Source organism: Uloborus diversus, chromosome 2 (assembly GCF_026930045.1).
Source record: "Uloborus diversus isolate 005 chromosome 2, Udiv.v.3.1, whole genome shotgun sequence".
Classification (NCBI taxonomy): Eukaryota; Metazoa; Arthropoda; class Arachnida; order Araneae; family Uloboridae; genus Uloborus; species Uloborus diversus.
In genome coordinates, this window is record NC_072732.1 from 57,993,279 (window position 1) to 58,137,457 (window position 144,179).

The following is a 144,179-nucleotide window of genomic DNA, read 5'->3' on the forward strand; positions in this document are numbered from 1 at the left end:
AAAAATGTTTAGAACTGTTAGCCTCTTTTCTTTTTCTATTTATTTAAGAATTTATATGATTTGTTATTTCAAATTATTGAAAACAAACATCTTTTATGTATTGTTGGTGTGTGAATTCATTTAACTCTATTAAGCTTCTTTTTCTTCTTTAAGAGAGTAACAACCTGTTGCAGGTCTTAGCTACCTCAACATTGCCCGCCTTCCAACTCAAACAACACAAAACAACTCTTTGCCAGTTTTTAATTTTTAAAACTTTGAAGTATTGAAAAATTTTATTATATTTGCTTTGAAATTTTAGTTAGTACAAAGTTTTTTTTTTGTATTTCTATATTTTTTTATTAGCTGTATTTTTAATAACTCAATATCTATTTTAAAAGAGTTCTGTTCAAAGTTTGTATTTTTTAAAAGCTGCATTATAAACACCAGCAATAGATAAACCAAAAGGAAATTCATTACCCGATTGATCTAAATGCTTTTGATTTTATTTTGATGAATATATTTTGATAACTTGAAATAACTGTTAAGGTTCCAGTCATTAGTTTTCTTTTGTCAAAGGCTGCAAGAAATTGCTTAATTTTAAGCAGTGTACTTTCTTATTATTGTTTTCACATGGAGACACGATACTTTTCAATGTACTGAAATTTTATACAATTTTATTTGATGATGATTCTTTATTCTATGATGAAAAAACGGATGAATAAGAAAATAGTTATTCAAAAAACAAAACCTTGTTTTGGATTTTCAATTTTGGTAAAAATTATGCTTTTATGTTTCACATAGCTAATTTGCAATGAAGTTGTCAGTATTAGGTGAGGTATTTTTAGGAATAAAAACTGGTCATTAGTTAAGGAGAACAAAGTCATATGAAAGAACCATTAGTTATATGAGAACAAATGGCATTAACTAATTGCTATTTTTCAATTTAGAGCCTTTGATCCATGGAATATACAAGAATATGATCTAGTTTATTTTGAACTTGTTTTATCTTCAAATTGTGTGTTATTATGTTTATTTTTATATGATAACTTTTTTTTTTTTTGCAATTATCTAATTTCAATATATACAATTATTATAGCTCATCAAAAAGTAGTTAAAAAAGAAATGAAATAATTATGATTAGTTATAAAATAATAAAATGATTTTATGTGAGCACCAGAGCACCTATTCATGTTTTCTGGGGGAAAGTTTTTAAAATTTTTAATTTTGAGTGGAAAAAATAGCAATTTTGCTCACTTATGTTCTTTTGTTTACAATACAAATATCTTAGCGTTCTTTTTTTATCGTAATTAATTTTATTTGTATTTATTTGCTCCTAGTCTATTTTTTATGTGTCTCAAATGGTTTTATATTTGAGACTTCTGCTTATTTTACTTTTTATTAGATGTAACATAGTGCTGTGATATATAAACGTAAAGAATATAATTATATTGTTTTATTTTAAATTTTTACTGTAAAAAATGTTGTTAAGTTCACTTTTCTGAACTATTTTTAAGTCTACTTAAGTTTCAAATCAGTTTGGTTTGAAAATGTGGAGCTCTATTCATTAAAACTGCTACATATGTAGAGAATGTTTGTTATAAAATCTCTTCAAAGCATCTTAACCAATACATAAAAATACTTTATGTGTGTTAGAAAAAGGTTGTGAATTCTTTTATTATAATTAACAAAGATTAATGTATAAGAAAACTTTTTACACAGAAAATGTTTCCGTGCATTTTTTTTCCTGTCAGCTTTAAGAAAATTTTTACCACATTGAAAAATTGTTATTACTAGCTATGACTTTTATCCCTGCTGCAATAAACCAAGAATTTAATTTATTTTAAAAATTGCTATAAATTATTTATAACAAGAATTTACCATGAATTATTTGCACTTCCATATTATATTACTTTCTAGTACATTATTTGAGGGACAAAATATTAAAAAAAAAGAGTTGTAATGAAATTTGGTTTAATAATTTTTCCAAGACTTATGAATTTACAATTAGTCAATTAGGATTTTTTCCTCCATTCATTATGGTGTTTGTAAATTGCTCATATTTTCCCGTCGCACTTTTATCAAGATTTTTCTTCATTGAGAGTTTTTGCTTTTGTAATTTACTGATTCTAACAAAAAGTTATAAATCTGTTCTGTTATTTATGATAGGATTTAATTTTGCACGTTGTGAGATGAATTATTATTAATGTTGTTATGTAAGAACTATGATTGTTGTAGTCTAAATCTAAAGTATATGAAAAAGGATTGTATGAAACTGATTTATAAAATTTGGTGCTAACGTTTGCATTTGTATTCTTATGGAAAAAATATTTTTTGAATATTTGAATCTCTGCATTGGATTGTTTTGAAAATAAATTGGCTTAAGTATCAAATTGGAATGATGATGGTCATTTATTAACGGGGATTTTTTTTTTAAATATCAGTTTTGAGTTATTGGTATGTACATTGGGTGTTTCATTCTTTTTAAAAATTAAGTATTTCATACAACTTCTGTTGGAAGTAATTTTCTAGTCTCCAGAATGAGTTTGATGATAATCAAAACTATTAAGTGAGTGATTTTCAGTAAGAAAAGTCATTCATGTTGTGAGTATTAAATACATTCTGTCATAGTGGACTACTAGAACATATGTTTTTTAATTCTTTATTTTTCAGTCAAAGCTTATTCAAAACCCTTTCGTTGTCCTGAATCTCAATTATTGAAGGAAAAAAGAAGGGGGGGGGGGGGGCAATGAACAAAATAAAATAAATCCTTTGAAATTTTGCGTCTTGAACTCAAATTATATTTTTCGCAATTACATATTGCGATAGCACCCTACTTGTTAGGTTTCTTGTTTCTACAAATGGAATGGAAATGGCCCAGAAATTTTCACCCGTGACAATGACTGGTGATTTTATAGAATAGGTAATACAAGGTATATCAAGAAAAAAAGAAATGGTGATTAGGATACAGTAGTAAAGATAAAGATTTTATGGCCGATATCTACCAGTACGCTTATAAAAATTTTTTACAGCATATAACATAATGTATTTTTATATTTTATCAATTTTAAATGATGGTAATTATTAATCTGGAAATTTGGTACTTGGATGAAGTTTCACTGTTTAAGTACCTCTCTCACCCCCCTTTTTTATATGTAAAGTCTGCTTGAATTAAGCCCTGAAAAAAAATGAATAAAATCAAACTATAGTTGATCTGTAACTATGGTGACGAAAATTTCACTCTCTAAATAAATATTTAAAACAGCATTTGTGATTGCTCAAAAAAAAAAAAAAAAGAAAAAAAAAACATTATTGTGAAAACTTGGAGGTGTCTCTCCTTTTTGCATCGACTAAATGACAAGTTATGGGCATGATTAAGGGTTTTGTAAAGTTTGGATTGTTCTGTGATGTTGCAGTTCTAGTTCATGAAAAAACAGTCTTTCATAGTGTTAACAACTTAGAAATTGCTTTTTATATCTGTGAAAGTTTTATTAATTTTCAACTACGATTTATGTATATATTTTTTGAAATAAAATGGAATACACTGGTTGGACCAGTTCTGCCGTGCTAAGCACTAAAGTCGTGTCTGCACGTGCTATCAAAATTGAGTTACGGTCACCAGGTGGTTGTTTAAAAAATATTTTACCTATATGCAATGTTTTATGATCATTTGTGATTGGGAATTAAAAAAAAAAGTCTTGAAAAGTATATTCTGAATCAAATATATGGGAGCTTAAAACTTAAATGACAGTTTCTCATTTTGAGCTCAGCTCAAATGCAGATACGATTTTTGCGCTTTTCGCAGCTGAACTATAGTTCACACTCGCATAGCTATGGGCATACTGAAAACTCATAATGCTCATGCGAACTGAATTTGATTATTTTCAGACTTTAAAAGAAAATCAGGTCCTGAAAGACAAGGCACCGAACTTAATGTTTAGAGTATGAAAAAAACGTAGCGTATTTTTTCCGTCTGATTTTTTTTTTCGAAATAAAATGCATGCGTTTTCCTTTACGCTTTGATATAATACGAATTATCAGTTTCTATTATTAAACGGTTGAAAATTTTGAGATGAACAATTGTATAATTTTGGATCTCTCTCTTTATATACCTAACTTAGAAATAGTAATCGTTTTAAATTAATACTTAAAACAAAAGAAAGTTACACAATACAATCATTTTGCCTTGTTAAAGGGAGACCAGTTCTATATTTGGACATCAAAAGTCAAAAATATAAGTTACCACAAATTAATCAACGTGAAAAGCTATGTAATAGGCGCTCAAATGAATGTTCCACAGTTTATTGTCAGGTGACAAGCAATGCCACAGGATTGTAAAATAATTGACAGTACTTGTAAGTTTTGTCTTCTCTGGTTTATGAAATGATGTCAGTCCCGCTCGAAAGCGTCATACCCATGTAGAATTTGGGCCACACCAAGTGAAGAAATGACGATTTTATTTATTTTGCTACTGATTCATTCCTCTTAATGTGCGACATTTACAAGCATATATTCTTCTTTCTTTTAAAATTTCTGAAAAGCTCGAATTCCTTTTCTTAAAAAGGTGCATTCGTGTGCATTCAATTCATATTTGATCTACGAATTCAAAAGTATGCATTTTAAGTTAAGGTCTTGGGAATGCTCTCGAAGTAGACTGCAGTACTTAATTGAGCCTGTGTTGAAAAAATTATTTGCTAAAATGATAAACTTTGTACTAAGAAATTTAATTTCTTGCTTTTACATCTGTGAAATGAGCGTACCGTAAGTAGCTAGAGAAGCGATAATAGTCAGCAGCAGTCCTTTACTTAAATTCACAGCATTCCAAGAAGTGAGTTTAGTTTTCAACTTCATCTCTTTGTAGTCCAAGTAAAGTTGCCCCGAAATACATGGGTACAGTGTTCTCATTCGATAAAAAGCATTGCTAATGCAATCTAGACTTTTCTTTTGAACGGAATCTGCGAGGAATATTATACAGAGGAGCCACATAAATACTTGTGGAAGTGTAACATAAAAACTACGCATACCAATACGTGCTTTGCGAGATTTTCGGTGGTAAATTGCACCGAACTCATCATACATTATCCTACATAATACAATAGCTATTGGAAACGACATAACTTTCTCGAGCTTTTCAATGAAACGTACACATATTTTACACTGTTGCCAAGAGAGTTCCACATTCGTAGGAAATGAAAGAGAACGAACTTGATCTATCTTCTTTAAGATTTGCCAGCAGCAGAAAGAATAATATACGGTCGTGAGAAAGAAGACGGAGTAAGATACATAAAGGGATAACACATCGAGGAAAATCGAAAATGAATCGACGCTTTCATACAGATTTGTCATCCAATAATTGTTGCATGATTTAAGGTTTATAGCCACACGATTGCTATACCCTCCTGATAAAAATCCAGTAATCAAACTTGGTATTGGTTGGAAAAACAGCAACAAAGAAAAGCAAGCAACTAATGATTCTGTTATTGAAATTTTCTTATATCCATTCAAAGAAGAAATCAAGTCGTAAAGTTCTTGCCTGTTGAGATATAAGCTCCACCATAAAGTTAGAGTTAATATTTTGCAACATGCAATTCCAAAATGAAATGCCGACAAGGTTTCTTCCGTAAGAACACAGAATATTGATTTTATAGTTGGCACAAAAAACAATACATGGTACGTAGTAACAAAGGCATATCGAATGCATTTGCTGTTGAAAGATATACCTATACCAAGCAAAGCAGTAGTGAAACATTGTAGTACAGTAATTTTATTTAATATAGCAACTTTATGTTTTTTGAAGCTGCTTATTTTCTGAACGTTCACCATTTGAGTAGAGTTTTATAATGCCAGTTAAAACAACCTAGTTCACGTAATTTCTTGTTTATCAGCAAGCTTAAATTATATAATATCGAATGATAGCACGAAAGTGAGAGCATATCAATTATGCCCTGTGGTTTAAACTTCATTCCCTCTCAGCTGAATCGATTTATTTGTCTAACTCTGAATGTGTCAATAATGGAAGTCAATAGAAGGTTATGAAAGTAGATAAAAGTCATTTTTGATCCTAGAAAAATCAATACAGATTAAGATACAATTATCGATAAATGTCTTGCAAAGAATTCTATTTTTATGAGAAAGCCGTCGATGAAAGCATGACCTTTTCTTCGTTTCTGAAGCGCAGAAAATATTTAATGGCTTCTAGTTCCAACATTATTGGTACATTACAAGAAGTAAAGTTTCACCAAAATGTCAATGTTAGAAACATGCAAGATCTTAACCAAAACCATTTTTGAGGAAGCTTCTTTAATTTCTTTTTTAATCTCCAAATCTTCATGACATAACATCCATTTTAAATTGAATGGAAAACATGCCATTTTGCTGCCTAAAGGAAGGTTGGAAAGAGGGACAAACAATAAATTTTTATTAAATGAAAACTTGGTGTTGAATTTCGGGGATTTGAATGAATCCTTAAAATTCATCTATGACTTTTCTGCTGTGCAATTGATTAATATTCGTTGAGATCATCAGAACAAAGGATGAAGTTTGACTTTACAAATCTGCTTGATATTGGATTCTAAAATAAAACTTTCATTGCTATTTAGAAACCTTTGCATCCTTTTGCATTTGGAGGGGGGGGGGGAGCGAATTCTTGTCAGTTAAGGGATGTTTGGGAACCGCAACATCCTCGGAGTCAGCTGCCCTGGTTGTATAGCCCTATACGTTAGGTCCAAGAATCTATAAGAAGGCCATAGAAGTTTCATGTTGGACAAAACGTACTAATTCAATAACACTGTTTTGAATCCTTTTTTTTTTTTTTTAAATTAGCGACCTTGTGAAGCAATGCCTTTTATTTGTACATTTATTATTTTCACTCAACTTTGAGTTTATTGCTAAAAGGTTTTCTGGAATGCATTGAATACTTGGCCTTCTTTCTTTCTTTCTTTTTTTTCCTTAATTTTTAAGAAATTATTTGAAAATTTATTTAGGCAGCCCCTGGTGACCCGGTAAGGCATTCTTAGCATTTAAGATTATTTGTTATATTTGTACAAGTCTGACGTGAAAGACCCGAAAAACGAGAGGCTTTCATTTCAGAAAAAAGATGCATGACAAAGTTGGGTGAAAGTGTGAAGATAATACTAAAAAAGTATTACACAGTTCAGTAATTACAAGATGACCAAAATGAAAGCGGCGCGGAAAATATAAGCTCCATGATATGCAGAAAGAGCTGGAAATTTCGTCGTTGTATGAAAAATGTTAGGATATTTTTTTAGCTAGACGAAGTACCAAGCTATACTGCCTTGACAACTTCAGTATGAGATGTTTGGTGAGTGGTCTTCAGAGATAGTCCAACTTCTGATGGCCTCGATCATCTGATCTCCTTCCCTATGATTTCCACTTATGATGGGTAATTAGAAGAGTCGGGTATGTACAGTGGCTCCCAAAAGTGTTTCTACACTTTGAAATTTTTTAGTAAAACCAAAATAACTCGAAATTGAATTCGAATATGAAGTCCAATATTTTTTCACATCATTCCTATATCATTCTAAATACAACCCATTGGTTTTTTCAAAATATTGACGGATCTTCTTTTTGAAATGGGTCAGAAAACGAAAAAACAGAGAAATAACACGCCACAAAAGTCATCGTACACTCAAATATTTTCGAATAAATTCATGATTAAAATTATCATATGCCGTTTTATTAATATTTTTGTATTGTGTTGACCCTTATAAGTCATTTGGCTTTAAAATTTTTGTTTATTTATTCCTTAATATTGGTGTTATTACTGTAAAATGGCTGGTATTCGTAAACAACTGCTAACACTATTCGAAATTTGAATTTTTTTCCCACAGTAGTATTAAATTGGTTTGAAATGTCTCTAAATTAGTTAATTTATTTGTTTGTATAGTAAAGTGCTTGATAAAATGCTTTAAAGAAAGGAATCAGACCGAAAACAAGGTAAGAAAAGGTCAACTGGCAAAGTTGACAAAACGTGATCGGAGATTTAAAAATAAAAAAAATTATGAAAAATACACGTTTCAGTGCTGTAAAAGTTTCTGCAGAGTTAAATGAAGCATTTTACATTTAATTTTCACCTAAAATTGTTCTCTGATTAGCTGGATTAAATGGGACCTCTTCCCGCAGAAATTTTCTTGGTCGTGCGTAAAACAGAAAGCTTGCGCTTTTAGTCGCAAAATCAATGATAAATAAGCTAAAAACATTTTAGAATCACATCTTACTTGCAGATAAAAATTGATTCAACATTTTTGGTTAAATTGTTGTATAACTGTATGTAGAAGAAAAAAATAGGAACTTAATCTTAAGAACTTATTTGAGTCAGTTAATCAGGACGGTGGAGGTGTTCTAGTGTGATGTGTGAGGGTGCATATCAGCATCAGGACTTGATAGTTTGTAATTTTTTGATGAAATAATGAATCATGCTGTTCCTTTAAGTATTTATAAAACCAATTTTGAACTCTTAGCCAAAAATTTGGTTGGAAACAATTGGAAACAACTTTGTCTTTTTATCAAGATAACGATAAGAAGCACACGTTTTCCAACGTTTGCGTCTTGCCTCGAAAATTGTCCTTAAGTTTAGAAAATACCCCCTCAATCTCCAGATTTTAACTAAATGTAACGTATTTTGAGATATCTGGAGGCTAGATTACGAAAATAGGGCTTTAAAATGAAAATAGAGCTAAAGAACAGTAAGACTCGAAGTGTGGTTGAACACTTACTCAGAATTTATGCAAAAAAAAGAAAGAAAAAGAATGAAATCTATTCCCAGACGTTTAAAAGGTGTTATGAATACTGTATGATATTCTACTAATTAATAACTTAATCAAAAGTTAGATTATTCAATAATATAATAGACATTTTATAAAGTGTACAAAGACTTTTGTGAGACAAAATTTCGGGCACTTTTTGGTTTTTGATTTTTAAAAAATTAAGTTTTAATATTTCTTAAAAAAATTTCATGTAGTTTTGTTAAAAATTGATCATAGATCTTATAATTAAATACCTATTCCGAAATATTAATTCTAACCAATGGATTGGGGCCTATTTCGTTGAAAGTCGTAGGTGTACGAAGACTTTTGGGAGCCACTGTATAAATATTTCTCATCCATTTAAACACCTACGTACTTAAAAACAGTACACTGTTTTTCCTCATGCAGAGCTGTTACGAGTGTCTCAATTTGATAACTTAAGCATAAACTGCATTCACATCTACAATGGCGCGTTTTCAGCACATCTCTTCGGGGCAGATCCTCTGTGCACGGATATCGACACCAGGGCCCGATTAACATTTGAAGTTGGGGTAAGCTATGTCTCATTTCAGGGCCCCCATCTCTTGTTTTCTTTTCCGTATATATTTTTTAAAAATTTTATGCGCATTGAAACAATTTTCAAAAACGGCCAAGCAGACTTCCATATAAAATCGCCCCCCCCCCCCTCGACGTATCCGACGTATTGAATTTTTGTACACTACTTACTTTTATTCCCATTCGCAGCAGATAAGTTGGTGTTTCAGATTTATCACTTCATAAAATTTATCAACTGTCATAAAAGTATATTGTAGCACATTGAGGCAAATTCCACAGATGTATATAGCTTACTACCTTGTTTTATGAACTGTGTCCTCACATTTTAAAATTCTTCTAAAATCTTTATTCAACGAGTTCCAAGGTTTGAATATACTAAAAAATACATTTAAAAACAGAAACTGATAATTTTAAGTTATTTTTGGGCCCCTGTTAATTCTGAGGGGAAGTTCGAGCTTACTGAGCCTTTTGGGTAATCAGGCCCTGTCGATACCTCTATAGAGCAACAGTTGAACAAGAGCACTCACTAGGGTAATCTTTTGACTGTACGCAAGAATGCGGCTTTGACCACTGCAGTTTGGGCGAGAGGAACGATCTTAATGATCTTTTGCTTTTGGATTACATATTAATCATAAATCATAGAAAAAACAAAATAAACTCATCTCAAAAAGCATTTATTTTTGAAAAATGTTTCACTTACGAGTAACAAATTTATGAAAGTGAGTGATTACTACAAAAACATTCATAGCACTTCGGACAAAATGATATTAATTGTAAGAAAAGAGAAGCAACTATTTGTAGTTCCTTTTTATCGATGGTTTTTTGGCACTGCAATGGCATCTCAACTTAAAATAAAAAGAAAAAAAGAAGGAAGCAGATTTGTAGTTCACTTAAACACTGCTTTACTTCTATAACAATAATTGTGAACAATCCATCTGTATTCAGATGATGAAAAACAAGATGTTTTTAAGAATGGTTAATAACATAAGCTCATATGCTGGCAATTTAAAAGAAAAATCGCCAAAAGAATGAAAAAAATGCTGAATGTCGCAAAGAAAGAGATGAGACTAAAAAAGCGAGTTATCGCAGTAACACTACAAAAACCCCCGAAACAATTTTAACTTCGGAATCCGCAACCAAAATAACTTCGACTGTCTTTCCAGGATGAAATAAAAGGTCTGCCTGATAGTTATGCTAAATAATAAATAAATAAAAACAAAACTATAGCTAGGCAAACCTAACGCGGCAACCTTGTTAAGGCAAACATTACGTGGCAGCATGGTATCAGGCTACAGAAAGCTTGATTACATCGTTGTGTACACGCTGCCAGATTATCCTTTATCCCTACTATAATATTGTTAGTGAAGATAATTTTACATTAAAGTAGCTACAGAAATTACATAAGTTAGATTTTAGAGATGCAGTTGGTAAATAAAAGGGGGAAACCCTAAGAAATGTTACATTGTTAACTATTAAATGGATGGTGTTATACAAAAATAAGTCAATCCAGCGAGCAGCACTTTTGAGCAATTTTAGCTCAAAGTGGAACTCCAGTGCCCAGTTTCTTGGATGTGGGTTGGCATTTTATTAATTATATGGTATAGTAATACAGAATGTGGTTTAAATTATCATTGCACGCCCTAGTATGTCAGTTTATCTGCCAAACTGTGTGAATAGCTCATTTTAAAATTTTTTGTTGGTCTCCTCATTTTTGCATAACACGTCCAAATATCACATAGCATCCTTCATCTTTGATATGTCATGTAATTTTTCTTTTGAACTTCAACTTGTTTTTAAGATCGAGCAAGTTTTGTCTTTCATCCCAGAAAGCCGTGCCTCGGCTAAGAAATATCCAGAATCATTCATTTCCCAATGTAAGTTCTAAACTGATAGTGGTAGCCTCCATAATTGGTTCTCCGAATTCCTTTGTTCCAGGCGCACTTCCCAGTGCTTTCATCAAAATGCGAACCTTTTTCGCACTGCATCAGGACAGGTCTTCCAGCGACACACCAGTAGTACTTGTCAGAATCGTCATGGGGCAAAACTTCAGACCCACTTTTACAATCTGGTGCGCCAGGTTGGTCATAGGGAGATACAGACCCTTTGTCAGACCCCTTGTCAGAAGGGACAGCTCCTGACGAGGATGGACCACTGCCTTGTGATGGTCTAGGAGTTGTTGAGCTGCTGGGAGACCACCACACTGTGCTGGACTGCGTCGTTGCGGGTGGCCACCATGTCATTTGAGTACTGGATTCTGTCGACCTGTAAAGTAAGAAAAGATTCCATATTATTGGCAGTACTCCAGTTATCCTATCTCCGACTAGCCGAGTTGCTTATTATCTGAATCGCTTTCAGAATTTCGGGGAAAAAGAACATATTTTTTATAAGATTAGACTGCAAATCTAGTGTAGGCATATCGCGAATATTGTTGGAATGATGAGTCACTATCTCGTAATGCAGTTGTATTATTGCCTTCTGATATGCAGCATTTGTAAGTACGCTTAACATGCAAAAGTATTGACTTTTCATTTCGTTAATTGAAAGCTTTTTTTCTTAATTGTTTTTCAGTTTAATTTATTCTTAGGCTCTGTAATGCCTTTTTTTTTTCATTTGCAGCTTCGAAAGTTTTATGCCTCCAGCGAAAAAATTGGCACTGAAAAAATATGGACTTGTTTTATTTTTCTAGTAAATAAAGTAAAAGAGTAGGTTTACGTCAGCTCAGGCCCCCACTCCAGTACAGTACAAACTGGTTGTAGTTAATTATGACGAGTCTTCCTGAATCAATACTTCTTGGAGCGTAGAATCCCTGGCATGCAATGAAGCATGTTTAAACAGAATAAGGGAAGTCCTTGTTGAACGTCCTGAGAAAGAAACAGTAGCAGTTTTTTGGAGAAGGATAACAAATTATTTGGTTGCCTTCCTTAAAGGTATTTGATGAATTTAAAAAGCTTATTTGGTGAAAGAAAACTAATTGTACGAAGTAATTACCTGGGAGGCCACCATTTACTAGTTGACAATGTAGTGCCTTGTGTAGTTTGCTTGGGATCTGGCTTTGGAGGAACATAACCTCTTAATTTCTCATTCATCACTTCCAGAAGTGCATTTTTGCGTCCACATTCTCCGTTGAAGTCATCCATGTCAATAGCCCAGATCATTGCTCCACCATAACCTTGTTGTCGAATATAGTCCATCTAAAATGAATGAATTAAAAATTCTGAATTCCTTAACGCAGCCAGTTCAACTGTTCTGTTCAATTACATTGTTAAAAGAAAATAGATCATCAGTCACGCTATGCTAAAGGATCTGAAAATGCTGACGTATTTTTCACAGAAACGGCATGAAATATGTCAGCATTCAAAGGAGCTACTAATGCCAACATATTTTCCCCAGCAGTGGAATACGGAAGAAAGAATATCTTGACGTTCACATAATGAAGTTAAGAGAGCGGCGGACGTCAACATATTTTCTCCGAAATTTAGTCAGTAATTAATTTCGCTGCAGTAATTTCTTCAAGAAAAATTCCATTATCACGTGTTCGTTCTTTTCTTCGATATTTTTTTAAAGGTGATGAGTAATATAATAGTCCAAGAGCCCATGAGTGCCAGATCTATGTCACAGCATAAAGGCCCAAATTTTTTTCGAGTAAATACATCACAGCAGGGAAGAAAGGATCGCTATTATTTAAGCTGAATCGCGCTGGCTTTGGCAGAAAGCAAGTAGCAAAGGTGCTTAAAATTGTTGCAAAAAGCTATACATCATAGATTCATTCCATGTTACGTGACCTGATGGTTCCCATCCAATCATTTCTGTTCGGAGGACATTCTACAAAGGTGCAGACAAGCCTTTAAAACTCTGGCAATGCCAAAAAATATAAATTTTGCATCACGTGATATGCATCACGAAAAAGTATATAAACCTTGTCGCGACACACAAGCGAGTCGCTTGCCATCCTTTTAAGTTTATTTGCTGACTTTTCGTGAAATGATGTATGTTCAATATTTACAAACCAAATAAAATCAAAAGTCAATTCTTTTTTTACGTAGTGTGATTTCCGCTTTATAATTTTAAGCTACTTCAAATACCCGCTACAAAACTAACCTTTGCAAATTTTCATTTTCCAAGACAGAAATCATGGAAATCTAGGATACCTTAAAAGAAAAAAGAAAAAAAAAAAAAAAAAAACACTACAAAATGGCCTCTAATGGAGAAACCGTGCCAAATATGGCAATTCGTCTCACAAAGCTGATCCGCCACTTTGGAGTCCCCGCCCCCTTTTTTTATCGGTCCTAGATCCTCAGAATTTGGGTCTTGGAAGCTGAAAATGTGTACAGATGAGTTTCAAAGGCTTGTCTGCACCTCTGCAAAACTTCGTTCAATTCGGAGATGTTCGGGTGCAGACGACGAGGTCACTTGACATGAAATGGAATAACCCAGTTTTTGACGGTACTTTGCGACCTGTTTCCTGCCAAAGCCTGCGCGACTCAGCTTAAATAATAGCTAACCTTTTTTACCTGCTGTGATGTAATTGCGCAGAAAAATTTTGGGCCTTTATACTATGACGTAGGTATGGCACTCATGGGCTCTTAGCACCCATGGGCTTACTCTATAACTTTCGTAAACAAAAATCTTTTATTTTTTTTCCATACATACGAGGGTGAGTCGGAAAAGAAGTGTCCCCTGGAGTCTGGAAAAAGATGGGTATGAAAGTCTAACAATACAAGGAGATATGAAACGTACGAGACAACTTTATTTGTTAACATAAGTACCAAGCACGTTGAGACATTTGTCTTATTGCTTGGCAAGTTTCAAAATGCCCTCCAGGAAAACAACAGGGCTTTGCATGCGGACAAAGCGTTGAATGGCTATGGCCGAATTCGAAAAAAGCGACTTGGCCTTCTCATTTCTGGCGTTATGATGCTGGATGACAATGCGAGACCACACTCGATGGCGGCAGAGCTGAACCATATGCAACTCTTGGTTGGGAGTGCCTACACCACTCACCATACAATCCTGATCTCGCACTAAGTGATTTCCATCTGTTTCCGGGTTTGAAAAAGAATCTCGGCGGAAGGCGCTTTGGAAGCAATGCTGAAGTCAAACAAGCCGTTGGACGCTTCTTCCGTATGCAATGTTCCGAGTTTTTCCTGGGAGGCTTTTTGAAGCTTATGAAGCGGTATGACAAATGTCTCAATGTCCGTGGTACTTCTGTGAAAACATAATGCTATGCCTTATCTTTTTAATGTCTCATTCTTTTTTTTTTTTGCCTTTCATACACAACTCTTACCACAACTAACAAGAGAAACTTATTTTTCGAAACCCTCTCGTAGTTGTAGGAGTTTTCGCTGTAACTGAAATGTTCTGTACTATGGAGCAAATATAAAAAGTTCAAATCTCCAAAGTCATTGGATGTTATTGCAAAGTAGGTATTCTTCTTTTGATATATTTTAAGAAATGCTACTGCTATTCTAATCCTATACTATTCTATTCTGATTATATGTAGTGATGTATTATACTAAATTATATTATTCAATAAATAATCACATTTCTAAGAATTTCTACATTTTGGTTATTCGGGGTCATACATTTGATGCAAAAATATTTTAATACTAATACAAATCAGCATTTCAATCAAAATTCTTTTCATATAATTCAATACAGATACACTAAATATTATCCTTTAAATTCGTTATCTTTCATTTTTTAGCTAATATCAGAGTAAAAACTGCACTTTGAAAATACTGGTTAATTAAATACCTTAATTGCAATGCTGTCTTCATCTTCATATCCAATCCACTGATCGTCATAGTGGGCGTAAGGGCATTTTCCTACATCGTCATACTTCTTGGTCCACTCTCCACTGTTGACGAAGGGACAAATCTGATAAAAAGAAAACAGGAACTCGTTTAACTATATACGACGTGGTAACTATATATATTAACTATATACTAACCACTGTATTGAAAAATATTATTTCTTGTGCAGGAAAACATTTACATTACCATGTCAAATTACTCAATGAGGAATACACAACATTGTTTATTAAAAGTGATATGCGTAAATATGTATCCCTGTTTAAAACACTGAAGTAAATACGTATCCCATTCAGTTTAAAACACTGTAATCCTGGAAAAAAATCAAATACTAAGGTAAAAATGCTTTTTCGAAATTTTAGAGTTCTTGACTGGTTTTTGAAATAAACGTTTTAATTTTTTTCTTCCCGATCATGATCTGGCTAACTTTTAGCCTGATTTGTCTCCTGCTTCTTCCTCAAAGCACAACTGCATTTTGAAGATAGATCTCATATTTAAGTTCTATGTGGATTTTCAACTTAATTCCGACTGAACAACGAACTAGTCAGATTTCATCAACTGTTGGGCCGTAACCCCACAGTGGAGTAAGTACAGTGTGTTGTGTTTTGATTTTGTGGACCTTCGAACTGTAGAATATGGAAGAAATAATAGTTGGAGTCATAATTATCACTTTAAACATTTTATTTATAACACTAAGATACTAATAAACACAGAATAATAATTCGCTAATTTCACTCCTTTATCGACATTTATAATTAATAGCTTTTAAAGGCAGACATTTCAAGGACTGCTCTCCTATTTTATATTTCTAACGATTCATTAACAGTTAAGAGATGGGAGAAGGGATTTGGGAGCTATAATAGTACGTACCAAGATTTCGGTCATTTATCCATTAAGTAATCCAAGTGCACTCGCGGGAGGGTTTCCATCTTTTACTCCGGACAAACGTCTCGGAGAATCCCAGAGCTCGAAAAAAGCTCTTCTGCACCAAAATCTATTCCTGTTCGCCCCCGAAAAATCCTAACTACCCGTTTTATACCGGGGTGAAGCGTTCCCTGATCGGGACACATTCTCTGAGGATCTTAGTTCAAACATCTGGAGAACCAGCTTCCAGGAAAACCCTATGTTTTATGGAATACGGAGTGTTGCAAAGTGTCGGAATGGAATTTTATTATTTCTAAGTCTTCTATTTTATGGGCTCTGAACTGTCAAGATTTGAAGTCACATCCTGCAGCTGCAACTCGGGGACGGGAAAATGTTTGAAATCTCCGAAAGAAGCTAACCCCTTTTGACCCAATGCGGGAGTCGCACAGAGAGGAAAATGCCCTTCTGAATTCCAAGTGTCGTTTACTCAAAAACAAGCGATGGGAAAACTTTGCCGCCAAAATGTGTTTACTTCATACTCTCTATATTATGAGATACAACTGTCTGGGGGTCTGAACTTATTTCCTGCGTTCCGCAAATCCAGTGGCGGGAAAAATGCACAGCCGCAACAAAAAAAGTCAACTCTTCTCAACCTAAAGACGCTCAAAATCACGTGGGAGGCTATTTGCAGCGGAATGAAGCTTCCAGAAAACACAGCCGCGGTCGACAGAATGGAGGTGGATGTCCCTTCTCAGGCGTTTGGGGCAAAAGGTCGAAATCGGGCCCCACACAACGGCGCGGCGTATCAGGAAATTTTTCATAGGAGGAGATTTCACTTATTCACACTTAGACACGTGTATGTGCCGACATAAATGCGTGTAGCTAACATTCTGCATGCGGATAGTTCTACCCAGAATCCAACAAAACCCGGGCACCAGGTTATCCGAGCAACTAAAAAGAACCTTGGCGACTATTTTTTCAGAACGAGAATCTTTCAGAAGCCGTTACACTGAATTTTCTTTAAAATTCAGAGAAATAATTTGTCTGGCGCCTAAATCTTTTCCTGGCTCCTAAGAACTTACAGCTTTTGTCGGTATCCGGTTACCCCCCCCCCCCTCCGTCTGTTATTATGTCGCTGAATTTGATGGTCTTATCTTCCTATGTCTTCAGAGGACAAATGATTGACTGATCTTCTGTCTATGGTCTTAGAACTTTAACACCATACTCCTTGGAGCTCATTTAAATCGATTACTGCAGAAAGAGCATAAGTCACTTTTTTTTTCAAAATTGAGTTACCTGTGATTTTCCTATGCTTGTATGTAGAGACCTCGACTAGTGTAGTAGAGAAGTCAATTCTTGTACAGCAAAGCACTTTATTTAGGGGTCACATTTTTCGTTTAGTGCAGAAAGGGCGTAAGTCCCGGACTTATGCCCTTTCTGCACTAAACGCGAGGAAGAAATAGTAAGACGCAATGGCAAGATCACAGAAGAACTAGATTTTTGAGTGTAATGAAGTAAAAACAAATAACTCCTTTGATCTAGCATAATTTCGATAATTGTAGGTTCAGTTTGGGGGTTGGGGGGGGGGGGGAGATTCGAAATCACAGAAGCGGAATGAAATTCGCTAATTTCTTAGGGGTTTCATTAACATCACACTAGAAACTGCGAAAAAAATGTAGAAAAAACAGTGAGATATACGCTGGTCAAAATAAAAACAACACTGTAGGAGACTTTTTCTAGAAATAAAACTGAAGAAATTTAAGAAGATTGCTGATGACTTTCCTCCGAGAAGACATTCGTTTGTCCTTTGCGATCGAGATTTTAGGACAGTAAAACGAATGTTAACAAAATATGACAGTATGTAAAATCCAATCTATTATAAGTGAAATCCAGAAATTACATCAAGATTCACCGTCAAATCTGTTGAAAACAATGAAATCTGTTACTGCTTAAACAGGTGCCCTTCATTTTTTAAGAGGGCTTATCTCTCGAATTGAGATTTAGGAAAAAGATTCTACTGGGCGACAAATGTTTTGAATTATCAACATTCATGATGTTTAAATATTCGATAGAACATTAAAGGAACGGTTTCATGCTAGCTATTTTATAAATGGTTTTCAAGAGAATATTGCAAAGTAACGCTTTTTGGCTGAACTGCCTTTGCCAACATTGAGTATAAAGAGAAAATTTTTCATATTGTTGAAAGAAATAACAAATATCAAGATGATTATTCAGTGCAATTTTGAACAAAGTCATACTAATATGTACATCAAACTTGGTACAGAAAACTAGACAAGAGAAGGATAGAAAAAAAGATTTCCATGGACGACGTATTTGATGAATATGAATATAGTTTTATACAACATGTAAAACTTTTGGTTTTTATCCTAGTATGTTAGTTTTTGTATTTTTTTAATATTTTTTTACACCAGACTTTATTATTTCAATAAAACAAGACGAGAGAAAGAGGAAAATACACGATGCCTTTTCTTAAGATAATGAATTTATAAATACGGACTTCACTAATAACTTTTGTCACTTTGTAATATTATTTTTTATTATCATAAATCAGTTTGAAACAAATCTGTTTCACTTGATTTACATTTTCATTACTGTAAACTACTCTTTCGGGATATTTATTGCAGAAAGGTCATAAGTCCAAATTAAAAATAAACATTTTACATTAATTTCAGTGACGAAATGAAGCGTAATTGAAGGTGATATAATGATCCTACTTGTGACTAGGTTAGTCACAAAAATTTTCGTAGAATTTAGTTCATTTCTGGATGAAATGATCACTTTTTCTTGATTCCCGAAAAGTTGCATTAGTTGGACTTGTGCCCTTTCTGAAATAATCGATTCATTTGTGATTTGAAGGAACCTGAGACATGACGTGAACTGGCAACATCTTGGTTGAACCATGGTCTAAAAGACTGTAAGAAAAAAAAAAGTCTTACCTCATAATAAGCAAGAAATCCACTTGCGTTGGTATAAGGACCAGGTAAACCACCACCAACCCACTTCTTGATTCCAGCTCTAAGTCCTGTATTTTCTTTGCTACCTAATGTGTAAGTTCTTCCGTAGAAGGGAACACCAACTACAAGCTTGTGTTTTGGAGCTCCCATTTCAACCCATAGTTGGAGGCCATCATGCTGAAAGGGAAAATTTCGTCTTAATATATGAAGAACATTGCTGTTCTCTTCGCAACAGACACTGACAGAAAAAAAAAAAAAAATACTGATCCCTCGGCGCATTCGAGCAGCAAAAATTTAAGAAAAGAAATAGGCATTCTTATGTGCACAAAACTACGCAAAAATAGCAGTCCGAATAAAGGAAAAAAATGTTCAATTCCAACATTTACTGATTTAACAATGGCCTGTATTTCTAAAGCTCTAGCGTAAGTAGCGACACGTCCGCCATCTTGGGGCTGAATGCCACCTTCTTCCTTTGTCAGCTACGATGAAGTAGCGTGTTTTGTTTCTTGATTGTGGTGCTTCTTGAATGTATAAACTGACATGGAGTAAATAAGAAATCACAATTAAGAAGCAGAACACGCTACTTCACCATAAAGCATAGGAAAAAAAGCGGCGTTTAACCCCAAGATGGCGTCGCTACTTTGAAACTACGATGCAGGACTTTAGTATTTCTTACTTAGTAATAAATCATGTTATTCAAGACCATACGGCAAGATCCAGGAAAAAATTTTTCATGAAAATATTTTTAGAAGATGTTCAAATACTTACCACATTTAGTTTTTCATAAGCCCATTGGTCAAACGGTCTCCGGTACAATGGACTGTGCACGTCAGCGAAACCAGCCCAGTTACCTCGTAAATCATATGTCATCACATTTATCCAGTCAAAGAGCCTAGTAAAAGGTAAAATTTTGAAATCATTCTTCGCACAACATATAATTATACCTTTTAAAAAACTATATTTATCGAGTATTCTATAAAATTACCATTAAGTAAACTAACTTTTTAATATCAAGATTTTATCTGTTACTTTCGTTTTTCCTTTTCTTTTCTTTTTTTTTCTTTTTTAACTATTGACGCATTATGATCATGCTCATTGCAAAGTTTGTATTAATTTTCCAAAGTAAAATTTAGTGATTTTTAAGATCTTGAATAGCAAAACAAAGCTATAAAATTATTTTTAAATTAATTAGGAGATGATTCGATAAGTAAAGCTTACATTTTTATCTTTAGTATTTATTTCAAGCAAGAGTATTATCAATGTAAAGCAGAGTGAGTTCAAATTGAGGAATATTTCCTGATGGAATTCGTGCATCATAGTAGTGCATCAAACAAAAACTACCCAAAAGTAGTAACAGTAAACCTAGAGAGGGATTGGAATGTTCAATACTTTCTTGAAAGCAGTTACTTTATTAACACTATTACTTCTAGCGCACCATTAAAAACTATTTGTACTATATCATCACAGGACATTTAGCAACTAAGGTTTTAAACGATAATTTTCAAAAATAGAACGAAGAACAAAGAAAAAACTGTTAATATACTCTGCTAGTCTTGGAACTTCATAACCTTCCTGAAGTCGAAATCTCGCCACCGGAACTGCACAAGTCAAAAGAAGTTTATGAGGCTCAAAAGCAACTTTCAGCTCCTATTGCAAAAATGAGAGATCCAAAGAATGCTTAATATGAATGTGCAACAATGTATGAGTATGCAACAGAAAAAAGAAATATCAATGTGTCTATTCTCCATTTCAAGCTGAAGCAGAACTTTTCTTTTGGAGTTTTATGGTACGTGGGAAATTCTATTAAATATATATATTTTTTAACCCTACCAACCACATGGATGAACATATGGTAGTTAAAAAGCCATCTAAGTTAGGTGTACACTCATCCAGCGAGAGGCAACCACCAATCTAGTGCCAGAGTTACTGCATTTTCAATAACTGCAATGACTTACTTAGTCTTTGACTAGGACGTGTCTTACATCCCAGAAGGATTGAACTTCTGCATTGAAATGTTTGTAATGATTACATTATTTGGCTGTATATGGATATGAACGCCACTTACGGCACTGTTTCAGATGTATTCATAAAAATAAATAATGAAAATCATTCAAACATTTCTGCTTTAATTTGCTCAATTGTGTGGAGTGCACAAGAAGTATAATGTTTGGGTTACATACAACTCATCTTATCGTCTACGATAGAAAAAAAAATCACCTGTTACGCTGTACGATAGAAAAAAAGAAAAAAAAAACCACCCACTACACCGCGATGGGTTAATCGCGTAAGATCATAACTGTCTCGAGACATATGAGCATGTGAGTTGCGATTGTTGTTTGCGGATGAGTAAGTTACTCTTCATGCTGTCTATTGTATAATATTTAAAATTTTGCCGTCATGCTATCAAAATTGATAAAACCCACACATTGAACCAGTTACGTTACTTCAAATGTTTCTCAGGATAGACATGTACTCAGGCCCGCTCCAAGCTTGATCGGCACCGTCGTGCAAATGTCTTTTGATCGCCTTTATTCAGTGGCGTTCGGGTAAAATATAGCTAACACCTGGAGCGAGGTTCTGCAGACAAATCTGATATGGAAAAAAAAAAAAAAAAAATACATTTAATTTCTTTAAAAAAAAAAAGTAAATAGTTAATTTTGGATTTATAGTGTACGTTTTTACTTCACATATCGATGTTATTTCGAGTTCAGTAGCTCTTCTGATACGATAATGAGTTTTGAAAAAAGAAAATATTTTAAATTTCAAAGTTAACGCTGCTCTGAATGTCTATCTAATCGCTAAATGGTGGATATTGATCAAACTTTTATGCCTGTCAAAATATGACAAAAGGTACTGATTATATTTCTAAATTAAAGAAATAATTTTCTGGAAAACCCAACAATTCTCAAATACGGAATGGTTAAAAAGGCGTTGAATTTAATATCTTAAATAAATACGTTGTCCAAAGCTTTTTTAGTTTCATACGCAAAAAGGGGAGGGGTACAATCGAGTAACTATGGTCAAGTCTTTAATTTTCGATACTACAAAGTTAACCTAACTGATTGTGCGCAATGTACGCAAAAATAAATATTATGCAAATGTGGTTACCGGTTTTTTTTTTCATGTATGATAACATAAAGCAGTCGCAGTCGAATTACATCGAAGAATAGTTAAAAGTCACAAGATGACATAATGCACAAATTTTGATGCAACATATTCACCCCAAGAACCAAGATGGGGAAGAACAAAGTTATTGCTCCTCGTATGCTTATAGAGATACCGAAAGAGCATAAACGGCTCCACATTAAAAAAAAAAAATGCTAATGTATGCACTAATTAGAATAACTTGTTTTGAGTATAAAAGAATGCGCTTTTGAATAGCATGTTCAGACAAAAGGCAATAATTCCCACCGCCACCCTTAGAAGTAATGAAAAGTTCAATTTTATTTTTTTGGTTGGAGATTTTTTCCCCTATTTGAAATATTATTTTTGATTGGTAAAGCTCGCGCTTTTTTGACTCTGGCGCCGTCGTGCGCCGCACGACCTTGAACATAGGGACGGCGCTGCATGTACTCACATCTTAATGTATACTCAATAAAATAACTATCTAACTCTCCCCCCAAAAAGCCTAAATACACAAATTCAAATGAGTTATGTTTTCAAGTTTAAGAAGAGAAGAAATTGTCCCCCGAAAAACGGCTGTGTTCTGATTTTATGTCTTTCATATGTCGGCTCATGAAACAGCAATCCGTTTTGCGAATCCCTTAGAAAGATGAAACTACAGCAGAGGCTGCACAGCTTATACCGATGCAATTCCTCCTTCAGTTATTTGCTTTTTCGATTCAATGTGTGGGGTCAATCTAGAAATTCTTTCCCAGACCACACTCATCGTGAGAAAAACACGTTACGCTTGTGTTTTAAATCATTATCTATCATCAAAATGGAAGCTTTATAAGTATAAAGTTACGTGAATACGTGCCACAGACATTTCGGTTCGTTCTTCGCCGTCCTTTTTCAGCGAAAAAGCCGCAAATGTTGTTTTTTCGGAACAGCTGAATTCTACCCGGAGCTGGGTGCTTATTCCAAGCTCGAAATTCACCTTGCGAGATTAGTTCTGATCGCCTCACTAGATGGCGCTATAGGGAAAAAAGCGGTCTCGAAAGGAAATTCTCGCAAGTAGCGATTCCAATCGCCAAAAGAAGGGGAAAAGTGACTTTTCGGGCGCTTATTTGCGGAGCGAAATCTCGACTGCCCTAAAGTAGGTGAGATTGTGCGATTTTTGTGATACAATTTGGGAGTTTGTCTTTCTGAAAGGTATTGGCTCGAGGAAAACGAATTTGGATGTTGCCAAACTTGGAGATGGTGCAGGGGGCAAGGGGGGGATTAAAACTGCACTGAGGGGGGGGGGGGGCAAGTGGTTTTCGTTAAATTTTTGTGATACAAAAATGGGAGTTAGTTTTTCTGAAAGGTATTGGCAAGCAGAAAACAAATTACAATGTTACGAACCTTGAACATAGTGAAGGAGAGGGAGGGGGGTTAAAACTGCGCTGGGGGAGGGGGGGGGGCAAGTGGTTTTCCGTTAAAATTTTGTGACACAAAAATGGGAGTTAGTTTTTTTGAAAGGTATTGGCAAGCAGAAAACAAATTAGAATGTTACGAACCTTGAACATAGTGAAGAGGAGGGAGGAGGGTTAAAACTGCGCTGGGGGGCAAGTGGTTTTCCGTTAAATTTTTGTGACACAAAAACGGGAGTTAGTTTTTCAGAAAGGTATTGGCAAGCAGAAAACAAATTAGAATGTTACAAACCTTGAACATTGTGAAGGGGAGGGAGGAGGGTTAAAACTGCGCTGGGGGCAAGTGGTTTTCCGTTAAATTTTGTGACACAAAAACGGGAGTTAGTTTTTCTGAAAAGTATTGGCAAGCAGGAAACAAATTAGAATGTTAGGAACCTTGAACATAGTGAAAGGGGGGGGGGGGGAGGGGAAAAGTGGTTGTCCGTGGAATTTTTGTGATAAAATTACGGCAGTAGTTGGTTTTTCTGATAGGTATTGGCACGAGGAAAACGAATTAGGATGTGGCCAACCCTAAAAATGGTGCAGGGGGCGGGGGGGGGGGGGGTTATAACTGAAAACATAAAATAGGTATATATGCAACATTTTTCGCTTTGCAATAAGTTTTCAAAGCTTAAAATACTTAAGGGGGTCCGGGACACAAAAATCGTCAAATTTTGCAATTTTTTTTAATAATTTGAAAAATTGCTCCGTTTCTTTTTGCTTAAGAAGACGTTTGAATCTTGTTTCTACCTTAAATAGAACGAAAGATATAGTTATTTTTGTTGCATGCATCTAACTAATGTGTACTTAACTTTAAAACTTTAAACGCGTTTTTCTCCATGATGCAATTTTTCCCGATTTCTTGCATTCAAACTCTTATAAGTCAGGAACCGATAGAGATAAAGTAATGAAACTTGGAGGATTTCTTTTCCAAGCAGTTTACTTTAATTTTTATTCGGCGAATTTAAAAAAAACGTTTACTGCAAAAATTATGATTTTTTAAAAAAAAAGTATCTTCGAATTTTTCGAAATTTTTCTTCAAATATTTTTTATTTTTTATTGAATCAATATTTTTAAAATCGCCGAATAAAAATTAAAGCTTAGATATTTGTGCATACTTTTTTGAAAAAAAATTGAAAATTGACCATTAATATTTTGAGTTATAGCAATTTAAAGCAACCCCATTTTTTTGAAAAAAACTAATTAAATTTAAATAAAAAAATAATTTTTTTTCATATTTATGTTATGATTTTGCTTATTAAATAAATGATGAATCAGTGCAAGAAATTTCAAAACTCTAAAGTACATAATAAAAATTTTTTCAAAATGTGTCCCGGACCCCCTTAATTTAACTAATAACAACATTATAATGCACAAACATCCGAATTCAATTGCAGACACGTGTTAAGAACTTCTTTTTCAATGTAAAATGTTAGTTTGTGAATGAAAATGCATTCGGCTACGGTTGATAACTTCCATTGATTCCACTTTCTTGTAACCAAACCCATCATTTAGGAATTAAGGTAAGGGTGGGGGTGGGGGGGGGGGGGATCGGGGGCACTCCAAATTTTCAAGATATAATGCATTTGAAATAATTAAGGGGCTAGGAATTTCCTACTCCCTCTTATTTTTTTGACCGTTCGACGGCCTGCACAAATGCGTCTAGGGCAAATTTTATGTAAAAAGCGTTTATAAATTTTATTTTTCTTTTGTACATTATCCCACTTAAAATTTAGTTTTTCACAAAAGTACTAGTTGTTTCTGAAAATTGTATGAATTTCAAATTTACACAGAATATACAATCCCTTTTTTTTTTGCGTTTTAGCGGGGGGGGGGGGTGACATCACAAATTACCGCCCCGGGTGTCACCCATGCTAGGTACGCCACTGACGTAGGTAATTTTTTTTTCCTTTTTTTTTTCTTTTTGTCTTCTTTTGCTATAAAATCCTCCTCCCCCCTTTTTTCCTAAATTCTTTATTTATTACCTACTGTCAATATTCAATTTCAATGGAATTCAATTTGTAAGATAATTTATTTTCCTTTATTGAAATTTAATATTGATTAACTAATTACAAAACAGTAGAAAGGCTGGTAATTTCTGGGGAGTTGTTTCTAAAATTTGATTTTCCATTTCGCCAACATCAAAATTAGCAATATTATATAAATACTGTGTTCGATTATACTGTAAGCATTTGTAAATTGGCTGCTATATAATATGATGCATTTCAAGGAAAAGAGAATGCTTCAAAATGCTCCTTTTTTCTTTTCTTCTTCAATTTAGGATCTTTCCTTTGGGTTGAACTTTAAAGTTCTGAGAGAACTTTAAAGTTCTGAAGAGAAATAATGATTGAAAAATTTATTCCTTTTACGAATATTTTTCAATATACATTTACAGAAGCAGAGTATTTATTTATTTTAAACTGCTCTTGTAACCAAGATTGCTGTTTTGACTTTTTAATCTTGAAAATAAAGATGGAATTGTGTAATCATAGGTACAAGTTGCTTGTTTTGAAAAAAAAAAAAAAAATCTAGAAAAGTACTGTTTTGAGGATATCTTAAGATTGGGTCTTGGAAAACAATACCTAGAAAAAATGGAATTTGAAAACCGGAATATTGAAGAAGTAATACTTTTTATTTAGCATATGCTTATTTAATTATAATTTTAAAGGAGAAGAGAAAAAAAAATCTGGAACATGTCTTTGAAACTGAGATTGTTGTTATAATTGCAACTGGAGCGGGGGGGGAGAGTTGGTTTTCACATTACTAATCCTAATATGGAAGATTATATATTCTGTTATGTCTGCTCCCATCCCCAAAAGCTCAATTAGCACAACAAACCTTTTACATTTTGTAGGGGTGACCCTCCCCCCGAATATCCGGAAGACTCCCCCTCCAAAAGCAAGAGCCCCCCAAATAAAAAAATACCCCTCAAGCCCCTTTAAAAATTTCAATGGCGCAATCAGCGCCATTGAAATTTTTACCCCCCCCCCCCCCCCCCCCCCCCCCACATTTTAGTGTTTTTTTTATTCAATTTGAATTAGCAGATTTTTTCATCAAGACTTTTGGATGCCTCTAAACCTTTCGCACTCTGCACTTCATTAGACACGGCAACAACATAATATTCAATCCATGATTACGAACTATTTATATTTTTTCATCTGCATTTATGACGGTTAAGATTTTTTTTAGTATCATTATTTTTTTAAAGTTATTATTATTATTTCGATTATAGTTTCTTGGGAAAAATATATTTCATATAAGACATTCTTACTAATATAGATGGTGTTATATAGTAAATCAACAAAATTTACGGATAATTTTTATCAAATTTATGTATTGGCTGTTTTAACCTCTTCGATTTTTGTTTTAGACACTGTAATATTGAAATATGCAAAAAATACGACTTACTTTTTGCCATTCGACTAAGCTTTTTGCACCGGAGCATTCTGCCATTTTTCCTTTGTGTACTATTTTTTAAAATTCTCGGAGAATTAATTTTTAAGAACATCAGGATTTGCTTCAAGAAAATCTAAAATTATTGCGGCGTGATTCTTTGTAACGTAAAACGTATTCTTTGAAGAATAGCCATTAGCGTGCCAGTCGTCAAAGTTCGCGCTTTTCCGTCCAAGAATTAAACAAAACAAAACTAGCTGCACTGAAAGGACATTGGTTGGAAGAAGTCACGTGTACCTCCTGGCCGACCAAACTAATCGAAAAAATCGGCGCCTCTTCGAAAGACAGCTGCGAGCTGTTCAGAATTCAACGTTGCGAGATTTTTTCGATAACATCGATCACGTGACGGGAAATCTCGAAGTCGAAACGTAAGTAGTTTAGAATGACCACCCTGGACATTTGTTGTGCACATAAACTTTCTCCGTTTGAGAAAGGGGTGATAGATGATGTCTGTGACACTATAGGGAGCATTCTTCAGGCCACTGTCATCGCGATTCCAAATCCCAGGTAGCAGGAAAAATCTCACCGCGCGTCTGGCGTAAACAGTAACAGGCCCCCCACCGAAGGGATCCCGTATATTAGGAAAATTAAGTAGGTCAAAGAGCAAAGCCATTACTGAGCAAAGAATTGAGAGACAGACTATGGGCTATAGAAGTTCACAAATATCTTGTAACATAAAATAATTGTAAAATAGCTGTAAATATTAAACGTCTCTTAGATTCTATGCATTCTCTTGCTGTCTTTACGCGAGATGAAAACGTTACAAGCTTCATTTTCTAAGCATTTATTTCATGTACTTTATTGGTTGTACCTTTGATGTTCTCTGATTTGTTGAATAAAGTAGAGGATAAGAAATTATGTAAGAGTTAAAATTTTACCTCGACTAATTTCAAGAAATTCTCTTTGTCCGAATATTTTCCTCCCCTGTCTGAAGCGCCTGGATATTCCCAGTCGAGGTCGAATCCATCGAATCCGAAGTCCATGACCCACTTGACAGCGCTTCTGACAAAAATGTCCCTTCTGGACTTCTCTCCAACCATGTCGGAATACTTGCGTCCTCCTTCGGCCCATCCTCCAACGGCTAGCAGCAACTTCAGGTGTGGATGTTTCACCCTGAGAGCAGTGAATCTCTTGTATCCTCCTGGAAATCAAAAAAAAATTTTTTGCAGATGTTTGAAAGGGGAAAAAAAAAGGTTGAGGACATGAAGAAAAAAATGAACTAACTGGTTGCTATTAATTAAATTTCGAATTTTTGACTTGAATATAAACATTGAACTTAAACGTTGAGAAAGTTTTATACATTGTTCACTTTGTATATTTCAGTAATGAAACTTGTTATTATGTGTTTAATTTTAGTAACACTGCAACCCGAGTTGTTGAAACCCTAGCGGTTTTTCTCTGAAGTTAGATCAATGTTAGTTTCTATTTTACTCTGTTCTGAACAAAAGGAACAAGAGGACAAACTTTCGGTACTTTCAATTTGCAAATGAGTATAAATCTGTATCGGCACGCTTTATTCTGTATGCACATTATTTCTATTTCTGTATCTTGAGGTTTTAAGATTGAGAAGGTTTTAATCTTAGGTACTATTTAGAATTTGTGCCGCTGCATTGTGTTCGAAAACGGCTGGCTGAGAGCCATGTCGTTACGTCTTTAGTTTTCTTTGTAACTCTGTCTTTTCAACGTAACGCACTGTTCGTGCCCTTAAACAATGCAACTAACACGATTTGATTATAGAGCTAAATTTGCATGAATTATTCAAAAAGTTTGATGTTTTCAAAGAGCATTTTACCATTTTCTAAGTCGTACTCCGGATCAATGCTGAAAAGCTCCCATGTTTGATTGTTCAAACCGACAAAGGAATATATTATATCTGTGCACAGATCCCCTGGGATATCTTCGATGTCATAGTCCCATGGTTCTGGCCTTGTGTATGCCCAAGCACTGTAGTAGCAAACTACTTTGCCCCGATCTTGAAATCCAGTGCTGTATAATTCGATGCCTGGAAAAAACAACGTAAATATTACTGCTTATAAAAATATCACATTGTAAGTTGAAAATTTTCACAATTTGTTTTGACTTTAAATTTTTTTTTTCAAAACTAGAAATATTTGGACGCATTCTTTCTTGCTTCCAAAGTTTCTAAAATGGAAATAGATTTCCGTTTTTTATGCAATGGCTTTTGTGGTTTATGATTTTCCTTTTTTTCTACTATTGTGTCCAAAATATCAAGAAGTAATACAGTGAATCAAATAAAAATTTATGTACGGGTGCACCTCATTTTGAACGGGTACTGATTAGATTTAAGTACCAACTGGTCTGAGATGAACAAGAATCGAACTTGTTAAGCGTGACTTTTATATCTCAAAAGTTCGTTGATGGATTCTAACAGTAATTGGAAGAAAAATAGATTTTCATAGGAACTGGTGTTGATTAAATGTTAGTGCTAATTACTCCAATGGGGGATGAGGAGAAAATCACGCGATCAAACATTTTTGGCAGTAAGCATGGCTGTTATATTTGAAAAAATTATTCGTGGAATACTGAGAAAAATTGGTAAACTGAGGGATACTGATAAGATCTAACGCTGATTACATTTTGGGCACAATCGCTTCAAGGAAACTGAAGCTATTTTCTTTTTAAACATAATCTGAAACCTCAAGATGTAATTCAAGGACTTAAGCAAAACTTTGTGTTTGGATGTATCTTAATAGGAACGGGTTTTGATAATCTATTTCCACCAATTGCTCCGAGGGGATGCTTAAAAAACAATACAATGTTTCAAACAAAAGTTGACTCACAGATGGTACTCAGACTGTAACTATTTCTGATATAGTTTTAAGTCCAATCGCCCAAAAGGTGCGGTTAGTTTAGAAAAAATCGTTTCATTTATGGCTAGCCCCTTCAATAATCTCTTTTGCTAGTCCTCATTTAAGTTATGCGTTATAATTCTGGTTACACCTACTTATTGCCTGCTGCACCATTAGTTGATTTCCCAGTTTCTGAAATAAGTGAGTTTGTAAACTTATTTTGATGCAGTTCATTTGGGAGAAGATTCTTTTTCAATGAAGTTTTAAAAAATCTTAATTTTGGAGTAGTTAAATTCAATTTTTGCCCTGATTTGGGTGGAAAAACCCAGACGTGGGAGCATTGGATAGAATATATTGTGATATGAACCTGTAAGGTTTGTGTATTTGTTTGTCGTTTTCATATTGTTCCCGTCCCAAAAAATGCGCCATTTTTATAGTAGAAAATAATCATCTGTGGTTATTTTTAAAGACGGGTTTGACACAGTTCTTCTGAAAAAAAAAAAAAAAAAACATTTTTTTTTAAAATATTTAACACCTAGCATTCGCTCTCCTTGAGAACAACATCATGAGATGTCATTTTTGTAATAAAAGTTGCGCTTCGGAACGATATGTAAAATTGAAGAGTGGTAAATTTTTCGTTTCGCCAGTAGTGAGTAGTTGCAAATTCATTAGTCACCAATCCCTTTTTTTAATCTAGTTGCCACTTTTTTTTATAAACCAGAAGAAGAAAAAAAATAACAGAATTAAAAAAAAAAAATACTAAGCACTTATCATAATGCACTCAAAGGGATAAAATAACTTCTCTGGGTCAGAAAGGACAATTTAAGTACTCCTGACGTTTTCAATTATTTCAAGAAAACGATTTCACAAACGAAGAAAAGTGCGGCTCAAGTCTTGTAGAGACTGTTTTATCATTATCTAGCTTTCAATCATAAATTTTAAGCATGCATATTTTTCTTAATGGGAAAGTTCGACTTGAAATGACTTGAGCGCACTTTTCTTCGTTTGTGAAGTCTTTTTCTTGGAATAATTGAAAACTACAGGAATACACTTCAATTGTCCTTTCTGACCCAGAAAAGTTATTTTATCCTTTTGAGTGCATTATGATAAGTTCTTAGTATTTTTTTAAAAAGTTTTTCGTTTTCAAACAAAACTCAAACGAGAGGGGGCTCTCGTTCTTGTGGGTATTCGTGGAATTTAGGGAGAGAGGGGGTATACGCCATTACTGTTGGGGGGGGGGGGGTGATGGACACCCCTGGTTAATTTAGCTAATTAATGTCGTTAACAATAATTAAGTTAAACGGTTGGGAAAAGTGGCGAATGATACTAAAATTTTTAGTCCACTTTTTTTATTCAGTCACCGCGTGGCGAGTAGCGACCACTAATCTTGATTTTTAATGTACTACTAGCCGCCAGGATTAGCCGCCAGTTTAGCAGACTTCGGCGCCCGTCTCGTGCAAACCGCCCTCCGCCGCACAGTGTGGCATAGTGGGCAAAAATCCACCGAACTCGCGGGTTTTGAGCTAGGATCTTCTATTATGGCTCAAAATGCGGCAAAATTCTTCGACTATTTCGTAGTGGTGCTACAATTTTGAATTTCTTAACCCCCTAAGCCCCGCAGAGCTCAGAATGGACCCAAGTCGCGATTTTGAAAACTAAAAAGTATGACCATATTTTTTCCCTGATATGTGGCTCAATGCTTAGTATAAATCGAGGAATCGGATGATAAAACACAACTTTTGATCGCTGCCGGGTGTTTAGAAATGCTTTTTTTCACCGTATAAGTCATTAAAAACATGATTTTTCAGGTTTTTCCGTTGAAAAAATCGGTTTTAACAGTCTTCACAAATTTCTCGCGCAAGAACAACTATATATTTTAATTCTTAACTACTACTGTTCAATCATTTTTCAAAGTTCAAAAGGTAAAATCCTCCCTACAACACCGAAAAATCGCTCAAAGTCCGAATTTCATCTCGAGATCCTACCATTGTCAATGTGCAATAGCGACAAACAGCTTATTTTGTATGTATACATTTATGTGTATACATTTCGAGAATAAATCGTCTGCGTTCAAGTAAAGACCTTTACATTTAGAATTTTCAAATTCTTTAATTTTTTTTAGAAAATTTAATGTATTAAAGTAACAGTTGAGCAAATGTGTAGACGCAAAATTAGAATGTTTGTCTGTTTCCTCGGAATAATCGTAATCTTGGAATTGTAACTGGTATGTTCACTCTTTAACGTAAGTGTTTTTGTTGAAATTCTAATTTAAAATGTAAAAACACATGTTAAAATTTTTATGTTTTAAACTAAAAAATTCTCAGATGAACCTTTTTAGCCTCTGTGTTGTTCCTAACAACATCATTTATAGGTTATAATGCAACTAAATTTAAGGTAGTACTGAAAGGATAAATGACAGCATGATTTTACTTCACATTATTTAATTTAAAAAAACGAATATTTACAAACATGTGTCCATTAGCTTTCACTTTAGAAGTATGAAAAACAGTAAAGACATGTTATTTTAACTTTAATATAAATTCAATCAAACTTTATAATAAAGTTATTGTTGTTTTGTTGGTCTAACACGCAGATACTAATTTAAAAAAAATGTAATTTACATAATTTGTTTAAATACTTATTTATGCAACAGAGGACAAAGTTTTCCATTTTGTATACTTATGTAGAAGACTAAACATACCTGTTACAATACTAATATTACGATTAATCCAAGGAAACAGACAAACATACCAATTTTGCGTTTACACCGTTTGCTCAACTGTTACTTTAATGCATTAAATTCTCTTAAAAACATCAAAAGCATTAGGAAATTCTAAATGTAAAGGTCTTTATTCGAACGCAGACGATTTATTCTCAAAATGTATTACACATAAATGTATACATATAAAATAAGCTGTTTGCCACTATTGCACAGATGTATTCTCGTGGGCAATGGTAGGATCTCAAGCTGAAATTCGGATTTTGAGCAATTTTCGGTGTTTTAGGGAGGTTTTTACCTTTTGAACTTTGGAAAATGATAGAAAAGTTGTAGTTTAGAATTAAAATATAAATTTGTTCTTGCGTGAAAGATGTGTGAAGACCGTTAAAACCCATTTTTTCAACTAAAAAACCTGAAAAATCATGTTTTTAATGACTTATACGGTGGAAAAAAGCATTTCTAAACACGCGGCAGCGATCAAAAGTTGTGTTTTATCATCCAATTCCTCGATTTGTACTAAACATAGAGCCACATATCAGGGAAAAAATATGGTCATATTTTTTAGTTTTCAAAATCGCGACTTGGGTCCATTCTGAGCTCTGCGGGGCTTAGAGGGTTAAGAAATTCAAAATTGTAGCACCACTACAAAATAGTCGAAGAATTTTGCCGCATTTTGAGCTATAATAGAAGATCCTAGCTCAAAACCCGCGAGTTCGGTGGATTTTTGCCCACTATGCCACACTGTGCGCCGGATTAGTGTACTAACTTCAGGGGGCTTCGCCTCCTTCTTGCGTTAGTAGAGATCGTTTAGAGCCGGAGTCTTAGAGCCTTAGCCTTAGGGCCTTAGAGCAGGATTTAGTAAATAAAGGGAGCATGTCCAATCACTGGCTTAGCAAAAGCTGAGGCAAAGACCCTCCAGTCACGTGATTCACCGACGACGAATAGTTGATACGCTTTGCTAGAAACTATTGAAGGAAATCTGATTTCTTCCAATGCTTTGCGTTAAAATCTGTCAAGTGACTTGGGGTCTCTGTTTCACGAATGCGTGTTCACTCCCTCCATTTTATCTCTTTTCAATGCTTAGAGCCGTAGAGCTGGTTAGACACCTGCTCTAACCTGCTCTACCTGCTCTCAGAGGTTAGAGCAGGTGTAGCTCAATGGGTTCAGCTATTGTTGATCAAGTGTTAATTGTTTAAAGATTTTTCGAAGTTAATTTTTAACCACCATACATAAAGTCTCATCAGTTCCAAACACGTCATATTTATTTTCGTTAATTGTTTAAAATAATGTATGACATAGTTTAGTTACACAGTCTGCTTTTTTCTCTCATTGAAGTGCAAATTAATTAATTAAAATGATAGTTCATAAATATCTGCCTCATGGGGCAAGACGATAAACTCGTCATCTATTGCAGAGAAAATTATATTGTTATGGTAGGGTTTCCATAGCATTGGATGTTTTATTTTTTGGACCTCAGAAAACGTTTTTCTCGTCAAGCCCTCGATCATTCTTTTGTGTCACATCTAAACGTGACACAAAAATAATGGAAAAGGGTCATTCCATAGAAATGTCAACCTCAACCTCAGAAATTTTTTTTCAGCAAAGCCCTAATTGTGACTTATCATTTCATTCAGCATACTTTCTAGCACATTAATCCAGTAACAGTTTGCAAAAATTTCATTCGGTATTTTTCTTCTGGCTCTAAACGTGCGAGGTTGTAGAAAAGGCTTAAAATACGCTAAAAACATGCGTCTAAGTTTTCTTGTGTAACGTAAAAGTTTTTGCAAAATTTTAAAAGAACTATTTTTATTCTAAAAGATTAGATGTTGGCCCAATGAACTTGACTGTTCTTTTTGCAAACATTATAAGATAAGTATTTTAATTAGTTTGGCTATTTTACTGAAAATTTTTACGTTACGTTAGTCACGAAAATGAACTTTTTTCTGCATAAAAACTAAACCAGATGATTGAACCAAACATCACTTTTTATTTTCTTACATCTATGTCATATCTACTTAAAAAGTGCAAAATATTTATTTTTGTATCAGTAGATATAAAATAATTAGTGTGACTAACGTAACATTTGAGATGTGACTAACATAACATTTTAAAAATGACTGCTAATATTTAAAACTTATTTAATTTAATGAATGTTCATTTTCATGAACAATTTTGAATAAGTAGGCATTCTATATTGATAAAAAATATAAAGGGTGAAAAATACCAGTAATATTACATTGTAGACCTTCTGTCTATTTAGAAAAATATTTTTTTAAAAGTCTTTAAAAATATACTTTCAATTTAAAGAATTATTATTAAAAAAAAGGGTGAGTAAAGCAAAATGAGTACTCTGCTGAATGTGCGTGCATTCAACGCAAGAATCCAAGCTAAATAATTAAGAAAATAGAAAGACAGTTTTAACAAAGAAGAACGTCTATTTTTTAGAAAATACATCTCCACCTATTATTAAAATGAAGTAATGGCAGCTCGTTGGAAAACATTTGAAGATGTTACATGATACAGTGAGAATAAGCACTGCTGCCATATATTTCAGAAAATGCAAGAATGATCATTTAGAAATTCAAACATTTGCGGTGATATCCGGAAATAAAATTCATTCTGCAAAAATGTTTGAATATTTTTTTTCAATGTTACATTTTGATTCAGGATGCACAGCACTATTCGTTCGATGAATTAGTAAACCTTGAAAAATAATATGCCATTGAAAAGTACTAGGAGTTTCTTATGACGATAATTAGTATATCTGCAGAATATTAGAATTCGGCGAAACTATCAACATGAATAAAGTTAATTTTTTAAAAGTGATATATATATAAGATTTAATTAGCCCAAAATAATATTATTCAGTTTGTAAAAGCAGTTTTTATTTATTTATTTATTTATTTTTTTCGCACATTCAAATTGAGTTAATTGAACTGAATCCTTCCATTTAATTTTTTACACTAATGTAGAAAAAAAGTAAAGAAAGAACCATAATGCAACGCAAAGGAGGTTCCTAAAAAGTGTAAAAGTAATATAAGAGCAAAAGATTAATTACAAAAAGTTTTTTATATGCATTCATTGCTTGTTATCCGATGGTTACGTTAGTCACGTTACGTTAGTCACACACAGTTTTTCGTACACGCACCATTAAGGGCCAAAAAAGATTTATGTGCAATAAATCTGTAGTATATTTTTAAAAATAGACTGTTTACCTCTTACAAATATATAGGCCAATGTTAAATGCCTGCGTAACTTTCAGAAAAATTTGCCTCGTAACATGAGCATTGTTTCTCAGGGTTGCAAAAATGTTACGTTAGTCACAATGCCTTTTTTGGCAAAAAAATACCGACCAGCGCTTATTTTGCTTCAAATTCTTGGTAGAAATGAAAAATAGTCACTTTGTACATTTTAAATCTGCATATTAAAGCAAAAAACATTTATTTTTACTCCCGGTGTAGGTAAAAAGAGTAAGAAAATCAGCTGCGAATGTTACGTTAGTCACTATGGAATGACCCAAAAGTATATTTCCCAGTTACTTAGCATTGCTTACTGCTATGTTTTTATTGCGCAAAAATTGTAATTATGCATGATAAATGCTCCATTATAAGCAAATATGTTTGTTTCTTATTGTCATAAACGAAATCGTCATCTTGCCCTTGCCCCATATTTGGAGGAAGCAGGGGGGGGGGGAGGTAAGATGACGAATAATTTTGTTTTCCAAAAGTGACTCGACATGTCATGAAATTTCAAGATCATTTTTATGCTAATTACATAGTTTTACAAATTAAGATTCCTCTCAAAAGTTTCACGTGACAGTATCAGTAGACATACTTTCACGCTTGTGAAGAATAAAAAATTGTTATCGTCATCTTGCCTCGTGTTCATATGCTCTGATTTCTTTTTCATTTTGAAAACACGACAATCGGAGCTAAATATTTCGCTCTTTGCAAAAGTCCGTCCATCACGCCGTATATGCATTTGTGTATTTAAAAAAAATTCTTTAAGATAAATTTTTTTAAGGAATGAAATACGAATCATTACTACATACTTTTTCCAAATATTTAAATATCTTTTTTAAACTTGATACAAAATTTACTGTATAAAAAAAAAAAAAAAAAAAAAAAAACAGCGAATCAACAGAATTTGCTTACTATTTGGTCGACTGTATATAGGTTCTGCAGAGAGGGCACATCTGGAAAGCATGCCAATTATAACAGCTTGCAGCCACATCTTTTGATGTCTTTGTCGATTCAGACCAGTTCAAAGAAAATTCGACAGGTGCATTCAACAGAACAAAATAGTAGAATCTAAAAAAATAATATGAAAAAAAAACTGAATATTTTGATTGTAGGAAATGCGCATTACGCATTAATATTGCATAACGATGTTTTTCAAAAACACAGCTACTTTTGCCAAAGACGCATCTTGTAAAAGTACCATGCATGCATGAGAAAAAAAAAAGAGAAATATCTGCACTTTTGAAAATCATTAGCTTTGAATGACATTATCTCTTTCTGGCGTTTTTCGGTTAATGTATGAAAAAAAGTTTTTATTTATAAAATGAATAGATAAAAAAGGCAGCGATATAAACTGCAAAAAATTGGATACAAAAATTGCATTTAATCAACCTTGAAACAAGTTCAAGAGAATAAAGCAATTAGAATTCAAAGCTTTATAAATACCAGAAAACTATATTACTCATGATTTTTAAACTTTTGGATGCATGCAATTATAGCGCTGGAAAATTGACTGTTTTAACAATTAATTGTACCTATTGCTTAGGATTATTTTTTTTTACCTTTAAATTGTATTCTTCTCTTAAAACTAATTACTTTTAAAAAGTTATAATAAATTTGGTACAACAGCAATAATAATAATAATAAATCTGGTTTAGCAACGGTCCAAATTATTATATTTTTTAAACTGAGGAAAAAAAATTGGATGATTTGAAGCAAAACATCATTGCATGAAGGAACGAATCGTTAATATGTTAGAGACGATTTACATCTTAACGGTAATTCTCTTCAAACAAATTTTCATTTGAAAGTCGAAACATTCTGAAATCTTGGAATACAAATAATCTTGAAATGAAAAACAGAATGGGATGATTTGAAGCAAAAACATTCTTACATGAGGGAATGAATCATTAATATATTAGAGACGATTAACATCTTAACAGTCATTCTCTTCAAACAAATTTTGATTTGAAAATCGAAACATTCTGTAATCTTGGAATGCAAATAATCTTGAAGAGAAAAACAGAATGGGATGATTTGAAGCAAAAACATCCTTACATGATGGAATTAATCATTAATATATTAGAGACGATTTACATCTTAACAAGTATTAAAGTCATAGAAAGTTTCATTTGAAAATGTAAACATGCTGTAATCATTGAATACAAATAATCTTCAAGTGAAAAACAAAATGGGATGATTTGAAACAAAACACCTCTACATAACGGAATGAATCATTAATAATGGGCGATTTACACTTTAGCATTCATTCTTTTCAACGAAAGTTTCATTTTAAAATCCAAACATTCTATAATCGTCTAATGCATAAAATATTCAACTAAATATTTAAAATTGATTTCTACTCAGGCATCAATTGCTATAAATCAAAAATCAAACATGCATAGTATTTTTGCACTAAAGAAAAAAATCTAATTCAAAATAGGAAGATTCTTACTTGATAGTCGCTTGAGCTGATGAGGATGCAGATCTTCGTCCCGACCGGAGCGTCCACTAACTCTAGCTGAGAAATTGCTCCACATCAAATACCCCCCTCTAGAAATATTTGATGACTTTTCCACCGGGCAAAAAAGAAAGCATAAAAAGAAAAAAATTACTCTCATCCAAGACCTTGAACCAAGTGAGAGTGTTGCATCTTCATCACATAAACTTTCCATTTTTGCTTTTGCTGTTGATTTCTTCGAAGCTGATGAACTTTGGTTTGGTGCCTCCTGAAGGTCAAGGTGTGTGCTTGCTTTCCAGGTTGCTAACCTCTTGTTCTGAGATTCCTAGCGGATTTTTTTTCTCTCTTGGAACCTGTCTTTGCTTTGGAACATTAGCTTGACGAAGTGCTTTCCCATGTAGACGGAAGGGATCCACCTCAAAAGTGAAATTGAAGAGCTTCTGGAACGAAACCGAAACCCGCTGAGTGCTTGGGCCGATGAGAGCTTGAACCGCAGAGAGCGAGTGTCGATTATGCAGCATTAGATAATAATAGGCTGTCTTATCGACGGAACTAGCATCTTTGTTAAAATAAAAGAGACATTTAAATTTTTGTGCTGAAACTTAAGGAGTAACAGTTAGATCAGACGCGTCATTTCTATAAGGGGGGGGGGGGGGAAGCAATAATGATATAAGTGGGCGTGGTTTTTGTTGCTTTCCGATAAATTTGCATTGAGTGAACCTTTTGCCACCTGGAAAAAATTGAAATGACGAACCTGAATTAAATAATAAAAAGTCGGAACAAGTTAGGGTAGCTCACGAAAAGAGGGGGGGGGGGTTGTTATTTTGCAGACCAGCGTTTCTGAACTTTTATTGACTAGTAAAAAGGTAAAAACATGAAGAAAATTTCGCGGACCGGAGAACTATTTTGTTTTACGAAAAAAAAAAGAAAGAAAGGGGAAAAAAAAGCGTTTACTTAGTATTAAAGTGCTCCTGTATAAGTTACCAGCTAATTTTTAACCGACTTCAAAAAGGAGGCGGTTATCAGTTCATACCGTATTTTTTTTTTTTTTTTTTGTCCACTCATAACGTCTCACCTAGTGAATCGATTTTGATGATTCTTTTTTTAATGGATAGGAGATGGCTCAACTTAGGTCCCATTACTTTGTTTGACCATATTTGTTCTTTAGAAAAAAAAGTTATGGTCAAAAAACAGTAAATTTCATGCAATATCCCTATCAAATGATTAAATATAAAACCTATTGTTACAAAAGTTTGGTGCCATACAACAATAATATTAATAGTAATTGCAGTGATAATTTTGAATGAAGGCTTCTCTGAAGCAAGCATCAAGTTTTTTCAGTGTCATTGCTCTATCAAGGCTTCACTTGATACGCGTCTTATCAGGCTCAGTCATTTCAATAAAAGTTGTAGTATGAAACCAATCAATCAAACAAAAAACCTGGTCAGACTCCAGTGACATCTGGTGGATTTTGTGGCAACTTTTAACTATATAAACAACAGATAAGATTATTCTTAAAGAGAATAGTTATTCAAAATTGAGTTCAAAAGTATTTGAGTTAATTTAAAAGCGATTTTTTTCTTCCTGAGGAAACGTGTTTGAAAAGATATTTTAGGCAAAAAGTGAAAAAATATGAAACTTTGTTTTCAAGAAAAATTAAGTTTGGAAACAAAATCAGATGAATATAAGCTGAGGAAGACAAATCAATGTAAATTCCGTGTATGAAAAAACGTTGTGATTAATTATTCCAACTTTTCGCAATAAGCATTTTCAAAATTATTTGAGTAATGTAACTGCAAACCTTCAATAAATATAAATAGGAGTGAGCATTTATTGCAATTTATACATTGAATAACAATTTGAAACGAGCTTAAAAAGAAGTTTTCTGTTCGAAAACGTATGAGAATAAATGTTTTGGAAATACTGTTATTTTTTCTTTTTTTTTTTTGGGGGGGGGGGGCGGGGGGTAATTTCTTCTTCTAATTAATAAAAAACAAACATTGGAAGTTTGGCTCTGAATGAAATAATGCGTAATGTTATATAATTAAACATTACATCTTATGGACGAAACCATACTGTCTATTAAACGTATGAACAATGCTTAATAATTTGTATCAAGAAAAAGTATTTTTTTGGTTTTATTATGCAAAAATTAATTACATATGCTTCATCAAGCACAACTGATAAATATATTTATCAGTTAAAACAGAAAACAAATGAAAGTAGCGATTATTACTCATAATTATTACTAACCCAGGCAACGCCGGATATTTTTGTTAGTTGATAAATATATTTATGGAAACATTCAAAGAGCTTTTAGTATTTTTTTTCTTATACTTTAAAGTTTAGTTCAAAATTAGTTATTTTTTAAAAACATATTCTGAAAATGGTGAATAGCTCAATTAGATATCTTTAGTTCTTTTACAATAAGAACTATTAAAATGCACAAAAAATGCATAGAGATACAATTTTTCTAAAGAAAAGTAAGTAGAAAACATATCAAATAAAAATTTTGCCATAAAACTGATCGTTAGTATCGATCATTATAAATTACAATTTATATCACAAAGGAGTACGTTGTATGTTAAAAAACAAGAAATTTAAATTATTTTAAAGTATATTGAAACAGTAATGAATTCACCCGGAAAAACATGCCAATAAAAATTTCAAAAAAGGAAAACATGGCAGCTTTTCATTCAAAGATTTTTATAAACCTATACATTCCAGCCTTTAAAAAATAATAATAAAAATTCCTTTTTTTTTCTTGAACAAAACTTTTGCTTGTTGAAAAAATAAATAAATAAAAATAATAATAACAGTTAAAAAAAATAAAAACAAGCCTGTTAAAAAGGTAAACTGTATTCCAATGTTTACTCATTGTGAGGAAATTTAAAGGGGAGAAACTTCGCCACATAAATACATTATTGCGCAAAAAAACATCAAAAGTTCCACAAATTTTTAAATTATTTGTTAAAGATCAAATTAAAAAAAAAGCCATTAAGTAGCATAAAAAGTTACATTAAAATGAAAAAAAATTAAAAAAATGGAAAATTAAATTAAGCTATTTCGTAATCCGCCAAATCAAAACTAAACTGTATTAGGAAGCAACCATGTTACTATTTTCAGCCAAGGATCCATAAAGTGTAAAATAATTCGCCAGATAAATGTATTAATTAATTAAAAAACAATAAAAGTTCCATCAAAGTATCAAAAGAACAAACATTGGCGACAGCAATTTTAGCAATAGAAAAAGTTTTCGCCAATTTCACATGTTCCGCAACTCGATAATTCCCCCATGATTTTAATGTGAGTATTAAATGGCAAGAAATATAATGCTGTCAAATTTTGTGACGCCAAAGAATTACATATATGTGCGTCACGATGCATTTCAACTCTTGGAGATTATTTTTCATTTTATTTGTTGTCCCCGTATTCGGTTTTTTGGTTTCAATAAAATGAAGCTTTCATTGTTGTCAAATATAGTTTGTTCAGCGGATTTTTTTTTATATTTTACTGAAACTTTTAATGTCGTTTCGTGGGTGGTTTCATTTACAGAGAGGATTATTGAAACTTTTAATAAATTTATAGGTAGTAAAATTATATGTAATAAAACTTTAAATGCTTTCGATTATCGAATTTATTTACTTTTCGAAGTAGTATGCTATTTTTTTTTTTTTCGCGGACTTTTAATCGAAACAAAGTAAAATAATTCGCCAAATAAAAAACGAGATGTTAAAATAACATGAGAAATCTCGTTAAAATATTTCGCTAAATCAATTTCAATTCTCCATTATTATGTGACATAATCAGCAGAATAAATTAACCTTGTCATAAGTAAAAATTGAAAGTGTAAATTTTGTAAAATTAAAAAAAGAAGCAAACATACGACAATGTAAGCCTTATTTTTTAATTTTCGCCGACGATGATGTAAATGCAATTTTTCAGTTTTCGCCAAATAAAGGTAAAGGGAAAATTCACCAAACTGAGCGCGAACCTGTAACTAAATAATATCAAAAGAGCAAATATGTATTACAGTCTTACCGATATTGTGAAAATAAAACAATTATTGTCGAAATCTTGACGATTGCGCCATTAAATACCACCTTTAAATATGCAGTAAAATACTATATAATTTATAAACAACAAGGTTTCCTTCTCAGACATTTTTTTTTGTTTTAAATTTAGAGGAAGAGTAATGTTCGAACCCTTCTCGATATCAACTCACATTAAATGTCTCAAAAAATTTATACGTAATCCCTGGGGCCGACTTACTAAAAGTGAGACCAAGGCTCAAAATGCTTTGGAGTTCCCTGTGCTTCAGGGATGCATTTTACCAGAAGTGAACGACAATGAGAAATAGTTGAATACTGAGTTGGGACCAGCTTTACATGAAAAGGAAATTTATTTTCCTTGAAAAACAGACCAGGTACGCCGTTCCGGCATCAATTCACCTGTACTACGCATCGGTTAACCATGTCAATGAAATTTTACGTTAAACATTGAAAAAACATCACTTTTTACAGCAGAAATAATACGTTAACTAGCTAATGTAAACAAATGATTTCCCCCGGTTATACTACAGCGCCATCTTACGGGCAAGGCGGCGCCTTTGATCTTTTGAGAAATGACTGAGCCTGATAAGACACGCATCGAGTGAAGCCTTGGCTCTATAGTGGGGGTAAATTTAACTTAGAAGCGATATAATGCAGTGATTAGGATATAAGCTTAGACTTCACAATGCTACCAGGTTAGGTTTGATTCAACTATATAGTAGTATATTTATCGTTATCATCTATGCCAATAACAGATGATCTGGGCTGAGTAAGAAGATACAGGATTTCATCACAAGCAAACTTTTATGCCGTGAAATGTAAATTAGTGAGGAAAAACGTAATATTTAAATGGTTATAGTTAAATTAACCCACAAATGAATTCCAGAGATGAACAAAGATAAATTTTAGTGCCAATCGCTTAAAGTTTGAAGCGTGTTTATAGTTTTTTTTTTTTTTAAAGCATGGTGCATTTTTATGATAAAAATAAGGTGAAGTTTCGTGATGGTAACTTCTTACTATATCTGAAGTACATTTACACTAAAAAGAATGAAATAAAAAAATTTTAATAAAAAAATAGAACCGACTTCGAAATTGCTCTGAAAAGTGAAAAATAATTTTATTCTTCAAACACCATCGATAATACTTTTAAACAAAATTTTTGAAATTGGCGCAAAAACGATAGATAAAATCATTCACAGCCATGACTCAACTACAACTATAAATTTAACCAGGCCCAGTTTCTTCACTACCACATACATTATGCATTGATGACAGCATATTTGAGTAACGGTATAAATGTTTCGTTCCTGTCTTTGGATGACTTTCTGAAAAAAATATGAACGAAGCATGGTTACACTGGATTTTACTTTTTGTTTTTGCGTCAACTTCAAAAATTATGTTTAAAAGTATTATCGATGGTGTTTGAAGAATAAAACTATTTTTCACTTTTTAGAGCATTTTCGAAGTCGGTTCTATTTTTTTATTAAATTTTTTTAGAATGATTCAATTAATAGTATTTAAACTAGCCTGCGTGCCCGGCGTTGCACGGGCTACTTAAAAAATGAAAGAGATGTCCAATTGATGTTTTTGTATTACTCTGACATCAGTTTCTAAAGCGCTAAGAAGTAAATAAATACGCGTAATGCAAGGTTTGTAAAACACCAGTAGAACATATTTATGTCAAAATTCTCTTTAACGTTAATCATAGTTATCAATGATACAAGTTATGAGTATTTTCAATTAGCACAAAAGATGAAAATATATGCATTATCAACTATAATCTCTGGTCACTTTAAACTGAATTAAATCTGATAGACTATATCTGAAATATTTATGTACAATTACGATCATCTTTTTACATAAAATGACACACACATTTTGATTGATTATGTGAAACTAAAGCACCAAGACTAAATAAATACCAATCAGCATTAATTAAATACCAAGTCATCAGATTCCAAGATAGCTTTAGTTAAAATCCTTAAAAACAATTTTTTTGTTCAACTCTGTTTCACTTAAAGAAATCCAAACAATCTTAATTTAACATGTTCTTTTAACGATACAAACTGTATTTCAAAAATAGAAACAGGAAAGAAAAAGAAAGTTATTGCAATGCGAAAACTCACCCATGTAACGGGAAAAAGTTCAACAAAATAAACATAATTAGTCGCACATCCTAAATGTATCAAAATATGAGGCCGGTGAATGATAAACTTACACTACAATCAATAAACATAGCTAAAGAAACAACTTTTATATGAGGAAAAGAGTTAAGAACGTTGAATGTAAAAAATAAAAAAAGGACAGACGATAAAATAAAGGCTATATCCGAATAGAGCAACCAATTTTAAACTAATTTGAAATGAAATTCTGGATGGAAACGTTGTTTTAAGATTTGGACAGCAGCCAAAAAAATCTCTTTTAAAACAATTATTAGAATTTTATTTGCTCATACGCAAAATGGCAACAGGAAAGAAATAAAAATTCCTGAATAACGTTATGCTAATTAACGTTTTAATTAATATCTCCGCTAATTAAAGTCGTACAATTACGAGATTGGTTCTATTGTTTTCTTTGGAAAATTTCGAATTGATCGGTATCTCGTTCGACTCTCGATTCGCAGCGGTTCTCGAGGAGATCGATCTTCAGACAGACAGACAGACGGACGCGAACAGATTTTAATATTATAGTGGATATTTGCTCATACGCAAAATGGCAACAGGAAAGAAATAAAAATTCCTGAATAACGTTATGCTAATTAACGTTTTAATTAATATCTCCGCTAATTAAAGTCGTACAATTACGAGATTGGCTCTATTGTTTTCTTTGGAAAATTTCGAATTGATCGGTATCTCGTTCGACTCTCGATTCGCAGCGGTTCTCGAGGAGATCGATCTTCAGACAGACAGACAGACAGACAGACGGACGCGAACAGATTTTAATATTATAGTGGATATTTGCTCATACGCAAAATGGCAACAGGAAAGAAATAAAAATTCCTGAATAACGTTATGCTAATTAACGTTTTAATTAATATCTCCGCTAATTAAAGTCGTACAATTACGAGATTGGTTCTATTGTTTTCTTTGGAAAATTTCGAATTGATCGGTATCTCGTTCGACTCTCGATTCGCAGCGGTTCTCGAGGAGATCGATCTTCAGACAGACAGACAGACAGACGGACGCGAACAGATTTTAATATTATAGTGGATATTAAGAGGTAAGTAGTTATAGTAACTAGTACATCAGAATTACCATTGTGTATAAACTTTTGAGAAAAATCGAGAAAATTATGATAAGTATTCACCAAATGAACTTTAAAAAAAATACAAATTACTATTATTTTCATTCTTTGACTGTGGAGTATACGCCAACAGGTAAAATTCTTCAAGGACCGGTTGCTTGCTGCTGATTTTTTTGCGAATCAGTGTTGGTCGCCGGACCAGCAGGTTCAGAACCCTCGTACAAGCTGTGCCATTGAAATACTTAGATTTTGTTTTAAAGGGTCGTAGTCTACATTTATGCAAAAATCTATAAATATAAAAGTAAATAATTATTTATAGTAACTAATATTCATAATTACCACTGTGAATAAACCTTTGAGAAAAATCACAGAAAATTACGAAAAGTAGTCAAAGTTAACTTTAAAAAGTACAAAATGGTATTATTTTCATTTTTTGACTGTGGAGTATACGCAATCAGGTATAATTCTTCAAGGACCGGTTGCATTTTTTCGCGGAGCGGTTTCAGTTCGCCGGACCAGCAGGTTCAGAACCCCGGTGCAAGTTGTGCCATTGAAATATTTAGGGGGTGTTTTAAAGGGTTGCTGTCTACCTTTGTGCAAAAAATCTATATTCATACATAAATGGACGTTTATTTGTTGTGTGTGTATGTTCCTTATACAAATCCACAGTTTATGTCTGATTTTTGCAACATTTGGCACAGAGATCCTTTGATGCTTAGAGGGAATTCATAGGCGGGGTTTCACCAGAAAACCCATGAAATGGAATATTTGCACCTTCCATTACAATAACAGATTTTTGGAATTAAAAATTTTGAAAAAAAATCCGAAGAGGTCTACATTTTAATTTTGAGTCATTAAATTGCTCTTTTCTAACGTTGACTGGAAGTTTTACACTTACATTAGTTTCTTTTATTTAAGCCCGATTATTGAAAATGCTTCGCTTGAATTTTTTTTTTTTTTTTGAGGTAGACCGTACAGGGAACCAAGGGCGCCCATATAGGGGGGCAAGGGGAGCTCGAACCCCTCCCCCCTTAGAAATTAGAACTTCCTTGCTTTTAGTACTTTTTTCTTTGCAAAAATGTAAAAATATTTCTTCTCCAGCCATTAATGAATAAGTTATTAAAAATGTCCAATTTTAACGACTTAAATCTGTCCTGAAATTGGTTTTCATGGAGAGAATATCATGTTAAACCATGGTTAAAATATCTGAGCCCCCCCGTCCCTTACAATTTTGCATATGGACGCCCATGCAGGCAGCGCAGCTAGTTAGTAATAAATAAAAACGTTAGCATCAACCACACAAATAGCAATAAAAAGTGATACACGGGGTTTCTGGGTAACCTGTGCCCCCTAACTAAAGATTTACGAACTTTTGGATTAAACTCCTACTGTGAAGCTATACACGTATATACAGATATTTTTCTTTTCTTCTGTTTTTACGTTAATGTTGGTTTTTTATTTATGATTGAAGGTGATCTTTATTTTCCTATGAGGTGTCTTTCTTCTGGATTTATTTACTAACAAATCCACATTATTCTCAAAATAATTAAAGAACTTATAGTGCATGAATAAATACTTACGCTTTTAATAATTATTTTTCCTTTTAATTTTTAATATTTTAAAGGTAAAACTTAAACGTTTGTATGTCTGGATCCTTTGCTTGACGACAAACAGGCTTTCAATCCCACCTGTTACGCACGTAGGGCGAAGACTGTTTGGTCGATTTTCATTAAATTCGGCAAAAAATTAGTTTGCAGCATGGGGGTGAGCACCTTGAAGTGTTTTTACGAAAATTCGATTTTGTTCTTTTTCTATTCCAGTTTTGAGCTCATTTTTCAGATAAATTTGATAATATGGGGGAGAAATATTTCATGTACGTTTTAAATTTTTAAGTCATCCGAAAGCTTGGAATTTTCTGCTTCACTTGAAGTTTGTTCGAAGTTTCTACGAGTATTAGGCGAGCGACGAGAATTGTTTTTAGAAAACCGGAATCCGAGGCTTACCTCAAGCACGCCAGACGATTCTAAATGATTGAGCTCGAGAATAAAATTAAAAATCAAAGATGAATGGAATTCGCAACTCCAGAGCTCAAATACGCTACCTTGCTGGGATCAACAGTACTACCGAAAAAGGTAAAACATTCCTTTCCACGTGTTTTCTTTGGGATAAATTACAGGTTTCAGACAGTTCGTGGTGATGTGTAATTTCAGAAGAATAGAAAAGAAAGCTTCCGACAAGAACGATGAAAAATTACTGTCATTCATTAAGCTTCAAAGCAAGTTATAAGTTACGGCGTGTGTTTGTTTTACCTTTTTCATCCGCCATTAGGCAGTCTCTGCAGAGCCGCCTATAGTTTATTGGAGTTGCAAATTCATTTTCGCAGTTAAAATTTAAAATTGTGGTTGTTGCTATGGTTACCTCTATTTGCTACTTGCTTCGTTTTTGTTCTTTTTTTTTAACGTTTTTTAAAAAGTACTTCATTCCACGGTGACATAGGCCCTTGTGTATTATTAAAAATTAAAAAATTGAAACAATTTCGCTGCTTGATAAAAGTCGTTTACTTTTCTTCATCTTAACTTCAATGGTTTATTTATGTTCAATAAAGCATTAAAATAAAGTATACCTAATAAACGCATTTGCAATGTTCTTTCTAAAATGTTGAATTTCGGAAAAAATTATCTTTTTTCTTTTTAAGCTAGTCGAATTTACCTAAACTTGGAAATTCTTTAATGGGGTCGTTTCCAAAATTTTTAAAGTATTTTTTTTTTCTGAAAGAGCATGCTTAAAAACATGGCATCTGACCATTTTTTAATTAATTTGTTTAAATTTAGTATTTAAAAAAATTACTTAAATCGGTGAGCTTTTATTGTTTACATTTCTTGGCGATGACATCACAAATGATGAAATGCCATTCTGTGTTGCCACTCTCACAGAGCTAAATATTTAATTCGCATCTTTACTCACGTGTATTGGCAACGATATAGTTGATATCGAACGTAGAGTGCAATTTTAATTCGCTGCTTGATTATCATAACGTGGAAACGTAGTAGAAAGATGCGGCAAAGTGCATCATTTGTGACGTCATAAAGACCACGCCTTGTTTAAAAAATCGGACATTAAAAAAAAAATAATTTAAGAAAAACTGTTGGGAAAATTAAAGTATTTTCTGGACCCATGTTATTTTTTTTTCTCATTCTATCCATTTTAATGACTAAAAGTAGTACTTTTGACTGAAGGAAACCACCCCATTTGTGTGGCATCTGTTTATTACTGCTGAATGTTAATATTTCTTTTTAAATTTTTAAAGCATTTTAATTCAAGTTAATTACAGGAACAAATGTAAACTTTGTCTTTCGTTTAAACTTTGTATAGTTTGCGGTTTGGTGCTTGATTTATTATTAATTGAATGCATTAATATCAAATATTATATTTTCTTATAACCAAACTGTTCTAATGAATATAAATTCAAAAAAAAAAAAAAGTGTTTGAAATTCATAAATCTAAAAGTTATACGATTTTTAGACCAATGAAGGTAAAATTTCTCATTTTCATTGGTAGTAAAATCGCGAAAGTATTCGGACGGAAGTGACGTCGTAAATGGTGAGCATTTTACGACAGTTTTTAAAACATATATATCGAAAATTTGAAGCCAAAAATGACGCGTCAAATTCAGTAACAAGAGTAAATGAGCATATCTTACTAATATTATATATGCGAAAGTTTGTCTGTATGGATGGATGTATGGATGTATGGATGGATGTATGGATGTTTGTTACTCTTTCACGCAAAAACTACTGAACGGATTTTGATGAAACTTTACAATAATATAGCTTATGCATCAGAATAACACATAGGGTAGTTTTCGTCCCGTTATGGGGGGCAAAACCCCCTTAGGGGGGCAATAAAACACAATTTTTGTATAAATTCTCTAACATTGGGATGAAAAAATACTTGCACATATTTACATTATATGTCCATCGAAAGCTCTGATTTTTCTGCTGAAGATGGCACCTGTTCGAAATTTCTAAGTAGAATAAAAAACGAGTTATGAGCTTTTTAGATCCATGTTCGAAGGCTTTCCTCAACTCAATACAGTATTTAGTGTGTCATCTCAACTCCCTGTCGATAGCGACAATTGTTGTATTGTTGACTTTCTTTGCTTTTCGTGATTGTTCAAGGCTTTTCTCAAGTCAAATCTTGAAGTAAGATTTTTGCACAAGATTGGCAAATAATACATGATTTGGCTGATGATTTTCCATTTAAACGGAACTTTAAAGTAATTAATGGTTTTTATTATTATTTATGCTAATTGAACACTTACTCATTATCCAAACAACCAGCAGATCGCCAAAATTTTTGCAGAAAGATTTCCGTAGCTGATGCATTTGGCAGTTTTTTCAACGTTGCTGTTTTTGAAGCCGAAGACTACGTCATAATGTTTCTCAGCTTTCACCATGTAAAGAAAATATCGCCAATCAAAGAATTTTCAAAAGACTTTTTTTACTGTGTTAAATAATCCAGCAACTAAATTAGGCAAATCCATAAACAGCACAAAAACTTTCATTAATTTTCCTTTTTGCACAATTTCAAACAATCACCAAATTTTATTACTTATTTTGGTAACATTTGGGATGAAACTGTTTAGCGCCATTTTATGGTGACCAAAAATATCTCAGCATCTGGCGACGATATCTCTGTAACGAAAATTAATATCATATCGTTTTACAAAGTAAGGAAAGAATGGGGGAGCATCATTGAAGGTACCTCGAAACGACTTTCGCAAATTCGGTAAAATCGCACCAAGAGCCACAATGATTGAAATTTCCCGAAATAACTAAAGCAAGTATAAGGGGATTACGAGCGCAGCTACTTTTTTTTAATCACTTCGTACTTCATTAGCCATACAGAGAAGGTTTTCGACTCCATGTTAAAAAAAAAAAGTATCAACAGATTAATCTTTTTAAACATGAGAAGATTAATTTCATGTTTTTTAAATTTGTATATGCTTAAATATAGTGCTTTCGTTTCTTAATCAATACTAATTTGTTTTTATACTGATTGCTATTTTAGTTTTATGGGTAAGGAAGAAACTCGATTTTTAATCACGTCAAAAAGATGTGTTTTAAATTCTTTTACTTAAAACAGAAAACAAAAGCAAGTAACGATTTTTTCTAATAATTATTACTGACCCAGGCAACGCCGGGTATTTTTGCTAGTGAAATCATAATTTTGTTTTCTTTTGAATTTTTCTCGAAAAAAATGCAGTTGTTGACGAATTAAGTCTAAAATGTACAGGTATTCTTAAGTGACAAATTTTCAATTCTGCCGAATACAGGGATTCTCACCTGGGTGGGGGGGGGGGGTCATGACGCAGACTGCGCTATTGAAATTAGGGGAAGGGGTGTTTTGAGGGGTATTTTTCTCTTTTTTTTGGAGGGGATCTTACTTTGGACGGGGTCTTCGTGGTATTTAGGGGGTTGCCCTTCCTCTTGGGGGGGGGGGGCACCTCTGCCGAATATATGTAGTGATCTTGAGAAGTAATATTATTGAACGCATAACAGAAGTTACCTTTAACATACAAGCGAACCACATGTCTTTTTAATTTTCTACCACGGGCAAGATCGTTCGAGAACCGCTAGTTTTGAACTAGTTTAGATTCTAATTGATAATTATTAATGCTGATACAGTTTACAACTTTTGCGGGAACAAATATACTAACTCTCAACAATTTAATTTATTATTAAAACTGGAAGATTCTTTAAGGTAGATATGGACTGTTCGATTACTCATTACTTGATAATCGATTGTCTTATCAGTGAAGGGGACTACTTTGTCATGCAAAGAATCCCTGAATCTCCTCCACCCACTTTTGTTACGAACCAGATTGAATCTCTATTAACGATTCTTAAAAGCAAAAAATAAACTTTCGATCCACTAACGGTTTTCTTCAGCTAATTTTAGGTAATTATGAGTCGAGATTATATACAGTGTTGAGAGATGTACTTTCTAGAGAGGTGAATAATCAATTACACTAAATGACATGGTTTTTTAATTGATTATTTTACATTAAATAAAAATATTAATGAAGAAATGGAATGTATTATGATAGATGAGTAATATTTTTATTAATGCAATTTAATCAGTAGACTGAAAACTGGTTTTGAAAGACGTGATAGTTTTTCAAGACATACTCCAGTTTTCAGAGCCATTTTTCATCTTAATGAACCATTTTTAGAACGCATGCAATTTTCTCTTTCAAACATGAGTTGAATTTTAATTTAAAAAATAATTGGAAGTTAAATCAGGGGCATCGTAATGGGAGGTCACGGGGGGGGGGAGTCACCGTGACCTCAAAAAAAAATTCTTATTCGGCAAATTTGGGGACAATATTGCAACAATGGCATTCTTTCTCCTTTTTTTAAATTTTGTTAATTACTTTTTGATGATGCCTACTGTTCCTTCTCATTAGGTCTTATGTCCGTATGACATATCTGAATTTTAGTATTTTATCATTCGAAAAAAATTAGAATTTTACTGGGTAAATTAAGAATTTCCCCCCTCGAAAATTTTAGCTGATTGAAACAGCTGCTAATATAACACTTCTAAAACGTTTAATAACGTAGTGTGGAACATTTCAGGTATTTGTGATTTTACTTTCACATAAAGTTGTGTATAGTTCGAAAATTTGAATTAAAAATGTTTTTATTGTTGCTAGTTAAAAACTCATACTGTCGGTTTGTTGATAAATTTTGAAAGCGATATTTCATCCACTTCTTGTTTTCGGATTCGCTTGGATTTTGGTACTTTCGTCGTAATCCAAATGGTTGACCATCATGTGTGTACTAATGTTTTCTCTAAACAATGGTTTGCCCCATATATTACGCAAGTTACAAGTACGGTCAGTCTCTTAAAATTGTTTCATCCATTTGCTGGGGTCCCCATTAGGAACCACCAGACTGCGCCATTGAAATTTTTAGAAAAAGATTGTTTTGAGGGCATTTTCTCAATTTTTTTTTTGGGGGGGGGGGAGGTATGGGAGGGTTGCTCAAGCTCTTAGGGGGCTTTGTAGTATTGGGGGGAGGTGCATCCTTGCTTTTGGGGGGATGGGCACCTCTGCCATTATTGAGAATTGTTTTGTTTTCAGTTTTTTTACCAAGCTGTACTTCAGCATTTTCATTTATTCTGTCTGTTCTTCTGTTAACAGTATTATTTCTCAGTATCATAGCTTTCATGTCTTTGTTACGTTTTCTAAGAGCTCTTTGAAGAATGCTGACCTTGATGATTTGATCAAAATTCCCCCACTTCTTTTCTCAAATTTTTGAATCCTGCCCCCCATGGGGGATGCGACCCATGCTGGGAAATAGAGCTTGTGCCATTATACAGGTGTATAGACAGACTTACGTTGGATCAAAGGACGCGTTTGCGTCATGTTTTTCAGCATGATATCGCCTTTTTGCGATCTTTTCACAGTGAGCAGTTATTAGCAGAACGAAATTATTAACTGCATAAAACATGCACTTTTTTTCTGCATTTTTGCTCAACATTTGAATTTAAAAAAAAGCGTGCTGCATCCTGCTGCTCAAAACCTCGTCTGCATCTCAAAACATACTTTAAAATTCAGCAAGAAGGAAGTTCTTGCTAGATGTTTTAATGAAATCAAAATATTTAATTGCCATTATTGAGGGTATTTAAATGTTCTTTGATCTTTAAACTCTTGCCATTTTGGCGATATTTGTCAATGTTTCGAAACTTCATCTTAGTAACCCTAGCTTTTCCACAATGAAACGTGATTAAAAATGCCGGATGTGTCGTGTTTTGCAGTTAGTAGCAAAGGGTTGTAACTGGCAAAATTAAAAAGATGGAGATAACCAGTAAAAAAGGTAGGTGAACCTCTCATCTGTCTTGGGGTAAGAGATAGTTCTAGTAGCCCTGGTAGTTGCTGTGTTATTCAGCATGATTTAGAACAACTTTTCAATGAAAGCCTTCCTAGGACCTTATCTTTAAACGCGTTTTACTCAAATCTTGAAAATGTCCACTTACATTTCTTTGCTTCTCACTGCCTCAATTTATGCTTTCATCACCTGTGCCATCGTCGAAGGTTTGATTAAAGGTTTAAACATTAAAAGAAACATTCTTTTTTTTTTTTTTTTGGCGTTTTCCTGGCATTTTGATTGAAATGCTTAGAAAAGTACGAAAAGTTATTGCATCCCTGCTAATTCCAACTAACGAAAAAGTATTTAGCTTTTAATTTGCTGCAAAGAGCTTTACTTGATTTATGCATCGATTAATTTAATTATTTGAAAACATGTCTTTTAAAACTGAAAAACAATCCGCTCAATCATGGCTTAAAAATTGATAAGATCAACGACATATGTTTTCAAAAGACCGGGTAAACATTTTTATGACTGTTCCACAGAACCTTATGCCATTTTGTTCCTACGAACTCATAAAAATGTCCTCCCAATAGCATTTCGTAGAACAAATGCAGTCCCCTGGATCAGTAGAGCAAGCGTGAATAAGTATTCTTCGAGAAAAGTTTACGCTTGGCGACTTTTAAAATGGCTCTTTGAATTCCAAGATTCACACTCATAAATATCTCTTGAATCATTTATAAAGTCGACCATCTTCATTTGCATGATAGGATCATGTCTCGCAAATAACAAAGTGAGAGGGTATTATTTCTCTGTCTTGTGTATGTTTGAAGTTAATGTATCTTAAAGTAGAATTAAGAAGGACGTTTAGAGGAGAATCTAATCTTTCTGGTCACATTTTTGGTGTGATCATTCCCGCTGAAGGAATCAATACAAAGCTGACAAATGTAAAGTGTTTTTTTTTATTTGTGAAATTTTATAAAGGCAAACTCTGGATGAAATTGAATCTTTGGGTTGTTCCCACCCCTCCCGACTTCCCACAAAACAAAGATCCAGTTTCGTCGTGAGATAAGTTATAATGTATAGTTTATCATTTACGTTATGTGTTATAAGATTACTTTTTGTTCTGATGCATAATATCTTAGGGTCATTCCATAGTGACTAACGTAACATTCGCAGCTGATTTTCAAACTCTTTTTACTTACACCGGGAGTAAAAATAAATGTGTTTTGGTTTAATATGCAGATTTAAAATGTACAAAGTGACTATTTTTCATTTCTACCAAGAATTTGAAGCAAAATAAGCGCTGGTCGGTATTTTTTTGCCAAAAAAGGCATTGTGACTAACGTAACATTTTTGCAACCCTGAGAAACAATGCTCATGTTACGAGGCAAATTTTTCTGAAAGTTACGCAGGCATTTAACATTGGCCTATATATTTGTAAGAGGTAAACAGTCTATTTTTAAAAATATACTACAGATTTATTGCACATAAATCTTTTTTGGCCCTTAATGGTGCGTGTACGAAAAACTGTGTGTGACTAACGTAACGTGACTAACGTAACCATCGGATAACAAGCAATGAATGCATATAAAAAACTTTTTGTAATTAATCTTTTGCTCTTATATTACTTTTACACTTTTTAGGAACCTCCTTTGCGTTGCATTATGGTTCTTTCTTTACTTTTTTTCTACATTAGTGTAAAAAATTAAATGGAAGGATTCAGTTCAATTAACTCAATTTGAATGTGCGAAAAAAATAAATAAATAAATAAATAAAAACTGCTTTTACAAACTGAATGACATTATTCTTGTGGGTTATTAAATCCTAAATATCTCTCTTTTAAAAAATTAACTTTATGCAAGTTGATAGTTTCACCGCATTCTAGTATTCTGCCAATATACTAGTTATCATTATAAGAAACTCTGTAGTACTTTTCAATGGCATATTATTTTTTAAGGTTTACTGATTCATCGAACGAATAGTGTTGCGCATGCTTTTGAATTAAAATGTAATATTGAAAAAAAAAAAAAATATTCGAACGTTTTTAGAGAATGCATTTTAATTCCAGATATCACCGCAAATGTTTGAATTTCTAAATGATCATTCTTGCATTTTCTGAAATATATGGCCGCAGCGCTTTTTGTCACTGTATCATGATGTAACATCTTCAAATGTTTTCCAACGAGCAGCCATTACTTCATTTTAATAATTGGTGGAGATGTATTTTCTAAAAAATAGAGACGTTATCCTTTGTTAATATTATATTTCTATTATCTTAATTCTTAAGCTTGGATTCTTGTTTCAGCAGAGTACTCATTTTGCTTTACTCACCTTTTTTTCTTTTTTAATAATTCTTTAAATTGGAAGTATATTTATAAAGATCATTAGAAAAGGATTTTTCTAAGTAAACAGAAAGTCTACAATGTAATATTACTGGTATTTTTCACCCTTTATATTTTTAATCAATACAGAATGCCTACATATTCAAAATTGTTCATGAAAATGTACATTAAATTAAATAAGCTTTAAATATTAGCAGTCATTTTTAAAATGTTACGTTAGTCACATGCAAACTGTTACGTTAGTCACAGCTCAAATGTTACGTTAGTCACACTAATTATTTTATATCTACTGATACTAAAATAAATATTTTGCACTTTTTAAGTAGATATGACACAGATATAAGAAAATAAAAAGTGCTGTTTGGTTCAATCATCTGGTTTAGTTTTTAAGCAGAAAATAGTACATTTTTGTGACTAACGTAACGTAAATATGTTCAGTGAAATAGCCAAATTAATTAAAATACTTATCTTATAATGTATGCAAAAAGAACAGTCAATTTTATTGGGCCCACATCTAATTATTTAGAATAAACATAGTTTTTTTTAAAAATTTGCAAAATTTTTTACATTAGACAAGAAAACGTAGACGCATGTTTTTTGCACATACTAAGCCTTTTCTACAACCTCGCACGTTTAGAGCCAGAAGAAATACACCGAATGAAATGTTTGCAAACTGCTACTGGATTTATGTACTAGAAAGTATGCTGAATGAAATGATAGGTCATAATTAAGGCTTTGTGGAAAAAAAAAATTCTGAGGATGTGGTTGACATTTCTATGGAATGACCCCTTAGCTTTTGAAAAGATTAAATGATTTTGTTTTCTTAGAGAGAGAGAGAGAGAGAGAGAGAGAGAGAGAGAGGGGTAGTTTAATTTTTCAAGATTACTTGAATTTTGCATTTACAATGAACTATCCAAAATTTTTCTCCGTAATTCAAATACTATTGTCAACGGTTTAGGGGGGGGAGGGGGCAATGAACCCCATGATCCTTCCCTTGTATCCACCACAGCTAGTGTTACGTTTTGTTGAACTGTTAAAAAAAAGCCTTTTAAATAGTTAATTCAAAAATATTTTTTTGTGCACAATCGCATCAAACGTTCTTTCCAACAAGGTTACTTTAAAGCAAATCCGCGTTTTATTACAGGATTTATGTGTACTACTTCAAATTTCTCCGTTCCATAGGATCCAACGTTGAGTTTTTTGAACTGTTCAAAAATACCTTTGAGAAATACAAATCAAACAATCTTTTATTTATTTATTTTCAAAAACACAATCCAAGTCAAAAAAGTTATTTCCCTAAGAACTTCTTTGAAACAAATCCACTTTTCTGCTCGGGATTAATGTCTGCCATAAATCCCCCTTTGGTGCAATGTGAAGTATTTTTGAACCGTTCAAACATAAGGAAAATTGTTAAAATGAGGTAAAAGTCTTGGCCAAAACCTTTCGAACATTTTTTTTTTTTTCGAATCACACGATTAAGGTAAAAAAAAAAAAGAAAGAAAGAAAATGGCTCGTATTTATACAAAACAATAACACTAGTGATGATTTCAATGAAAATTATCTCTCAATATTTAAAGATAAAGTAAAATATGATGTAAAACTCTTTACGTTCATCGAATTTTCAAATTCTAGAAAAAACAAGAATACTTTCTTCTAAAACTAGCGTTATGAAACTTTTTCATTCTGAGAAGGATAAGGGGAAAAAATGACATCGGAGACGAAGGGAGGGGGGATTAAAACCCACGTTCGTTTAAACTTAGAAATGAATCACGTTGAAAAGATCCCATATCTGATGGTTTGTTTTTCCTGTAGCTGATATTTTGCCAAAAATGTTGGACGTGAATTTATTTTTACTTTATTTCTTGGGCTAAATAGATATAGTGCCAGCTGTTTTTCATAAAGCAAATCTGCACGTACTTAATAAAGGTCCATTCCATGAAAACATACGTTCCTGAAAAGTAATAGAGAAACACCTATTTTAAACGGAAAATAAATGGTAATTTAACAAAATGAAATTAATGCTTGCTGAAAAATGAAAATTGTTACAGTTTAAAATCTTTATGGCAACTTAAAAAAAAAAAAAGAAAGAAAGAAAGAAAGAAAGGAAATATTCGAACTGTTCTTTATTCTACCTTTGTCATCTAACTCGAAATTATTCTTTCATTATTAGAACTTCTCTTCGGAACCACTCTCAGAATTTGAGCACCGTAGTTTTGCAGATCCCATGAAGTATATATGAAATAAACAATGATGTCTTGTGCTCAGTGGCGCACACAGGAATTTTTCAAAGGGTGGATCCAGGATCGAAAATCCTCCATTCTCATATCACACTCCAGCACGCATTCAAACATATTCTTTGATTTTATTGATTGTCGGGAATAAAAAAAACATGAAAAAAGAAATATTAAACAATTACTTAGCATTAATAATGAAAAAAAAATTATCAATGACAAATACTTAATTAAAAAGCCAAAAAACACAAGAACGGATGTATTTACTTCTCTCATAGTTAAAAATAAAAACAGAGAAGCAAAATCATCATTACAGAACGATTTATGTCCAAGTGCAGTTCAAATTTGCAGGAGAAGAAAGAGCGAAAATAAATTTTATTTTTTCATTTATTGAAATGAAATTATTGTTATCTCTGCTAAGAATCATTTTACGTACTACAAACATAGGATTACATTCAATCAAAAAATCTAAAGGGAGAAAGGAGGGGTCCGGACTCCCTGAACCCTCCCCTTCTGTGCACCACTGCAATACTTCTCTGTTATTAGAGACAGGTCCAGGGGCGTGCACAGAAATTTTAGGGCCCATCACAAATGACTTCTACGGGCCCAACTCCATATTGTTTACCCCTATGTCACTACATATATTTCACCCCTCATTGTAAAAGTCTCGGGCCCCCTTCAGGCTCAGACCCGGGCCAACAGGTGTCCTTTTTCCACTCCTGTGCACGCCCCTGGACAGGGTTTAAATTGCGCGGGAGCTCACAGGAGTTCAGCTGCTGCACTTTTTTCAAATATATATGAATTTTCTTATTATCGGCGAAATTCGACCTACACATTAAAAATAAGCTTTGAAAATTATAGGGCTCCCACACTTCTTTGTTAGGAATCAAACTGATTACAGAAAAGTTTTCTAATCCATCTGTTTCTTAATGGAATATTTTTCCGAGATTTCTCATTATGCTTAGTCGGTTTTTAATTTGTCCTACTCTTAAATTTAAAAAATAACTTTTTTTCTTTCAATTACCAACTGCTTTCTTCACACTGCTCCAGCTACTTTCTTTGTCACCTACTTTTCTTTGTTGTTATTAGTTTCGCACACAAAGTAATTGTGTTTTATTTGAACCAAATTTTAGCACTACGTTCTATTTCGGAGAAATATCGTTTTCTTTTCCATTTTTTCATTTCATTAAAACGTTGTAAAAAACAATCTTACATTGAAGGTTTTCAGATATTGTTTTCCATTGTTTAATATTGGTGCAGAACATTAGGATTTCTTGTCCTGTAACAACCCAATGATAACTCCTCATTTTCAGTTTCTTCAAATTCGGAAATAAGTATGCATTTACCCCTGTAAATGCATTTTTAACAGAGGTTATAGAATTTTAATGTTTCTTCTTTGATATTCGTCAATATTGTTGTTTCACTATTGAAAATTCTTAGGGACTGTTGAAAGAAATTTTCATTTCTTAAAACGATATTCATACGCTTGGGTAAAACGAATATTTTGGGATACTACGGCAGTAAAACCAGTAGGTCATGTCAAAAATTTTCTAAAAAAATTTGTTTCATTGAAAAGATCCACTAGTGCAAATACAAATTCATAATTAAAAAAATATTCGAAATTCGTTTTAATCTTGGAATCAAATTATGTATTTTCTGTAAATGTATATTATGAAACATTTGGAATTGCTAGAACTCATTATCAAAATTATCTAAGGGATAAAAATTAAAGTTTTTGTCTCAGTCAGCTTGTAAAACACCCACATGCACGCACAAGAACATTTTTAATTCATCCCTGAAACGGCCAAGTAGCTGAATATCAGGCCTAAAAATTAACATTAAATTAAAATTGGCATTAAATTGCAGGATAGCATTAAATTACTGGGTTGATAAGCAAATTCGCTCAGATAGAATAACATCCAAAAAATGCAAGGCATCACTTTCGATATAAAAATAGCCTGTCAGAAATAATTATTAATAGGCACTGGAGAACAAAACCTGATCCCACCAGAATCAACGAGTTAAAGCCTGAGGATAAACCGGATTAGATAACAACAGGTTTAATTTTTGTTCGCTCGGTAGCTTTGTTTTATCAAGTCAACAAGAAAAGACGGGCGAGGCCGCATTCATAGCCTTTATCCATCTCCATTAATAAAAATATCAAAAGGCACGAACTTCGATAAGATGGGTTTATTGGTATGCAGCTGCCCTCTCCAATTCCACGTGAGGATTTTTGGTTTTCTTTTAATTTCTTCGGAGCGATGCCCCAAAGGTTCCTGGGGCAAAGAAAGGCGATTGGTCTATTTTTTTCCTTGGGGGAAAGTCTACCCTAACATGGTGAGAAAGATTATCAGACAATGTCCGGAGGAGATTTTAGGAGTAAGGAATTTTTCGTAGCCCCGTTTCCCTCTTGATTACAATCCGTGGAAAGCAGTGAGAGTTACTACCCATGGAGGAATGCAGAGAAATCTGACATAACAATCTATTCATGATATTCAAGTTAAGATTTCCCTAAAATTAAGGAGAGATTATCTAACTGACCAAAAAAAATTCAGCTGGTTAGTAATTATATTTCATGTCTTCGTAAATAGTACATGTTGCAAAAGTGGGACATCTCTGATCAAATCGTGCATTTTGTAGGACAATTTTTTTTCTGCTAATTTAGATAATTATTATGAGAATTATAAAGAAAAGTTAGTTATAAATATTTGATAATCGCCAAATCAACAAAGTATGTTCTTATCACCCCTGTTAGCTTCAACTTACAAAATTTTTGTACTGGGTAATGTTGGGCGTCTCGACAAAATGAAGCTACTAACGGAAAATTAGCTTGTTAGTAATGAATAACGAAAATGGGCGAGGGATCCCGGTCGATTATTATAATAGTCAGGGGGCTACGGGGGAAGAAACTGCATATTGTGATAAAATTTTGAAACTTGGCATGTTTGTAGACATTGTGTTTACAAATATTTTAGGAAGGGGAGGCATTCTAAAATCCTCCCCCCCCCCCCCAAAGCCTCCCCTGTCTGCCATTTTTGGTCCAAAACCAAAAATGGGGATTTTTTAAAAAAAATCATTATAATTTTTTAAACTATTGCTTGTATCACTACATAGATGTTGATTATATTTTTTACCGTTTAAAGCTCCATTAAACGTCTAATTTCCAAAATAACTTCACAAAAACTGGTTATTAAAAAAAAATTCGATATTTTTAATTTGTAAATTCTCTGACATGAATTTCCCCCCTCATTACATAATTGCAGGTTTCAAAATTTAATTAGGGTTATAGCAAAGTAGGGTTCCAGTTATTCGAACTCTAATTGCCCGAACTGTCCAAGTATCCGGCCATGATGCACCTCGTTTTTTATGACTGAACAGGCATAATCGAAACTATTTCCAAATGGTATAAGAGAATAAGGATTTGAAGGAAAGTTGGTGAAATTAATGTTAAGACAACATAATTTTAATAGAAAGAAATTTAAAGTTTGAATTAAAAATGTCTTCTTATTTCTATCATTACTATTGCTGCTGTTGTTAATTCTCCGTTACCCGATTGATCACTAGTAAGCTTTTACTCATTTTATGGGAAAAAACATACCTAAAGTGTATTATAAAATGTCTCTAACTACTTCTTACAAAAAGATTCACATTGATGCTATGAAGACACTTTTGACAGAGAAGTTTTTATAACTTAAAAATCCGAGAAAGAAAGCACCATCTCAATGTTCAAATTTTGAAGCACCGTATTAAAACTGGGGCTTTTAATGTTAATGTTTATTAGATCACAGCTTTCAACAAACTTTAATATCTCTTCTGAACCTTTGAAAGAGTTGATTCTGTGTTTTTTTTCCCCATTTTATTGCTATACTAAACGATGTACATATTTTTTAGTAAGTATGCTCGATAGTTACCAGTTTTCATGAAGAATCTTCTTCTTTAACCCACAATCCTTTCAGACGTACACAAAGCTTTCGAAGAAGTAATGTTTGTTGTAAAAAAGACAATAAACGTGTTTTCTGTAATTTGATTGGACCATGCTTACATGCAAAAGCAAAACAATGCGGAGGTGAAAGGAGACGGGGGTATAATTGGTCTATCACACAGATCCAACTGCGTTAAGAAGATGGATGTTGATTGGTCTTGAAGTTATCGATTTTTTACACAATTTGAAAAAGTTACCTCGGCTCATTTAAAGAAACGTTGTATATACGCAATGAAGAAATGTTAAGTTTCCAAAACCTGTTTTCAAGAAATGTCTTGAAGAGTCACCTTGAAGAGCAATAGCTGAACATGGAAATCCATTTTTTGAAACATCGAAAGAATTGTTCTCATTAGAGAGGAACATAGCAGTAGATGAAGAATATGTGGAGCAACTCATGAAGATTGGGCAAATTGGGAAAAAAAGTTACAACAAATTCATAGAGAAAGGAATTGTGACTCAAAAGTCACTTCATATTCACGGGTAGAAAGTCTTTTTAGTCTTTCATTTTTACAGGAAAACCAGTAAGTCTGTTTAATGAAAAAATTAAAATTCGATGGAGATTCATTTTCAAAGCTTTTTCATTATTTGCGATATCGTACATTTAAATCTGGATGAATTTCTCCTCTATGAAAATCAACCTCACCCTCCATCGATTTCAATAAATGGAGCTCTTTGAACGGGAAATAAGTCTAGTTATTAACATTCCTGTCCAATGAATTAAGTAATAGTATCCCTAGTGATGAAGACTACTCGAGAGAAGACGAAAACATTTTGAGAAAGGATGCTGAAGATGAAAATTATGAATGCTAATTTTAGAATAAATGCAGAGATACATTGTGATGCTATTGTCTATGATCTGAAAAAAACCATTTGAACCATATGAACCATTTCTGAAAAATCAAAGGAACACCAACTTTGGTCAGGTGAGGTAAATAAGCAATTCGTAATTGCTCAAAAGGAAAAAAAAATCCATTAACTTCACAAACTTTCTGAAGTCTACTACAAGGTGGCGATGGCGAGCTACGCCGACGTCGATTTCGAAAAAATCCTTCCATTTTTTTAAATTTAGTATTCGCAGTTCTAGAGCTTGGATACGCCACCTTGTAATAATTTAAAAAATTAGCCGAAGAGGTAAAAAATTGCAATTTTGCGCGGACGAGGCAGATGTCTTACTGGACCGGTGAAGTTGGTGGACCTGCGTTTTACCTTTTTTAGCAGCCATTGGTCCAAAAAAACAGCGACTCCTATAATTTTATTTGAATTACGAATACCCTCTCAACTAAATATTCCCAAACACACGCTTAGCCCCCCCCCCCCCATATTTTAAAGACCAATCACGAATTGCTTATTATGCTATTGCGTCACTATGGTTACAAATCGTTCACGTTCATTCAAGGCAAAACTTAAGTATAAAACTTAACTGCAAACTCCACTGTCCACCGGCCTCCGCGAGCGGGACCACTCATGGGCGGTGACATCTATGCTCTACACACACTTGACACTTGACACCCTCAGAGACCACCCGCACCTACCAATTACTTGGTTTATCGGTTTTAAATGCTCAGATAAATCTGAGCAAGTGGGTCTCTGAGGAACTTTATTTAATTACATAAAAATACAGGAAAAATACATTGTTATCTGTTACAATTTTGATTTGCTTTTGACAAAAATTTTGGTAATTTAACATTATTATATGTAATAAAGTAGACAAAACCAATGCATAAAAGCTTACAATGATAAATTTAAACATAAACCACATTAGAGAGTTGTTGCGTTACAGATGATAACGTGTTAAAGTGTAGAAAAAACTCTGAATTTAAACGGTATTAACTATTGAAGAAAGAAAAAATATGTGTATTAATCAACGCCTTGAAACATGAAGCCTTCATTAGACAATAGACTGAAAATTGAGTTAAGTTTGATGCGGGTATGATGTTGTGAACAGGCAATTAATATGTTTTTATTGAGTGAAAGACTATGATTACGTCTGATATGCAAATGCGATGTTAGTGGACAGAAAAAAATGTAATGTTCCGGAGAACCTAATTCGCCGCAAGAGCAATTAGCAGAATCAGAAAGGTTAAATCTGTGAAGATATTGTGGGAATGGTCCATGGCCAGAAAAGAAAATTGTCTCAAACCTACTTTTAATGCGGGGAGAAAAACGAACGGTGGGGAAGAATTCGAAGACTCTTCGTCCAGTATCCGCTTCATTCCACCTAAATTGCCAGTCATCTAATGTTTGTTTTTTAATGTATGAAATTAGTGAAGATTTTGGAAGAGGAATAGATGAAGAAGGAAACTGCGGGTCGTCAACTGCAGTTCTTGCTAAGCGATCAGCCAGATCGTTGCCGACGTCCCCAGAATGCCCTTTTACCCAATGAATTGAGACAGAAGAATTACCTAATAATGACTGTTGAATATCAGATACTGATTTATTCCGTTGAAGAGGATTTTTAATTGCTAAGAGAGAAGACTGACTATCCGAAAAAATTTGAATGGAATCAGCGTTAAGTGAATCCGAGAACTTTAATGCTTGATGAATAGCAAATAATTCAGCTTGAAAAATACTATTATCGGGATGAAGTCGGATACTCCAAGACGATGAAAGAGTTTCGCCCTCAAAATAAGCATATGCTGATGCTGTACCGGTGGAAGTGCGAGAGCCATCTGTGTATAAGCGATGAAAGGAAAGATTTGTAGAATTGGAATTTATTGAGATTGGATATTCTTTAATTTATAAATGTGAATTGGAAAACCATTTAGGTGCAGGAGTTTCAAAATCTGAAGGTGAATAAGTAGTTCCATCTAGAATAATCTCTGCTGATTCTATTCCTATTTTCCAAATCCATACTTTTTCCCTTACTGTTAGTTCTATTGGAGGAATACCAGTCAAGGTTTGCAAAGCGGTGTGCGAGCAAGTTCTGTATGCTCCGGTTATAGTGAGAAGTGCCCTGCGTTGAAGAGTTAGTAATTGCTTTTCTAATTTAACTGGTAAACATCTACCCCACAATCCTGCTGCATAAAGTATTGTTCTTTCAAAAATTTGAGTGTAAATCAGTCTTCTTTCTGCCATTCGAATCCCCCAGTTTCTACCTGCTAGGCGTTGCAGACAGCTTTGCTTATAGAAAGTTTTGTGCTTAATCCAATCTATGTGGGCATTCCACGTTAGATATTGATTAAAATGTAGGCCAAGATACTTTAAAACTTTTGTTCGTTTAATAAACTTGTCACCCAGACGTAAAATGGGGGGACGAACCAGATTGCGAGGAACTTTAAAAGGAAGAGCCATAGTTTTGCTTTCGGAAGCTTTGAGATTATGTTCTAGGAGCCAATTATGGAAGATTTTGAGAGAAAAATTGGCATTAGCTTGAAGAAGTTCCCTAGTGCGTCCGTAGACTAAAAGGAGAAAGTCATCAGCGAAGGCTTGCACCTTAGTGTGTTCCGGCCATGGAGCTGATAACAGCGAGGCTGCCACTAAATTCCAAAGCTCGGGACCGCTACAAGAACCCTGTGGACAACCTTTTGTTTGTGGAATTTTAAGAAAACCATTTGTGGAATTTATGAAAATGAACCTATTTGAGAGAAAGCTAGAAAAAAGATTATAAATTGATGATTCACAGTTAGTTTGAAGCAGATAGAATAAAATTTTGGTCCAGGGCAGGTTGTCGAATGCTGATACAATATCAACTGATATTGCAACCATTAATTCCCCGGAACGAATACCATTTTGAATGTTAGAGTAAAAATTAGCTAATGCATGTTCAGTGGATCTTCTTGGTACAAAACCATACTGATCTGGATGATGATATCCGTTAAGGGTTAAATAACTTTGGAGCCGAAAAAGCATGACTTTCTCCAAGATTTTCGAGATAGTGGGTAATAGTATAATAGGGCGAAAAGAAGAGAATTCTCTTGGGTCTTTTCCATCTTTAAGGAATAAAATGAGTACGCCTTCTTTGAATAAAGTTGGAAAATGACCTAGAGTATAACAGGTGTTGAATAAATTGCTAATAAAATATGGAAAAGTCTCATGAAAGGTAGTCCAAATAATTCCGTCAAGTCCATCTTTACCCGGCGCTTTCTTTTTGGGAATAATTTTAAATGCATAATCAATTTCTTGTATTGTGAAGGGAGTTGATAATCCATGTGAAATATTTCTGTGATTATTTATTGGGATAGCTGAAGAATCTTGAGAGGCTGGATAAAAATGATTTAAAAGATCTTGAAGAAAAGAGTTTTCTGTCTCATATTGAGGGAATCTTTCTTGCATCTGAACAGGAGTAAAATATTTGCCGAAAGCTATTTTGTATGGTTTCCCAAAAGATTTATTGCTGTTTGTGCAGAAATTTTGCCAAGATTTTCTTTTGGAAAGACGGATTTCTTTTTTATATTTTGCTAATATTTTTTTATAAATATTTTTATAGTAAATGAGCATATTTGGGTCATTGCAGTGTTGAAATCTTCTTCTTGCTGCTCTAGTTTGATTTTTTAGTTGAGAAAGGCCTTCGTGCCACCATGTTGCTGGACTTGCGATTGTAAAATATTTCTTTTTAAAAGAGTCATTTGCACATTCTTGTATTATTTGTACTAAAGTAGATACGTAACTATCAAGTTCAATGGTATTCTGAATTGTTGGTAAGATTGGAATTATTGGTGGTATTTTTTGTTTTAAGCATCTTCTAAATTTAGCTGTGTTGTATGAAGTTTTATACCTAATGAAGCGAGATTTTGAAAAAGCAGCTTGGATTTCAACTATTATATATTTATGATCACTTAGAGAAATTTCTTGACTTATTGACCATAAGATAGGGAGGAGAAAGTTTCTTCCGAACGTTAAATCAGGCCAACCTTTTCCATGTGGAGTCTCAAAAGTCGGAGGAAAATTTCTATTGTTGAATATGTCCAAGTTATGGGTTGCTATGAAATCTAATAATAATTCACCTCTTGATTCGTTATGTGGATACCCCCAAGATCTTGATCTAGCATTAAAGTCACCTGAAAGAATTAAAGGTGTTGGAGAAGTTGAAGTTAAGAAATCATCAAGTTCAATCAGAAGTTCTTCAAGAGGTTCCGAAGGAGAGCAATAAGCGGAAATTAAAATTATAGTAGAGTTATTTAGTGAAATTTTTGCTGAAACAAAATCGTAAGAAACAAATGTTACATACGGAGTAATTTGATTAGTTGCAAAGACAATCGCTGCCCTGCCACTATTGGAAAGAATACTTCCCCAAGATAATGGGATACCCGAAATTTTTGAATTGTGCAAATATGGCTCTTGGACCAGAAAAATATCAATTTTTTCTTCATTTGCGAACATAGTTAAATTGGAAGTAGGTGCATATGCTCTTTGTAAATTGATTTGAACCAATTTAATTGATGTTTGAGTTGTAGTGTTAAGAAGCGTTGAAGGAGCATGAGAAAATGATGAAAAATCTCTAAAAGTCAAAGGGTTAGAGGAACAATTTGATATCTCACTAGACATAGCAAATATTTTTACGATAGAGAACAACAGCCCTTTGGTAACAAGGGCAATCAGTGGAAGAAGGTGGGTGTTCAATATTGTTATTAGTTTTGTTCCTCTTATTATAAATATGGCAGTTAATACAGCTAGCGTTGTGTGAATCACAATCGTTTACATTATGGGATTCTGAGCAAAAACCACAGTATATGCCCTCTAAGAAGCATTTTGAGGCAATATGGCCATAACCTTGGCACTTGTAACAACGTTTTATTCCAATAAATTCTTTTAAAAAATGAACTCTCCACGAAATGTTGATTTTTGGAGATGACATTATAATATTAAATGCTTGAGGAGTGACTTCTAAGACCCAATTCTCCCTATTTCTTTTTCCACTAAGTTTAAATGAGAATTGAAAATCATCTTCCGTTTCTAGACCATAAGTACGCGAAAAGGCTAAGGCAATTTCCTCCCATTCAGAATCTTTGGACAAATCATAAATGATTATTTTAGGTTTGCGTTTTGATGGAATACGTACTGTAATTTCTTGAGAAAGTTTTGGATGTTCCACGATTTTTTGCTTTAGAAAATTCAAATCACGAATCGACGGAACATCAATGGCAAGTCCTCCTTTACCAATAAACCTGACTCGATTGATAGAAATTCCATCTTTTGAGGGGTTGTAGCTAGATTCTAAAGTATTTCTCAAATCAGTAGATCGTGGGTTTTGTTTCGTACTCGCAGGATATAATAGCAGTGTGTGTTCTTCTACGTGAGTTACTTGTGCGTAGCTTGGCTTTTGCATCGGGACTGTAATATCGTGATTCAGATTAGAATGCACATTAGTGTGTTCAAGTATAGGGAAATCAGTTTTAGAACGTGGGAATGATCTTGGATCTTGATTCCCTTCTGGTTCTGTTTGCACTGAAACTGGAGAGTTCAACAGAGGTTCGATATTATCATTCATTCCTACTCGAGACTTTTCTTGTTCATGAAGCCTTTTTTCTATTAATTCAACAACTAAGAGGGATGTTTTCTGTAGCTCTTGGCTCATAAAAAACCTATTTCTCCGGTCTTTTCCAGTTATTAATTCTCTTAGAAACTGGATTAAATCGTCGTTAGGACTATCGGACGACAGATAATTCTCAGTAGGACGGCAATCTTTGTGAAAGTATTCTGAAAATGGAACAATCAAATCGTTAGCATTCTGTGATTCCAGGACCTCTATCACTTGGTCCGATGAAGTAATTGACGAAAAGCTAGTATTTCTAAGATTATACCTCTTTGTTGGAGTATTCATAATTTTAGCTTTACCATTCACTTTTCCCAAAGATTGTGGTACTGATTCAATATCTGAAATAACTTGCCCTGGATCAAGAGGAGTTTTGACGCGATTATTTTCATCCATTATTAGCACTAGTTATTATAAATCGAGTATAAATTGTGTTATTTACTGGTTAAGCCTAATATCAAATAACAGTTATTATTATCATTGTTTTTTGAAATATTGTTGTAAAATAAAATGGCAGCGAAAATTAGTCATAACACTTAGCACTGGTCACGTGGTATTAAAAGTAATAACTATGCCAAGTAAAATATTTTAACAATGTAACTGGTTCAGAAATTGGCGTTTGAAATACCGAGAGCTAAATCACTCTAGACTTATTATAAAGCAACAGTATCGCCAACAATATGGCGTTCTAAAGATATTTAAATTGAAGTTCAAAACCAAATGCTGAGTTTTTAACGGAGAAACAAGTTCAATAAATGAATATATATATTTTTTTACTCCTTTACTCCGTGAGGGTCCAAGAGCATTGAAGGCGATGATCGGGAATCACTGAAAGGAGAAATGCATCTTGAGATGAAATCAGTGATGGCGCAATCGTTTACCAAAGTTGACAACATTTCTTTTTGATGTAAGATGTTTCCCGATTTCCCTTGGTTTGTCCAGTAATTCTTCGTATCTTCAAAAAGCTACAGTTCAGGCTCCCTTTAATGCAATTCGTTTGATGATTTGCTGAAAAGAGACGATTATATGGCTTCTTTGATGCTCCAATGCTTATGAAGCGACACTGCTATGTCCTTTCCGTATTGATAAATTAGCAAAAATCTAGAACTTGAATTGGTTAATTGAGCTAGGCATATGAACACTCAAATTAAAGCTCTAATTAAGCACTTAAAGAGGAAAAAAGAACCAGCTCTCTAGTTGGATTATTTCCGGCTTTGTGGCAAAATGAAGTCGGAGCAATACATTGAGCGTCCAACACATACGGATTCAAAATGGCGTCTCCATGCTCTACACACACACGCACATGCCTGCGCGCACACACACACACACGCACACGCCTGGGCGCGTACACACACGCCTACACATACACATTACTGCACACGCACACACACGCCTGCACGCACACACACGCCTTCACGCACAAACACGCCTGCACGCACACACACGCCTGCACGCACACACACGCCTGCACGCACACACACGCCTACACTCACACACACACGCTTGCACGCAGACACACGCAAGCCTACACGCACACACAAGCACGCTTGCACGCCCACACACGCACGCCTGCACGCACACATACACCACTGTACACGCGCACACACACGCCTGCACACACACACACATGCCTACACACACATGCATGCCTGCACGCACACAAACGCCTGCCCGTATGCACATACACGCCTGCACGCACACACACACGCCTGTACACGCACACACACACACACCTGCACGCACACCACCACGCCTGCACATACATGTACGCCTTCACGCACACACACGTCTACTCGCCTACACGCCTACACACACACGTCTACACGTCTACACACACACGTCTACACGCCTACACACACACGTCTACACGACTACACACACATGTCTACACGCCTACATACATATCTACACACGGACGTCCACACACACACACATGCCTACTCACATGTCTACACACGAACGTCCACACACACACGCTTACACACATGTCTACACACGCACGTCCACACACACACACACTCGTAATTGCGAAAAACCTAATTTAATTCAGGATGTCAAAAATTGCAATTTTCTTTTTTTCTTTTGTTTGCAGGCACTAGTGTTATCTTCATAAACAAATAGTTATAATCAAAGCCTTAAATACTAAATGACATAAATAAAGAAATAACGATTATGAATAAACAGCGTTGTTTATTTGACATAAAATAAAATTTGGTTCCGCAGATGATAACCATTAAATAAACTACCTGATTTTAAAAATGATTTTACTGTATCATCATCATGTATTGCATGCTCATATTAATAAGTTAAAAGATTTACCCAAACGAATTTTGTAGCTCATATTTTTAAATTAATAAATTTTTCATTGAAATTTTGAATGAACCAAGTTTGGGGTTAAAAAAAAAATAAAAAAAATGAATGTTGAATCAAGAATGGCAAAAGACAAGAAAGCTAAAAAAGTAAGTGTTTACAGCTTTTATGCAATCTTCTAACGTGACCTCATTTTTGCTTTCATGGGAAGATTGGGGAGTTGTGAAACAACAACGTGAAACATGCAAAATTGGCGAAAAAAAAAGTCCCTCTGTTGAACTTATTGCTTTCATTTTTTCTCAGTGCATTAATTTTACATTTAAATGGAAATTTAATTGTTTTTAATGAAATCATATACTGATTTGGCGAATTATTTTACATTTTAATAGAACGTTTAATCTTCTAAAATGTAAATGGTTTGTTCTGTGCAAAATATAAACGTTCAATTTTGTATTTCTTCAATATTTTTCTTGACAGCGTTCGGCAACTACATAAGCGACTTGCTTTGTAAAGTGGGGCGGAAATTTTTAAAAACGCGCCAAGTATTCCACGTTTTGATAATTTCCCGGAAGATTTCGGTAACAGAGATTCTCGGCGATTTTCTCAGCTATCGCCAAGTTTTTAATGCTAAAGACTGAAAGCTGATGCATTTTGTTATATGGGAAGAGATGATCATCGTAAGCAAATTCCGGTACTTACGACGTATTAACACCACCGCAGCTGCAGATTTTGCGGTTTTTATAATATTTGGCGTTTTCCCCTTGTTGCTAAAACAAGGTAGCAAAGTATTCAGAAAAATCGTGAGTGTGCGAACGACAAATGTGTCAAATAATTTTTAACGCAACTTTTGCTGCTGTGGCGTTAATACGTAAAAGTACTCAAATTTCACACGACCAATTTTAATACGATTTATATCAGCAGTTAACTTTTAAGAGTTCGTGAGTGAAATAAATCAAAGACTTAAAAGTTAAAAGAAGATTAAACATTTATGAAAAACTAAAAAACACATAGAGTAAAATAAGTTGAAAACAATAAAAATATTGCGAAGACCTTTCTAAACATTTAATCAAATAAATTTTTTAAATTCTCACCGAATCTGATTCTCAAATTTCAAAACCGAAAACAATTTCTCCAAAAGAACTTGGTCTCAAAGAGTAACTACGGAGATTTAAATTATACCTTCCATGTAGACACTTAACCCGCTTTCAACAAGAGAGCAGGCTTGGTCAAACTAAGTGAAAAGCTCACCTGACAAGCATACGAGCGCTGTAATGTACACCAACAGCAAACTGTACCCACATAGTGTGACTATGATAAGTTGAAACGTGACCTTAAAAACGTTCACTTGTTTTTGAAGCGTTATTTGGGCTGAGTTGCGTTGGGTTACTTTTGTAGTAATTTTGCGAAAGTATTCTGTCACGAATCTGCATCAATAACGCTTCTTCTTTTGATTGAGCTCCACAAAAAGAAGTAAACGTTGTCAAGGTCAAGCTTCAACTTATCCACTTCTTTGTGAAACACGTTCTTCTGATTATTTTAGACAACGCATATGCGTAAGACATCATACGTTTCTAGAAAGATAGCGAAATTCTCACATCGCAGGTCGATCACCACATCAGTCTCAGACTGATAAGTCTGAAACATGGACGAAGCTTGAGTCAGGGATTGATGAGTGCATAACACGGACGAAAGAATTCTGGATGTATTGCAGGTCATACTGTACATTGTAAGTTATACTGTTTCTATTCGTAAATTTAAAATGAAGAACCTACTTCCCTACTTGTGTAGCTGTATCTCTGAACCCCTATGCCAAACCTTGCCGGATGAAACATGTGAGAAATAATAAAACCCCAAGTGTTCACAAAAATATACTGCCTACTAACTGAGCGAGAAGAAATGACGTTTTTTAGATTCTGGTGAATCTTCTTGTCAATAAGAAAGTGCCGACATCTGCTTAAATGCTGAAGAAGCATTGTTGTTCGATGTCATGCGATCTCCGATATAACCCGTCTCTTCCCTGCAGCATAAGTCTCAGGTGATAAGAAAATATTCCGTTGCTATTTATCTAAATTCGATTTATTGTTTCTTCATTTTCATTTAGTCGTCAGAAGAAACCAAATCAAATGACATTAAGAATGACGAATCTGGAAGGCAAAATATAACAACTAAAAAAGAGACAGCAGAGGACAGTGATACTTTGAGAGAAGTAAGTGATATTGATGGCTATCAAATTAAGTTTCGTCATTTTTTTAATTGCTCTATTTGCACCAAAAATATTTAACTTGTCGTTGATTTCTGCTTGAGCATTTGTTTCCCCCACTAATCACTAGCGATTATCCAAATAATGGTAACACCACAAAAAAAAAAAAAAAAAAAAAAAAAAAATACTGAAACTTTACTAATAAGCACAGAACTACTTTGGCACCTGAAACGACTTGCACACGTGGAATAATATAATCTTATAATTAATGTATGGTGTATAACGAAATATCTTTTTTTTTTATCATAGACGTATCGAGAAGTTTAACACGAAAGTTTAGCGGTGAAAATCGATTTTGGCTTCTGTTTCCCAAAATGAACGAAAGGGAGCCTAGAAACTGGATCTGCTATGTAACATATACGACTTCGTCTTCATGTTCCTCAAAACATACCTGAAGGGAAATTCGATGGTCAAATCGGATTTTTGTTTACTTGGTTAGTTAAAATGTTCACATACTCAGAATTGCAGACAACCACTAAATGACTTTCCAAATCATGGCCGAACCTCCTCCTGGAGTCGGAACATAGCCGCCTGGATAACCTTGTGCAGGTGTTCTCTAGACCAGGGCTTCGCAACCGGTGTGCCGCGACAAGGAACCCGGTGTGCCACAGAATTTTCGTAGTTATATAAAAAGAAAGAGCCTTGATGTATTTTATTTTAAAGTGGCGACCGAATAGCGTTTGTATCGTTCTGTAACTTCTCAATTCACCCAGTCGATCGTGTGCAATCAGACATACCTTACAAGGGGAGAGGCGGGATTTGCTGCCCTATCTCTTTAAAACCTCTTGATCCAATTACTTTCAGTTTTTTAAAACGGTTTCTAATTTCCACGAAATCAACTAATTATGCAGAATTTTTTCTAATTCTTTCGCAAAAGGGAGTATCGTCCCGTCATCCAGGCAGGGATTGTGCCCTCCCACCCAAAATTTAAGCCCAGCTTTAGTTTTTGTTTTCCTCTTTTCCAGTTCCGATACTAATTTCATTTGATCGTAGTTTCTCAGAGCTCGGTTCTGAGACTTAGTAAAATAGAAATTAAAAGAAAAAAGAATCAAACTGAAAAAATAAAATCTAGGACGAATGAATATTTTCGGTAATTGCTGTTTGAACAATTCAGAGAGTAAACCGAAGAGTGCAGCTGCCTTTACTTTTACCTGCTGCATATTTTGGCGCCAATGATCAGACATGTATTGCTTTTGAGGATTTTTTTTTTTTGTTAATCTATAAAACAGCAAATTTGCAAAAATGTTTGCTATTGGCTATAATATTATTATTTATTCGGCTTATTTTAGACACAAATTATTCACGTTCAATTCACCAGCAATGGCATTCTGGCTTGTCTGCATACTCTGTGTGTAATTAGGATTGGCACAAAGCCTCCGCTTTAATTACGAATGTGATATGGAAAAATTCTTGGTTAGAGAAAGCTCATCAGCTGCTAAATCTGCGACTGAATGTACTGATACAGAGGACCTCCAAGTAAAAAAGCTAAATCGCTGAGTAGGCAGTCCAGGAAAGGACACCTGGCATTCGATTTTTCGTGGATCGGAGATGTAAAATCACCAAGACCTGAGTGTATTATTTACAGGAAAAACTTTCAAATGAAGCGATGATCCCTAGCAAATTAAAACGTCACCTGTCTACTAAACATCCTTCTTTCGTGGGCAAAGACATCGGTTACTTCAAGCGATTGCAGAAAGAAAATTCGAAGCAAAGTTCTTTCATGAAAGCCAGTGCAAAAGTTTCTGAAAGGGCTCAAGAGGTTAGCTATAATGTTGCACGGTTAATTGTCAAAACGAAAAATCCACACACTATCCGTGAAACGCTTACTTCACCAGTGTGCAAAGAAATCGTACGGGGAATGCTAGGACCCGGAGCAGAAGAGGTGGTCCAAGTGGCACTTTCTGACGACAGTATCAGGAGACGAATTGATGACATGTCAGGTGACATAGAAGCAACATTGGTAGAGAAATTACGAGTAGCTGGAAAATTTGCATTTCAAATTGATGAATCAACAGACATCGGAAGCTGTGCACAACTCATAGCCATTGTGCGCTTTGATGATGAGGGACGCATTAAAAGGTCATTATCTTTTCCGCAAAGAACTTCCTCCACGTGCAACCGGTGATGAGATATTCCGCGTTACAGATGAATATCTGAAAAGCAACGGGATCCTTTGGCAAAATTGCACAAGTGTTCGCACCGACGGAGCTGCTGCAATGACAGGACCTATCGAATCTGAAAAATCGTACATTCAAACCATACACTGTTTTCTCCATCGTGAATCTCTCATGGCAAAGAACTTACCAGATGAGCTGAAGTCAGCTTTGGCTGATAGTCGTGAAAATCGTGAATTTAATAAAATCTAGCGGCTAAATTCTCGAATTTCCCCTTACTTTGTGACTTCTACATGCAGAGATTCGCTGACTTTCACGAGGTAAGGTACTATCAAGAATTTTTGGATTGAGGGACGAGGTACGACAGTTTTTGATTTTAAAAAACGAAATGCAGAACACCAGTTTATTCCATGTCAAATATTGGCTGGTCGTACATGGCTGACAATTTTGAATATGTATATGGGTTATTTTCTCTAAACTGCTAAATTCTTGTCCTTGCTCCAAAAATAACAAACTAACTAGTATAGAAATAAAACTGACGCTAGAATGCTTTAACAACATGTTTTTATGTTTGTAAAATAAGTTAAAACAAACACTCTATTATTATTATACATTTAAATAATTTTTTGACATGATAAATGTCATTCCCCTGTGTGTCCCTACCTCCACCTTAAAGCAAAATCAGCTCTAAAGATTCAGGAAGCCATGCATATTTGTACAGAAAATGTTGTTTAACCTCTTAAGAAGTGTTATGCAATGTTGTAAAATAGAAAAAAAAATCTTCAAGGTTTGCATTATTTTTTAAAAAAAAAAGTAAAAAATGTCCTTTGATTTTTTGTCATTCCCCTGTCGAGGAATGGAATGAATGTTTCTCACACTTGGTAATAGTTGTATTAACTAATAATTTAATCTTTGAATTCTGGTCTCATCATAGAAATAATCTTAATTAGTTCTTTTTGAATAAATATACGGTGTAGAGTATATTCGAGTGATATCAAGTTAAATCTTGATAAGTATTTTTAATGACTGTCATTACCCTGTCTTTGATAATTCATTTAATTTTGTAATAATCGCTCGATGAATGATTGACTCTTGTTTGTATAGAGTTTCCCCCCCCCCTTACTTTAAGTGACATTGATATTTGTTGTTTGCAGTTATGACAATATATAAGTTAACTTTAATTTTTGTCATTCCCCTGTCGTCCTTCCCCTGTAAAATGTAAGGGAAACAAATAACCACAATAACTACTTTTGGACACCACGACATTGGATCTTTTTCAATTTCATAAAAGTAGTGTTTCCTTTTCCCACATAAATCAGGGGTGCCCATCCCCCCCAAGCTCAATGGCGCAAATTCCCCCCCCCCCCCCCCAAAATTTCTCGCCTTCGAATTAGGTTAAACATAAGTTTTTAAAGTGTTTAATTTCCATTCGAATTCACGGGAGGGGAGGGGAGGAGCGCTAACAAACACCATTTGGACTTAAATATTATTGGATTGTTCCGCATCGCCTTCCCAAATTTTACAACGTGGACCTTGAGTAAACAAGTTTTTTTTTAGATCCCTGAGTTTTGCTGGATTTTTTTTTTTTTTTTTTCAAAAGTATGAATAATTACAGGGAGAGTGGATTCAACTGTCTGTTTAGGGATGGAATCATTACTAGATGTATGCAATATGAATCTTGAAACGGAAATGTAATAGTCACCTAGATAGGGGGTCCGGGGGTGTCTCCCCCGGAAAATTTTCGAAATTGTAGTTTTAAAACCAGTTTTAGACGGTCTCTGGTAATGTTGGGGGGATAAAAGGTTCGATGGCCTCTTTCCAGTAATTTTTCAATATTGAAACTTCAAAAACGCAATTGTAGATAGTCTACCGTTTATTAGGGAAAGAGGCGGGTTCGGGGGCTCTCCTCCGATACGTTTTCAAAATTGTAGTTCTAAAATGCAGTTTTTGACTATCTTTGGTAATGTTAGGGAAAAAAGAGATTCACGGGCTCGCCCCGGAAAAATTTCGCGATAAAAGTCTTAAAAACCCTATTTTACGCTATCTATGGTTAGGGAACAGGCAGTTTTCTGAAATTGATCCTCTAAAATTCCAATTGTAGCCGACCTTTGTGATGTTAAGAGAAAGAGTTTCTCTCCCAGAATTTTCTTGAAATTGAAGCCCTGAAAATGAGACGATCTTTAATAATGTTGACGAGAGTGGGGGAAGGGAGAGTGGCGCTCCACTTAAATTTTCGAACTTGTAGCTTTATGTAAAAACGCAGTTTTGATAGATCTTGATCAGAGCCATTGCTAGGTCAAAAAACTGGGGGAGGGGGTGTACGCATTTGGCGGCCCCTTAATTGTTTCAAACGCATGTTCTAATGTGCAGAGAGAGATTTAGCTTCTGGTTTAGCAGGGATAGTCATTTTACTGAAGATTAGTACTAGCAATATAAATGTAATTGTAAGGAGCTTTGGACTATATTTTAAGTTGGAGAGGAAGTAGAGAGGAGATCCAATATATCCTCTCCCGATAATTTTTACCCAAATTTAGGTTCCCAAAACACAATCATACGTTATATTTGATTATGAAAGGGGGGGGGGTCCGGGGGCTCTCCCCCCGCAAATTTTCAAGATTGTTAGTTGAAAAACTCGGATTTAGACGATATATGGTGATGTTACAGGAGGAAGAGACTCGGAGTCATCCCCTGATAAATTTTCAAACTTCTTCAAACTCCAAGCACGCAATTGTGAATTATTTCTGATTGTGTCAGAGGTGAAGAGGGATCCCGGGGCTCTCCCCTGAGAAATTTGAAAATTGTAGTTCGAAAAATGCAGTTTTATATGATTTATAGTGGTATTAAGGAGAATAGAGATGCGAACGCTATACCTCCAAAAGTTTTTGAAAATGAAAGCTTTAAAATGTGGTTGTTGACTTTTTTTTTTGTTAAAATGGAGTGCACCGCCACTTTCTTGAAATTAAAGCTCAGAAAACGTAATTTAAGCTTTACTGAACTTACTTCACTGAAGGAGGAGGGGGGGGGGGGAGTATTGAAGGGGCTCGCGCACAGAAATGTTTCGAAATTGAAGCAATAAAAACGAGATTTAATACGTTTTTCTGTGATGTTGGCGAGAAAGAGAGGGGAGTATTCTCTCGAAAAATTTCCGATCTGTTGAAAACGCAGTTTAAGAATATTTTTGATAATGTTAATGGGTGGAGAGATTCAGAGTCTTCCCCTGAAAAGTTTTCAAAATTGAAATTCAATTAACGCAATCGTAGACGATTTTAAGTACTGTAAGAGGGGTGGAGGTTTGGGAGATCTCCCTCGAAGCCTTAACAATCTGAAGCCTTAACAATAAAATTTTTGAGGATCTCTGGTAATATTAGGAGGAGGACAGGTTCGGGAAACCTCAGGGAGTTTTTTTAAATTAACGTCCAAAAGACGAAATAATAACGTTAGAGCAAGGAATGGGGTTTGAGAACGTTTTCCCGGAATTTTTTCAAGGCCTAAGTTTTAAAAACTCAATTCCTGACCAGCTTTGGAGACGTAAAAAAGAAGGAATTGGAGTTCTCCACCTCAGTTTGGCTACCCCCTGTCTTCATTTTAAATTATAATTATTGATAAACATATTGCGGTAATACTTTCTTTCAATTTTCCTTTGCCAAACACGATTATTTGCTTGGATTTTCCATAGTAAAATTGTCAATTTCCAGTCTAATATATATATATATATACATAAATATATATATATATATATATATATATATATATATATATATATATATATATATATATATATATATATATATATATATATATATATATATATATATATATATATATATATATATATATATATATATATATATATATATATATATATATATTGAAATACAAGCGTCTGCGGCCCCAGAAAAAGAACTTATAACATTTTGAACGGATGTAATTTTGTGCAATACCTTAGGTCTTACTTAGCAACGATTTTCAGAACAGTATTTTTCATGAAAAAAAAAATTTCGTATGAGAATGTTTCGGCGACTCCTTAGGGCCCACGGAAAACATTCCCATATGTAGGAGTCTATGAAGCCATAGGGCCTATAAAGCCAGCCTATTTATTCGTCTATATATATTTTTAAACTGAAGAACGATGAAGCATTGTTTTGTATAACCAGGGCCTCCGAGAGACAAGGTGTGCACCATGTTAGTTTTGTCGCCGGTTCTCCCTCCTATTATGCTAATTTTACTCATGCACAATACTTTAGTTTGAACCAGGCCCATAGTTTCTGACTACATGGACATACCCACTCTACGGCCTAGTGAATAGTGCGCTGAATATTATTTTTTGCGTTAAAAATGTTTGAAGCGCATATTTCTGCGGCCCTTACTTTGATAATCCTAATAAAAGAGAATCATTGATGTCCCAAAATTGTATTGTAACATTACATTTTCCATTTAAATTTTACTGAAAAAATATCTTTTGTCACTATTATTTCAGTTGTTCATTTGTATTTACTATTTTAATTTTTTAAATCAACCAAAAGTTTCCCTTTTTCTTCGCTTGCTACATCGCCAAAAGGAAATTCGCGGCCCCACTTTTGAAAAACTGGGGGGGGGGGAGGTGCAACACCCCCTCCCCCCTTGGCGTCGGCGCTGCTCTTGATAATGTTCGTAGAAGGTGAGTTTCGCTGCCATTCAACCAGCAGTTTTTCGAAATGGATACTCCAAAAACGCAATTCTAGGATTGTCTTTGATTGTGTTAAGGAAAGAAGGGGGGGGGGGGGAGAATCAGGGGCTCGCTCTTATAAATTTTTCGAAATTGCAGTAACGCAGTTTTAGATGACTCTTGATGATAAGGATGGTGTTATTCGGGCTTTACAGTGAGGGGCGCTCTCCTGAAAGTTTTCCAAAATTAAAGTTACATGGTCAAAAAGGGTAGATAGCACACAGATACACTGTGACAGATATTCTTCGGAAATCCTTAGAAATGGATTCAGCTATTCAGCACACATGAAAAATCAGAACTCAATAATTTTAACGAATCAAATATCCTTCTATGCATATCAGATACCTTCTATGCTTCCATCAGCAAAAACCAACATCACTGAAAGTTTTAATAAAAATCATCTAATGAGAAATTGAACCAATCAGTTTAAAAATGGTAGAGAAGATGATAGTAAAGTGAAATGATAAATTCTACATAAACTTCAGCTAGTTTATGAAAAAACTATGGTAATTGTCGATTAGAGGGATTAAAAATATGTTATTCGCTAACTTCAAAATTAGTTCTTAATGACTGTCAAGGTGCAAATGAATCATTGAACAACTAGTGCATGTGGTCAGAATTATTACAAACAATAAATTAAGGAGAGGGGAATACTTTTTATTTTAGTCATTTTTGATCTCTTTCCCTCTCATCACTGTCACACGTATTCATCACATCATGCAGAATTGTGCTACTTCCGGAAGATTTATAATAAATTAAATAGAAATCAAATCGTCTGATCAAGTTTTGAAACAGGCACCAACTCCATCCCGTCTCTGATGTTAACTTTATTGAAAAGAGACACGGGTATTAAATTTTGGAAAGAGTACGTGAAAAAAGTTTTACTTATGCATCTATTTCTTCTTGAATAAGTTTAAATATTTTTTCCGTCCAAAAATAAAAAATTTCATGTTCTAAATTAAATCAAAACTTCGGAAAAAAAATCCCCTCCAAAATTTTTGATGGCGCAACTTGCGCCATAATCCCCCCCTGTGGGCACCCCTGACATAAATTATAATATCGTCAGTAAAACGCATTATTTCCTCTAAGTGTCATTCCCCTGGCACAGTGAATGCCATTCCTTGCCCTGTCCAAATTGCTCTGTTTAGGGAAAATGACCCATATGTGCGTAAATGGCTGAAATTTTGAACATCTTAACGAATTGAATCGGTAAATGCAAGGACAAGGAGAGAATTTAGTTACATGTGTGATGGACAGGCTAAACGAGTTCAAATAAAAAATTCAGTTGTGGAGAGAAGAAGTAGATCGTGGGTCATTGGACATGTGCTGCAAACGGACCATTAACATAGTGTGTGAAGGAAATGGCATGGAAGAAAAGCTGCTTAATGAGGTGGCAGAACATTTAGTCATACTTCAGGACAAAATTAAGCACTATTTCAAGAATACTAACATAGAGCAGTATGACTGGATTCGTGATCCATTCTCTTCATCTGCCGATGTATCATTTAAAGATCTTTATTTGAAGGCGCGAGAAGAATTTATGGACCTCAAGAGCGAACGTACTCTTAAACTTAAGTTGAACGAAGTGCCTCTGGACGAATTTTGGTTGCTGGTTAAAAATGAGTATCCCACCACCTCTGGTCTTGCTATTGATTTGCTACTACCATTTTCCACTACATATCTTTGCGAACTCAGCTTCTCAGCCGTCACACTTATTAAAATCAGCAAGAGATCATCTCTAAAGAACCTGGATCAAGAACTTCGGGTAGTTCTTTCCAACATCCGAGTCGAACATCCAAGTCAGGCTCAAGTGTCTCATTAGAGTCAAACGGAAGTTAGGTGCTTAGTTTTAATTTTTTGCTTGCTTCTTTCTTGAAACATTTTTTGATAAATCGTTTAACTGCAGTGTGAACTTTACTGACATGTTTGACAGAAATGCTTTGAAACATATCAAGCATAATTTTCTGTAAAGCATGATATAAGAAGTTTTGTTGTTCATTATCAACCTCAATACATTCGAAATATTTCTATTTTCTAAATAAATTTTAATACACTACGATAGTTATAATTGTTTGATTCATATGAAAAAAGCCCCCCCCCCCGTCTTTTTACTAGTGAATATATAAAAAAAAATTTCTATATTAATTACCATTGCAAAATTAAGTTCAGTGTGCCCCGTTAATCTGGAAATTTATTCAGTGTGCCGCAAAGTAAAAAAGGTTGAGAAGCACTGCTATACACCAATGCTTCTCAACCTTTTTTATTTTGCGGCACACTTAAGAAATTTCTAGATCAACGGGGCACACTGAACTTAATTTCGCAATGGTAATATAGAAATGTTATTATTATTCACTGGTAAAAAGATGTTGGGGGGGGGGGGGGGACTTTTTTCATATGAATAAAACAATTATAACTAACGTAGTGCATTTAAATTTATTTAGAAAGTAGAAATGTTTCGAATGTGTATTGAGGTAAACAATAAAACTACCCATATCAGACTTAACAGAAAATTATGCTTTATGTGTTTCAAAGCATTTCTGTCAAACATGTCATTAAAGTGCACACTACAGTTAAACGATTTATCAAATAATGTTTCAAGAAAGAAGCAAGCAAGAAATTCAAACCAAGCACCTAACTTCCGTTTGACACTAATGAGACACTTGAGCCTGCCTTGAGGAGCAAGCCGTTTGATGTTCAGCTCTATGCTGAACACGAAGTTCTTGATCATGCTCTTTAGAGATGATATCTAGCTGTTTTTTTTTTTTTTTTATAAGTGTGAGGATTGAAAAGCTGAGTTCGCAAAGATATGTAGTTTAAAATGGTAACAGCACATCAATAGCAAGACAAGAGATGGTAGGATACTCATTTTTAACCAGGAACCAAACTTCGTCCAGAAGCACCTCGCTCAACTTAAGTTGAAGAGTACAGTCGCTCTTGAGGTCCATAAAATCTTCTCGTGCCTTCAAAGAAAGGTCTTTAGCTAATGCACCCGCAGATGAAGAGAATGGATCGCGAATCCAGTCTTACTGTTCTATGTCAGTATTCTTGAAATAGTGCTTAAACTTGTCCTGAAGTATGACTAAATGCTCTGCCACCACATTCAGCAGCTTTTCTTCCATACCATTTCCTTCACATACCATGATGACGGTCTGTTTGAACATGTCCAATGAGTTACAATCTACTTCTCTCCACAGCTGAATTTTTGATTTGAACCCGTTTAGCTTGTCCGTACATGTATAACCAAAATTCTCTCCTTGTCCTTGCATTTTCCGATTCATTTCGTAAAGGTGTTTAAAAAGGTCAGCCATGTACGCTAATTTTGCCAGCCAATATTTGTTTTGCAACAAACTGACGTACTGCATTTCGTTTTATAAAATCAAAAACTGTCGTACCTCATCCCTCAATTCGAAAATTCTTGTTAGTACCTTACTATATGAAAGCCAGCGAATCGCTGTATGAAGAAGTAGGGAGTGATGGACTGGGGAAGGGACTGTGAAACAAACTTTGTGAAGAACTGAGGAGTGCCCCCAGTTCTTCACAAAGTATAAAGTGGGAGAGGGGGCAATACTCCCGTTTGCGAAAGATTTATAAAAAAAGTCTGTATAATTAGTTGATTTCGTGGAAATTAGAATCCCTTTTCAAAATTTGAAAGTAATAGGATCACAAGAAGTTTAAAAGAGGTGGGGCAGCAAATCCCCGCCTCTCCTCTTCTTGGGTATGTCTTATTGCACATGATCGACAGGGTGAGTTGAGAAATTACGAACGATACAAACGCTATTCTCGGTCATAACTTTAAAATAAATTACATTAAAGCTCTTTTTTTTACATATAATTACGAAAATACTGCGGCACATCGGTTGCGAAGCTCTGCTCTAGACGGACCTTCAAAGGTGAAGAATGTGAAAGAATAGTTCTATGCACAGTTTGATCAGTTTATACCATTGAGAAGAGATAAAATGGAGGGAATAAAGACTTTCATTTGTGAAGTCAACACCCCAAGTCACGTGACAGATTTGAAAGCAAAGCATTGGAAGAAATCAGGTTTCCTTTGACTGTTTCCCTAAAAACGTGCCAACCATTCGTCGTTGTAGAGTCACGTGACTTGGGGTCTTTGGGTCACCTTTTGCTAAGTCATTGATTGGACTTGCTCCCTCCATTTACTAATTCCTGCTCTGAGGATGTGTACGCTTATGACACCATTTGAGACTACATATTGCCTCCTTCGTAAAATTAGCTTCGAAATTACTACCATTATCTAGATTTTTTTGTTCATCTGACTCTCTCCTAGTATTACGTTATGATATGAGAACAAGATGCTCATAGGCTTCTCTGGTCACTTTAGCTGTGCCCGTTTTCTTTTTGGACGCTAAAATTCATTTCACCAGCCAACGGATTCTTTCAGGCAAAGTTTACTTTGTTCTGTGGGCAATGTGCTCTGAAGTCTAAGTCTATGGATTATGTAACTCTTCTATACAGTCCGTAAAAATACTTTATCGAAGTTACGTAGCTTTATGTATAACAATTTATGTATGATATCTATAATACAAAGGGTACACGATGACTACAGAATCTATAAAATTGCCTTTTTTAAGCAAAATTTTGGCATCTGTCTCTGATGTGTATTTTTCTGAGCGATTCTTGAGTGTATCTGTATCTCTACGAGGGGGGACCCAAAAGTAACCGGATTTTTGTTCTAAAATATTTATATACTAGTCGACCCGTGCGGAACTCCGCACTGTGCTTCGAATCGTTTCATAAGGTATTTCGCTCTTTAAGAATTTCAAAGGAAGAACATTATGAAGAAGAACCGAAAAAAAAGTAAGCCCAAAAGAGAAGGCATGTATTTTAATGACATCAGTAACAAAACCTCGTTAAATACAACGTTGTGATAATTTGATCATCGCTCACCTTTTGGTCGTACATATTTTCAATTCAAACATAAATATCATTAAAAGTGTGGCTGAGTAGTGACTCGTGAAAAAGCAATAATTGTGCATGTTAAAAAACAGGTTGTGGCAAATACAGTCCTGCCCATGTGAGCATCTGACGGGGGAAAAAAAAAAGAAATATTGAAGAGATATTTATTGGCACGGATTCGAATTGGCGCCATTCTAATTAACAGCCCGACACCTCAACGAACGTAGCAATTGCGCCTTTCTTTTCGAAAGCTATTCATTGAAGGAATGCATAGTAAAAAACAGCAAAAAAGCTTTTTGCCAAAAAAGAAAAAAAAAAAAAAAAAATAAATAAATAAATAAATAAAAAATAATAATAATAAGATCATGCTTCTATGTTTTGTCATTAACCAGCATGATACGATTTAAAATTATTCGAAAAGCATGGAATTTGATTAAAGAATGACGAAGATCTCACGTAGCGATTGAAACGAAGATTCTAGAGAAGTAATAAATTAGATTGAAAATAAGTGCTTTTATCTTTGAATATTGAACTATTTCACATAGAAGGTTGCTTTATGAGTTACGGCTCAAATGCCCGCACATGTTTCTCTTTTAATCGAACACTTAAAATTCAAAACCAAAACCAGTTGAACTGAGTCCTTTTTTTAAGTGTAAGTTTTCGAACGTAGACAAAATGTATTTTTTTTTTTTCAGCAGAAAGCAGAGGAGTAGAAAATGATTTCTTGCTAATGAAGTTGATAATAATTTTAAAGCTTTATATCGTATTCGCGCGAATAAAAAATTAAAGGTTTACTGGGTGAAACTCGTAGTTTTAATTTGGCGTAGTATTTTTTCATTTGTACAAAAGGTCGAACACTGCTATTAGAAACATCTACATTTCAGCATACAATGAAAATGTTTTTCTGCACAAAAAGGATTCCCTTTAGGTAAAGTTAATACTTTTTTATGCTTACATTATGCTGAGTGATCTGGATTTAGTCAAAGCTTAAAAAAAGGAAGAACACTCTTCGATTAACAGTCAACTTATCCGAATGATAACTGTAGCCTGCATAAAGGAGTCGAAACACCAAGTAGAATTCCCACTGCATTTATTTTATTACGTTTCTATGTTATGCGTACATGTAATGCGTAATACTAATATAAATTTGATATTCTTTCGGACAGCCCAAACTTGTCCGAAGTTCAGATAGTTTATAGCCGAACGCTCTACCGAAAAAAACTTATCAATTTAACCGAACAACTAAGTCCAGTGCTTTTAAGCTTTATTAAAATATGAACACACACACAGGCTATTTTTTTTGGCCGAAAGCGACGTAAAAAATGGAAAACTGCATTAGATTTTGGCTTTTAAAAAATGCATAAGAACTACAGGCAGCATCAAGGTTTTGAAACAGCAAGGGGCGTTTTCGAAAACTTGATTTTTCGACCGTAAGTCTGTTTTTCTTCATTAGCCAGCCTGATAAGTTTTAAAATGAGAAGGGAATAACATATAAGATAAGATATTGAAGAAACATTTTTTTATTCTTGAAAATTTTTACAATTTGTTACCGCAGGCTGCTTGAACCGTTATGACTTAGATGGCAGCACGTGTTCATCATTTAACAGCACGGTTAAAATACAAAATAAATTGAACTATGCTCTTTTTTAAGCGTAGCTTTTCGAATGTAGTACAAATGTGATAAGCTATTTGTTTTTTTTTTTTTTTTGCAAAAAGAAGAAAAAATATATATACTACCCTTCAAATTGAGGTAGTAATTTTTTTATTTGTACAAAGAGTCAAAAACTCATTAGAAGAATATATATTTCAATATACGATTTATTATTTTTTTCTGAACAAAAAACAGCTCTATTGTAGTCTGAAATCTTAAACCTGTTACTTATATTTTCGCTTACATTATGCTTTAATTTTCTTACCAGAACCAAAGCTTAAAAAAAAAAAAACGTTCAATTCCGAAGTAATTTAGCACAAAGTCGCTTCAAGTTTTCATATCAGCAAGGAGCGTTTCCTTCTCATTTATTCTATTCCTTCATAGTGGTTATTCACTTAATTAAGTGTTCATGTAATGTGCGATATTTCGCTAATTTTTTGTTGCAGATTGTCCGGACGTGGGCCCGAACACGTATTCTCCTGATTACGAAGAGAACGCTCTGCCGATCAAGCTATTCAGCTCGGTCGGTCATAGCGCAATTTAAAGTTATAAGTTTAACCGAAAACCTCATTCTGGTTCTTTAAAACAGGTTTTTCGGCTGAAAAAAACAATTTTTAGACCGTCGGTCTATTTTTCGTCAGTAGCCAGCACCATAAGTTTTAAAATAAGGCGTAAATCAAAGAAATCGATCAAGAATTGAGGAAAATCTGGCGTAGAAACCAAAAACAGGCTACAGAAATAATATATAAGGATTAGTTTATTCACAAAATTTCTTTTGTCTCTTTCAAAGTGTTCACCCTTCGATGAAATACACTTGTTAATTCTTTTTTTTCCACGGTTAGAAGCTCCCCTGGAACTCTTTAGCTTTGACCATGTTCAGTGCCTGTTGCGAAGTAGTTTTTACAGTCTCTACATCATCAAAACTCTTCGATTTCAGAATTCTTTTCATCCTAATGAACAGAAAAAGATCACAGGGGGCTAGGTCAGCCGAATACGGGGGTCGAGGAACGACTGGCCACCCCTGAGAGGCCAAGTAGCGGTTAATAGTGAAGGCTAAGTGTACGGGAGCGTTATCATGATGAAGGAACCATTCTTCTGATCGCCCGCGCGAGCACCAACTCATTCTTGTTTCTTCCAATGTATCGTCAATCGTAAAACGACGACTCTCATTGATTTTTTGGCTGATTTTTTCAACGTTTTCATCATTTCGAGACGTTGAAGGGCGCTCAGAACGAGCATGATCTTCAACACTCATTCTACCACTTTTAAAGCGCCCAAACCACTCCAAAAATTGCGTACGGCTCACAGCATCGTTCTTGAAAGCTTGTTGAAACATTTGGTAAGCTATTCCGTTGCCGACTTTTCAAACAGGAAGCAAGTTTACAGTTTGTTCTTTCAAATTTGCCATAACGACTTCGCAGGCGGAAAGCAACAACACCTGAGAAAACCAACACTACGATCAGACATTATCAATTAAACTGACACCACTTGCACAGCTGGTTTGTGAAGGTCTCTACTTGAGCCATCTAGCTGGAGAACACTCTACAACATCTAGGATTGGCATCGTACCATTCGTCCGGTTTCTTTTGGGTCCCCCTCGTGTATCGTTTCCCCATCAGTAATACTTTGTTTTAAATCAAAGTGCGTTCAAAACTGCAGCTTCACGTCAAAAGGTTTTGGGTATAACAATAACTATTAATAGAAATGTTTGCTACATTATTTACGATTTTTTTTCACTTTCATGAATGTTTTACATTTACATCTGACCGACTCATTTCATTTCTGCGATAGGCTCTTCTAAGGAGCATTGAAATTTTCTTTCTGTCTCTCAGAGGTAGAATACCGAGTAACAGTTGCTTGTTCTGTAGACCAATAGACTAGTTTGATCACCAATTTGATGTTGCGTTCAATTTTCAACTATTTTTAAACTTAATTAATGAGAAAAGTGTATGACTTGTAAATAGGAAATCAATTCTATACCGAAAACCTAAAACCTTTTAAATGCATGCATTTGATCATCAACACTTTCTACTCAAATGTAAAGGTAGCAAAACAAAGGAGAAAACACATATGGAGAAGCGTTTTGCATGAGATTTTTGTAGAATTCGTAACGCCTAAATATAAAATCCCTTTTGAAGCTGTCATAAAATGTGTCTCAGTTGCTGAAAAAACGTAATTTTTTTGAGTCATTTCACTGTTAATAGCTATTTAGTTACATACACATGATACTATACTTAAATAATGAGAAAAAAATCTAAATGGTGAAAAGTTTTCAAAGCGATCGAGTATTAACGAATGGAAAAAAGTTCATAAATTTAAAAAAAATATTCGGATATTTATAAATTGGAGATAGACTTTTTACGCAAATTGAAAATTAAAATTAAAACTGGAAAATGAAACTGAGAAAACTGTTTTCATGTCCAAATCTATACAAGAAAGAAATGTTAGTGTTTAATACAAGATCCTTCTTATAAGACGAGAGATATTTTAACATTCAAAAACACCATCTGACGCCTAAAAGTTCATTTTAAAAACTCCTTTAAAATTCACAGGTATAATTTTTTTCTTTTTTAAGAATAGGTGCCCGTAAGCATTTTATACATGCTCTTTCTATTGGTTTTGTTCGGTTTTAAAATAATTTCTACTATTTTGTTTCATTTTTTAGTCTTCTTATGAAAAATCGAAAGATATTAAAGACGAAGATACTAGAAAAGGAGGAATGAAAACGAAAGATGAATTAACTGATGGAGAAGAAAAATCAGAAAAAGTAAGTTCATCAACGTATATATTTTTTAATTTGTTAAAGAATTTTAATGGGATTGTTTTTACTTTCTCTCGTTAAATAGCTGCTTTGCTTGTGTGTAACGAAAAAATTTTGTTGTTTAAGGTCCATTTTTTTTTGTGTTAAAGACCCTATAACTTCTATAATCTGCAGCACCCTTTTATCCTCAAATATGGGCATTGAAGTCCAAATTTTTGTTTCCGTCGTAAAAGTACTCTAAAATCCTGGCTCCGATCCACAGCGAAGCACAGAGCGACTGTGCGCGCGTCTTTTAGAAAGGCCCATCCTTTAGGGGATCAGGACGGGCCATATGTCCCCCCCCCCCCGGTTTCGAAAAATTAGTGTTTTGCATATAAGTAGGCGTGGTTTTTGTTGCTTTCCTATTAAATTTGCGCTGAATATGCACACTTTGCCCTCCCCAGTAAAATTCCAGATGACGGTCCTCCTTCTAGACTTAAGCAAAGAGTAACATTTCCATAACCGAAATGGGAAGATTGGGCGCAGAGAACATTGGGAGACGGGGATATTGGGCACAGTGCCGGGAACATTGGGCGCCGGGCATATTGGGCGTCAGTAACATTGGGCGCCGGGAATATTGGGCGCCCTGGTTTTGGGCACTGATCAACATTTTTGGTGTCCAAAAACTGTGTGTCTAATTGACGGCGCCCAACTTTTCCAGCGCCCAATATGCCCAATGTTCCCGGCGCCCAATCTTCCTAGTCCTAGACCATCCATAACGACTAATAAACTTTCTCTCTCCAATACATGAGAACGAACAGGGCCTGATTACCGCACAGGCCAACTAGGCCTTGGGCGGGGACCTGTTTTCTTAAGAGGCCCCAAAAATTACCTAATGAACATTATAATTATGCGAAAAATACATGTATTTTTAAAATAATAATAAAAAGTAATGACTTTTGTTAATGAAAAAAAAATTCTTTAATGGAAAACTTTTATTCATTCTGCCAATAGGGAATTTAATATGTCAAAATTATGAGGTGCCTCCTGGATTCATAAATGCACATGATAAATGATTTACAAAGAGGCCATCAAAAATGCACTTCGACGAGTCTCAAACTCGTAAATCAGCCACTGCATTACGCTTTAAAGTCGTCATGGGGCCTCCAAATTATTGTGGGCCTGGGGCCTGAATTTTAATTAGTCGGGCCTTGAGAATGAAACGTGGTTTAAATTTGTATTTAAAAAACAAACCAAGAACCGATTATCCTCATCAATTACGATATCTCCAATGAAATATAACTTTTATTTAGCTATGAATTAAATTTATATACTATCCATGATTGAAAACGAGCTGAGATGCGCATCACACGACTTCCTTTTACGCTAATTTAATGATAATAGTGTCTTGGACTTGGAGATAGAACGGATAGAACTAGAACGTATATGGCGTCGATATGATATGCCTAAGGTTAGCTCGTATTTTTATTAGTCTTATTTCTCATTCATGCGCTGATGTATTTGTGTAAAATTTGCGCCAGTCAAATTCGTCTGAACCTTGATCCTTTTTTTAAAAAGTTTATTTAAAAGTAGTTTCCAGAAATCGCTACAAACTACTTTTTTTTTGCATCGAACTACTCACTACACTACTTAAAAAAAAAGTAGTGCGTTACACTGCAAACTACTAAAAAATGTAGCTACTACAGTAGCGTCGCTACTTGTCGCGCGCTACTTCCAACCACTGCTCAGGGCCATTCTAACGCAAAATGAAAGGTGGGGCAGACCAGTCATTTGCTCAATCAGGTGTACCCAACTCCTCCCCCGGAATTTGGAAACATAACGGAATAATGCATTTGTGTATGTTTTTTGGCTTTATTTGAAATACTTTCTATTTTGAAAGTGAGACAGTTGCCTCCCTTGGCCCCCACTGGATACGCCCATGTTCCTCAGGTATCCATTTTTCGTTTCAGAAACAAAAGCAATATTTTTAAGCTCCAACTGCAATATTACAGCAAAACCATAATAAATAAACTATTTACAGTGACTTAAAAGATTCAGTAGATGCTCTAGATCAGCGGTTCTCAATTTGTGGTCAGCGAATTACTAGTGAAAATCAATTTACGTAACTTTTAACACGCTTTTATCAGCTTCAACTGTATGTATGTATGTATTTATGTATGTATGTATCTTGTAACGGAATCTTGCAACCCAAATTTCGCCCACTTTTTACGATCGGATTCTTTTGAAATTTGGCACGCGACCTCAGACCCGATGACAATGCAATATTCTATAATCAAATTAATTAATTAACTATTAATTGTAAGTTTCTTCCAATTTTAGTCAATATTTCAGCATAAATCCAACATAGTGAAAAAGAAAATTTTTTTTAAAAAGTTAAAAAATGCTCGCGAAAATAATTTAAAAAATATATATAAAACCTTTAATTTTTTTTTGCATCATATAAAGTTTGTTTCAATGTTCCAAGGCAATTCGCAACACCAATAAACTATAGGGGGCGCTGCTGCGACTGTCTAATGGTGGACGAAAAAGGTAAAACAAACAATTGAAGTAGTTTATAACTTGTTTTGACGCTTAGTGAATGGTAGTAATTTTTCATCGTGTTCGTGGGAAGCTTTCTTTTCTATTCTTCTGAAATTAAATTACACTACAAACTGTCTGGAGCCTGTTTTTTACCCCAAAAAATACACGTGGAATGGAATGTTTTACCTTTTTCTTTGGTATTGTTAATCACCGCTAGGTAGCGTATTCGAGCTCTGGAGTTGCGAATTATAACATGAATTATAATTTTTTTTAACTAATTTCATGCCACAGTTTAGGTGAGCGTTCAATTGACAATTCATTGTTGATCAGGCCACTGTTGAGCAATACTTTTATTAAAATTTACATCAAATTTTTGAAGTAACATAAATGTGATTTCCGCACACATACATCGATGACTGAGATCACCGTTATAACCAGGGGTTCCAGACGAGTGAATATATTCCCTCTAAGGTGAAAGCATGGTGCCTGAAGGTGCCATGCTGGCCAGGAAATAGAGCTGAGGAGCCAAAACAGCATGCAATCGCAGAAAGACTCGCTGCGCATGCGCTTTTGCCTTAGACATACATTCAACCACTTCAATGTGGCGGACAAATGATGGTTGACATTGAACGTAGTACACTATTGGATTAAAACACAACTTTTCAAGGATTAATCATCCAAAATTACAAGTAAGTACAATTTTTTGATCACTTTGTAGCTTTTAGGGCTTTCAAACATAGTTAAAAGTGTTTAAAAGTGCATTTATTGCTTTTCAGTTACCGTTATTGTCGTTTAGCGTCAGTTTACCGTTACTATCGTGAAATTTCCATCATTCAAAACGCTACTAAAAATATCTATCATTATTTTCTTGAGTACTCGATAAGCAACATTTAATCACAAAAAAAAAAAAAAAAACCACCGGCAATAAGATTATCAATAATCAACAACTGAGAACCTTAATAAAAATGATTCTTGTGCTTCGTAGATTATAACAGAATAGGCTAGGGAAAAAAACAAATCTCTCTCAGTCTAGCTTTTTTTTTTTTTTTTTTTGCTTCATTCAAGTGTTGAATCATTTCCCCTGTTAGCGATTAATGTCTCGATAGCTTTAGACATTTCTTTTGATTTTTTAACTGTCGAAAAACTTTATGTGCATTTTGTTACTCTTATTAACGTTTATGAAACGATTTTGTTTTTCCGTAACTGTAATATCCCGGAATGTTTTCGGCTCTTCATGTAAATAATCCATAAGTATAGCTATACTTCATTTTCGGTATGGGTCATGTTTTAGTAAATGTATAATTTCTCACATTATTTAAATAATTACTCTTCTTTAAATTATAACATATTTGTGACAGATCTTTGATACCAAGTAAAGGGGTAGATATTTATTGTTTTATTACTTCCTTTTACAAAAAAAGGTATTGTATTCGCAAAAATATTTTCACTCAAAAATCGGCCTTAATTTCTATTTTGCTCACCCCCGAATGAATGTTTTTTTTTTTTTTTGACTCTACCACACGTGGTCTAGGAACGTACAGACACCCGAAATATCCATTTTGATGATCCATGAGTTAATTACAACGAGTTTTTTCGTGACGTCTGTATGTACGTATGTATGTGCGAATGTGCGCATGTGTGTATGTAAAGATAAAGATAAAAGATAAAATTTATTAACAAACAAAATACACATACATAACAGTAAGCAAAATTAAAAAAGTAAAATTAAAAAACTTACAAATTATTAAACATAAATTACAAACTTCATAACAAAACATTAAGAAAATCTTGACTATAGTTCAACACGAGTTAGTATTAAATTCAACACTAAATAGCGCCAAAGGCACTGTCCGCAGTGTTTTTTAATTGGTTTAGTATGGAGTACAAACACAAATATGTATTAACAGAAATATTTACAAATTAATTTTACACAAGTAGTAAAAATTTTACACAGAACAATTATTGGACTGTTTGACTCCAGAAAAAAAAAACAATAACTCGCATTGAAACATTCAATAGTATAAAAATTACAATACAAAATCCCCCCCCCGGTTGGCAAGTCAGTATATTTTATCAGCTAAAAGTTAATTGTTGATAGAATGTCATTATTTTGTATATATTCATTGACCCCTTGTTTATATTTTTTAAAGTTCTTCTCATTCCTAACATCTTCCGTTAGTTCATTAAACAGCCGCAGTGCCAAGTAAAACAATTGCTTTTTAATAATAGTTTTATTTGGTTTTATAACTTTATATTGTTTACCTGAAATTCGAGTATTATATTGTTTTTCATTAATTTCAAACCAGTTATTGTTGTTATGCAAAAAATACAATATTCTCTGTGCATATATTTCTCTGATATTATAGATTTTCTCTGACTTTTGTAAAATAGTATCGTTTTTATTAAGTTCTTGTTTAGATCCATAAATTATTTTCAAAATTTTTGCATAAGTTCTATTTAAATTGGTAAGATTTGTTTCATAATCACCTCCCCATGCACAAATACCATACGTAATTATTGAGTTAATCCAAGCATAAAATAAACATCTAAGAAACTTTTTCCCAACTATATTTCTCAATAGATAGAGCCAAAGTATTCTACTTCTTAATTTCTTCACAAGTTTATCAGTATGGCATTTCCATTTTAAATTTTCACTAAAAGTTATACCTAAATAATTTATATTTTCGACTCTTTCTATGGTAGGGCAGTTACAGTTATTTGTGCAGTCACATGTTGGTTCGTGATATTTTATGCCTAAATCAATTTTATTAATTCCATTCTTTTTTAAATCAAACTTTATGTATTTTGTTTTATTTATATTAAGAGATAACATATTGTCAGTTAACCATTTATTTATAGCAGTTAAATCAAGTTCCATTTGGTTTTTTATATCATTAATGCTCTTTGCAGAATATGTTAATGCTGTATCATCTGCATATAGAGTAATTGTACCGTATAATTTAATGTATGATATGTCATTAATATATATTAAAAAAAGTAACCTAAAATTGATCCCTGAGGGACTCCCTTTTTTGTTGTTTTATATTTGCTTATACAGTTATTTAGTTTTGTTGCTTGTTTTCTGTCCGTGAGATAGGATAATATCCATTTGTAAGGTATTCCTCTTATTCCAACATTGTATAACTTTTTTATCAAAATCTTTATGCTTACACTGTCAAATGTTTTACGTAAATCCAAGAATACTGCTGAAGTTTCATAGTTTTCGTTAATGTTCGCATAAATTTCACCTGCTAATTTTAATACAGCTTTTTCAGTATTTCTGTTTTGCCTAAATCCGTATTGTGCGTTATGGAAAAAATCATATTTTTCTAAGAAATTCATCAACTGAGAGCTATAACATTTTTCCAATAATTTTGAGAATATTGGTAGAACTGAGATAGGTCTGAAATTATTACAGTCATCTTTAGCACCTGATTTGTGTATCGGTGTAATTATTGCTTTTTTTAGATCTTCTATGAATTCCCCTCTTTGTAGACTAATATTGATGATTTTTGTCACAATTTCTATATGATAATTAGCAATTATCTTAAGTGCATTACTTGTAATTCCGTCATGTCCCGGTGTTTTGTCATTTTGCATATTATCAATAATATTTTTAACCTTACTTATTTCCATTGGGTAAATATACATAGAATTTGTTTGGTGTGTTATGTTATTATCATAGTTTGATGCTTTATCGCCGTTTATTTCCACACAACAATTTATAAAAAGTCATTAAATTTTTCAACTAGTTCATTGCTATTATCTACATCGATGGAATTCTTATTCTTAATCCCTGTAATATCTTTAATAATATTCCATTGTTTTCTTCCATCTTTTCCAGCATGGACAAATTTTTTGTGAAAAAAATCCTCTTTTTCTTTTTTAATCAACTTTTTTAATTGTTTATTGTATTCTTTATAATTATTTTTATATTCCTTATTATAAGGAAATTGTTTTGTTTTTTTATATAATTTTTCTTTTTTATTGATCATATTTACCAACTCTTGTGTAATCCATTGTTTTTTTTAATTTATTAGCTTTTTTTATCTTCTTGTTTTTTTCCATGAATTCCTTAATTTTACTGATAAAAGTGTTATAAATCTCATTTATCTCCATGTTTTCATCTATTAAGCTAGAGAAATTAATTTCTTTAATATCCTGTTCAAAAGTTCTATAATCGATGAATGTTTTAATTATTTGCTTGCTACTCCGATTACGTTTCAAATGTTTTTCTAATAATTTTTTGTTATCAATTTTTACTAGTAATGCATAGTGATCGGTTATTGTTGTTTTATGTACTGCAGCTGTTACTGCTCTATCTATTCTGTAATTACATTTATAAAAGACATGATCAATACAGGATGAGCTTAGGTCACAGGATGAGCTTAGGTCATTACACCTAGTTGGTATATCAACATATTGCTTGAAACCCATAGTCTACATAGTATTAATATAATCATTTGTTGTCGTGATATTCTGTAAAGTATCAATGTTTATGTCACCAATATACAAAATGTTTTTACATACAATTCCTTTTACCTTTTGTTCAAGTGTGTATGTATCTCGCATAACTCAAAAACGGTATGTCCTAGAAAGTTTAAATTTGGTACGTGGACTCCTAGTGGGGTCTAGCTGTGCACCTTCCCTTTTGATTGCATTCGGATGTTTCTAAGGGGGTCTTTTGCCCCTTTTTGGAGGGAAATCATTGTTAATTTCGATGTAAACAAGTATAATTTGGCAGACACTTGGCGATATATCGCCAGTCTTTTGGTCGCCAAGTTTTGTCGCCAACTTGGCGACAAATTTGGCGATTTTTTTTTAAATGAGGTTTCGATTTGGACACTCTTGGTGATATTTAGAGAGTAAACTATTGAATCACATTAAAATCGCCAATAATGGGAAAATGACATTAAATTGGAGTAAAAGGCAGTCATGTGATGCACACATCAGCTCGTTTTTTTCAACCCGATCACACGTGGATACATGCCTAGGAACGTATAGACACCTGAAGAATCCATTTTGACGATCCCCGAGTTAATTACAACGAGTTTTCGCGTGACGTACGTATGTATGTACGAATTTGACGGGTTTTTTTTTAAACCAGGTTTCAATTTAGCGATATTTAAACAGTTAACCATTGAATCAATTTAAAACTGCCAATATTGGGAAAATTTATCTGTACAAAGCGTTTTCTTTGCTTCGGTTCGCAACAGACTTGGAATGAAAGTATTTAACGTGTTTTTTTGCTCACTCCGAGGCCTTATTATCTTTAAATTGGAGTAAAAGAAAGTCCTGTGATGCCCACATCAGCTCGTTCATTTTTAACATTACTTTTTGTAAAAAAAAAAAAAAAAAAAATCATCAGAATGTAGAATTTTTTCACATGTTTTTGACGGCCCCAGAGTTATCATTATTAATATTATTTATTTTATGAATTGTTAAAAAAACGATAAAGATTTCATTGGTCCGCAAAGTTTTACATTTGCTTTTACCGCGCCCGTGGGTCAAAAGAGGTTGAGAAATACTGAATTAGAGCACGATCAAATGAATTAAAGCTATGAGCACTTCTTAACTATGTTGAAAACTCTGAAATATGATCAAATGCTGTAATTACAAGTTTTAATCATTTCCAGTACCGAGTTCAATGTGAAAAATGTCCAAAACGTAGAATATCATGAATCAAAATAAAACTTAAAAAAAATAAAAAATACACAACTGTCTTCAAAAACGCACACAATGCGGGGGAGGGAGAGGGAGGATCTATAGTAAGGGGTGCCATTTCTCTCTCCGAAGGTTGCTTTTTTTCACTCCGGCTGCTATTTTTTAAAAGTGCCTGTTTTTCACCCTATTTAGAGGTGCCATTTCGGCTTCGTATTGGGTGCCGCTGGTGAACAAGCGTTTCTCCCGTGAAAGGTGCCGAATGCATCCTGTAGATTTAACAGTGATGGATTAGCTGGATTACCTAATTACTCGCCATGCAATTTATCGGCGCAGTTGAATGTTTTTTTTTCGAGAAACTGCGTTTCTAATGCTGCCTGATACTTTTGGTTACCTTTTTTTTGGGAGGGGGGGGGGATTTCATGAATATAAAAGAATTTCGAATTATATTGAAATGAATATTATTTTTTCGTAAAACAAGTTAAACAAAACAAAAAAAGATGTAAAAGAAAAAGAAAATAATAGTGTTAAAAACTAAAAAAAAAAAAAAAACACGCTTTTGTAGCAAAATGAACTAAAAAGTAAAAAATGATCTTTCGATGATAAGTATATAAAGTAATTGACCAAACACTTAATTTTTATGTAATACAAAAAAAAAAAAAGCGTGAGGGCTTCTTATCAGTTGTCTTGAATTTCTTACATTTGTTGTCCATGCAAAAAATGTAAATAGACAGCAACCCACGGTTTTTTGCATTACTTTAAAATTAAGTGTTTGGTCAATTACTTTACATACTTATCATCCAAAGATTAGTTTTTAGCTCATTTTGCTACAAAAGTGTGTTTTTTTTTTTAGTTTTTTAAACTATTATTTTATTACATTTATAATTAAATTTCTGAAGGAAACTCTTAGATTTATTTGATTTCACCCAGTATAATTGTTGTGAAAATATTACTTCTATCGTTTGTGGTCCGCTTAGGATTCGGAAGGGAACCAAGAAGACCTCGTTAGTGAAAAGGTTGAGAACCACTGCTCCAACTAATTGATATTAGGCAATCTACAGTAATTCATCCAGATAATGCCTGATATCTACAAAGGGCTCAGTCAAAAGATATTTTGATGCACTCTTTTATTGAATTCTTAGCAATAAATTGGAAGGTGACTTATAAAGTTTATACATCGAAACAATATGCGTATATTATTAAGAATATCATAAACTGATTTTTCTTGTTCGGAAATATAGGATGAAGATAAGAAAAAAGACTTCCGTCGTTACAATCGGATTTTCCGAAGGCCAAAATACTCAGGTATTAAATTTTTCTTTTATTAAAATCAGGGATAACTACGAAGGGATCCATGGCGCTGACAGCGCCACTGAAATTTAAAGGGAGGGGGGAAGGTAATTTGAAAGAGAGTTCTTGTTCTCATTTTGGAAAGGAGCTCTCGTTTAGCTGTGCTTCTGCATAGGATTTCAGGGGTGTGCCAACACCCCTGGAGGAATAGGCACCCCTGTTTAAATAGTGATTTTTTTTTTTTTTTGAGCAATCACGATTGCTTTTTGCTTTCATTTGACTGTTTTGATATGCTATCATTTTATTTTCCCGCCAGCACCCTCTGCAGCATCACCGTCGACCGGTTCCTTACGATGCTGCTCCTCTAGCGAAACCCATCTCCAGGTTGCGTCAATATCCTACACTTACACGCATACATACACGCACGTACAAACAAAGACATACACACACATACATACACCTACACACATACACAAATACATACACACACACGCATAAATATAGACACCTACACATACACACTCATGCCTGCACACAGACAAACACATATGCCTACACACACATACACTTCCCCCCCCTACCACAAACACGCATACACACAACTACCCACACATTCATACCTGCACACAGACACAAACGCCTACATACACACTCGTGATTGCGAAAAATATAATTTGAATTCCAAATGCCAAAATTCAAATTAATTTTTAATTTTTTTTTTACCAGACAGCAAGAAAGAGTTTGCTTTTGTGAAATTAAATTGAAAAATGCTATTAAAAAGCTGAAGGGGAGTCAGTACCCTAAATACTTTCAAAACTTCAAATTTTTTGATTTTTATATATTTTGAAACTACATTTCAATACATTTTTAATGATACAAACTTCTTGATCGTGCTCATATTGGAAGTAAATTAAAATAAGTTTTAAACTAGTATGTTGTGGCCATCACGAAACTTTCTTCTATATTTTTCTTTTTTTTTTTTTCTGATCCCTCCCCATGCTTGACAAGGAAGCAATATTCCCAACAAAAACAAAATTACACATGCAAAAACTTGACTACCATCCTAATGTCTGAATTATTGCAAAAGCAAAGCAAAGAGCGAAAATTGAAAGTTATTTTAAAAGCCTTGCTTGAATTAATTACAAATATTTTCTTTGTTAACAAACATAAGATGGCAACAGTTAAAAATTTTAAATCATTGAGATAATATTTCCGATCTTTTCCATACAATTAAAATCACGAGAAATACGCACACGACAATCTATTATGATTTATCTTTCTTATTGTTGCATTAATAAAGCTATTTTTATTCAAAAAAAAACTAGTATGTTGTGGCCATCACGAAACTTTCTTCTATATATATATTTTTTTTTCTGATCCCTCCCCATGCTTGACGAGGAAGCAATATTCCCAACAAAAACAAAATGACACATGCAAAAACTTGACGACTATCCCAATGTCTGAATTATTGCAAAAGCAAAGCAAAGAGCGAAAATTGAAAGTTATTTTAAAAGCCTTGCTTGAATGAATTAAATATTTTATTTGTTAACAAACATAAGATGGCAACAGTTCAAAATTTTAAATCATTGAGATAATATTTCCTATCATTTCCATACAATTAAAATCACGAGAAATACGCAGACGACAATCTATTACGATTTATCTTTCTTATTGTTGCATTAATAAAAATATTTTTTATTCGCAAAAAAAAAAAAAAAAAAAAAAAAATCAACACCTCTTGGAGCGATCGGCGTCAAAATAGAACCAAAGCCTGTTTACATATGGATTCACATATATTCCAAATTTCAACCAGAACGTAGCATTACTTCTTGAGATAGGGCACTCAAAATGGAAAAAAAAGAACGGGTGATTGCGCTACCTCCTTTTTAGCTGTTGACACAAAAATAAAATCAGTTCTTATACCCACTAAGGGCTACTTGCCGATAAATTTTTCTTTCATTCCGTTCATTATTTCTTGAGATACAGCAGTCACAATTGACGAAAAAAAACGTTCTATAGCTCAACCCCCGTTTGAGTTATTGACACCAAAATTGAATCAGCACCTGTTCCTGTTAATACCAACATATGGACCAAATTTTGTTTGATTCCGCCAGTAACTTCCTGAGGAATAGCAAGCACGCGTAACTCGAAAAACGTCCCATTGCTCCACCCCCCTTGGAGGAATTCGCGCCAAAAACTAATGGGCACAAGTTCACATAGGGGCACATATGTGTACTAAATTTCGTTCGATTTCATGCGGTAGTTTTTGTTGTAGAGCGGCCACAAAAAACTGGTCACACACAGACGTGACACACATACATACACACACACACACACACACACATACATACACACACACAGACAGACAGACATTTTTCAAAAATGGTCGAAATGGACTCAGCACACCTCAAAACGTTCGAATCCGTCAAAATTCGAAATTCGAAAATTTGCACGAATCCAATACTTTCTTCTATATATTAGATATAGAAGAAAGTAAAAATCAATACCTCTTGGAGCGATTGGCGTCAAAATTGAACCAAAGCCTGTTTACATATGGATTCACATATATTCCAAATTTCAACCAGAACGTAGCATTACTTCTTGAGATAGGGCACTCACAATGGAAAAAAAGAACGGGCGATTGCGCTACCCCCCTTTTTACTTTCTTCTATATCTAATATATAGAAGAAAGTATTGGATTCATGCAAATTTTCGAATTTCGAATTTTGACGGATTTGAACGTTTTGAGGTGTGCTGAGTTCATTTCGACTATTTTTGGAAAATGTCTGTCTGTCTGTGTGTGTGTGTGTGTATGTATGTATGTATGTGTGTGTGTATGTATGTGTGTCACGTCTGTGTGTGACCAGTTTTTTGTGGCCGCTCTACAGCAAAAACTACCGCATGAAATCGAACAAAATTTGGTACACATATGTGCCCGTATGTGAACTTGTGCCCATTAGTTTTTGGCGCGAATTCCTCCAAGGGGGGTGGAGCAATGGGACGTTTTTTGAGTTACGCGTGCTTGCTATTCCTCAGGAAGTAACTGGCGGAATCAAACAAAATTTGGTCCATATGTTCCCATTAACAGGAACAGGTGCTGATTCAATTTTGGTATCAATAACTCAAACGGGGGTTGAGCTATAGAACGTTTTTTTTGTCGTCAATTGTGACTGCTGTATCTCAAGAAATAATGAACGGAATGAAAGAAAAATTTATCGGCAAGTAGCCCTTAGTGGGTATAAGAGCTGATTTTATTTTGGTGTCAACAGCTAAAAAGGGGGGTAGCGCAATCGTTCGTTCCTTTTTTCCATTGTGAGTACCCTATCTCAAGAAGTAATGCTACGTTCTGGTTGAAATTTGGAATATATGTGAATCCATACGTAAACAGGCTTTGGTTCAATTTTGACGCCAATCGCTCCAAGAGGTGTTGATTTTTTTTTTTTTGAATAAAAATAGCTTTATTAATGCAACAATAAGAAAGATAAATCGTAATAGATTGTCGTCTGCGAATTTCTCGTGTTTTTAATTGTTTGGAAATGATCGGAAATATTATCTCAATGATTTAAAATGTTTAACTGTTGCCATCTTATGTTTGTTAACAAATAAAATATTTGTAATTAATTCAAGCAAGGCTTTTAAAATAACTTTCAATTTTCGCTCTTTGCTTTGCTTTTGCAATAATTCAGACATTGGGATGGTGGTCAAGTTTTTGCATGTGTCATTTTGTTTTTGTTGGGAATATTGCTTCCCCGTCAAGCATGGGGAGGGATCAGAAAAAAAAAAGAAAAATATAGAAGAAAGTTTCGTGATGGCCACAACATACTAGTTAGCTGTTGACACCAAAATAAAATCAGCTCTTATACCCACTAAGGACTACTTGACGATAAATTTTTCTTTCATTCTGTTCATTATTTCTTGAGATACAGCAGTCACAATTGACGACAAAAAACGTTCTATAGCTCAACCCCCGTTTGAGTTATTGGCACCAAAATTGAATCAGCACCTGTTCCTGTTAATGGCAACATATGGACCAAATTTTGTCTGATTCCGCCAGTTACTTCCTGAGGAATAGCAAGCACGCGTAACTCAAAAAACGTCCCATTGCTCCACCCCCCTTGGAGGAATTTGCGCCAAAAACCAATGGGCACAAGTTCACATAGGGGCACATATGTGTACCAAATTTCGTTCGATTTCATGCGGTAGTTTTTGCTGTAGAGCAGCCACAAAAAACTGGTCACACACAGACGTGACACACACACACATACACACACATACATACACACACACATACATACACACACACATACACACACACAGACAGACAGAAATTTTCCAAAAATAGTCGAAATGGACTCAGCACACCTCAAAACGTCCGAATCCGTCAAAATTCGGAATTTGAAAATTTGCACGAATCCAATACTTTCTTCTATGTATTAGATATAGAAGAAAGTAAAAAATGTAAACCTATTTTAATGAGGTATGATTTTCCCCTTTAAATTGCGATATCTCGGAATGATATTTTTTAAACTAAATGTTCCTTTTTCTTACGACCAAACGGCACGACCTTGAGGGTCATGGATTAGGACAAAATTCCAGCTATAGGTCCATTCCCTCTTGGTATGAGTGCAGATAAAGCGGTTTGGCTGCATAGGCCCTGGTTTGGCTGCAACGAGGGTCCAAAGTTGCTAGTTTGGCCCCAGAAATGCAATGGCTTTTCCATTGGAATTTCAGACTTCGCCACTATGTTCGATCTCCCAACACCTTTGTCATCTTTTGCTAGTAAATTGAGTATGAGGAAGAACACGTATTTATTTATGGCCACTATCTAAGTTATTTGAAAAGTAGAAACATTTTTTTTTTTTTTTTTTTTTTTTTTGTGCCATGTGCAACAAATCAGTGCCTTCTCCTCTTCCATTTGCTTATCAATGTGGGATATCTTTGACAGCAGACGATAAATATCCAGCTAAAGTGAATGTTTTTATTAGCAAACGGATAAATACTTTTTACTAGCTGACGATTAATATAAAGCGAAAATAATTAGTTTCATTTGCAAACTATAGATATCCTGTAACTATGTTATTTTGGCATTCAAGTTATTGAAATTAAAAGTAGCAGCAAATTAAAATTTGAGAACCGCTTATTAAAAATTAGTATCTATCATAATTAATTCAAAGGTAAACATGCAAATAGCTCATACTGCAGTACAGTAGCAGAAAAAAGGATAAAAATGGTAATTTTAAAGGAAACTTCATTGCATCCTGGGTACAAAGTAACAACTTTGGACCCCCGTTGTAGCCGAACTAGAGCATATGCAGTCAAACCACTTAACCTGTGCTCATACCTAGTGGGAATGGACCTATACCTAGAATTTTGTTCAAATCCATGACCTTCAAGTTCGTGCCGTTTGGTAGTTAGAAACTAAATTATGTTAGGCTTTTAAAGTTTTACCACCTATTCTATACATCTAATCGCATATACTGAAGTAAATTTTTTCTCGTGTTCGAAAAATAATTTTTAATAGAGCTGATTTTGTGTTGCAAAATGGCATTTTTTGAAAAAAATAGTGACTTACATATTAGAATTTTTTTTAAAAACTAAGCTTTCTTTCTGTTTTTTACTTCAATATAGAGAAAAGAGTCTACTTAAGGTGCAGAAAAAATTTCATAATTGTATCTTTAATAGATTTTCAAGAAAAGATACACGAACCTGTGCAAATTGACATTCACGCGAACTTTCGCTCATTTAAAACTTAAAGAGAAACCTGCAAAATAAAATTAAAAAGATCTAACAATCTGGATTTAAAGAGTATTTGAACAATATAAAAGTTGACGACTACTCTGGTCAAGTTTATTCATAAAAAAAAAAAAAAATCATTTTTGCTAATCAAACAAGAAAGCTTTTTTTTTTAGCTAGCATAATATCCTACGTTTTATAATAAGGTAGGTGAGCCAAACGTGGTCAGTGTTCTTAAGGCAGTCTAGTCGCAGATAGCAGCATTGATTTTATTTTTAAAAAGAAAATGACGGTACTGCCCAGTGAAACCTACATCTGCAATGCAAATGAATGCACTTGAAGATATTACCAGTCGCCCATTGTATGGTAATTTCCCTTTTGAGGAGGAATAACTCTAATTTACTGGTAAGAATGTATTTTAATTTTCAAGCGTTTAAAATCTTAGAGCTTTCAGGTAATATACGATTTCTGAAATACTATATCCTTCTCTTTAACCACTCCCTTTAATTCAACTTAACTCTAATCGATTTTTTTTAAAATGCAATTTTACTTCGTGCTAATTGGGACCGTATGCATGTTCCTAAGGTGGCCACCCTAAGAAAAAATAAGGTGCCCACCATAAAAAAAACTGTCTAAACTAATGTGGCAAGGTACTTTTCGGTACTCCACTGTATTATAATCAATTGATTTAATACATTGGCATATATACTCAATTGAACGTTGTACACTCATTGAACGAAATCAATTGCACGTTAAAACCGGAAAGTTGCTGCTTTAAATTAAAATATATCACTCCTTATTAGGGGTGCGACATCGATGTCGATGTTTTGGAAACATCGATGTTTTTGTTAAAACATCCATGTTTTTAACATCAATGTTTTACTTTCGATGTTTTTGGACCATCGATGTTTTTTCGATGCTGATGTTTTTGCATTTTAATTGAAAATTATCATAAAATTTGCTTCAATTTTCTCGCTAGGTAATTAAGTTTACTTATGGAATTGCCAAAAAAAAAAATTGCACTAATTTTATAAGATCAATTTTTCTTGAGGGATGATTTTTGGGAAGATCACTACAAGATAGTAGAATATTAACTAGAGAGTGAGAAAGAGGTCAAAGTTATTAGAAGAAACTGACGATGGTAGTCTGGTATCAGAACTTGCAGTGTATTTCAAGGCTCCAGTTTCTAAACTAAAGGAAAATCCTATACGCTACTACGGTGAAAATCATAACTTTAAAAATTCAGAGCTGGTAAAGGGGGTTGCTTTAAAATATTTGATAGGGATGACAACTTCTGTTCCATCGGAAAGAGATGTTTCTGTGACTGTTGGGATAGTCTGCGAAAAGAGAAATGCGCTGCTTCTTTTTCTCCAAACTGTCAACACCAATATTCGGGGTTACTTATCGACTTCCCCAAACAAGTCGTCCCTCTATTACTTACAATTTGTGTTTAATTATGAACTAACAGTACAACACATATTTCTTGCTCTTAAAAATAAGTGTCAGAATTAATTTTGTATTCTTAAAATAATTAGCACAACTTTTTCTCATCATTCAACTGACGGTAAGTGCTATGATACATTTTTTCTTAGATTCTTTTTTGATATAAATTTACTTTTAGTTTCTGCGAAATTATTCTTATTAAATTATATTCATGATTTGATGTTCTGTATTTTCAATACATTCGTCGGGTACGTATTCTTTCTTATTGCTTAAATTAGTGTAGTATATTCAAAAATGTATGTTATACATTGATAAAAGAATCGATGTTTTAAAACATCGATGTTTTTTGGTCGATGTATCAATATCATCGATGTTTTACTTTCTAATATCGATGTTTTGCCATCGATGTCGCACCTTTAGCCTCTTTATCGTGCAGCAAAATGTGTAAAAACAATTTGGTCGACGAAAATTTACTCTATAAGATATTGTTTAATACCAAATACGTTTGAATATAACGTTTTGTTGGTTTTCTGTAATAAGTAAAGTTTTCTTGTAAAGTGTTTTGAGATAAGTTGTTTTCTTCTTCTTCTTCTTCTTTACTGTCCTGATTTTAGATCAAAGGTAGCTTGAACACCCTATGTAAGAGAAGAAGTAATCTAATACATAAAAAATATCCTGTGTGTTGTTCAACTTTATGTATACATGAATATGATTTTTTAGTTTCAAGTTACTCAGAGGAGCACTAAACAAAAATTAGACTATTGAGCAGCTATAATTTTCTAAAATGATAGTAAAATTTAACTTAGCAGTATTAGTAACTTTTAAATAGTTGTTAAATATTTATTTTATCTTAAACTGAAAATAGCAATATATAATAGGTCGTTTCTTTTGGAATAGAAGGCTAAGATAAACAACTACCAAATCAAATGTAACATTCTTTTACTATGCATTTCCATGTTTAACTAAATACAGTATTGTGGCAAATAACTGGGAAATGTCTTTTTTTTTTTTTTTTTTTTGGCTTTGTTCACACGTAAGCGAACGAATAAGCACTCAAATTCAGCTCAGAGTTCAAATGGCAGTTATTTTCAAACTAGTAGTTGTTTGTACGCATCAGGTAAGTAGCAGGCATATAAATTCTTTCGCCAAGTGGCTAGAAGTTGGCAGTGTTAGTTGCTTGCTTGTTGTGGGAGTAATTAGAGTCATGGATATCAGCCCTGAAACACGTGCTAAGTTGATTGCACTTAGAGAAAACACTTCTAAAATATTAGAAGAAATAGGCAAAATATGTGGAGTGAGTAAATCAAGTGTCGGGAGGATAAAGCAGCGGTTTAAGACAACAGGAAATGCTGGAACCCACCGTATTGGAAAATACGGCCGAAAAAGATCAACTTCGGCACGTGACGACAAAAGTTTACATCGAATGAGTGTTATGAATCCTCGATTGACTAGTTTTGATCTGTCCAAGTCCATGGTGGCAGCTGGTATTGACATTGGTACTTCAACAGTGAGAGACAGGTTTTTAGAACGTGGGCGGAAAGCACGTCGACCGTACAAGAAGCAGCTTCTCACGCCTCGTATGAAGAAAAAAAGGTTAGAATGGGCACGGAAATATAAAATATGGACTGAAGAGGACCGGGTAAAGGTTTTATTTTTTGTGGTTCAGGGATTTAGATTCAAGCTCATAAGAAGGAGCAGCGGAAAACCTCTTCGTCCGCATCCCATTAGTCAAGAACCCAAGTATCCACCCAAAAAAGATGTTTTGGGGTTGTTTCTGCGTTTCAGGGACATAATCCCTTATTCCGCGTAGAAGGAATAATTAACACTGCCAGCTAAGAATCGATATTGACCCAAAATGTGCATCCAACCATGTTTAAACTTTGGCCGAACAGAGATTACGTTTTTCAACAAGACGGCGCGATGTCACACATCGAAGCAAATTTTTAATTTCAGCTCCAAAAACAAACTTACTGTATTGGATTGGCCTGGAAACTTCCCGAACTTAAACCCGATTGAAAATTTGTGGGCTATCGTTGAAATACGTCTTCATAAAGCTAATTTCATCTGTTATTGACATATGGTATAATGATGTTGAAATTAAAACTATATGTGCCAGTCTAGTACATTCCATGCCAAAACGTGTCTGTGATGTTATTAAGTCTCGAGAAAGTCATATTAATTATTAGTTTCAAATGCATTCATGAAAAACTTGAATAAAACTGATTTTTTTTGAAAAATAAAATGCGTTTCCCAATTAATTGCCACAATACTGTATATTCTTCACTACTTCAGAACCAAGACATCCCATATTTTCAAGCCTTTTTGCAAGACATATTGCTCAACGAGCTTTTGGCCCAATGAAACCAAAATGGTACACTGCTCTTACGACCGCTCAGGTTAGATTTCACATTCATATTTAAAAAAATTCGTTAAAAATATCGATTGCATTGAATAAAAACAAAGATATGTTATGATCATTGCAGCACTGTCTTTTCAAAGACATAATGCATTATGTAGAAGTTGGCAGAGAAGGGCCCTTTAATTTGAAAAGCTTTTCTGAAGCCTTGAACGATTTTGAGCCTTCTATTACCGCAACTGAAGTGATGGAAGTCCTGGACAGTATGGAGAAGAACGAATTCGAAGAGTTGGATTTCGGAAAATTTCTTTTCCTTCTGGCGTACAAAGATCATGCACCCACTGAAGAGGATCCTGGTTAGAACTGTTTACCTATATTATAAAATTTACTAATAAAACTTTTTCGTAATCAAAATCATTTCCAATGTCATACGTCTTTTCAATAATTACTTTTTTTTTTTTTTTGAAGCAGACGTTTTCAAACCTTTTGTTGAGTAAACCACTAGCTGAATTTCCTAATCTTTCGTACATCTTTTTCCATGGGTCACTCCAAAATTAGTCAGGCCGTGAAATATTTACACTCCAGTGATCTAAAATAAAGCAAACTAAAAGTAGTGCTTCACCCAAGCCGTTCCAAAACATTCAGAAGTTGAATTATAAACATCACATGAAATTGAAAAATAAATATATCGTCGCCTCAGGGCAACAGTGGGATATCTTAGTATTATTCCTGGGATTAGACGTCTTAGTGTTGCTCTGAGGCGACTGTATAAGGAGATTAATTTTTATAAAATTCTTGTGTAAGTCTTATAAAATGACCCTGTAAAGATGGGCAAGTACAAGAAATGATCTTATGGATGAAAAGACATCCAACCAAAGCGTCCTGTCGGATGTCTTTTCATCCATAAGCTGATTGTTTTGCATTGAAAAAGGGTTTCCTTGTAACGCCGAAACAGTGTCTGCAGTAATCTTCAATTTGTGCTATTTGACGTTGTTGTTTCCTAGTTTAGTTTTTATGCACAAAGGTATTTATTCAACTTATGGGAAAGTATGTTAATTAAAAAAGAAAGATTCTCTGGGGCGCCCTATCACAAATAGATAGTTCTTAGTTGCGATAAAAGTCTAAATAGTCGGCGAAAATACGCTAATTAAGGTCAATCACTGAACTCCTTTTTTGCTCGGAATATATTACTGGCGTTGTTGGTTAGATTGCAGCTCTTGACACGTGAACATAGCTTACCAACTTTGCGTCGTAGCGTAGCCCGTAAATTCGAGTTAAGTTTATGGTAAAAACTAGATCAATTTTTACTAATTGCTCGAACTGCAGCCTTCTAAATTTTCGTAAAGAAAATCAGAAGCAGAATACCATGTCTTGAATTTTCAAGAGTAATGTAGCTTTTAACTTCGAAAAAAACCCCGACTGAATCAAGACCAACAAGACCAAAGCACAGCTCTAATTAAATACTATTCACTCCTAAAAGGACAACAAGTTCGATAAGTGTGAAAATAACAAAGATCGACTCGTATTTAGGGCTTTATGGCAGCACAGTCTGACCACCGAAAACGGAAAGGCGAACTTCCGATTTACAGGCGGAAATGGACTCGTCTATTAGTTTCCAGAAATGCCAGCTTTTCCAAATGTATGTTAGTGTCTAAATTAAGCAGAGTCAATGTTCAAATGAGCGGAACACGTGCATCAAACTTTTACCCCCCCCCCCCTATTCAGATAGACTCGTCTTAACTGAACATTTGCCAATTCCATTAATTAGTGGTCAGACTGTAAAAGATTTTTTTTTCTAACAATTTAAATAATTATATATCAGTGGCAGAAGAAACACCAGTTTTATTTCATCATGATTATGTTTAAAATACACTCTTTATAAATAATTGTTCATGAATCATCGAAGACCCTGTAAGTAAAATAATGAAGTTTGAATTTAAGGACGTATTTAATCATGGAAACAATTTTGAAATGGAAGATGAATTCTTTTTAAACTATGAAACAAGATTTTATTTATTTAGTTTTTTTTTCTAATTCAGACGACATTGATAAAAAGTTATCATCAAAGGTGGTAACTGCTCGCCAATGTCGCTTGCTGTCCGCCATTTCATATTTCGTGCTGATTGCGAGCCCTGAAGAGATTGAAAGATTCTACTTCCAAAACACACGGAGGAAATCCACAGTGCTGCACCACCATCTCGAGACCACCCGACTCCAAGGTAAAACTTCATTTCAGTGAAATTGTTTGCTTACAACTGTAAGATCTGGAGAAACAAAAACGAATGACCTTTGTTGTTACTAAATTCTAAGACATACTTCATTTGGACTACTCCATCTATACATATAATAAAATAAGATGTTTGTGTGTGTGTGGCGCGCATCCCGGGAAAACGGTAAGGCCTAGAAAGATGAAATTTGGTATACAGGTGTAGTTTTTGCTGAAGTTGTGCACCTCGGGCTTCGATTTTTGATATTTTAATTAGAAAAAAAGTTATTTAATGTTTTATGTGTTTTTTTGCACTTTTTAGTACTTTTTACCTCACAGACCCCGAACCAATCGCACCACACACATGTTTTTGTACTATAGTGTAGGAAATTTAATTCTAAATATGATAAATGAAAAAATTTTGAAGATAGAGCAATTTTTGTATTTTTTATGAATTTTTGAAAAAACCTTCATTTTGCATTTTTTTCTGGGTTTAATTTTTTTCGAAACCCATCCTGCAAAAAGTATTGAACCCTCAATTCTAAAAGTTTAGTTGGTAATAGTAAAAACATTCTGCCCTCTTCAGAAGAAAAAAGTTTTTAAAAATACGCAATAGTTTTTTTTTTACCATTTTTTTAATGGCAGAATACAACGCGAGCTGTTCGCTTGCCGGATGAGTTCCGAACTTAACTCATCACGTGATCCAACTGAAATCGTTTGCCTTCTCTTCACCTTTTTTTTTTCGTTTTTTATCTTTTTGCAAGCGCTAATTTTTGAACACTACGGGGAACATAGAGCCTTTTTTTTTTTTTTTGCGGGCTATTTTGATTAAATAAATAAAGCCCGTGATCTTTTGCATGATCTAGTTTTTGTTACGGATTGGCGGTTAGGTTAGGTAGATACAGAGATAGATAGAGGTTGAGTGGACAAAAAATGTTTTTGTTTTCGAATTAATACTTATTTAAAAAAAAAAAAAGATTGTACTGTCAGGAGGTAGATATGTCTAAATCGTATAGCTTGATATATAGACAAATATAAAGGTCGATATAGTAGATGGACAGCAAGAAAGAAGCATGCCCGTCATTTAAGGAATTTCAACGGGGTGTCAGTCCCCCCCCCCCCCACACACACACCATGACTTTAAAAGAACAATGTTTTCACATAAAAGTGGAAGTGCTTTTTGTTATTTTTCTACAAAATTTGCATGAAGAGTACGTCGTTTGTGCCTCCCCTCCTCCTCCTTTAAAAATATTCCAAACGATGGAACTAAAGATAGATATAGAATATATTTTATTCAAACTACGAATGATATAGATAAATATAGATTGATTGATACCGCCACGAAATTTGTTTAAGCAGCCGCCGAAGGCGGCAACATCGGCGTAAAAAGGCGAATGATAATATTGATATATAGAGAAACACATTGATTAATACCGTCGCTAAATTGTCTAAGCAGCCGCCGAAGGCGACAACCCTGGAGCAAAAAGGCAAATGGCGTAAAAAGGCGGACCAGCTGGTCGCCGCAGGCGGCTAGTTGCAAAATATATCAACTATCTTCACAGGATAATGCGTAAGGACAATTCCACGGAGAAGCTGCCATTTTCTCCCACACGTGACAGCTAACATATTTAATTGAAACTAATACTTTAAACTTTAAACAGGCAATTAACTAAACTTCGTTGATTAAGAAATCACGAACGTGTGTGATTTCTTAAGTAAAACATCTTGTTCATTACCTTTTAAAATCATTATTTTTAGTAAAATGTATCAGCTGCTACTGTTGCGGTATAAAACTAAGACTTTTTCGTGGATTGGCGAGTAAACTTCTGTTAAAAACAACAACAATATTATAATAATAAAAAACTCATCAGGAACTTATAATAATAAAAAACTCATCACTTTTTTTTTGTGACTTCGGTCTTGTATGTCTTTAAGAAAGCTCTAATCGATCTGCAGACGTTTCAGGCATATTCACAACAAAATTAAATGGTTTGATGAAGAAAATGAATTATAAACAGCGAGAATAATAAACAATACTCGAAATGCGTTGGTTATACATAAGAATTTCAACGGATGCTCTGTTGGTGGATAACCAACAGCTATGCTTAACGCAACCACGGTTAACGAAGCAGTGAGAAGATCGTGTGTGCGACTTTTCGTCACACAAAACTTTGCTACGTCACTTCCGTCACATAAAAGTCCACCGATCAGAATTTCGAAGCGAATAAAAAGTTTCACTTCAAAAATTACTGAGCATTCATTTGATTTAAGATTAAAATGTAATTCTACTTCTGAAAAATGTTTATACCAGGTCTAACCGAGAGGCAAATGGAAGAGAAGCAGCTAAGAGCTCGAAAAAATTTGGCTCCGTTGTACAAGTTAACTGCTTCGCCGTATGCTAGCCCAGTTCCTTTTGTACCTCGCTTCAAGAAAACTAAGTTATATAAAGAACTCACTGATGGTCAGCAATCAGACGTTGAGTCAAGTAAGTGGTATAGTTTTCATGTTCATAAGATGTTACATTTGATGTATTACAACTGTTGAGGTATCAAAAAACAAAAAAAAAAGAAAAAAAAATAATGGAAAAGGATGTATGTTAAAAGTTAAGTTAAACTGCAAATTGAAATCGTTCAACATCATTTCTTGTTTTATGTCCAACATCAGATATCTCCAAAACGAAAAAGAAGATATCTAGGCCTATCAAGCCGATTAAACCAAAGCGCGAACTGGGCGAGCCTTGGAGTTTTGAATCTGAGGAAGATGAAATTTGCAGTCAAATGCACTATGGAAGAATTCCTTTGCCAGAGATGAAAATGCCTGCTAAGATGTTGAAAGACATGAGGAAGCGATGCACAGTGGAGCATAAAGACTTTATAATGAACAAAGTATGTATGTAAAATAAACTTTGTTCAGTTCTTCGTTGTTTTCTTCCGTGACTGTGTGCCCCCTTTTGTTTTGGTGTCAAAATATAGTTATATGAATCAATGAAATAAAATAATTTTATGTGGAACTTCCATAGTCCAAGATGTCTTGATGTATGTTACATTTTCCATTTGGAGTTTGTAAACAATGCAGTGATAGGGTACATTTCGCCATATATGATGAAGTACAAGCTATTACTTAAATGCTTACTTGAATGTAACTTAATTCTGAGCATTGCTTCTTAGCATTGAATAGCTCGTAATTCGTAACATTGAATGTACGTAAATTCTTAGTAAGTACATTCCGGGTCGGATTAACGCACGGTAGTGCTGACCTGGGCACCACAGTTTTAGGGGCACCAAAATATGTTAAGTTTCTTTTTTCCCTCCTTTTTTACTGAAACCACTTCTTTGAAAAAGTGCGGATTTTTGTGTGAGAGGGGCAACAAATTTTACTAGAACCTGCGCAACATCTCGGACTCGGAGTACATTGTTTAATTAGTTTTGTCTCCAATTGAAAGCAGTTCGACCGAACACAGAATAAAAATCGATGTTTTATCAGAATTAAGATATAGACATAATTTTAGTTCCCCCTAGAGCAAAAGACCCTGATTTCACTTACGATTAGCCACGTGTTTGCAGTCAAAGAAGTGAAGAAAAATTAGATTTCTCCAGAACTCCAGTAAATATAACTGTATACCAGCTGAAATATAAATGAGATTTTAAATGTGTACAAATTTATGTGCTAAGTTTGAAGAAAACAGAGTAAAACGTTACTGATGTTTTAGTTTGATATGACTATGTGATCTAGAACAGGTAACTTCCTTAGTTTTAACTTAATTTGCCGTTTCAGAATGAATTGAGAACAGTGTGATATATTGCCTACTAAACACCCGAATGCAGTTTTTTCCCTTAGTTTATGTTATGATATTTATTTTCTAATTTTAAATATTTTGATATGTTTTTCCAAGAAGTTTCTCTCTTTAAAGTTTTTAATGCAGTTCTCATTATTTAAAATAAAATAGTGCTTTTTCAAAAAAATTTTATACTCCTAATTGATGCTTCCCAATAGCCGTCACGTCAAAATGACCTCCACGTTCTATTTATTATCAACTGTATGTTTTAAATTCATACCTCCTGCAGATTACTCCTCTACTAAATTGCTGCTTGTATAATTCCAGTCATATGAAGCCCTAGCTGATTTCAAGCAACGTATGAAAGAAGCAGCTGTTATCTATGCTCGTAAGAGTTTGAAACCCATACTGAAAAAAGATTTCAGGTCTAAAGACGAAATAGATAGCTTTGTTCAAGTAAGTTCATATTGTCAACATCTATACTTTTTTTCCTGTCTTCTTAATGTATGAATCTATTTAATCATGAATAGGTAGATCAATGATATATCTATGAGCATAGGGGGAAATCCACAGTTTAAGTCGTATTTTTTTCAAATTTGGCACAGAGGTCCTTTGATGCTCAAGAATTCACAGAGGAGGATTTTCGTCCGCATATGGGGAACAAAAAAAAAAAAAAAAAAAAAAAGTAGGGGGTTTTCTCAATTCAAATCCACAGTTTGCATCGGCTCTTCACCAAATTTATTCAAGAAATACTTTGATACTCAGGAATTCACATAGGGTTTTTTTTATCCCCTATGGGAACGAAACCCTCCATAGAGAGGTTCATCCGAATATCTGTAAAACGACCTGATTTTTTAAAAGGCATTACTTGACACAACTGTTATTTTCGAGGTAAACCGTGCCAACGAAGCTGGTTATTACATAATTGTACACGCATTCTGAAGGGTATCATATAGTAAACGATAAGAATTAAGTCTGTAATTAATACTTTTTGAGTTTATGCGGTGTGGTTTTTTTACGTGGCATGGATTGTGTCTTGTGGTCCAACTGCACCGATGACAGACTGGAAATGATTTTGCCAGCAACTTTAAGTCCCCTTGCAGCTTATATGTGTTAATATTTTAAAAACTATATCGAAAGAGAACAATATGTAAAATTTTGGAATTTAATTGCTATTCAGCAAGAGCTCACTTCACAGAGTATCTCTTATTTTGATTCCCTGGCTCATTCGACCGTTCATCTTCCTCCTCCTTCGGAAAGCCCTGAACAGTAGAATTCTTTTAAACAACAGTTTGGGAACTGCAGTATAAGAGGTCAGCCCTTTAGAACCCTTGGTTTTAATACATATCGCTCTTCTAATATGGGTTACATAGTTGTTGTCTTATTCCTCCTGATCTAGCCGCAAGGCTAGACCAGGTCTACGAGTCCAAAAACCTTCAAATAGTCAAACACCAGAAAAGGACTAGACTAAATGTCCTCCCTGATAAGGCCCGGGCAGTTCAACAGATGTTCTGGAGAGGCCTGTTGTAAGTTGCATTTGGGACACATCAAATATAATTTTTGCCTCTTATCAAAAGAAAGGCTCTTGATATGACCACTTGCAAGTCTACAAAAAGCAGACTGGGAAGCTCTGTCCACCTTGATGTTAAAAGCACCACCCGGAGCCTGCCTAGTATACCATGAGTGAGTCGAAGGAGTCTTCCACAGGTGCTGATTTGAGTTTTTTTTATTTTGGAGCAGATCTCTGTGAAGGTCAAAGTATTACTTGTCACTGGCACTTCAGAAGCACCTTCTTTGGCCAAAGTATCTGCAATTTCATTGTCATATATATCAATGTGAGATGGGATCCATTGAAAGAATATCTCTTGCCGTTGGGTAAGCTCTTTAGAAGAAGAAAGGATTGAGACAGAGGTCTTTTCACCAACTCCTGACCAGATATTTAAGTGCTGGATGGCACTGCGGCTGTCTGATAAAATCCATAAGTCTGCAGAAGAAGTTACAGGAATGATGGCTTTAAGAGCCACATCAATAGCAATTAGCTCCGATCTGAATACAGAGCAGAATGGTTTATGTACATGTGACTGTTGTGATCAAACCCCATCCCTCAGAAGGTAAATTATGGCTGCGCTATTGCCTTTTGCAAAATTGAATATCGTCTAGATTTTCTCAGAATTACTAAAGGTGCTTAACATAGAAGTGAATAAGGTGAAATAGTTTTTTTTAAATAATTTTTCTTTATCAGTGAAGAACTTTATAAACACCCTGTATATTTTTAAGAACGTGTTACTTAACCCCCCCCCCCTTTCTAAAAGACAGTACCCAGGCCAAAGACGTATAGATATGTGCTTTTAAACACCAAGCAGCAGTCAAGAAGACGTGAAGTTTGTCAAAAACGAAAAGTAAAACATTAGTTTATTCAGTTTTTAGGTTTTTAAAATTTGTAATTCTCACTCAATTTTCTGAAACTTCCTGTCATAACGTATTTACTACTTTCAGTTACTTCTCAATTGACTTGTTTCTAATTTCACAATGATAAAATTATTGATAATTAAATTTTGATTTTCAGATCTACCAAAAATACCTGCCATTGGAGCTTAGCGACGTGAAAGACTTCTCACTTTGGATACAGCCTGGGGGATATCAAAAAATGAACACTAAAAAATCTTCGTTTCCAAATCAATTTGCGTTTGGCTCAAAAATACCATAAAATTAAAATTAAAGGAAACCGTCTTTTTCAGAAGTCAAGCGTCTCAACTGTAGCTTCTCCTGTGTTAAATCTAAATTTAATTTTTTTGCAGTAAATTAATTAAAAATCTCTGTTTTATAATTTAAAAATTTACACCCTCACATTTTGTAGCTTTTTTCATTGACATTGTTTCCATTTTATGTTTATATTTATCATTTGCTTTAACTATATAGATTTACAGAGTTGAGGGAAAAATACTTGATTTTAAACCGAGTACAAACTGCGTTTTTTGGGAAAGGGAACTTTGAAAAGTTACGGGAGTTTTTAAGTGTTTGTTAACTTTTCCCCCAATAGCACAAAGTTTATTTTGCATTTTTTTATAACGGCGCGGCGTACATAATTTGGAAGTGATAGTTATAGGATAGTATTTCTGTGGAGAGTAGGAAGGATATTAACTCAAAATGTTGTAAATGCAAACTCAGCATGTACACTGGGATAATGATTAAAATTTTTTTGCATTAAAAAAAAAAATCTCTTGTGGTTCCAATTGTTGAACTTTGCGTCCTGATTTCTACAAAAACTTCTTGCAATTTTGTCTGAAAAAAAATTCTCTCAACAACTCGTGTCGAGTTTAGTGTACGGTTCTGTACAGTCGACCAGCGCTACAATGGTAGATTTCGCAGATTAGGTCTGTGTTCAGGTTTTCATAAAGGGAGGGATTTTAATCTAACCAGTGGGGGTGAGGGTTCAACCCTTTACAACCTTTAAATTTACGATAAATTGTCGGCAAGGGCGCCCATATAGGGGGCAGCCCCCGTTAGAAATTTGAACTTCCTTGCTTTTAGTACTTTTTTCTTTGCAAAAATGTAAAAAAAATTCTTCTACAGCCATTAATGAATAATATATTCAAAATGTCAAATTTTAATGACTCTAATCTGTCCTGAAACAGGTTTCCATGGGGAAAATATCCTGCTAAACCATGGGGAAAATATTTGAGCCCCCTCCTTACAATTTTGCTTATGGGTGCCCATGATTGTCGATCCCAGTATGGCGTTTATACACCTGAAAGGACTGCTGTACCCCCCCCCCCCCGCGTTGAAGGATAATTTGGCCTGCACAAGTAAGTGATTAAAGTATTCCTTCATTTTACAGAATCACTTTAATCAAACATCGTTTGCTTCTTTTTGATTAAATATGTTTACTAAGTGGTATATTGCAATGAGTACAGTCGACTGGCGCTACAACGCGATTCGACTTACGCGAAACGGTTGTAGCGCGAGTTTTTCACGAGTAACGATTTTTCGAGCTAACATGAATTCCTCGCCTGCAACACGAAGATTTTCGTTAAGGAATCGCTGGGCGTACGTAAGTATCGTCTTCGATACTGGCTACTAAATATTGGTTTCGTGAATGGATGAATCACTGCAGTGGGTAGGCTCCCACGCCGTATTCGAATCATCGCTTTGTTACTGTATACAAATAACCACTCCGTATTTTCCACTCTAAATGTGAAAGTTAATTTAACATAAAAGTATCTAAGCGTGCTGTTTCATCTTAAGCTAGGAAAGTTTCTTAAAATTAAAGAAAAAGTGAAGATCCTCGATATGTAGGCAGGCCCTGATTAACGCACAGGCCAACTAGGCCTGGGCCTGGGGTCTCATCTTCCTAAGAAGTCCCATATTTTGTAAAAAATTATGCATGACATTAAAAAATCATGTATATTTTTATGAAAAAAAAATATCATCTTTTAAATAAATGTTAAACATATTATTTTAACATTATTTCGATTGATTTAAAGTGATAGAAAACATTGTGGGCCTTGGGCCTTACTTTCAGTTAGTCGGGCCTTGTATGTAGGAGAACATTTATATCAAACGGATGAGCTTCACAGCACCAACCATCATCATGTTCTGTTTTTTTAGTTAGGGACTCTAGTTATAGCAAGTATTACTTTTTTATCTACTGTACAGTAGTGTAATAGTGTTGCATTTCGTTATTACTATTATTGCGTATTGTACATACAGCATTGCACTTTCTCTCACTCTCCCATTGATCAGTGATTTTGTGCATCATAACAGTCGTAAAAAATTGAATAACGTAGGTTTTTATTAAATGTAATATAATATCAGTTATTTATGTGGAAAACGTTGACATATATACTTAAGAAATGTTTTAAAGCAGTGTGAAGAGTGCTTACAAGTGTATAAAATAATTGTGTTTATCAAAAAGTCGTAAACATACCCTTTACTACAACGCGAAATTTCGACTTACGCGACGGGTCTGGGAACGTATCCCTCGCGTAAGTAGGGACTCGACTGTATTGCAAACTCTCCACAAGTTCTTTAATAATATAGAATTTATATCAAGTAGTTATGATCTGAAATAATGCTTAATAAACTAAACAAGAAAGAGCTTTTTTCAGATGCAAATTACATAACCAAACACAATCACAATGCCAAATTCATCATAACCTTTATACAATAAGCAATATTAATGCTTTGCATTGGTAGATCATTCAGCGGTTCCTCCACCGTAGTTTTACAAATCATTATTTCAGTTGGTAAAGCTTTAGCAGTTGTAATTTGCAGAAAAACTTCGGAGAGAAAATTAAGAGAAAAAAAAAGCGCTGAACTCAAACTTTCACATTAAAGTTGGATTTAAGTCAAATATACATTTTCTGCGTTTGACTTATTATTTTTCTCCATGGGAGGGGTTTAACCCCTGAAACCTTCCCCTTGGACACGGCGCTGTCGCGGATATTGGAAGGTAGGTAGCGGGTTCCATCCATATGAATGTAGGACAATATAGTCCTTTATGCTGAACCGAGACCCGCTACCTGCCCTCCAATATTCGCGAAATCGACCATTATGGAGGAAGGGATTTGACGGTCAGGGCAGGCATCATGTTGGATGGCTGCACACCCCTCCATGTCTTTGAGAGAGTCTCTGTGACAGTTGTGAGGTATAGGGATGCGGTCTTGGGGTCCTATGCTCACCTCTTGAGGAGCGCTGTTAGCCCCAAGTTAATTTTAATGGGTATTAACACAAGGCCACAAAGAGCTCTTCTGGTCCACGAATTTTCTGAAGGGGATGATATTCACTGGATGGATTGGCCAAGCAGATTTCTAGACTCCAATCCTATAGAGCACTCTTGGGAAGGCAACAGCAACTCGCAACAGCCCTCCGGGGACCCTCCATAGCCTGAGCACAGCGTTGTTAAACGAGTGGAAATAATTGACCCAGAATCCTATAAACCGCTTCATTTCAAGTATGGAGTCACACCTATATGTCTGTTAGAGGGAACCATATCCTCCACTAACTCATTTTTTTTTGTTCAATTTTGCAACCGCTGTTTTATACCATCCGACTCTAACGAGTGCTATTTATAATCATGCGTGTGTATTTTAAATTTTAGATGGTTATTTGTTTTGTATTGTTTCAATGTATGTACATACCAAATTTCATTAAAATCGGTCCAGTAGTCTGGAAATAATTGACCAAATCTAAATATTCTCTTAATTTCTTACGCCAGTGTATATTTCCGATAAGTATGCAATGAGCATCAATATTAATATTTACACAATAATATTCAATAATTTTTAACACGCAATTAATTAATTAAAATATTCCTTTATATCATCAGTCAGACTGTAGTCGCATTCTAAACTCAAATACGTATACGGAAAAACATAAAGCAATCTATTGTTACAAATCCTGTAAATAGTAATTATTGTAGGAACGTAACCTGTAAATAGTTTCCCGTAATGAATATACAACCCCTTTTTCATATGGCTAAAGTATACGACCCCTATTTCCTTTTTGTTCATTGATAAAATTTGATAACGGTCTACTACTTTACAGAAGCGTGTGGAATATTTGAGAAATTTCTTTTCGGTGTTATATAAACGGTTACGCTGGATAAAGAGTTAGTTTCGATTGATATTTCGAACTGAGAGCATTTTTTGATCTGTTTATTGCGAGGCATTTCGCTGTGTTGTTTTCGTATTTGGAAGTAAATACGTGTGTAAACGTTGAGTTTACGGTGTTGTGTGATAATTGCTTAATTGCTGATGAATAATTTAGCAGTTGTTGAAGATCTTTCCTGTACATAGTGTAAATAAATTTCCTGTGTTTTTATCAAGAACTGTGTCTTCATTTCAAGAAAGTGGAAGTCGCACCGAATCCGTTACAATTGGCGCCCAACGTGGGGCTACTTCAGGACTTTCTTGCAGTAAATGTGACTTTGGACATTTTTTTCATAAAGGCTTTTTGAATTTGGACTTTATTTTTATGGTGATTACTCGCGCAATGGATGAACAATTAAAACAACTTCTTGACGCAATCAACTCTGTAAAAAATGATATGGCGACTAACCAAGAACAATTAAAAAATGAATTGGCGACTAACCAGGAACAGTTAAATAGTGATTTAACTGCTAAAATTACTACAAGACAAAATGAAATAAAAAGTGACCTAACGTCGATGAAAACCATGATGGAGAATAAACTAACCGCCATGGGAGATAAAGTTGATGCTCTGGAAGAAAAATTTGATACTGTGGAAGAGCGTATCGCCAGTGTGGAAAATAAGTTGGAAGAAGAAGACAAGAAATTTACTTCATTTAAGGAAGAAATAATTAAAGACATGGAACGGAGATTGGCGACCGCGGAAAGCAGTTCTGTATAGTTTGGCGCTCCCACATCTGTTGCTCGACCGTCCATTAAACTGGCCACATTTGATGGGAAAAGTTCGTGGCAGGTGTACAAAACCCAATTCATGATAGTGGCGGAAGCGAACGGATGGGACTCTGCTACCAAGGCCTGCCATCTTGCAGCATCCCTGAGAGGTGACGCAGCGGACATTCTTCAGACCCTTCCGGACAGCCAGCGCCTGGATTTCGCCGCCCTCACATCTGCGTTGGAGCTTCGCTTCGGTGAGAAGTGCCAGAAAGATTTCAGCCGACTCCAGTTGAAGTCCCGTTTCCAGAAAACCGGGGAAACCCTGCAAGAGCTAGCGGCGGACATCGAGAGACTGTCTCATCTTGCTTTTTGCGACTGTCCTGCGGATGTTCGAGACAACCTGGCACTCAACTATTACATCGACGGGGTTCGAGATCCGGAAATCCAGAAAGCTCTACGGATGGCGGATGTCAAAGACCTGAATTCTGCTGTTGTGTATGCGATGAAGTTGGAGGCCGCCCAGCAAGCAACCCGTGTGGATCGCCATCCCATCCGAACTCTGGAAGCTGATGAGTCTGATTCCAGGTCGTCCCACCTCGCTGAACTCGAGAGACAACTCGGTGACTTGGCAAGACATCTGAGCAGCATAACAGCCCAAAAGAAACAAGAGCAGAAGTGCTGGAAATGCGGTAGTGAAGGACACCTGCGAAGGAGTTGTCCGGCTCGCCAAGCTACACGAGGGAAGGAAATCACCACCACCAGAGCTCTGCAGATTTCCTCTTCTAGTAGTGGCAGTGATGGACTTTTCATTTACGCCCATGTAAATGGGAATCCTTGCAAACTGATTGTCGACACTGGAGCCAATGTGACAATCGTTAGGACAGATGTGGCTCGTGAATTTGGATTGAAACTGCTGTGGACATCGCCACGCGTAAGTCTCCAGACTGTGACAGGTGACAACATTGAGATTGACGGTAAAGTGGACTTGGAAATAGTGTTTGGGAATGCCACCTACCATCATACGGCATTCGTCGCTGATATCACGGACCCCTTCATTCTTGGATTGGACTTTTTGAAGAAATATGACTTCACTCTCGACTTCAAGACTAATGAGCTGCACTCGATGAGAGAAGACATAGCCGTTTTCCCTGCAGAAAGTGATGTAAAATCCGCTCATCAAATAATAGCCCAAACAGATTTATCGATTCCCTCAAGGTCAGAATCATTAATACCTGGCTCCATTGAAGAAACCAATAGTTTTCGATTTGGACTCATTGAATACCCTAACCTAAGCAATAGCTTAAAAGGAGTGCTGGTAGCATCTACGCTTGTGGACCTTTCTAAGGATGTAATTCCTGTGAGAGTCGCCAACGTGAGTGAAAGGCCAAGGAATATCCGAAAAGGTGAAATGTTGGCAACTTGTACTCCAGTAAACTGCATCATTAGAAGAATCAATTCCCCTGAGACTGTGTCTTCTGAGTCCTTGACGTCGAAGTTAATTGGGAGTGCGCCATTATCGAAAGATCAAAGAACTGCTGCGGAATAATTGGTGGACGACTTCAAGCATCTGTTTTCATCTAAATCGGAGGATGTTGGCCGTACGAATTTAACGCAGCATAGGATTTACACTGGAGAACACCTCCCTATTAAACAGCATCCAAGACGACTACCGTTCGCCAAGAAGGAAGAGGTTGAGACCCTCCTGAAAGAGATGAAGGAGAATGATGTAATCGAACCCTCATCCAGTCCTTGGGCCTCTCCCATCGTCTTGGTCCGAAAGAAAGATGACTCCACCAGATTTTGTGTTGATTACCGACGGCTGAATGAAATCACCAAGAAAGACAGTTACCCTCTTCCACGGATAGACGACACCTTGGACACTCTTTCCGGACACAAGTGGTTTTCGACCCTCGACTTGAAGAGCGGCTACTGGCAGGTTGAAATACACCCTGATGACCGAGAGAAGACAGCGTTTACAACTGGACAAGGCTTATGGCAGTTTAAAGTGATGCCCTTCGGCCTCTGCAATGCACCAGCTACGTTCGAGCGTCTTATGGAGACAGTGTTAAGAGGACTTTCCTACGAATCCTGTCTGGTCTATTTAGACGATATCATCATCGTGGGACGCAGTTTCGAAGAACATCTGGCAAATCTTAGGAAGGTGCTGCAAAAGCTTAAGGAAGCCAATCTGAAGTTAAGCCCGTCCAAATGTAATTTGTTCCGCCGGGAAGTGAACTATCTTGGTCACATCATCTCTTCTGAGGGTGTACAAACCGATCCAGAAAAGGTATCCGCGGTCAAGAGTTGGAGTCGTCCCGAAAACATCCATCAGCTGCGAAGTTTCCTGGGGCTCTGCACGTACTACAGGAAGTTTGTGAAGGGTTTTTCCAACATTGCACGACCTTTGCATAAGCTGACGGAGAGCAAGCAAAAGTTTGAATGGTCCAAAGAATGCGAAGATGCATTTCTACGACTGAAGGAGGCTTTAACATCAACGCCTATCCTCGCCTATCCTCAGCCTGAAAAATCCTTCATCCTGGACACTGATGCGAGCAACGAGGGCATCGGAGCTGTTTTATCCCAAGAAATTGACGGAAATGAACATGTCATCGCTTACTGGAGCAAATGCTTATCAAAGTCGGAACGAAATTACTGCGTCACCAGAAAGGAGTTACTGGCCATAGTGAAAGCTGTAGAACACTTCCATCATTACCTCTACGGCCGAAAATTTCTGCTACGGACAGATCATGCCTCGTTAACTTGGCTTTTGAACTTCAGGAATCCAGAAGGCCAGATAGCCAGATGGATACAGCGGCTCCAGGAATATGACATGGAGATCAAGCACCGAAAAGGGTTGTCTCACGGCAATGCAGACGCTTTATCAAGGAGACCCTGTCCTGAGAACTGCCACTATTGTTCCCGAATCGAGAAACAGTATGGAACGACTAGCCCTACCGCCTATCAGGTGACAGTGACTCCAACATCATCAGAACCTGATCCATGGAGTGATGACCAAGTTCGAAAAGATCAACTTGAAGATTCCGACATAAAACCAATTTTAGAGTTCATGGAAAGTGACAGTCGACGCCCTAGCTGGCAGGACGTTTCCATCTTCAGTCCTGCAACAAAAAGATACTGGGCTTTATGGAACTCACTCCATTTACGGAACGGCGTGCTACACCGGAAATGGGAATCTGACGACGGCAAAACATCTAGGTGGCAGTTACTACTTCCCCGATCAAGGATTTCAGATGTTCTGAAAGAAATACATAGCAGTGCGACTGGAGGACATTTTGGTGTCTTGAAAACCCTCAATAAAGTTCGGGAGCGCTTCTTTTGGAGCAAGGCGAAGGATGACGTGGAGAAGTGGTGCCATTCTTGTGACGCCTGTGCTGCTCGTAAAGGACCGAAGAAGAGAAGCAGAGGGAAGCTACATCTGTACAACGTTGGAGCTCCTTTCGAACGAATTGGGATCGACATCCTGGGTCCTCTACCAAGAACTGCTGATGGGAACAAATACATTCTTGTTTCCATCGACTACTTCACCAAATGACCGGAAGCATATCCCATTCCAGATCAAGAAGCTACCACCGTAGCAGAGACTCTAGTCCAACATTGGATCTCGAGATACGGAACGCCTTTGCAGATTCATTCCGATCAAGGGAGGAATTTCATCTCTGCTGTGTTTAAGGGCCTATGTCAAATTTTCGGAATTGAGAAAACTAGGACAACACCACTACACCCACAATCGGACGGCATGGTGGAGAGATTTAACCGCACAATCCTGAATAATCTCTCACTTATGGTATCCAGAAATCAACAGGATTGGGACAAGAAGCTACCTTTGTTCCTGCTGGCCTACCGCAGTGCTGTCCACGAGACTACCGGATTTGCCCCATCTCAGATGCTCTTCGGACGAGAGCTTCGGCTACCTTATGATCTCGTCTTCGGTCGTCCTCCGGATGCGCCTTCATCGCCTGAGGAGTACATCCAGGATCTCCAGGCCCGGTTGGAAGACGTTCATAACTTCGCACGAGAGCGAATCAACATCGCGGCGGAGAAAATGAAGACCCGATACGACACAAGGTCTACTGGACATGAATTCAACGAAGGCGACAAAGTTTGGTTATGGAATCCCATCCGACGGAAAGGTCTTTCACCCAAATTGCAGTCGCATTGGGATGGACCCTACAAAGTCCTTAACCGACTGAATGACGTCGTAGTGAGGATCCAAAAATCACCTAATGCAAAACCTAGGGTTGTACATTATGATCGGTCAGCCCCATACTATGGCTATAGTTCATGAGTATTACGTAAACAACCATGGTTGATAACATAAAAGTTGTAGATAATTTTTGCTTTTAATGTTTAGTAATATTTCTTGTTATTATTGTGTTTTCTGTATCTGTTAGTTATTAATTAATGTGTATATTTGTAAACTTGTGATAGAAGTTTGGCACCCTTTCTGGGGATTGTACTGCACGGGACGTGCAGTCCTTGGGAAGGGGGCAATGTTACAAATCCTGTAAATAGTAATTATTGTAGGAACGTAACCTGTAAATAGTTTCCCGTAATGTACAACCCCTTTTTCATATGGCTAAAGTATACGACCCCTATTTCCTTTTTGTTCATTGATAAAATTTGATAACGGTCTACTACTTTACAGAAGCGTGTGGAATATTTGAGAAATTTCTTTTCGGTGTTATATAAACGGTTACGCTGGATAAAGAGTTAGTTTCGATTGATATTTCGAACTGAGAGCATTTTTTGCTCTGTTTATTGCGAGGCATTTCGCTGTGTTGTTTTCGTATTTGGAAGTAAATACGTGTGTAAACGTTGAGTTTACGGTGTTGTGTGATAATTGCTTAATTGCTGATGAATAATTTAGCAGTTGTTGAAGATCTTTCCTGTACATAGTGTAAATAAATTTCCTGTGTTTTTATCAAGAACTGTGTCTTCATTTCAAGAAAGTGGAAGTCACACCGAATCCGTTACACTATTTATTTACAGTGGGTGGCCAAATTATTAGTGACATACTCAAATTCCCGTATTTCCTAGTTTAAGCTCCCTTTTTGAAGAAATAAACCTCGAACCACAATTTTCTTTTTTTTAATTCTGAGATGCTTCTGATATTTATATTGTTACAAATTCTGTAAATAGTAATTATTGTAGTAACGTAACCTGTAAATAGTTTCTCGTAATAAATATACAGCCCCTATACATTCGGCTGAAGTATACGACTCCTATTTCTTTTTTTTCATTGATAAAATTTGATAACGGTCTACGCATTTCGAGAAGCGTTTCGAATCTTGTGGAATATTTGAGAGCTCTCTTTTCGGTATGTATATAAGCCGTTACGCTGGATAAAAAGTTTAGTTTCGATTGAGAATTCGAACTGAGAGTGTATTAGCTCTGTTTATTGCGAGGCATTTCGCTGTGTTGTTTTTCGTATTTGGAAGTAAATACGTGTGTAACCGATGAGTTTACGGTGTTGTGTGATATTTGCTTAATTGCTGATGATTAATTTAGCAGTTGTTGACGATCTTTCCTGTACATAGTGTAAATAAATTTCCTGTATTTTTAATCAAGAACTGTGTCGTCTTTTCAAGAAAGTTGGAAGTCGCGCCGGATCCGTTACAATTGGCGCCCAACGTGGGGCTACTTCAGGACTTTCTTGGAGTAAGTGTGACTTTGGACATTTATTTCATAAAGACTTTTTAAATTTGGACTTTATTTTTCTGGTGATTACTCGCGCAATGGATGAACAATTAAAACAACTTCTTGACGCAATCACCTCTGTGAAGAGTGATATAGCGGCTAATCAAGAACAATTGAAAAGTGATTTGACTGCAAGTTTTACTGCAAATCAAGAACAATTAAAAACTGAATTAGCGACTAACCAAGAACAGTTAAATAGTGATTTAACTACTAAAATTACTACAAGTCAAGATGAAATGAAAAGTGACTTAACGTCGATGAAAACCATAATGGAGAATCAACTAACCGCCATGGCAGATAAAGTCGATGCTCTGGAAGAAAAATTTGATACTGTGGAAGAGCGCATCGCCAATGTGGAAAATAAGTTGGAAGAAGAAGACAAGAAATTTACTTCATTTAAGGAAGAAATAATTAAGGACATGGAAAGGAGATTGGCGACCGCGGAAAGCAGCTCTCTACAGTTTGGCGCTCCCACATCGGTTACTCGACCGTCCATTAAACTTGCCACATTCGATGGGAAAATTTCGTGGCAGGTTTACAAAACTCAATTCATGATAGTGGCGAAAGCGAACGGATGGGACTCTGCTACCAAGGCCTGCCATCTTGCAGCATCCCTGAGAGGTGACGCAGCAGACATTCTTCAGACCCTTCCGGACAGCCAACGCCTGGATTTCGCCGCCCTCACATCTGCGTTGGAGCTTCGCTTCGATGAGAAGTGCCAGAAAGATTTCAGCACTTCTCATCGAAGAAAGAAAGTCCAGTTGAAGTCCCGTTTCCAGAAAACCGGGGAAACCCTGCAAGAGCTTGCGGCGGACGTCGAGAGACTGTCTCATCTTGCTTTTTGCGACTGTCCTGCGGATGTTCGAGACAACCTGGCACTCAACTACTTCATCGACGGAGTTCGGAATCCTGAGATCCAGAAGGCCCTCCGGATGGCGAATGTAAACGACCTGAAATCCGCTTTGGTGTATGCGATAAGATACGAGGCCGCCCAAGAAGCAACCCGTGTGGATCGCCATCTAATCCGGACTCAGGAAGCTGATGAGTCTGATTCCAGGTCATCCCACCTCGATGAACTTGAGAGACAACTCGGTGACTTGGCAAGACATCTGAACAGCATAACATCCCAAAAGAAACAAGAGCAGAAGTGCTGGAAATGCGGTAGTGAAGGGCACCTGCGAAGGAGTTGTCCGGCTCGCCAAGCTACGCGAGGGAAGCAAATCACCACCACCAGAGCTCTGCAGATTTCCTCTTCTAGCAGCGGCAGTAATGGACTTTTCATTTACGCACATGTAAATGGGAATCCCTGCAGACTGATTGTCGACACTGGAGCCAATGTGACAATCATTAGGACAGATGTGGCTCGTGAATTTGGATTGAAACTGTTGTGGACATCGCCACGCGTAATTCTCCAGACTGTGACAGGTGACAAAATCGAGATTGAAGGTAAAGTGGACTTGGAAATAGTGTTTGGGGATGCCTTCACCCTGGACTTCAAGACTAATGAACTGCACTCGATGAGAGAAGACATAGCTATCTTCAACGCTGAAAATGATGTAAAATCCGCTCATCAAATAATAGCCCAAACAGATTTATCGATTCCCTCAAGGTCAGAATCATTAATACCTGGCTCCATTGAAGAAAGCAATAGTTTTCGATTTGGACTCATTGAATACCCTAACCTAAGCAATAACCTAAAAGGAATGCTGGACAGTTGTAGTTAAAGTTTCGGGGTACCTCCGATGATGCTCCCCCATTCTTTCCTTACTTTGTAAAACGATATGATATTAATTTTCGTTACAGAGATATCGTCGCCAGATGCTGAGATGTTTTTGGTCACCATAAAATGGCGCTAAACAGTTTCATCCGAAATGTTACCAAAATAAGTAATAAAATTTGGTGATTGTTTGAAATTGTGCAAAAAGGAAAATTAATGGAAGTTTTTGTGCTGTTTATGGATTTGCCTAATTTAGTTGCTGGATTATTTAACACAGTAAAAAAAGTCTTTTGAGAATTCTTTGATTGGCGATATTTTGTTTACATGGTGAAAGCTGAGAAACATTATGACGTAGTCTTCGGCTTCAAAAACAGCGACGTTGAAAAAACTGCCAAATGCATCAGCTACGGAAATCTTTCTGCAAAAATTTTGGCGATCTGCTGGTTGTTTGGATAATGAGTAAGTGTTCAATCAGCATAAATAATAATAAAAACCATTAATTACATTAAAGTTCCGTTTAAATGGAAAATCATCAGCCAAATCATGTATTATTTGCCAATCTTGTGCAAAATCTTACTTCAAGATTTGACGTGAGAAAAGCCTTGAACAATCACGAAAAGCAAAGAAAGTCAACAATACAACAATTGTCGCCATCGACAGGGAGTTGAGATGATACACTAAATACTGTATTGAGTTGAGGGAAGCCTTCGAACATGGATCTAAAAAGCTCATAACTCGTTTTTTATTCTACTTAGAAATTTCGAACAGGTGCCATCTTCAGCAGAAAAATCAGAGCTTTCGATGGACATATAATGTAAATATGTGCAAGTATTTTTTCATCCCAATATTAGAGAATTTATACAAAAATTGTGTTTTATTGCCCCCCTAAGGGGGTTTTGCCCCCCATAACGGGACGAAAACTACCCTATGTGTTATTCTGATGCATAAGCTATATTATTGTAAAGTTTCATCAAAATCCGTTCAGTAGTTTTTGCGTGAAAGAGTAACAAACATCCATACATCCATACATCCATACATCCATACAGACAAACTTTCGCATATATAATATTAGTAAGATATTTTCTACGGGAAATGTTTGAAGCCTTGCCCATTCTTAAAATATCTGTTTTGACAATATTACGTTATAATATGAGTCTAATATTAAACTTCAACGACAAACTTCAGTAAAAAAGCTTCATTAATAAATGTTACTTGCGTATTGACAACAGCAGACACCAAAACTTTCATTACAATATTTCTAGAATTTTGAATATGACCTCACAGAAACAGCTCATACTTCTCAATGCTAACCAAAACAAGAATAACCTCACTTTTTTGAAAAATGACGCAGACTGATAGTGTTGTCACTTTAAAAAAAACAATAATAATGTCACCAGTAGCAATGTAGAATCTTACTACTATTATATATGCGGAAGTTTGTCTGTATGGATGTATGGATGTTTGTTACTCTTTCACGCAAAAACTACTGAATGGATTTTGGTGAAACTTTACAATAATATAGTTTATGCATCAGAATAACACATAGGGTAGTTTTCACCCCGTTATGGAGGGGTGGGGGGGCAAAACCCCCATAGGGGCGATAAAACCCATTTTTCATTTAAATTCTCTAATATGAGGATGAAAAAATACTTGCACATATTAACATTATATGTCCATCGAATGCTCTGATTTTTCTGCTGAAGATGATTTCTGTTCCAAACTTCTAAGTAGAATAAAAAATGAGTTATGAGCTTTTCAGTTCCATGTTCGAAGGCTTTCCTTAACACAATATAGTATTTACGGTATCATCTCAACTCCCTGTCGATAGCGACAGTTGTTGTATTGTTGACTATTTTTGCTTTTCGTCTGACTATTCAAGGCTTTTCTCAAGTTAAATTTTAAAGTAAGATTTTTAGCACAAGATAGGCAAGTAATACATGGATTTGGCTGCCAGTTTTACGCAACTTTGAGGCAATTAATATATATATATATTTTTTAAAATTTATTTGTGTTGACTGGGTGTTTGATCGACCAGCAGGAATCCCGCCAAACTTTTTTTGCGGAATCATTTCAATAGCTAAGGCATGTGGAAATTTTTTCAATTGTCGCTGTTTTGGAGCTGAAAACTACGCGAATGCTGTTTTTCGGTTTTCCCCATGTAACCAAAATATCGCCATTTCTTTAATATTTCTTTCTTTCTATCATTCGTTAACATGTAAAATGATCCGCCAACTAAATTAATCAAATCCATAAACAGCACAAGTTTGCGCACAATTTAAAACACAATTGCCAAACTTTACTACTTATTTTGGAAACATTTCGGACAGCATTATTTTATGGTCACCAGAAGTATCTCAGTATTTGGCGACACTATCTCTTCGATAAAATTAGCAACACACAGTTTTACAAAGTAGTGAGAGTGAGACATATCGAAAGTAGCCCAAAACGATTACCGCAAATTCGTAACATTTTAAATCGCAGTAACGGATTATGAGCGGCTACATTTTTTAAGTTTGTACTTTAATAGCAATATGAAGACGATTTTAGAATATGTTAAAAAAAAGGTAAACGTTTTAAACAAGTGAAGTTTAAATTCATATTTTGAAAATTCCTCAAATTTGTATATTCTTAAATGTCATTTTTTCGTTTTTAAAAGGGTGCTATTTTGTCCTTCGTATTTATTGCCATTTTACTTTTATAGGTAAGGAAAAAGCTCGATTTTTAATCATGTCAAAGCGGTGTGTTTTGAGTTATTTCAGTTAAGGCCCCTATCTATACGAGCCGACGCATCAGCTTAAGATCAGCCTTTTTGGATCGGAGCGCGTGTTTGAGTGGTTGTCTTTTCTGGCGAGTTATTGCGTTGGTGATTGTTCACTAAGCAATTATTAGCGGCACGTGAATTGTTTATAAAATAAAATTTTATCTTCGTCAAATTTGGGCAAATCCGAAACTTTGCTGTGGTAACCCAGGCAGTGCAACAATGAAAAATCCGATCCAAAATGGCTAAACATAAGCTGATGCGTCGGCCTGTCTATATAGCGGCTCTAATTTCAGTTACAGAAGAAAACGAATAAAAGTAACTATATTGTTTCTCGCAATTATTACACACCCAGGCAACGCCGAGTATTTTTGTTATGTACAACAATCTGGTAACTAAATAAAGAAAGTTATTAAATAGAATTCTGCCCCCCTACCCCAGTTACCGGCGAAAAAATATTTATTTTTTATAAGGAAAGGCCAAATACATGCAAAACATTTTCTTTGTAGCATCTTCTGTTCGGAATTAAAATTCATATTGTTACAAATTCTGTAAATAGTAATTATTGTAGGAACGTAACCTGTAAATAGTTTCCCGTAATGAATATACAACCCCTTTTTTTCATATGGCTAAAATATACGACCCCTATTCCCGTTTTGTTTATTGATAAAATTTGATAACGGTCAACGCATTTCGAGAAGCGTGTGGAATATTTGAGAAAATTCTTTTCGGTGTATTTAAGCCGTTAGCGATGGATAAACAGTTAGTTTCGATTGAGATTTTCGAACTGAGTGCATTTTTGCTCTGTTTATAGCGAGGCATTTCGCTGTGTTATTTTCGTATTTGGACGTAAATACGTGTGTAAACGGTGAGTTTACGGTGTTGTGTGATAATTGCTTAATTGCTGATGAATAATTTAGCAGTTGTTGAAGATCTTTCCTGTATATAGTGTAAATAAATCTCCTGTGTTTTTATCAAGAACTGTGTCTTCATTTCAAGAAAGTGGAAGTCGCACCGAATCCGTTACAATTTGGCGCCCAACGTGGGGCTACTTCTGGACTTTCTTGGAGTAAGTGTGACTTTGGACATTATTTTCATAAAGACTTTTTAAATTTGGACTTTATTTGTATGGTGATTACTCGCGCAATGGATGAACAATTAAAACAACTGCTTGATGCAATCAACTCTGTGAAGAGTGATATGGCGGCTAATCAAGAACAATTAAAAAGTGACTTGACTGCAAGTTTTACTGCAAATCAAGAACAATTAAAAAATGATATGGCGGCTAATCAAGAACAATTAAAAAGTGATCTGACTGCAAGTATGTTGGCAAATCAAGACCAGTTAAAAAGCGATTTAACGGTGCTGAAAAAGGACTTAACGGTGCTGAAAAAGGACTTAACGTCTAACCAAGAAGAAATTAAAAATGACCTTATTTCGGTAAAGACTGTGATGGAAAATAAATTTAATGACATAGAGCATCGAGTTGATGCAATTGAAGAAAAATTTGATACCGTTGAAAGCCGATTCAATGCTGTAGAAAATAAATTTGAAGATGAAGATAGAAGATTTCATCTACTTAAAGAAGAGATCTTTAAGGACGTGGAAAGGAGATTGGCGACCGCGGAAAGCAGCTCTGTACAGTTTGGCGCTCCCACATCGGTTGCTCGACCGTCCATTAAACTTGCCACATTTGATGGGAAAACTTCGTGGCAGGTTTACAAAACTCAATTCATGATAGTGGCGGAAGCGAACGGATGGGACTCTGCTACCAAGGCCTGTCATCTTGCAGCATCCCTGAGAGGTGACGCAGCGGACATTCTTCAGACCCTTCCGGACAGCCAGCGCCTGGATTTCGCCGCCCTCACATCTGCGTTGGAGCTTCGCTTCGGTGAGAAATGCCAGAAAGAGTTCAGCCGACTCCAGTTGAAGTCCCGTTTCCAGAAAACCGGGGAAACCCTGCAAGAGCTAGCGGCGGACGTCGAGAGACTGTCTCATCTTGCTTTTTGCGACTGTCCTGCGGATGTTCGGGACAACCTGGCACTCAACTACTTCATCGACGGAGTTCGGAATCCTGAGATCCAGAAGGCCCTCCGGATGGCGAATGTAAACGACTTGAAATCCGCTTTGATGTATGCGATGAGATACGAGGCCGCCCAAGAAGCAACCCGTGTGGATCGCCATCTAATCCGGACTCAGGAAGCTGATGAGTCTGATTCCAGGTCGTCCCACCTCGCTGAACTTGAGAGACAACTCGGTGACTTGACAAGACATCTGAGCAGCATAACAGCCCAAAAGAAACAAGAGCAGAAGTGCTGGAAATGCGGTAGTGAAGGACACCTGCGAAGGAGTTGTCCGGCTCGCCAAGCTACGCGAGGGAAGGAAATCACCACCACTAGAGCTCTGCAGATTTCCTCTTCTAGTAGTGGCAGTGATGGACTTTTCATTTACGCACATGTAAATGGGAACCCCTGCAGACTGATTGTCGACACTGGAGCCAATGTGACAATCATTAGGACAGATGTGGCTCGTGAATTTGGATTGAAACTGCTGTGGACCTCGCCACGCGTAAGTCTCCAGACTGTGACAGGTGACAAAATTGAGATTGACGGTAAAGTGGACTTGGAAATAGTGTTTGGGAATGCCACCTACCATCATACGGCATTCGTCGCTAATATCACGGACCCCTTCATTCTCGGATTGGACTTTTTAAAGAAATATGACTTCACTCTCGACTTCAAGACTAATGAGCTGCACTCGATGAGAGAAGACATAGCTGTTTTCCCCGCAGAAAGTGATGTAAAATCCGCTCATCAAATAATAGCCCGAACAGATTTATCGATTCCCTCAAGGTCAGAATCATTAATACCTGGCTCCCTTGAAGAAAGCAATAGTTTTCGATTTGGACTCATTGAATACCCTAACCTAAGCAATAGCCTAAAAGGAGTACTGGTAGCATCTACGCTTGTGGACCTTTCCAAGGATGTAATTCCTGTGAGAGTCGCCAACATGAGTGAAAGGCCAAGGAATATCCGGAAAGGCGAAGTGTTAGCAACTTGTACTCCCGTAAACTGCATCATTAGAAGAATCAATTCCCCCGAGACTGTGTCTTCTGAGTCCTTGACATCGAAGTTAATTGGGAGTGCACCCTTATCGAAGGATCAAAGAACTGCTGCGGAACAATTGGTGGACGACTTCAAGCATCTGTTTTCATCTACATCGGAGGATGTGGGCCGGACGAATTTAACGCAGCATAGGATCTACACTGGAGAACACCCCCCTATTAAACAGCATCCAAGACGACTACCGTTCGCCAAGAAGGAAGAGGTTGAGACCCTCCTGAAAGAGATGAAGGAGAATGATGTAATCGAACCGTCATCCAGTCCTTGGGCCTCTCCCATCGTCTTGGTCCGAAAGAAAGATGGCTCCACCAGATTTTGTGTCGATTACCGACGACTGAATGAAATCACCAAGAAAGACAGTTACCCTCTTCCACGGATAGACGACACCTTAGACACTCTTTCCGGACACAAGTGGTTTTCGACCCTGGACTTGAAGAGCGGCTACTGGCAGGTTGAGATACACCCTGATGACCGAGAGAAGACAGCGTTTACAACTGGACAAGGCTTATGGCAGTTTAAAGTGATGCCCTTCGGCCTCTGCAATGCACCAGCTACGTTCGAACGTCTTATGGAGACAGTGTTAAGAGGACTTTCCTACGAATCCTGTCTGGTCTACTTAGACGATATCATCATCGTGGGACGCAGCTTCGAAGAACATCTGGCAAATCTTAGGAAGGTGCTGCAAAAGCTTAAGGAAGCCAATCTGAAGTTAAGCCCGTCCAAATGTAATTTGTTCCGCCGGGAAGTGAACTACCTTGGTCACATCATCTCTTCTGAGGGTGTACAAACCGATCCAGAGAAGGTATCTGCGGTCAGGAGTTGGAGTCGTCCCGAAAACATCCATCAGCTGCGAAGTTTCCTGGGGCTCTGCACCTACTACAGGAAGTTTGTAAAGGGTTTTTCCAACATTGCACGACCTTTGCATAAGCTGACGGAGAGCAAGCAAAAGTTCGAATGGTCCAAAGAATGCGAAGATGCATTTCTACGACTGAAGGAGGCTTTAACATCAACGCCTATCCTCGCCTATCCTCAGCCTGAAAAATCCTTCATCCTGGACACTGATGCGAGCAACGAGGGCATCGGAGCTGTTTTATCCCAAGAAATTGACGGAAATGAACATGTCATCGCTTACTGGAGCAAATGCTTATCAAAGTCGGAGCGAAATTACTGCGTCACCAGAAAGGAGTTACTGGCCATAGTGAAAGCTGTAGAACACTTCCATCATTACCTCTACGGCCGAAAATTTCTGCTTCGGACAGATCATGCCTCATTAACTTGGCTTTTGAACTTCAACAATCCGGAAGGCCAGATAGCCAGATGGATACAGCGGCTCCAGGAATATGACATGGAGATCAAGCATCGAAAAGGGTTATCTCACGGTAATGCTGACGCTTTATCAAGGAGACCCTGTCCTGAGAACTGCAATTATTGTTCCCGAATCGAGAAACAGTATGGAACGACTAGCCCTACCGCCTATCAGGTGACAGTGACTCCAATATCATCAGAACCTGATCCATGGAGTGACGACCAAGTTCGAAATGATCAGCTTGAAGACCCCGACATAAAACCAATTTTGGAGTTCATGGAAAGTGACAGTCGGCGCCCTAGCTGGCAGGACGTTTCCATCTTCAGTCCTGCAACAAAAAGATACTGGGCTTTATGGAACTCGCTCCATTTACGGAACGGCGTACTGTACCGGAAATGGGAATCTGACGACGGCAAAACATCTAGGTGGCAGTTACTACTTCCCCGATCAAGGATTTCAGATGTTCTGAAAGAAATACATAGTAGTGCGACTGGAGGACATTTTGGTGTCTTGAAAACCCTCAATAAAGTTCGGGAGCGCTTCTTCTGGAGCAAGGCGAAGGATGACGTGGAGAAGTGGTGCCATTCTTGTGACGCCTGTGCTGCTCGTAAAGGACCGAAGAAGAGAAGCAGAGGGAAGCTACATCTGTACAACGTTGGAGCTCCTTTCGAACGAATTGGGATTGACATCCTGGGTCCTCTACCAAGAACTGCTGATGGGAACAAATACATTCTTGTTTCCATCGACTACTTCACCAAATGGCCGGAAGCATATCCCATTCCAGATCAAGAGGCTACCACCGTAGCAGAGACTCTGGTCCAACACTGGATCTCGAGATATGGAACACCTTTGCAGATTCATTCCGATCAAGGGAGGAATTTCATCTCTGCTGTGTTTAAAGACCTATGTCAAATTTTCGGATTTGAGAAAACTAGGACAACACCACTACACCCACAATCGGACGGCATGGTGGAGAGATTTAACCGCACAATCCTGAACAATCTCTCGCTTATGGTATCCAGAAATCAACAGGATTGGGACAAGAAGCTACCTTTGTTCCTGCTGGCCTACCGAAGTGCTGTCCACGAGACTACCGGATATGCCCCATCTCAGATGCTCTTCGGACGAGAGCTTCGGCTACCTTGTGATCTCGTCTTCGGTCGTCCTCCGGATGCGCCTTCATCGCCTGAGGAGTACATCCAGGATCTCCAGGCCCGGTTGGAAGACGTTCATAACTTCGCACGAGAGCGAATCAACATCGCGGCGGAGAAGATGAAGACCAGATACGACACAAGGTCTACTGGACATGAATTCAACGAAGGCGACAAGGTTTGGTTATGGAATCCCATCCGACGGAAAGGTCTTTCACCCAAATTGCAGTCGCATTGGGATGGACCCTACAAAGTCCTTAACCGACTAAATGACGTCGTAGTGAGGATTCAAAAATCACCTAATGCAAAACCTGGGGTTGTACATTATGATCGGTTAGCCCCATACTATGGCCATAGTTCATGAGTATTACGTAAACAACCATGGTTGATAACATAAAAGTTGTAGATAATTTTTGCTTTTAATGTTTAGTAATATTTCTTGTTATTATTGTGTTTTCTGTATCTGTTAGTTATTAATTAATGTGTATATTTGTAAACTTGTGATAGAAGTTTGGCACCCTTTCTGGGGATTGTACTGCCCGGGACGTGCAGTCCTTAGGAAGGGGGCAATGTTACAAATTCTGTAAATAGTAATTATTGTAGGAACGTAACCTGTAAATAGTTTCCCGTAATGAATATACAACCCCTTTTTTTCATATGGCTAAAATATACGACCCCTATTCCCGTTTTGTTTATTGATAAAATTTGATAACGGTCAACGCATTTCGAGAAGCGTGTGGAATATTTGAGAAAATTCTTTTCGGTGTATTTAAGCCGTTAGCGATGGATAAACAGTTAGTTTCGATTGAGATTTTCGAACTGAGTGCATTTTTGCTCTGTTTATAGCGAGGCATTTCGCTGTGTTATTTTCGTATTTGGACGTAAATACGTGTGTAAACGGTGAGTTTACGGTGTTGTGTGATAATTGCTTAATTGCTGATGAATAATTTAGCAGTTGTTGAAGATCTTTCCTGTATATAGTGTAAATAAATCTCCTGTGTTTTTATCAAGAACTGTGTCTTCATTTCAAGAAAGTGGAAGTCGCACCGAATCCGTTACAATATCTTATGAATGTAGATTAAGCAAACATTTTACGCAGTTTTAGAAACTTGGCAAGTCTCTGGCGCATTGGCGTCGTCAGCTGAAATTTATTAGGGGGGACCATTCTGACTCTGTTATTTTCAAGTTGCATTAAGAAAAATTCGTATATATATACATATATATATATATATATATATATATATATATATATATATATATATATATATATATATATATATATATATATATATATATATATATATATATATATATATATATATATATATATAAGACAAAAACTTGACATCAAATAGAAATGGGTTTGCATTTAATACAATACTTTTAAACGGGTACATTTTGATTTACATAATTACACAATGAGAAAAAAAATTAAATACCAACGAATACATTTTTTCTAGACTGCACATGGGATACGAATATCCGTGCTATTTTTTCGTGATCAATTCCGTCCAAGATGTTTTTGTGAACGTAACATAAAGCAACATGATTCAACCGCTTTTGTTTCATAGTCGACCTTAGATGCAATTTCAGCTTTCTCAGCGCACTGAAGCTTCTTTCAGCTTTATACGACGAAGGGCGGCACACCAAGAGTAGCCGCACCAAATTTTCAACATTTTGAAACGGTGGACAATTGAATTAACGATTCTTAATGAATGAAATCATCAGAAACGAAATCCAGCTTTATTGAATCAGCCGCTTTATGGAATCAAAGCTGTTTAGAACAAAATGTGACTCATATAAGCCGCGACAACTGTATAATTAAATTTTTATATTACATAGTGATAAACCCTGCAGCTCTAAGTTCTTGGCACAAGTTGGATTCGAAGGAGTTTAGTTTGATGTTTTTTAATTAAAAAATTAAAGTATATAATTCATCGTTATGGCATTCACGAACCTACGAAAAACACAACTACAAAAATAAAATAAGACACAAATAATTAAACTCTCATAATATCATATTTTAATAACGCAACCTTTTAAAGTATTCTCTTAATTTTTTTGAGTTTTTTGTAACAAATGTACTAAAATTTTGCTTTTTTGTTGAATCCTCCATACACTCAATGCATATGAAACCAAAAACCATGCCCATGTAAATACATTAATTTCTGATTTCTCAAAGTCAGCAGGGAAAGTGCCCCTCTTGATCGATCCTCTTTAATAGACAGGCCTGCCTTGAGAGGGACACCCCAGAGATTGAAAAGTACTGGCAGAGAACAAACAGCATTTGGTGTATAATTGAATTCTGATCAGCGGACGATGGGAAAGAGATAGAGAAATGAACTGCTTTTTTCTGACACGTGACAATAAGTTTTAAAATGGTTATTTCAATAAAATTTGTTTAGTAAAGCAGGATTATTAATGGATAATTTTCTGTTAAGCGTTAATAACTAAAAGGGGTATTATTTAATCCATTAAAATTTATAAAAGATGAAACATTAAAAAAAAAAAAAGTTGAACGCATTAGCTCCGATAAGACTCATATTGTCAAAATATTGTCTGTAAAGCATACCTGATTACTGTCTGACCACGGATTGTATGGAAAGACAAACATCCGTTTTACAGCCGGAAATGGACGAATCTATTATTTTTTAGCGATGCAGAAGCAGAGTCTCCTTCAAATGAGCGGAATACCGGCATCAAATTTTTACTTTTCCCCCTCATTCAGATAGATTAGTCTTGTCTGGACGTTTGAAAATTCCATACAATCCGTGGTTAGATTGTAGCAGGCATTCAGGGGCTACTCGATAGGTCACTGTAAACTTTCATAAACTTTAATTTCCCAGAAAATTTTGTCTGATGAGTCTTCAAATTTTGAGTAGTTTTTTTGTGAAATATTGCATTAAAAAGATATTCTCATTAGATGTAGTGATGTGGGTAATTAAAAATTTCATTCGGAAAATCGAGAAGTAACCCCATCTGAATAGTGTAAAATCGGGGAGCTCCTACATGTATTACACTAAACAGAATGGTAATTACCTATCACGGTCTTTTGACTTTTTGAAGATGGTTCCGTGGATGTTGATGATGATTCAGCAGTTAAAAATTGCTCAGGTTCATTTGATGTAGAAGGATTGCTACATTTTCCCATTTCAAGCCACCTCTCCATATAGCCGTAATCAAATATGTAAAAAAAAAGGTATTTTTACCAATATAGGAGCGCTCTTCAGGTCACCTACTCTCAAGGAGACCAAAAGACCACATGAAATCATCTTTATTTTTGTCGGAACGTTTCTCAATAGGGAAGCTCCTTTTATTTCTGTTTTTTTTTTCTTTTCTTTTTTTTTTTCTGATCATCTTGCGTTTCTTTTTTCGTTATTCTACCGGAAGTGACATCACAGTATCCATCGTTATGCTGGCTTACGATTTGCTTTTGAAATTGCACGTTAATTTTTAGACTCCTCCTATTTTTTTTTTTTTTTTTTTTTTTTGTAACGTAAAGCTTTTTTTTGGTCAAATTTGAGATGCCGCAAACACATTTGAGAAACCGCGCTTCGGTAAGGTACTTAGAAGCCACGTGTTGAATAATGTCAAACACATGACACGTCCTTTCCCTTCCTACCCCAAACTTAACCTTTGACCAGCTAAGTGGTCTTCTAAATTTTTGTGCATCCTTTGGCCAGGGGCAGGGTGCCAGCTGCAAAAAACCGCCAAAGAGGTCTGGTGTCTCATTTTGTTTGGGTAACATCGGGGTCGCTATAAATTTAATCGAATCGGAGAAACGAACACTGCAAAACTCGAAACAGAAACCTGGAAGAGCCGAGAAACGAGATAAGAAAGAAAGGGGCAGAAACTCAGATCCCGGGTCTGACTTCTGTTGACTTATTAGCACAGAGTCGTAAAAAAAGAAGAAGGGGGGGGGGTGTCCATCTTGTTTCAGTATCTCAAAGTTGTCCCGTTGTTTCCCCTTAAATAGCAACAAATATAAATACTCTGGAATGACTTTCAAGCTGGGGAAACGACTATGGATGGTTGACATATTGCACTCGGGAGAAGGTGTCCCCTTTCTAGCATCCTCCACTGAAGCTAGTATGCGCAGAGAGCAGCGCAATGGTTTGTCATTGGAGTTCACTTTCCGACTTTCCGTTCACTATACACATCACCTATTTTGTTTTTGTTTTTTTTTTAGTTCATTTTTTTCGATGTTCATTTCGTTTTATTTGACATGAATTAAACATGGTAAATTATGTATTATGCAGCTGTTTAAAATCTTCAAAGCAAAAATAATTTCCCCAAAATAATGAATTTCATCTTGACAATTATCGATGGGGTCCGATTTTCAAATATTGAGGGGGTCCGGTCCTCAAATATTGGGGGGGGGGGTCCGGACCCCTTGGACCCCCCCGGCCGCGACGCCCATGCTCTGGCGAATGTATGGCACTGTGGTCCTTTTTCCGATAAATAATGGATTTGGATTATTATACATTTTTACGCTGCTTTTAATTGCAAAAATAGATAATGAATTAGATTGCATTCGTTGAAGAAAATGAATTTAATTGCAAAAAAACAAAATGACATTTTAAACTTATTCAATAGACAGAGTTATGATAACACGGTTGGGACGAGTGCTCAAAAATCTTGGCGCTATAGCCATTATACAATTTGCATTAAAATGTAAAACCTTCACCAAACTAATTTTGGTAAAAATATCATTAAATACTATGTATATGAGATAAATAAATACCTTTGTGCTGAACAGTAAAGTAAGACAAAACATCGTTAGACGAAGCACAAATTTGCAAATTACAGCAGACACGTGTTTCATCGTTACAGGGAACGCCCTTTTCAATGCAGAAAATAATGAGCTTATGGATGAAATTTGTCGGATGTCTTTTCATCCATAAGCTCATTATTTTCTGCATTGAAAAAGGCGTTCCCTATAACGCCGAAACACGTGTCTGCTGTAATTTGCAAATTTGTGCTTCGTCTAACGTTGTTTTGTCTTACTTTACTATGTATATGGTATTGCAGTTAAAATTAATCCACCAAATTAGTGTAACAACACGCTCAAATAACATTAAAACTGCTATTAAAATGTAAATTAATCCACCAAATCCATTTTATATCTCCAGACTCACCAGGCGACTACGTTAGCGTATTGGCGAATTTTTTAAAATTTTAATGAAACTTTTAATTTTGTTTATTTTTATTATTTTTTATGTGTATTTTTAAGGATTAATTGGTGCTAATTAGGATTTTTTAGAATTAATATCCCTACTTTAGTAGCGACAATAGAGATTATTGTTCTTTTTTTTTTAATTTGTTTTTTATGCTATCGGACCTGTACCGGTGAAGATTTTTGGAATTAATCATGAAGGATATCTTCAGAGGGAGACGTTATCTGAAAACGCTGATATCACCATTCTAATAGAGACTTTAGGGAATGTTTCTCTATCCGAAATGAGACGTTTTTTGTACTATTGTCCTCATTTAAATAGGAACTTAAAAAAAAAAAAAAACTGTTATGCTTACTCTGATTTTAATGGCATTTTTACTCTGAACGTTTTTGGTATTTTAATCAGGACTGTTTATGTTGATAAGAAACCGTTGATTTCCTTCACGTGGGGGATTTTGAAGGTTTGATGTTCTCACTCTAAAGGGACATTATTAGAATTTGGATTTGTAGTGACTGTTGACCCTATTTTGGGACGATTTCTCCGGTAAGAAGCTATGCAATAATTTAGATAACAGTTGTAGCGCTAGACACCATTTGACGGGGATGGGGATTATAAGGGAAATAGTTGACTTTATTTAAGAATTGTTGACCTCACTCGAATTGGAATTTTTGAGAATTACCCAAACTAACTTCTTTTCAACTCCTGAACGTTTTCCTGATTTATGTTGTGTGATTTTTTGGTGTCTTCCCAGTTTCGCCGACATTTCATCCCCCCCCTCCTCCCTTGATTTTCAGTTTTCATCTCCTCTTTTGATACATTAAAGGGGGGGGGAGGCCATTTTAAATGTCGGCGAAACTGGGGAGAAACCATTTTTTGGTAACTATTTGACCTCTCCCTGTGTTGACCATTAACTTGAATCGTTGAAGTTCTGTCTGACGTTTAAGTTCTGTTTGGTGATGTTAAGAAAGGTGCAAAGAAATTTTTTTATTTTTTCGAAAAAAAAAATGTGTAGAAAGAGGCTTTCAAACCTTGTCTGCACTTTTTCATTTAGGGGGCTTAGCCCCCTTAAGCCCTCCTTAACTCCGCCCATGGAAAACATCCAAAACCATGCTTCAACGTTCCTGAGAGACATTCTCGTCGAGGAGTTTCAGGGTACCTGATGCGTAGCAAACACGTCTCCGCAAGTGTACAGGTGCAGAAGACATTATTTTGAAGAATTTTAATTATTTGTACAAGTAAGATCAATAAATCTATTTTTTCCCAGGAAATGCACATTACTTTTATAACGAACCCTGTACAGAGAGAGAGGACTTAGTTCCTGATGGTTTCAGAATGAGGCAATTGCTAGATCTGAACTGATTCAGAACAGCTGTTTTATGGTAATGGAGGACCTTTTGCAGGCCCGCCGTTTCAGTTTTCCATGGTCGGGGGGGGGGAGGGGGGGGCCAAGGCTTCTGTTCCGTACATATTTTACGGAAAAAAGTAAAAAATACGTACTAAAATGCTTGATTTCATTATGTTTCCCGAATGACGGTCTGGATCTTTGTGGACTTTTCCCCGAATTTCCCCCTCCCCCTTTTTTACGTGTAATTTTAAAGGTGGAGCATCAGTTACCAGAAGATAGGGCATTACTCCCTTATGTCACCCTGCGTTTATGACTCTGACTTGAATAGTTTCTAATGAAAATATCGCAAATCCCAGTAGATCCAGTGAAAAACTTTAACAAAAGAGGAAGTTGACAACTCCAAGTCACGTGATAGTCACTCCCCCCCCCCCCCCCTCGCGAAA

At 35.2% G+C, this 144,179-nt stretch overlaps 2 protein-coding genes across 2 annotated transcripts; one reads left to right on the forward strand and one right to left on the reverse strand.

The window, feature by feature from the left end:
• Positions 1–10,682: 10,682 nt before the first annotated feature.
• Positions 10,683–68,772, reverse strand: LOC129216331 (endochitinase-like). Its single transcript, XM_054850541.1, has 9 exons — positions 68,244–68,772; positions 28,744–28,953; positions 27,830–28,092; positions 20,489–20,592; positions 19,714–19,837; positions 18,928–19,122; positions 15,051–15,173; positions 12,285–12,487; positions 10,683–11,558 (listed from the first exon to the last, which is right to left on the reverse strand). The coding sequence occupies exons 1-9, from the start codon at positions 68,770–68,772 to the stop codon at positions 11,159–11,161; spliced, it is 2,151 nt and encodes a 716-aa protein (XP_054706516.1). The 3' UTR covers positions 10,683–11,158.
• A 38,401-nt stretch (positions 68,773–107,173) lies between these two features.
• Positions 107,174–116,785, forward strand: LOC129216332 (uncharacterized). Its single transcript, XM_054850543.1, has 7 exons — positions 107,174–107,380; positions 108,225–108,453; positions 110,137–110,316; positions 112,615–112,788; positions 112,968–113,188; positions 114,406–114,534; positions 116,645–116,785. The coding sequence occupies exons 1-7, from the start codon at positions 107,174–107,176 to the stop codon at positions 116,783–116,785; spliced, it is 1,281 nt and encodes a 426-aa protein (XP_054706518.1).
• Positions 116,786–144,179: the final 27,394 nt, after the last annotated feature.

Bases quoted from the DNA above. Each gene is read 5' to 3' on its own strand.
- LOC129216331 (XM_054850541.1), bottom strand. From the start codon at position 68,772: ATGGATGAAAATAATCGCGTCAAAACTCCTCTTGATCCAGGGCAAGTT. The intron at 15,174-18,927 runs GTAAGACTTTTT...TCTTTTTATCAG, and splicing joins GATTTCTTGCTTATTATGAG to ATTTGTCCCTTCGTCAACAG. The intron at 12,488-15,050 runs GTATTTAATTAA...CATTCATTTTAG, and splicing joins AAGACAGCATTGCAATTAAG to ATGGACTATATTCGACAACA.
- LOC129216332 (XM_054850543.1), top strand. From the start codon at position 107,174: ATGAATCCTCGATTGACTAGTTTTGATCTGTCCAAGTCCATGGTGGCA. The intron at 107,381-108,224 runs GTAAAGGTTTTA...TGATCATTGCAG, and splicing joins TATGGACTGAAGAGGACCGG to CACTGTCTTTTCAAAGACAT. The intron at 113,189-114,405 runs GTATGTATGTAA...GTATAATTCCAG, and splicing joins AAGACTTTATAATGAACAAA to TCATATGAAGCCCTAGCTGA.